At 45.2% G+C, this 144,179-nt stretch overlaps 1 protein-coding gene across 2 annotated transcripts; it reads left to right on the top strand.

Annotated features, from left to right (window-relative positions):
- Window positions 1–37,639: 37,639 nt before the first annotated feature.
- On the top strand, window positions 37,640–101,128 carry LOC141258815 (cytochrome P450 2K1-like). Of its 2 annotated transcripts, XM_073673966.1 has the most exons (11): window positions 37,640–37,871; window positions 38,216–38,285; window positions 54,681–54,879; window positions 60,882–61,044; window positions 62,896–63,045; window positions 70,380–70,540; window positions 78,725–78,901; window positions 92,917–93,058; window positions 94,136–94,320; window positions 95,480–95,621; window positions 97,750–101,128. In XM_073673966.1, the coding sequence occupies exons 3-11, from the start codon at window positions 54,700–54,702 to the stop codon at window positions 97,926–97,928; spliced, it is 1,479 nt and encodes a 492-aa protein (XP_073530067.1). In that variant the 5' UTR covers window positions 37,640–37,871; window positions 38,216–38,285; window positions 54,681–54,699; the 3' UTR covers window positions 97,929–101,128. The 2 variants fall into 2 exon arrangements, with proteins under 2 accessions (XP_073530067.1, XP_073530068.1); XM_073673967.1 differs by lacking the exon at window positions 38,216–38,285.
- The last annotated feature ends 43,051 nt before the right edge of the window (window positions 101,129–144,179 follow it).

Genomic DNA, 144,179 nt, shown 5'->3' with positions numbered 1-144,179 from the left:
GTCGGAGAACCGTCCAACAGACTTTTTTTTAGCCAGGGCTGCTTCCCGGCCGGGTTGGATGGGCACACCAGAGAAACGGAGAATCCCCCGGTGGTCCCTGGCTTCTCCATCAGGAGAGTTCATAGCTAGTGATGAGCGAGCACTAAAATGCTCGGGTGCTCGAAGCTCGGGTCAAGCACATTGGAATACTCGGGTGCTCGACCCGAGCAACGAGCCCAATGTAAGTCTATGGGAAACTCAAGCATTTTTCTGGTGGTCCCCCCGGCGGTCTGCAGAAGGTCAAAAATTTCACAAATCGATGGGAACTGTGCTCAATTAAACGTCAGGCAGGCAGACTATATAGACAGGCAGGCAGGATATATAGGAGGGTGCATGAAAAACATTGCAGGGCACTTGGAACACACTAGTGCCCTCCGATTTTCATGCACCCATCTCTTTAAAAAAGCCGGCTAGCAATTCATCAGCGGCATACACCGGTACCCGACAATTTAGAACAGAAAGAATAGAGCATCACACATAGATTAGATAGATAGAAACATGTCAGTCACATATATAATACATGTAATACCCACGGAGCTTCCCAGGCTACTAATATCAGCCCCCAGCTGAATACCTAGCCTTTACTAGCTATTAAAATGGGGGACCCAAAAAAATAATGATGTAGGTTCCCCCCCCTATTTTAATAGCTATCTAAGGCTAGGCAGACAGCTGGGGGCTGATATTAATAGCCCTGGAAGGGTGCCATGAATATTGGCCCCCTCCCAGGCTAGAAACACCAGCCGTCAGCCTCCCCAGAAATGGTGCATCCATAGGATGCGCCAATTCTGGCACTTAGCCTCGCTCTTCCCACTGCCATGTAGCGGTGGCAGTGGAGTAATAGGGCTGGGGTTGATGTCAGCTTATAATGTTAGCTAACATCAAGCCCAGGTTAGTAATGGAGAGGAGTCTATAAGACACCCCCATTACTAACCCCATAGTGAAAATTAATAAAAAAAACACAAACACCCAGAATAAAGTCCTTTAATTGAAATAAACACACAATTCTTTATTGTTCTAAATTAAACCATACTTACCATCACGCCCATTCCAGCTGAAGCCAACGATCTCCTGCAATAAAAATAAAATAATAAACCAACCTCATCCTTACCTTTCAATGGTTCCCAGGACAGCTTCAGCTCTGCTACATTCAGATGACAGGCTGGATCGCAGCTGAAAGCTGCCATCCATCTTGCCATGCCGCAGACACTGAGAAGCGCAGGCATGCTAGCGCTCCTCAGTGTCTGGCTGTGACTGCATCCAGATGAGCTGAGTTCATGTCCAATGAACTCAGCTCTCCTCATGCACGTCACTGACAGCGTGGGAAAATTCTCCTGCGCTTGTCGTGAGCGTGAGAGAATTCTCCTGCGCTCACTGCAAGCGCTGGAGAATTCTCCCACGCTGTCAGTGACGTGCATGAGGTGAGCTGAGTTCATTGGACATGAGCTCGGCTCATCTTGATGCATCTCTAGCAGAGCTGAAGACACTTTCTGAGAGAACGCTGGCTGCCGGGCATGATAAAACCTCAAAGGCATGACAGGCGAGCTTAGGCCATTCCTCCATTTTTTAAGACCAAAATGTAAAAGGGTCCAAAATCACCCTGATGGTATTCATATTAAGCTCTAGATATTCCTCCACCATCCTCTCCAGTCCTTCATCACGTGTCAGACTTCTACTCTTTTGTGCTGGTGCATGAGGTGGTCTAAAAAATGTGTGAAAGGACTCACAGAAATTGCTTCTGCCACTTCCTTTGCTGCTGCTAATGTTTTGGCTTTGACGAACTGACGTCCCGGAGGTTGAAAGACTACAGTTGCAATGCACACTATGTGCCTCACTGCTATCTTGGGGAAAAGCTCTTTTAAGATTGCTTAAAAGCTTGTTTTGATACTCCAACATAAGCGGGTCCCTTTCCAAGGCGGGAAGCATCTGGCAAAATGTACTCTTATAAAGTGGATCTAACAGAGTGGCAACCCAGTAGTCAGCATTATTTTGAATCCTAACTATATGGGGATCATGTTGTAGATAGTGCATCAAGAAGGCACTCATATGTCAGGCTCTTCCAGGAGGTCCAAAGCCAGGCTGTATTGTGGGCTGTGTAACACTGATGCTTGTTTCCTCCGTCCCCTCGTGCCAACCATGTTCAACCGAGAGGGGATGATTATCATCTTCATTCTCTGACTGCTGCTCGCCCATCACCTCTTCTTCCTCCATTACTTCCTCGGCTCTTGCACCTTCAGTAACAGTTTGCCTGGTTTTACCAAACCCCCTAGATTGAAGGAATCCCCGTCACTTGGCATCCACCTGTGTTACGAGAGAATGGAACTTTGAGACATTCTCATCCCTTCCGCATCCTCCTCTTCTTCTGGGACCACCACCTCCTGCCGCAGGTAATTCAAAGTCTGCTCCAGCATGTAGATGACCGGAATAGTGATGCTGATGATGACATCATCAGCGCTAACCAGTTTAGTAGCCATTTCAAAACTGTGCAGAAGGGTACAGAGTTCCTTAATCTGTTCCCACTCCGTAAATGTGATATGCCCCACATCCGTACTGTTTTGGCCCAGGCTATATGACCAGACATACTGCATCTGAGCTTGTTGCTTCTGCCACACTCGATGAAACATGTGCTGAGTGGAATTCTACGGTGTTGGCACATGGCAGATCAACCTGTTAACTGACACGGACAAAGACCTCTGTATCGATGCAAGTCGATGACATGAGGGGTGCGAACGGCGAAAGTGAGCACACAGCTTTCGTACTTTGTGAGGCAGCTTACCAAGGCCAGGATAGTGGTTGAGAAATCCCTGTACCACCAAGGTTGAGGATGTGAGCCATGCAAGGCACGTGTGCGAGATTGCCTTGACGTAGGGCCGCTAACAGGTTCGGACCGTTATTGCACATGGCCTTCCCTGGTTCTAAGTTCAGCGGAGACAAACATTGCTCAAACTAAGCCTGGAGAGCTGCCCACAACTCTTCACCTGTATGACTGCGATCTCCAAGGCATATTAATTTTAAGACTGCCTGATTGTGTTGAGCCCTGACTGCACAGAATGGAGGTGGTGTGGATTCGCTCTACACCCTTGGAACGCGTGTCTCCTCAAGGCAGAGGTTGAGTGCGCAGGTGGAGGCCCTAGAGGAGGTGTAGGACGCAGAAGCAGTGGAGGAAGTGGGAAATACAGAGGTTTCTTCTGCAAGCCTTGGGGATTACAAAACTTGTGGAGCAAATACTTTCCCGCTTGCCCCCACAGCCACCAGAGTCACCCAGTGCCCAGTCAACGAAATGTAATGCCCTTGCCCATGCTTACTCGTCCAGGTGTCTGTGGTGAAATGCACCCTGCAGATGTAGATTCAGACAAGGAATGGGTGATATTGTCTGCGACATGCTGGTGTAGCGCAGGCACAGCTTTCTTAGAGAAGTAATGGCGACTGGGCAACTGGTACGGGGGGACTGTGATGGCAATCAGTTTTCGGAAATGGTCTGTATCTACCAGGCGGAAAGACAGCATTTCCGTGGCCAACAGATTGGAGATGGTGGAGTTCAACCCCTTTGCTTTGTCATTCGTAGGATGAAACAATCTTTTACGTGACGACAACTGGGGTACCAAGGGCTGGCTGCGGTGCTGAGAGAGGGCGGAGTATGGTGAACCGGACAAACTGCTGTACTGTGAGTGAGGTGCAGATGTTACGGTGGATTGAGAAATATGCAGTGTGCTCGGTAAAACAAACACAGTAGGCATGTCTGCTTCCATTACAGCTGACGGGCTGTCACTCAGCCTGACTGGAGCAGGTAAAGAACCAAATTTTTAGCGATGAGAGACCTGCATGACAATACTTGGCACAGTAACAGAGGAGAAGGAAGAAGCAGTGGATTCATTTGATGGGGCAGCTGATAGTTGTTGGGGTCCCCTGGTCCGCATTTCAGCTCGGTGAGATTCCCAGCATAACGCATGTTGTTTGAGCATGTGAAAGTTCATTCATGTAGTAGTCAAATTATTGCGGTTTTTGCCTCTACTGAGTTTTTTAATGCAAAGTTTGCAGATAACGTGAGTTGGCTCATCCTTTGCGGTTACAAAAAAGGCCCATGCTAGGCAACCCTTTCCGCCCCTGCGAGCTGCAGACCAGTAGCCACTGCTGGCCACAGCCATGGTTGTGGCTAAGGATGCAGTGCTCCTCATGTTTGCATCACTCCGTGTCTGCGCCATAAGGTGAAATGTAACCTCCTTGTCTTCCTCCTCCATCTCCTCAGATGAGCTACTCGGCTGCGTGACTCTGGGTTCACATCAAGTTGGATCTTCAACCTTGTCATCATCCAAGGTGTTATCCCATTAATTGCCCTCACAGTGACCTTCTCCTCTTGTTGCCCTGACAGCACAGTATAGTCCACATCAGCCATCAGCCTCTGGTATCTGAGTCTCATCGGGATAACCTCCCTCCCCTGCGGTTAACGTCTGGTCAGGAACCTGCTCGGACCCTATTTCGTCCTGCCCCGAATCCAAGCTAAAAAATTCTGGGCATCAGTGCAGATGCTTTCCTCCTCTTGACTCTGTGACTGTTTGGAGTACAATTCTCATGCCCATGGTATAGAATGGGTGAACAGTTCCACAGACTCATCCATCTGTGATTTACTACAGTCAGTTGGGCAGTTGAACTGTTATGACGTGGAGGGAAGCATGGGTAATTCGGGTTCCACCTCTGTGGACTGTACTGCGTGTGATGTTGAGGTGGAGGAAGAAGAGGATAGGGCACTTGAAGCAGAGCTTGCCATCCACTGGAGCACCTGCTCTTTCTGGCCGTTATCAACAAGGCATATCACTGTAACGGAATTTGTAATTTGTCTTTGGATAGGACCTGTTTGCGTTGATTCACTAGTGCTTTCACTAACATTACCACGTACCCCACATATACCTTTAACACCAAGCCTGTTCCACCTTCCACCATGACCTTTCTTTTTCCCACTCATGTTGCTCAGATACTGTGGTAGGAGCACGCTATTAACAAAACAAAAATAGATTTTTTCCTCTGCAACAGCTCTGCACACACCTGAATTTCAGCAACACTAAATGACAACGTAAGATGTGGCTTGCTGTATAACGTTACTAACTGACTAAATAAATTTTAGTGTGGATGAGGCCGATAAAACCTGTGAGATATTCTCCAAACAATTTCAAACTGAGATGTCCCCTGCTGTATCATTAGGAACAGAAGAAATTTTTTGTTACTGTGGATGAACCCAGTATGACAGAATATACAGCACAGACCAAAAGTTTGGACACACCTTCTCATTTAAAGATTTTTCTGTATTTTCATGACTATGAAAGTTGTACATTCACACAGTCATCAAAGCAAAAGGTGGCTACTTTGAAGAACCTAGAATATAAGACATCTATTCAGTTGTTTCACACTTTTTTGATAAGTATATAATTCCACATGTGTTAATTCACAGTTTTGATGCCTTCAGTGTGAATGTACAATTTTCATAGTCATGAAAATACAGAAAAATCTTTAAATGAGAAGGTGTGTCCAAACTTTTGGTCTGTACTGTATGCTCCAAAATATTTCAAATTCAGATCTAGCCTGCAGTATCACATATTTTTTTTGTTACTCTTCATAAGCTCTGCGTACAGCTGAATTTGACCGCCACTGATGTAGTAGCTGGCACAGTATTTCACGTTTGTCACATGAAAAAATATTTTTTGGTCTGGCCTAGCAAGAGAAAAAATGTATTTTTTTACTCTGAAACCCGATGAAGTTCAACGCCACTAAAATTGTATCTGGCTTTTAGCAGACTGAATCAAGTTTGCCACACTAAAAAGACTTATGTGGACTCTGCCTGTCAATCAAAAAATATTTATTTTTTTTACTGTGCATACAGCTGCATTTCACCCAGCCAAAAAATGAAAAATTGGGCTAACACAGCTTGCACATTTTCACATTAGCAACAGAAAAAAAAAGTTTTTTGTGCTTTGCAATCAAAAGCTCTGCAGACTCTGCATATAACAGAATTTTAACTCCACAAAATGAAAATGTGGGCTGTGCTTGCTTGCTTGATCACATTAGCAAGTTCAAAAATAGATTGAAGGTATAATCCTGCATGGAGCTCAATACAAGCGGTGCACAATGCTGTTCTATGGCATGGGCCCTCTCTTTCTGTATGAATCTTAGTACATGCACAAGAAAAGAAAAAATGTGCTGCACCATCGATGGCACAGGTACACAGGCCAGGAATTACAACCCCTGGCAAAAATGATGGCATCACCAGGCTCGGAGGATGTTCATTCAGTTGTTTAATGTTGTTGAAAAAAAAGCAGATCACAGACATGGCACAAAACTAATGTTATTTCAAATGGCAACTTTATGGCTTTAACAAACACTAAAGAAATCAAGAAAAAAATGTGGTACTCAGTAAGGGTAATTTTTTTCAGACCAAGCAGAGGGAAAAAATAATGGAATCACTCAATTCTGTGGAAAAAATTATGGAATCACCCTGTAAATTTTAATTTCCAAAACTAACACCTGCATCAAATTAGATCTGCTCGTCAGTCTGCATTTAAAAAGGAGTGATCACACCTGGAGAGCTGTTGCACCAAGTGGACTGACATGAATCATGGCTCCAACACGAGAGATTTCAATTGAAACAAAGGAGAGGATTATCAAACTCTTAAAAGAAGGTAAATCATCATGCAATGTTGCAAAAGTTGTTGGTTGTTCACAGTCAGCTGTGTCTAAAATCTGGACCAAATACAAACAATAGGGGAAGGTTGTTAAAGGAAAACATACTGGTAAACAAAGGAAGACATCAAAGCGTCAAGACCGGAAACTTAAAGCAATATATCTCCAAAACAGGAAATGCACAACAAAACAAATGAGGAACGAATGGGGGGAAACTGGAGTCAATGTCTGTGACCGAACTGTAAGAAACCACCTAAAGGAAATGGGATTTACATACAGAAAAGCTAAACATAAGCCATCATTAACACCTAAACAGAAAAAAAAAAAGGTTACAATGGGCTAAGGAAAAGCATTTGTGGACTGTGGATGACTGGAAGAAAGTCATATTCAGTGATGAATCGCGAATCTGCATTGGGCAAGGTGATGATGCTGAAACTTTTGTTTGGTGCCGTTCCAATGAGATTTATAAAGATGACTGCATGAAGAGAACTTGCAAATTTCCACAGTCATTGATGATATGGGGCTGCATGTCAGGTAAAGGCACTGGGGAGATGGCTATAATTACATCTTCAATAAATGCCCAAGTTTACGTTGATATTTTGGACAGTTTTCTGATCCCATCAATTGAAAGAATGTTTGGGGATGATGACATCATTTTTCAAGATGATAATGCATCCTGTCATAGAACAAAAATGGTGAAAACATTCCTTGAAAGAAGACACATACGGTCAATGTCATGGCCTGTAAATGGTCCGGATCTCAATCCAATTGAATATCTTTGGTGGAAGTTGAAGAAAATGGTCCATGACAAAACTCCAACCTGCAAAGCTGATCTGGCAACAGCAATCAGAGAAAGGTGGAGCCAGATTGATGAGGAGTACTGTTTGTCACTCATTAAGTCCATGCCTCAGAGACTGCAAGCTGTTATTAAACCCAAAGTGGTGCCACAAAATACTAGTGATGTATTAGAGTGTTCTTTTGTGTGTTTGTGTCACACTGACTCTGCGTACAGGAGGTCAGGGGCCTAAGCTGACCCTAAGCTGGGGCCCTGAATAATCCCTCTACCTGGAGGTACTGTTAAAGGTACAGAAGTCCAGGCCGCCAGCGTAACCCCTACCTCCTGAGGATCCCTGCACCTCAGTAATTTAGTCCTGAGAAGGACCCCGATCACAACAATAGGGGACAGGAAATAATATGCCAACACTCAGTACTTAGACGAACGAGACAGTACAAGGGTCAAACCAAAAACCACCTTGCATACAAAAACTACACCACAACTACAGAGGGAACACCAACGGGAAAGGAGATAAATGATAAAGCGAGGAAGGGAAAAACCCACACCATATACATTTAGCTTAGAACTCCAAAATACCACGATCCGCTCTGTAAGTCTGTATGAAATGCTTTCACCGACACTTCCCTAACAGACCGGCAGGCATATGAAGGTGTCCTACTACTGCAGCATTGATTGCAGCTGGGTGAGGCTGAACCTCGTCTAGCACAGAGAGAGAGAGAGAGTTAACTCCCTCACTGCAGAAAAACACAAAACACCAAAAACTCAGCTGCGAGAAGTTAGGCTGTGTAATCGTGACGATCTTCGTGGCGACACACCCGTGACAGTTTGTTTTTCATGATTCCATCATTTTTACCCTCTGCTTGGTCTGAAAAAAATTACCCTTACTGAGTACCACATTTTTTTACTTGATTTATTTCAGCGTTTCTTAAAGCCATAAAGTTGACATTTGAAAGGACTTTAGTTTTGTGCCATGTCTGTGATCTGCTTTTCTTCAACAACATTAAACAACTAAATGAACATCCTCTGAGCCCGGGGATTCCATAATTTTTGCCAGGGGTTATATCTACACTATCTGACTTCCACACAAGCGCCCATCTAGCTAGCTAATATCTCTCATTACACAGGGGCACACTGAGCTGTGTCTGTCTACCCAGCAGTTAAATGGATAGAATGGCGCTGAGGGAACATAGCCAGTTTTTATATGGAGAGGGCAAATGATTTCAGCAGACAATTGTACAAGCCCTTTTGTCTGGACAGTGTGGATGCCTCCTGCGCTCTGATTGGCTGGCCGCGCTTTCCTGACTTGAAGTTACAGACTACCGGAAAAAAAAAAAAAGCGCCGCTTATCTGACCTGTTCTGAGCTCTCCACAGCCCCGACACTCAGTTACCATGTCTTCCCGCTCAACATACACTTGCACTATGCTACCAAAACTTTTCAAAACGCTGCGATAACCCCATATTCATGTTTCCGCACTTATTCGTCAATTTTCGATTTTAATAAATTTTGCTCACCTTTCCAATTACGAACCCGAATGCGCCATATTCATGTCAAATTTGAAACTTTAGAACATTCGTCGAACAAATTCGCTCATCACTAGTAGTGATCAGACATATATAAACAAATAGCCTGCTGAAAGGTAAAGAGCAGTGATGAGCAAGCATGCTCGCTACTGCTCGGTGCTCGCCCGAGCATCTCACTGCTCGAGATGTTCGGCGCTCACCGAGTATTTCCGGGTTGCTTGATAGGGAACTCGGGTCCCCTCCTTGCATGTTTGGCACTCTTTAGAGAGCCAATGAACATGCAGGGATTGCCTGCCATGCACTGTAATGCCGCAGCCATGTTGGTTGGCATTACAGTGATTGGCTGGCCGCACAGCGTCATCAGGTCTACAGTATATCAGACCTGGTGCCGCCATGCTCGTCACAGTCACTCCGGATCAGACAGTGTAGGGTGAGCTACTGCTGTGTCAGGGAGAGATTTGATTGTGTATTAGGTAGTGTAGGGAGAAAAAACGTATATTACACATATCCATCTTAACGAACAGTCCTTCTGAGAACTAATCCATCTGCAGAGATATCAGGCAGGCAGGGTGTATAGGCAGGCAGTGTATACAGCAGACTGCAGTGCATATAGCACAAGAGGCTCAATTTCAATTCTGCCTTCTGCTGCTGTTTGATATTTCTATACAAAGGCCTAGGTCTCAGGGGCCAGGAATACTTTTCTTTGGATCTTAATCCTCATTATTTGCTTAAAAAGTAATCCAGAGAACACCATTTTTTCTGTGCCATTTGCTTGTTGTCACTGCAGAATACAGCCAGGTCCTTTCCATATTAGAGCGCTAAAAATCCAGCTATTTAAAACTGTGTTTTGTCCATCACACGGATCACATATAAGTTGTCAGAAAATACTACCATTTCTGGCTTCCTTTAAAAATTTCCTTTAGTGTGTCATTGAAGCAACTCACACCAGTTTGCTGTTTGTACAAAAACCTTTCAATTGTACTCTAATAGTTATTTGACTGAAAAATTACAATGACTGCAATTCATTTAGGTAATTTGGGAAAATCTGAGAAAATATTATTTGAATAAAAATTTGGAACACAGTGTAGTTACCTACAGGCCAGGTATGTAAAACTCTGTTTTCTCTGTCACACGGATTATATATAATTTTGCTTCAAACGCAGTCATTTGTAGTGAGCGTGGAAGATACTGTCCTCCATTTAAAATGGGCAAGGCACATGGCAAGGGATGGGGAACTTGACATGATGGTAATGGTGCATGCAGAGGCCGAGGACAAGCCCAAATTGTGCCACATCAAACACCCACATCTTCTCGCCTGACCTTCCTGTCCCAATTCCTGGGGGACCGCAGCACACCACTATTGAACCCAGAGCAGTGTCAAAAGGTTGTTGGTTGGATAGCGGATAATGCTTCCAGTCTCTTAGCCACCACCACCACCCTGTCTTCCACACGGTCAAGTCTCAGTAGCCGTGAGTCTGGACCGCATATTCATCACCCTGATCCTCCTTTCTCCCACCATGCCGAGTACCCAGAGACAACAGATCCCACACTTGGACAGTCTGAAGAGCTGTTAACCTTTCCATTTATAGATTCGGGCCTCTCGCAAGGTCCACTTGAAGCAGGGCAAGAGGAGATCACGTGTAGCGATGTCCAAAAATTTGAGCAGCCACGGTCACATGAAGGCGACGGTGGAAAAGTGTCACAAGAGGTGGACAATGATGAGACACAATTGCCAGAAAGTCAGGAGGAGGACCAGGGTGCAGAAGTGGAAGACAAGGTGGTGAATGATATAGTAACTGACCCAACCTGGCAGGAGGACATGCAGAGCGAGGACAGCAACACACAGGGGGAGGGAGGCAGAGCACCCCAAAAGGCAGGAAGAAGCAGTGAGGTGGCCGCAGACAGAAGGCAGGAAACCATTCCCCTTAACACCAACACAAAGGAAGTAGCCAGTACAACTGTTAGGTCTTCCCGAGTCTGGTTGTTTTTTAAAGACTCTGCCGATAACTCAAAAAGGCCATTTGCACCACGTGCCAGGCCAGCATCAGCAGGGGTGACAAAATGACCAGCCTGACCACCACCTGCATGATCAGGCACATGGCAGCAAAGCACGCGACTTTGTGGGCCGAACCCCAGGGTCCAAATACTGTGTCTGCGGGTGGCACCATTGCTTCTTCCGCTGATGTGCATGCAAGCCAATCCCTTATACATGGTGCATGCAAAGACACCTCCTGCCCTACACCTGTAGTTGCACACTCTCAAGTAGCAGCATCAGGAAGCACGTCCATGTCCTTGTCCCAGCGCAGTATTCAGTAGTCCATACCCCAGTGCTTGGAACGCAAGCACAAATATGCAGCCAACGCCCCACAGGCCACTGTACTAAATTCTCACATTTCACGACTGCTTGCGCTCAAAATGTTCCCTTTTAGGCTCGTGGAGATGGAAGCATTCCGCAACCTGATGGCGGTTGCCGTCCCTTGGTACTCAGTCCCCAGCCGCCACTATTTCTTCTGGTGTGCCTTCCCCGCATTACACAAGCAAGTGTCCCAAAACATTAGCCGTGCTCTCAACAACGCAGTTACCGGTAAAGTCCACCTAACCACAGACACATAGACAAGTGCTTGTGGGCCGGGAGGGTACATCTCGCTGACGGCACACTGGGTTAACATAGTGGAAGCCGGGACCCAGTCGGACCTTGGAATGGAACACGTCCTTCCGACGCCAAGGATTACGTGCCCTAGGTCAATCAGGGTTGCCCCCATGGTCTACAGCTCCTGCACCTCATCCTCCTCAGCCTACATCCCCGAAATGACCACATCAGTCACAAGCTGGAAGCACTGCAGCACTGCCTCGGCCAAGAGGCAACAGGCTGTGCTGAAGCTAATATGCTTAGCTGAAAAACCGCACAATGCTGTAAAGTTGTGGACAGCTCTGAAAGAGCAAGCAGATCTGTGGCTCACACCGCTGCGCCTACAGCCAGGCATGGTCGTGTGTGCCAATAGCCGGAACCTTGTGGCGGCTCTGAGGCGAGGCGAGCTCACACACATACCATGCCTGGCCCATGTGCTTAACCTCGTGGTCCAGCGGTTTCTCAAATTCTACCCGGAGCTGCCGGATCTGCTTGTTAAAGAATGCTGCCTGTGCGCCCATTTTAGAAATTCAGCTACACCTACTGCTGCCCTTGCAGTGTTTCAGCAGCTTTTTCAGCTTCCGGCTCACAGACTGGTGTGTGATGTCCCCACGCGTTGGAACTCTACACTGCAGATGTTGGGAAGGATTTGTGAGCAGAAGAGGGCAGTTTTTGAGTACCAGCTGTTGGTATTTAGTTCAGACTTCACACATAAGACCTCAGGAGAGGACATGGATGTCAGACATATGTAGCATCCTCCAAAACTGGGGACTCCACCAAGATGGTGAGCGGCGATAACGTAATAATTAGCATCACCATCCCTTTTCTCTGTCTTCTGAAAAGCTCTCTGCTCACAATCAAAGAGGATGCATTGCAGGTGGAGCACGATGAGATGGAGCAAGTAACTATACAGGGTGATTACACACAGCCAAGCCTCATCTCATCCCAACGTAGATTGGGTGACAATGAGGAAGAGGAGGAGGAGGAGGAAGGACAGGAGCTTTTTTCATGCACTATAGACCTGCACAGCTGTCATATCATCTGTTCGGCGTGGATGGCCAGAGAGGAGGAGGAGGAGAGCATGGTCAGTCATCCTCTTGGTGAGTACACGGAAGTCTTGCCTGTTAGTAATCTGGCACGCATGGCTGAGTTTATGTTACGTTGCCTTTGCCATGACCTTCACGTTCTTCAAATTTTGGGTGACAGTCATTACTGGTTGGTGACACTTCTAGACCCCTGCTACAAGGAGAACTTTATATCTCTAATTCCTGAGGCGGACAGGTCTACAAAAATGGGGCAGTACCAGAAGGCCCTTGTTGCAGAACTATTAAATAAATTTACATCTGAAAATGCTGGCAGCAGAGGGCACACTTCGTTGGACAGCCAAGGAGTACAGGTGAGAGAGACACAACTTCAATCCAGTAGAGGCAGGGGAACACGGTCAAAGTTCTGGGAGAGTTTTCTCAGACCCTCCCATCGCACAGGCCCTGAGGCGCGGGGTACTCTCACAAGGAGTGTAAAATTTGGAAAGATGCTGAGGGAGTACCTTGCCGACCGCACCAATGTCCTCCGTGATTCCTATGTTTCTTATAATCATTGGGTATCCAAGCTGGATACGTGGAATGAACTGGCTCTCTATACCTTGGAGGTCCTGGCCTTTCCTGCCGCCAGCTTTTATCAGAGTGTTTTTATAGTGCCGCTGGTGGAATTATAACTGATAAGCGCATCCGCCTGTAAAATGAAAATGCTGACAGGCTGACTTATCAAAATGAACAAGGGCTGGATTGGGCTAGACATCTCAACACCACTGAATGATAGCAGTGTGGCGCCCTGCTGCGCATTGGTGCCACAGAACCCAGAAGGGTGCATGGATGGACTTCTCCACAAGAGGCCCTAACTCATTCACACACCTCCACCCTACCACCTCAGAACGGCAGAGGGAGACCGTTAGGGATTTATAAAGGGAGGGTGGAGCCTGGCAGTTCAGTTAGTTAGTCTCTCAGACACAGAGAGGGACAGAGCTCAGAGTTGAGCAGAGAGAATGCTGACACTCAGAAAGCAGCGAAGAGGCAGCAAGCTGGCTGCTGTGCTTAGGCGAGCCAAGGCCTACAGCACGTGTGAAGGCCTAGTGAGGGCCCTGAGTGGGCCGAAGGCGAGAAGAGAAGGAAGAAGTAGCGAGGGGGCAGAGGAGCATACCAGGCTCACCCCGATATATATACCGGACACCGGGTCTGCGCCTACAGAGACCCTTTACACCCAGTAGGAACAACCGGAACCCCTGGAGGACTGCAGGTCCCAGGTTTACCAAATGCTGATTGCAGTAGCAGGGCTAGGAGTCACGGAGGCCCCAGCGTCCAGGGAGAGTGATCTCCAAGAGAAGTCCCTACCACCAAGTCAGCAGGTGCGAGAGAGAGACAGTAACCAAGCTAGGCCTAGCTCCAGGCAGGTCAGAAGTTTAGCAAGTAAAGCCACGGGTCAGAAGGCCCTATACCCGCTCACTGGGGAGAGTCCAAAAGTGCGCCCTTCGTCCGGAGTACCCTGGACCGTGCCTGCAACATCAACAGTAAAGCTACTGAAGCTTACCCCCTCGTGTAAGTGTCCGTCTTTTCCTCCGAGTCCGTCCTGCCGTCTCTCATCTGCATCCACCATCTATCCTACACTGCCCTGGAGCCAGCTCTATCTGAGGAGAGCCACACCATCCCTGCTGCCGTAACACCAGCTCCAGAGGACTGCTCTGCAGCGGCAGCGCCCTCTTGCCGCATTCCACAGGTGGCGTCACAAACTTTCCAAATCCCCTATATATTCCCCTTTTTTACTGACCGCCCTGAGTCACTGACCGGGCCAGCCATCCTCCTCCGGCATACGCAGAGGCCCGGCTGCCGAGTACCCCATGACCCAGGGGGCGCGTCAGCAGAGTAATATAAACTCAAATCCAGTGTCTTTTCTTGGGAGGTGTATTCCCATGCACCTTTTCACACCCACACATGACCATGGTCCGTGATGCAACACCCGCATAATTTTTTTAAAGGGTGTTTATGATGCCCGTGAAAAAATTTTTTTAAACAGTATGTTCATGTATACCCCCCAGGGGTAAATGTTTGTCAGCCCATACACTTAGTGCATGGGCATTACAAGTATAGGAGGCCCGCTCCTTTCTAATGGGAACACTTTTTTATGAGGCCCTCCTCCACGTTTCTTCCAAGGGGCATTGAAGTGCCTCCAAATTTTTGGCAGCCCTTGCATTCACTGCATAGGTCAACACTATGGGAGACTCTCTGTAACATCCCTGGTGGCGTGCTTGCACCACCTCCCACTATGCAAGACCGCAATCTTACCTGTCAGTCCAGCCTGCAAATCTTGCTCCAGTTCATGCTGTGTGCATGTCTCTTGACTGACTGATTAGGGTGGCGGCCCGGTTACTTCCTGATTCTTATAGCTGCTGTGGGCGCACCCCTAATGCGTCTCCAGCCTATTGCTGTGAGTCACTGGATAGTTAAACCTCCACCACCCAGTAGGAGGTGCCTGAGCAACACTAACCTTCAGTGTGCTCTTTGACTCTGAAGTTGCCAGGTCCAGTTCTACTTCTTGTCTGTTTCCGCCATCTCTGGGGGCTGCATACCCAGACCTGTTATCTGTGACTTCTTGTCCGTTTCCATCATCTCTGGGGGCTGTATACCCAGGCCTGTTATCTCTGACATCTAGTCTGTTCTGTCACTCTGGGGGCTGTATACCCAGGCTAGTTCTTGTATCTCATTGCAGTAGCAGTTCCTGTCTGAACTGTATCCTAGCCTGTTACCTGTTGGTCTCTATGTCCGTACTTTCCCTCTTCCTGCAGTATCTGAACCTGCACCTACTCCAACTCGTTGTCTCTGTACTTCTGTTTGTGAGTTTTGTGTCCACTCGCTACTTCATAGTAAGTACCTTGTGCGAATTGTCCACCGCACCTGCAGTTTCGCTCCGCTCTGTTTTGCCCACCGCTCCAGCGGTTTCTCTCTGCTCTGACTTGCCCACCACTCCGGTGACTTCCCTCTGCTCTGCCTTTCCCACCGCTCTGGCAGCTTCTCTCTTCTTTGCCTTGCTCACCACACCAGCGGTTTCGCTCTGCTCTGCCTTGCCCACCACTCCGGCGGCTTCTCTCTGCTCTGCCTTGCCCACCACTCCGGCGATTTCGCTCCGCTCTGTCTTGCACACCGCTTCGGCAGTTTCTCTCTGCTCTGACTTGCCCACCGCTCCGGCGGCTTCCCTATGCTCTACCTTGCCCACCACTCCGGCGGCTTCTCTCTGCTCTGCCTTGCCCACTGCACCTGCGGTTTCTCTCTGCTCTGCCTTGCCAATGCACCTGCGGTTTTCGCTCTGCTCTGCTTGCTCACCGCACCAGCAGTTTCTCTCTGCTCTGCCTTGTACTCCACTCTGGCGGTCTCGCTTTACTCTGCTTGTCTACCGCATCTGCGGTTCTGTACCTGTCTACGAGTCTGTACCTGACCCTATCCAGCCTGCGCTCCAATCTGCTGGTACCTCCTTGTCTGCACTCCAGCTGTGCTTGCCAGTACCCACCTGTTTGCATACCAGCCGTGCTTGCCAGTGCCCACCTGTCTGCATACCAGCCGTACTTGCCAATACCCACTTACCTGTATGCCAGTCTTACCTCCCTGTTCCTGCATTCCCGGTGTGGGTCAACAACTGTGACCGGGGTCTGACCTGGAGTCGCACCTGGTCCCTCTGCTCAGTTCCTCCTTGGTCCACGGAGTCGACTAAGCCACAGTGTGACCTTGGTCGGACGGGTTGATACTTAGTTACGCCCCTCCAGGCACTCATCGGTTCATGGTACAGTGGGATCACTAATCACACTCATGCCAGTCAGTCCGGGCGCGAGCATAACACTCTCTCCTTTCTAATGGGAATTTGTAGTTACTGTGGCCCGACTCTGTGTGTCTTTAAATTTTTAGTGGGGTTTTTCCTAAAATTGGTCAGCCGTTGGACTCACTGCATACCCTATAACTGTATAGCAGACTCTCTCCTTTCTAAATGGAATTTGTCATTACTGTGGCCCTGCTCTGTGTGTCTTTAAATTCTTAGTGGGGTTTTTCCCAAATTTTGGTCAGCCCTTGGAGTCACAGCATAGGCATTACCACTGAAGGAGACCCACTCCTTTATAATGGGAATATTTTTTATGAGACCCTCTTCTATATCTCTTCAAAAGGGGTATTGGGTTGCGTCCAAATTTTTGGCAGCCCTTGCAGTCTCTGAATACGCAATAACAGTATAGAAGACCCACTTGTTAATAATGGGAACAAAAAAAGCATAGCCGGCTGATGGCTCTCTAACAATAGCTAAGGCCGACTGCTGGCCTTTTAAGAATAGTAAGGGCTGTCTAATGTCTCTATAAAAATAGGCTTTATGACTTTCAGAGTCCCTCCATCATAAATAAAAAAGGATGCGTCTGATGATGTGTCACACACCACATTGCCAGATAAGGTTGTAAAATATTAAATGACATTTCCCGGTGAATGCATTTATCTTAAAAAATACCATAAAAAAACAAAACAATAGGATCTTTCTTTAGTATAAAAAGCAGCGTTACCAATTTAACCTCTATGTAATCACATTATTCAGCTCATGCACCTCCTCCTCCATCTCCGAAATGACTAAATCAGTCACAAGCTGACAGCACTGCCTTTGCCAAGGGGCAACAGGCTGTGCTGAAGACAACATGCTTAATGCTTAATTGACAAACTGCCCAGTGCTGCAGAGATGTTGAAAGCTGTAACACGGCAGCCTGATCTTTGGCTTTCACCGCTGAACATACAGCCAGGCATGGTCATGTGTGACAATGGGCGTAACCTGGTGATGGAGAAATGACAGCCGTGGTAGATACGGTTTCTCTCTATGCCAGTCCTTTCACCTAGCTAAAGAATATGGCTGTGGTGAAATACAACTCCCACTGAGAAGCTGTTTCAGATTGAAAAACATTGTGCCCACCAGAGGATTTGATTCTGAGGGCTCACCTTTCTCCCCAGCTCAAGAGCCCCATAGCAGCTGCAAAGTTAGCGCTATCATGAACTCTCCTGAGGTAAAAGCCAAGGCACACAAGAGGATTCTCTGGTGGGACCGTCCAACCCTGCTGAGAAGCAGTACTGGCTAATAAAAGAGTGTGGGAAGGTTCCCAGGCACTCTATGGCTGCTTTTTAACTGAGGATTAAACACACGCAAAAATGGGGAAAACATACAAAGTTCTTGCAGATGTTGTCCTTGCTGGGATTTGAATCCAGGATCCCAGCGCTGCAAGGCTTCAGTGCTAACCACTGATCCAATGTGCTGCCGGTTACCCTCTGATATCTAACAGGCTGGAGAAACTTGCACCTACTGCCACTCTATCTTCAGCTCCTTTGTGAGAAAATGTTTTTGGGTGGCCACTCAGTCTACCAAATAAAATAACTGAGAAGGAAATTGGGGATGGCTTCGCTACTGATACTGGGGGCAGTACTAATACCATGGCGTCGTACCATAATTTGCTGGATATATTCCAGACTGGTAGGAGGTAAGCAAATTCCCACAGAAAAGTACCAGCAGTAAATGTTCAGGCCACATTTCAAGTGCAAGCTGCTTTAGAGGACTTCCTGGGAGAAAGGACAGGCAGGGTAGATACCGTTTCCCTCTATGCCAGTCCTTTCACAGAGCTAAATACCACTCGTAGCAAAAAAAGTTGTCGACTGGCTCCGTACGTCCCTGGCCACATTCACCTGTCCACGTGTTTGTGGTTAGGCTGTCCTTCCCAGTAATTACACTGGGGAGGCACGGGTAATGTTGTGGGACCCGTGCTTGAGGATGGCGGAGGCGATATCGGGAAATATAGTGGTGGCTGGGGACCGAGTATGGACACCCAGCCGCTGCCGGCATGGGGTTGTGAAAAGCTTCCGACTCCACGAGCTTAAAAGGCCATATTTCAAGTGCAAAGCGCTGCCCAGAAATCTGGCAGTTTAGTGTTGCGGCCTGTGGGTGGGTGGGTGGCTGGCTGCATACTTGCACTTGCATTCCAAGTAACAGAAATTTAAGCAGATGGTGGGCTCTATCATCATCATGGCCTCACCTCCGCACTATGAACTCTCCTGAAGAAGAAGCCAGGGCCCACCGGAGGAGTCTCCGGTTCTCTGGTGAGCCCGTCCAACCCTGCCGGAAAGGAGCCCTGGCTAAGAAAAATGTGTGGGAAGGTTCCCGGACATTCAATGGCTGCTTTTTTAATGTGGATCGGCCATGCTTATGCATGTTATTTCTCAAAACGCATTACAGATCAGGTCATTATCCAACTCTGTATTCAAGAAATTAAATGTGCAAAGAAAGATGTGTGTGTGTCAAAGCACCACCGACAAGTGCGAGTTGATGTTGGACGGGCTGCCATTGCTTCTGCAACAAGCTCAATGACAGGACTTCCTGGGAGTAATGACACGCAGGGTACATACGGTTTCCCTCTATGCCAGTCCTTTCACCGAGCTAAATACAACTCTTAGCAAAAAAAGTTGTGGACTGGCTCCATACCGTCCGTGGCCACATTCACCTGTCCACGTGTTTGTGGTTAGGCGGTCCTTCCCAGTAAGTGCACTTGGGAGGGCACGGGTAATGTTGTGGGACCCAGGAAAATCCATTTTGGTTTAGTTTTTGTATGTTTTATTGTGAGTCCATAAAAGAGGTGTAATACTCTGACCACGTTGCTGACAGCTGTGATCTGGGAGTCAGAGATGCTTCCAGGGGTCTTTCCCATGCGCTCCCATGTCATTTGAGCACTGTTCTCATCGATTTGGGCAATTTTTAGGCCCTCTACAGACCGCCTGGAGGAGCTGCATGAAAAATGCTCGAGTTTCCCATAGACTTAGCACCTGAGTATTCCAATTTGCTCGACCCGAGCAACGAGTACCCGAGCATTTTAGTGCTCACTCATCACTAGTAAAGAGCTATTGAGCCCAGCAGAAATGGCCTGTGTCAAAGCTAACTAGAAGTAGGGGAGAGTAGTACTTTAATATACAACCCCATTAATGTAGTAACAGCAGATGGAGAGCATTTATAGGTTTCAAGCCTGTACTGAAACTTGTAGCTTTTGTTCCAGCTGATGAAGACCAGTCCACCTGCAAAGGAATACAGTCACAGAGAACAGGTAAGAATTTTGACTACAGAAGGAAGAAAAGGAAGCTTATTAATGCGAGTATATGAGTGTGTATATATATATATAGCAACCTACATTTGGTGAGAAGGATCAGAATTATTTTGCCTGAATGTGAAGGACTTCTATTTGGTAGCAGTGTGTATAGGCTCCAGACGGAGTACACAAAATTTGTAGACTCTCTATAGCAATGCATTACTGTCAAAACCAGAAATTGGGAGAGGAGGCAAAATAGACACTGTGCCGGAGCAATGGTAAAGCTACTGAGGAGAGTGCCAGCAGCCTTTGCAAAGTGTCACACTTGCAAACCCATTATTAATCTTAATGATCTAGTTCTGTTCAAATTTTTGCCTAATGTGACAAGATTTGTAACCCCAGGCATTTTGTCCTTTATAAGACTATGTAACCATCAAGCATGTTGCCACATTGTGAATAATGATATCCTGAGTGGTCTCCTTGGTATTTCTGCATTCTAGTCCCCATTCCAGAGTACACAAATTACTCTTAGGACTCATTTGCGAGTAAAACGGACGAGTGCAAACAGATAAAAAAATCAGATTGCACTCTGACTAATGTTGTTCAATGATTGCCTGCTCATCTGCTATTTTTTTTTTCTCATAGATCAGACAGAGAAAAATCGCAGCATGCTGCGTTTTGCAGCATATATCGGACAAGAATCGCCAATGCAAGACAATGGGTGCGATTAAAAAATTGCACGCACTCGAACTATGTGAGTGCTGTTTGATTTTTATGCACCCATCTCCTTGAAAACCAGACAATTCATCTGCTGCGTACAGTAAAATCACAGCGTGAACCATCAGAATACATACATAGATAGTAGTGATGAGCAAGCTTGCTCGCTACTGCTCAGTATTCACCCAAGCATCTCCCTTTTTGAGATACTTGGCGCTCGGCGAGTACTTCCGGCGGGAGCTGGAGTCCCTGCCCCCCCATGATTGGCGCTGTTTAGACAGTGAATAAACATGTGGGGATTGCCTGCCACTCACTGTAATGCCACAGCCATGTTGGTTGTGGCATTACAGTGATTGGCTTGCCGCATAGCGTCAATGGGTCTATATCATACCCGGTGACCCTATACTTGTCACAGTCTACCCTTCAGACAGGCAGAGTAGGGAGAGGTGCTGCTGAGCTAGGGAGAGAATTGGCAGTTTATTAGTTAGGTATAGTTGTTCCACAGCAATATATATATATATATATATATATATTGCTGTGCATGTATAGTATATATATATCCATACATTGCTGTGGATGTGTGTATATTTATATACACACACATCTGAGCTAACAGTCCTTCTAAGGACTAATCCAGCTGCATATTATTAATCCTGGTGATAGCAGGAGTTAGGCAGGCAGACTTTGTGGAGAGTGTATAGAGCAAAATAGGGTCCATTGCACGTTCTGGTTGCTGCTGCTGTTATAGATATCCATAGCCCTACATATCAGGGCTAAAATTCTTTTTGCTTTTAATCCTGATTCTTTGCTTAAAAAGCCATATAATACACCATATTTACTGCTCCATTTGCTTGTTAGCAGCATACAGCCAGATTTTTTTCATTTTATTTACATTCCTGTATTGTGGAAGCAGAGAAACGTATCCATCATCAGACATGATCCGATATTACTGTAGTAATAATTGTGACTTTTTGTGGAGCGTGCCAAATATTACACTCCATTTAAATTCTGCCAGCTGTGTGTTGTTCAGCATTTCAACATTTGGTTGCTAACCAATACCATATTTCAAGGCCACTGCCTAAAACTGTGGTCATCAGACATGATCCGATAATACTGTCGTAATAATCGTGACATTTTGTGGAGCGTGCCAAATATTATAGTTCATGTAAAATGGGCAAGGCATATTGCAAGGGACGGGGAAGTGGACATGATGTTGATGGTACATGCAGAGGCTGAGGCTGTGGGCAAGCTGAAATTGTGCCTGCTGAGGGAGCACAACAAACATTCACATCATGTCGCCCTACCTTCCTGTCCCACTTTGTAGAGGGCCACTGAACACCACTATTGAAGCCGGAGCAGTGTGAAAAGGTTGTTGGTTGGATATCAGATGTTTCCAGTCAGTTTGCCATCACCGTCACCCTATCTTCCACATCGTCCAGTCTCAGTAGCTGTGAGTCTGGACCACATATTCCTTACCCTGATCCTTCTTCCTCCCACCATGCCGAGTGCCTGGAGACAAGTGATCCCACACTTGGACACTCTGAAGAGCTGTTCAATCTTCCATTTATAGATTCGGGCCTCTTGCCCGGCCCGCTTCAAGTGAAGCAAGAGGAGAACATGTGTAGCGATGCCCAAATCACGGTCACATGAAGGTGATGGTGGGAAAGTGCAATTACTGTCGCAAGAGGTGGATGATGATGATGAGACACAATTTCCAGTAAGTCAAGAGAAGAACCAGGGTGCGTATGTGGAAGACTAGGTGGTGGACGATGAAGTTACTGACCCAACGTGGCAAGGTGACAAGCACCACAACAGGCAAAAACAAGAAGTGGGGTGGCCACAAACACATTGCATGCAACTGTTCCCCAAAACACCAATATGAGAGAAGTTGCCGGTACAACTGCTAGGTCTTGCAGAATCTAGCTTTTTTTTTAAAGACTCTCTAGTTAATCCAAAAATAGGTCATTTGCAACATCTGCCATGCCAGCATCAGCAGGAGCAGCAAAACTATCAGCCTGACCACCACCAGCATGCTCAGGCACATGACAGAAAAGCACCCGACTAGTTGGGTTGAACGCCAGGGTCCAGAAACAGTGTCTGTGGGTGACAACACTGCCTGTTCCGCTGTTGTGCTTGCATGCCAATCCCCTGTCTATGGTGCAGGCGAAGATGCCTCCTGCCTTTCACCTGTCATTGCACACTTGCAACCACATCCACGTCCTTGTCCCAGTGCAGCGTTCAGTTGTCCCTACCCCAGTCCTTTGAACACAAGCGAAAAAATGCAACCAATCACCCACAGTCCACAGCACTAAACTACCACACTTCTCGAATGCTTGCACTTGAATTGTTACATTTTAGGCTCGTGGAGATGGAATCTTTCTGCAACCTTATGGCGGCAGCAGTCACTTGGTATTCGATCCCTAGACACCATTATTTCTCCCTGTGTGCCATCCCCGCCTTACACAAGCATCTGTCCCAGAACATTACCTGTGCCTTCAACAACGCTGTTACTGGGAAGGTCCACCTAACCACAGACACATGGACAAGTGCTTGTGGCAAGGGATGGTACATCTCGTTGACTACACACTGGGTTAATCTAGTGGAAGCCAGGACCCAGTCAGACCCTGGGACACAACATGTCCTCCCGACGCCGAGGATTGCGGGCCCTAGGTCAAACAGGGTTGCTCCCACATTCTACAGCTCCTGCAACTCCTCCTCCTCTTCAGTCTCCATCTCCTGAATGACCATATTTCCACGTCGGAAGCTGGAAGCACTGCAGCACTGCCTCAGCCAAGAGGCAACAAGCTGTTCTGAACCTAATATGCTTATGTGACAAACGCACACCTCTGCAGAGTTGTTGACAGCTGTAACAGAGCAGGCAGATATGTGTCTGTCACCACTGAACCTACAGCCAGGCATGGTCTTGTGTGACAATTGCCTAAACCTGGTGGTGGGTCTGAGGCTATGCAAGCTCGCACATGTATCATGCCTGGCCCATGTGTTCAACATAGTAGTTCAGCGGTTTCTCTAAACCTACCCGGATCTGCCTGAGCTGCTTGTGAAAGTATGCTGCGTGTGTGCCCATTGTAGAAAGTCAGCAACAGCTTCCGCTGCCCTGGCAGTGATTCAGCAGCTTTTGAAGCTTCCAGCTATAACTGATACGCACATCTGCCCATCAACTGAAAATGCTGAAAAGCTGACTCTTATAAAAATGAACAAGGACTGGATTGGGCCAGACTTCTCAACACCACTGAATGATAACAGCCGAACATAAAGTCAAATCCACTGGGTTTTTTGGGGGAGTCTATTCCCATGCACCACTTCACACCCAAACATGGGTATAGACTTCCTGATTTTGTCTATTTTCTGTTGTCCCCCTAATTTTCCTCATCCTCCAGTACCATATCACCAGGGTGACCGTGATGCAGCACTCACATAATTATTTTTAAGTTGTTTATGATGCCCATAAAAAATATTTTTAGAGGCCTACCTCTAACATTCTGTATGTTATACAGTATCTTCATGTATGCCCCCCCAGGGGTAAATGTTTTTCAGCCCCTGAACTTAGGAACAACAAAGCATGTTCGGCTGATGGCCCTCTAACAATAGTGAGGGCCGCCTGATGGCCTTGTTAAAATAGGCTTTGTTACTTTCAGAGTCCCTCCTTCATAAATGAAACAGGATGTGTCTGATCATGTCTCATACACCACATGGACAGATAAGGTAGTAAAATGTTAAAATGACATTTACTGGTGAATGTATTTTTCACCATTGAAAGCAAAGCAAAAGTGCAAAAACACATCAAAACGCCACTTGTGAACATAACCTAAGGTGTGGAGGAGCATTTTAGTTTTTGGTTATTTATTTTACCTTATATACAAGTCATTACCCTGGAAAGGGTGTTCCTTAACATTTTTTCAAGGAGAATCCATTTTGGCTTTGTTTTGTATGTTTTATTGTGAGTCCATAAAAGTGGCGTAATACTACAACATTGTTCATAGCAGTGACCTGGAAGTCAGAGATGCTTCCAGGGCTCTTCCCCATGCTGTTCACATATAATTTGAGCACTGTTTCCATCGATTTGATCAACTTTATGTTAGAACTTTGCTCTTAGGTTTTTTCCTTTCCTGGTCACATGACCTTGTTGGCCTATTTAATCCTGCTCCGCCCTTCTGGCTTTGCTGGACTTCATTGTATAACTACTTTCTAGCTAGCCTGTGCTCTGTATCTAACTCTGTTAGTTTGCTTGGTCTACGGACCTCTATGTTCTATATATTTTGTTTGTTCGTCTGTCTGCTACTATTTCTGTTAGGAGGTGTCCCATTTTCCTCCCAGTCCTTAGTACTTGTAGGGATTCCTTCCCCACATCTATAGGTCTCCGTACAGACTAGCTTAGGACTTTAGCAGGTCTGATCGCAGGATCAGGTTCCCTGTTACATCGTAGGGATTCAGCTGAGTTCTATCGTAGGGACAGATCTCCTCTCTTTCCTTAGCTCTGGTAGCAGAACATAACAGTAAGTCCAGCCTGCAAATTCTCTAAGGAAAGATTTTTCTGTTCTATCATGGTGTCGGTTCAGGATTTGGCTCATCGCCTGCACGGACTCTCTCTGGAGGTGGCCGAGCTCCGTCAGCACGTGAGTAACTGTCCTGGAGCACATTTCTTGGAGCCTAAGGTATGTTTGCCGGATTTATTTTTTGGTGAACACCGAGAATTTTTTTCATTTAAAAATGCTTGCTTATTGTATTTTCGTTTGAGACCCAAGTCCTCTGGGGATGAATCCCAGCGCATAGGGTTCATAATGTCACTTTTGCGCAAAGAGCCTCAGGAGTGGGCCTTTTCTTTGCAACCTAGTGATACATGCTTTAGATCAGGGGATAGTTTTTTTTCTGCTTTGGGACTATTATATGATGATCCTGACCGTGTCGCATCAGCTGAGACTGAGTTGAGACGTTTGAAACAGGGATCAGGTAATGTGGAAAAATATTGTACTCATTTCCGTCGTTGGTCTACTCAAACAGGGTGGAACGATTCTGCTCTGAAAAGTCTATTTCTTGCTGGGCTCAATGAAAGGGTTAAAGACCTGCTAATTGCTTATCCTACACCTGAAGATTTGCAACAGGCTATGCAATTAGCTATACGGGTGGATAGGAGACTGCGTGCAAGGGTTAATGAGAGCAAATCCTCTGCTATGTCAGTTTCTGGTTATGAGAATGTGTGTACTAACAGTGGTGAACCAATGGAGATTGGATCGGTGGCACCTCGCTCTCAAGAAAAAGACCGTAGATTTTCTGAAGGCTTGTGTTTCTATTGCGGAAAATCTGGTCATTTGATTAAAGGCTGTGAGCTTCGTATGAAGAAAGAAAAAAAAATGGTCAGTCATGCCCGTATTGCCTGTTTAAATTCCAAGGGTGTATTTTTAGCTGCTTCCACGATTGCTCAGGAAAAATTAATGGAATTTCGGGTGTTTGTTGATTGTGGGTCTACTCTGAATGTAATTGATGGGGGATTCTTGGAAAGACTCAATTTAAAACCCGAACCTTTATCATCCCCCATTGCTGTGGTTTCTGTGGATGGTTCCCCTTTGAAGAATATTACTCTCAAGGTCTGTGAATTTCCTCTCACTATTAATGGTGTTCACCATGAGAAATTGGATTTGGTAGTTTTGAATAACTTGCCTTCTCCAGTAATATTGGGATTGCCCTGGTTAAAATTTCACAATCCTGTACTGGATTGGTCTACCAGTGAAATTAAATCCTGGAGCCATAAATGTTATGACAAGTGTTGTAACGGGCGTATTGCAGCTTTGGATAGGGGAGAATTGCATGTTCCTATTCAGGATTTTTGGAGAGTTTTTTCTGAGAAGGAATCGCAGGTTTTGCCTCCCCATAGAGACTATGATTGTTCTATTGAATTTGTCGCTGGAGCGACTCTTCCTAAAAGTCGTTTATTTAACCTTACTATTCCTGAGAGGAAGGCTTTGGAGGAATACATACAGACAAGTTTGGCCGCCGGTCACATTAGGCCCTCTAAGTCTCCTGTGGCGGTTGGATTTTTTTTTGTAAAAAAAAAGGACGGCGGTTTACGTCCTTGTCTGGATTTTCGTGAGATTAACAAAATTACTGTACGCAATCCTTACCCACTGCCATTGATTCCTGATCTGTTTAACCAGTTAATGGGGGCCAAGTGGTTCTCTAAAATTGACCTTAAGGGGGCATACAATCTGTTGCGCATGAAGGAGGGTGACGAATGGAAGACTGCTTTTAACACTCCTGTGGGTCATTTTGAGAATCTGGTTATGCCTTTTGGTCTTACTAATGCTCCTGCATTTTTTCAGAATCTTATTAATGACATCCTTAGACCTTTGATCGGCAAAAATGTGGTTGTGTATTTGGATGACATTTTGATTTATTCGCCGGATCTGGAGTCTCATTGGCGGAGCGTACGTGAGGTATTACAGTTATTAATGGACAATTCGCTTTTTGCTAAGCTGGAGAAATGTGAGTTCGCTGTACAGAGAATTAGTTTTTTGGGTTACATTATCTCCAGCGAAGGTTTTGAGATGGACCCGGTTAAAGTTCAAGCTGTACAGGAATGGCCTAGGCCTATTGGTTTGAAATCGATACAGAGGTTTTTAGGTTTCGCCAATTATTACAGAAAATTCATAAAAAATTTTTCTAGTATTGTCAAACCTCTGACCGATCTCACCAGGAAAGGTGCTGATGCGGTTCAGTGGTCTTCTGAGGCCATTGAAGCTTTTGTGTATCTCAAGGAGAGGTTCACCTCTGCTCCCATCCTTATGCAGCCTGATGTGACTAAGCCGTTTTTGGTTGAGGTTGATGCTTCCTCTGTGGGGGTTGGCGCAGTATTGTCTCAGGACAACGGGGATGGATTACATCCCTGTGCCATTTTTTCAAAAAAATTTTCGGAGACTGAACTGAATTACGATATTGGTAATCGGGAATTATTGGCTATTAAACTCGCATTTGAACACTGGCGACACTTCTTGAAAGGTGCGGAATTTCCCGTTCAGGTTCTTACGGATCATAAAAATCTGATATATCTTGATGCTGCCAAGCGCCTAAATGCCCGTCAGGCTAGGTGGGCACTGTTTTTCTCGCGGTTTAATTTCTCCGTTACTTACATCCCTGGTACTAAGAATGTTAAGGCGGATGCCTTGTCTCGCAGTTTTTCTCCCATAGTCGGTGCTGAGAAAGAGGAGAACATTTTACAAAGAAGGTGTTGTGATAGCTGCTTTGGACTCCGTTTTGGAAGATGAGATTCTTAAAGCACAGGAGAATGCCCCATCTAACACTCCTCATGGGAGGTTGTTTGTGCATGGGACCTTTAGGAGAGATTTGTTTGTTGAGTATCATGAATCTCGGTTGGCAGGTCATCCCGGAATCTCTGAGACCAAGAGACTGGTGGGTCGCAGTTTTTGGTGGCCTGGATGGCAGAAGGAAGTCATTAAGTGGGTGCGTCAATGTACTATATGTGCTAGATCTAAGTCCTCACATACTCCTGCTGCGGGGTTGCTTTGTCCTTTGGAGGTTCCCAGTGCTCCTTGGACACATTTGGCTATGGACTTTATAACTGACCTTCCCCCCTCTGAGGGTTTTACTGTCATCTGGGTGGTCGTGGACCGTTTAAGCAAGATGTGTCACTTGGTTCCCTTCGTCAAACTGCCCTGCGCTAAAACTCTCGCTAAGGCCTTTGTCAAGGAAATTGTCAGACTTCATGGCGTTCCTACTGACATTGTTTCTGATAGGGGTCGTCAGTTCGTGGCTCGTTTTTGGCGTGCCTTTTGTGACAGGTTGGGAGTTCATTTGTCGTTCTCGTCCGGATATCATCCTGAATCTAATGGCCAGACAGAAAGGAAAAACCAGGATGTTGAGCAGTTCTTGCGTTGTTTTGTGGCAGACAATCAAGAGGGGTGGTCTGAGTTTCTGCCACTTGCTGAATTTGCTCTGAACAATCATACATCTTCTTCTGCTGGTTGTTTGCCTTTTTTTTGTTGTTCTGGGAGACATCCGTCGTTTGGGTCGTTCTCCAAGTTGGGATCTGCCGTGCCTGAGGAGGAGAATTTTTCCGGTGATTTGGAGAGAGTTTGGACGGATGTGCGTGGTAATCTTCAGAAGGCCAACAGAAAATCTAAAGACTACTTTGATAGGAAACGACAGGAGGTTTTGTTCGCTGTTGGTGACATGGTTTGGTTGTCCTCTAGGAATCTGCGGTTGAGGATTCCTTCTAAGAAATTGGGTCCCAAGTTTGTAGGGCCCTTTAAGGTGCTTCAGATTGTCAATCAATCTGCTGTTAGGTTGGAGGTTCCTACCTCCTGGAGAATTAATCTGGTATTTCATGTCTCTCTGTTAAAAAAAGCTGTTGTGTCGGATGGTGACGCCTCTGCCTCTGTTCCTCCAGTGGTGGAGGACGGGGAATATGAAATTTCTCGCATCCTTAACTCTAGACGGTATAGAGGTAGTTTGCAGTATCTTGTGGCCTGGAAAGGTTTCGGACCCGAGGATAACTCTTGGGTGAGGTCTGATGATGTTTCCGCGTCCAGACTTATCAGAGCGTTTCACAGGAGATTTCCTGATAAGCCTGGTCCAAGGGGATCCGGAGGATCCTCTTAGAAGGGGGGGGGTACTGTTAGAACCTTGCTCTTAGGTTTTTTCCTTTGCTGGTCACATGACCTTGTTGGCCTATTTAATCCTGCTCCGCCCTTCTGGCTTTGCTGGACTTCATTGTATAACTACTTTCTAGCTAGCCTGTGCTCTGTATCTAACTCTGTTAGTTTGCTTGGTCTACGGACCTCTATGTTCTATATATTTTGTTTGTTCGTCTGTCTGCTACTATTTCTGTTAGGAGGTGTCCCATTTTCCTCCCAGTCCTTAGTACTTGTAGGGATTCCTTCCCCACATCTATAGGTCTCCGTACAGACTAGCTTAGGACTTTAGCAGGTCTGATCGCAGGATCAGGTTCCCTGTTACATCGTAGGGATTCAGCTGAGTTCTATCATAGGGACAGATGTCCTCTCTTTCCTTAGCTCTGGTAGCAGAACATAACACTTTAAGGCCCCTTCCAGACCTCCAGGGGGGGTCTGTGAGAAATTCTCGGGTTTCCCATTGATTTACATTGGGCTCATTGCTAGAGTCGAGCACCCGAGCATTACGATTTGCTCGACCCGAGCAACAAGCACCTGAGCATTTTAGTGCTCACTCATCACTAATGGACAGAAAGATGTCATTGAAATATACAAGAAGAAAATTTGGTAAAATCCAGATTCGGCACAGCAGCCAGGTAAAAAATTCAAAAGTGAACCTCCTTTCGCAGTGAACTACCTTACACATTTCTGGCGCAGTGAAGCGCCCACTGCACCAGAAACTCGTAAGGTGGTTTTAAACTTTTCTGTTTTTAAACTGGCTCTATAAACTTTATGTTATTTTACCTGGCTGCTGTGCCGATTCTGGATTTTACCCAATTTTCTTCTACTATGGCTGTGGCTCACTAGCTGGACCAGCAACTTCCAGCGGCATTTCCGTCACCTCATCTGAGATGAGCTAATGTGCATGAATGCTCCCTGATTCTCCCTCCTGTTAGAACCTTGCTCTTAGGTTTTTTCTATTGCTGGTCACATGACCTTGTTGGCCTATTTAGTACTGCTCCGCCCTTCTGGCTTTGCTGGACTTCATTGTATTACTACTCTTTAGCTAGCCTGTGCTCAGTATCTTACTCTGTTAGTTTGCTTGGTCTTCGGACCTCTGTGTTCTATATTATTTGTTTGTTTGTTCGTCTTTCTGCTACTATTTCTGTTAGGAGGTGTCCATTTTGCTTCCAGTCCCTAGTACTTGTAGGGATTCCTTCCCCACATCTATAGGTCTCCGTTCAGACTAGCTGAGGACTTTAGCAGGTCTGATCGCAGGATCAGGTTCCCTGTTGCATCGTAGGGATCAAGCTGAGTTCTATCGTAGAGACAGATCTCCTCTCTTTCTTTAGCTCTGGTAGCAGAACATAACAGTAAGTCCAGCCCGCAAATTCTCTAAGGAAAGATTTTTCTGTTCCATCATGGTGTCGGTTCAGGATTTGGCTCAACGCCTGCAGGGACTCTCTATGGAGGTGGCCGAGCTCCATCAGCACGTGAGTAACTGTTCTGGAGCGCATTTCTTGGAGCCGAAGGTACGTTTGCCTGATTTATTTTTTGGTGAACACCAAGAATTTTTTTCATTTAAAAATGCTTGCTTATTGTATTTTCGTTTGAGACCCAGGTCCTCTGGGGATGAATCCCAGCGCATAGGGTTCATAATGTCACTTTTGCGCAAAGAACCTCAGGAGTGGGCCTTTTCTTTACAACCTAGTAATCCATGCTTTAGATCAGTGGATAGTTTTTTTTCTGCTTTGGGGCTATTATATGATGATCCTGACCGTGTCTCATCAGCTGAGACTGAGTTGAGACGTTTGAGACAGGGATCAGGTAATGTGGAAAAATATTGTACTCATTTCCGTCGGTGGTCTACTCAAATAGGGTGGAACGATTCTTCTCTGAAGAGTCTGTTTCTTGCAGGGCTTAGTGAGAGGGTTAAAGATCTGCTAATTGCTTATCCCACACCTGAAGATTTGCAACAGGCTATGCAATTACAGTAGCTATACGGGTGGATAGGAGACTACGTGCAAGGGTTAATGAGAGTAAATACTCTGTAATGTCAGTTTCTGGTCATGAGAATGTGTGCACTAACAGTGGAGAGCCGATGGAGATTGGAGCGATGGCACCTCGCTTTCAAGAAAAAGACCGCAGATTTTCTGAAGGCTTGTGTTTCTATTGCGGAAATTCTGGTCATTTTATTAAAAGCTGTGTGCTTCGTATGAAGAAAGAAAAAAAAATGGTCAGTCATGCCCTTATTGCCTGTTTAAATTCTAAGGGAGTATTCCTATCTGCCACTACTGCTGCTCAGGATGAGTTAATTGAATTTCGGGTATTTGTGGATTGTGGATCTACTCTGAATGTGATTGATGGGGGATTCTTGGAAAAACTTAGATTAGAACCTAAAACTTTGTCATCCCCTATTGCTGTGGTTTCTGTCGATGGCTCTCCCTTGAAGACTGTTACTCACAAGGTCTGTGAATTTCCCCTCACTATTAATGGTATTCACCATGAGAATTTGGATTTGGTAGTTTTGAATAACTTGCCTTCTCCGGTGGTGTTGGGATTGCCCTGGTTAAAATTGCACAATCCTGTACTGGATTGGTCTACCAATGAAATTAAATCCTGGAGCCATAAATGTTATGACAAGTGTTGTAACGGGCGCATTGCAGCTGTGGATAGGGGGGAATTGCCTGTGCCTATTCAGGATTTTTGGAGAGTTTTTTCTGAGAAGGAATCGCAGGTTTTGCCTCCCCATAGAGACTATGATTGTACTATTGAATTTGTCCCTGGAGCGACTCTTCCTAAAAGTCGTTTATTTAACCTTACTATTCCTGAGAGAAAGGCTTTGGAGGAATACATACAGACAAGTTTGGCCGCCGGTCACATTAGGCCTTCTAAGTCTCCTGTGGCGGTTGGATTTTTTTTTGTAAAAAAAAAGGACGGCGGTTTACGTCCTTGTCTGGATTTTCGTGAGATTAACAAAATTACTGTACGCAATCCTTACCCACTGCCATTGATTCCTGATCTGTTTAACCAGTTAGTGGGGGCCAAGTGGTTCTCTAAAATTGACCTTCGGGGGGCATACAATCTGTTGCGCATGAAGGAGGGTGACGAATGGAAGACTGCTTTTAACACTCCTGTGGGTCATTTTGAGAATCTGGTTATGCCTTTTGGTCTCACCAACGCTCCTGCATTTTTTCAGAATCTTATTAATGACATCCTTAGACCTTTGATCGGCAAAAATGTGGTTGTGTATTTGGATGACATTTTGATTTATTCGCCGGATCTGGAGTCTCATTGGCGGAGCGTACGTGAGGTATTACAGTTATTAATTGACAATTCGCTTTTTGCTAAGCTGGAGAAATGTGAGTTCGCTGTACAGAGAATTAGTTTTTTGGGCTACATTATATCCAGCAAAGGTTTTGAGATGGACCCGGTGAAAGTTCAAGCTGTGCAGGAATGGCCTAGGCCTATTGGTTTGAAATCGATACAGAGGTTTTTGGGTTTCGCCAATTATTATAGAAAATTCATGAAAAATGTTTCTATTATTGTCAAACCTCTGACCGATCTCACCAGGAAAGGTGCTGATGCGGTTCAGTGGACTACTGAGGCCATTGAAGCCTTTGTGTATCTCAAGGAGAGGTTCAGCTCTGCTCCCATCCTTATACAGCCTGATGTGACTAAACCATTTTTGGTTGAGGTTGATGCTTCCTCTGTGGGGGTTGGCGCAGTATTGTCTCAGGATAACGGGGATGGAATACATCCCTGTGCCTTTTTTTCAAAAAAAATTTCAGAGACTGAACTGAATTACGATATTGGTAATCGGGAATTATTGGCTATTAAACTCGCACTTGAACACTGGCGCCACCTCTTGGAAGGTGCTGAATTTCCCGTTCACGTTTTTACAGATCATAAAAATCTGATATACCTTGATGCTGCCAAGCGCCTGAATGCCCGTCAGGCTAGGTGGGCACTGTTTTTCTCGCGGTTTAATTTTCCGTTACTTACATCCCAGGTACTAAAAATGTTAAGGCGGATGCCTTGTCTCGCAGCTTTTCTCCCATAGTTGGTGCTGAGAAAGAGGAGAACATTTTACAAGAAGGTGTTGTGATAGCTGCTTTGGACTCCGTTTTGGAAGAAGAGATTCTTAAAGCACAGGAGAATGCCCCATCTAACACTCCCCATGGGAGGTTGTTTGTGCCTGGGACCTTTAGGAGAGATTTGTTTGTTGAGTGTCACGAATCTCGGTTGGCAGGTCATCCTGGAATCTCTGAGACCAAGAGACTGGTGGGTCGCAGTTTTTGGTGGCCTGGATGGCAGAAGGAAGTCATTAAGTGGGTGCGCCAATGTACTGTGTGTGCAAGATCCAAGTCTTCGCATGCTCCTTCTGCGGGGTTGCTTTGCCCTCTGGAGGTTCCTAGTGCTCCTTGGACACATTTGGCTATGGATTTTATAACTGACCTTCCCCCCTCTGAGGGTTTCACTGTCATCTGGGTGGTCGTGGACCATTTTAGCAAGATGTGTCACTTGGTTCCCTTCGTCAAACTGCCCTGCGCTAAGACTCTCGCTAAGGCCTTTGTCAAGCAAATTGTCAGACTTCATGGTGTTCCTACTGACATTGTTTCTGATAGGGGACCTCAGTTCGTGGCTCGTTTTTGGCGTGCCTTTTGTGACAGGTTGGGAGTTCATTTGTCGTTCTCATCATTACTACTCTTTAGCTAGCCTGTGCTCAGTATCTTACTCTGTTAGTTTGCTTGGTCTTCAGACCTCTGTGTTCTATATTATTTGTTTGTTCGTCTTTCTGCTACTATTTCTGTTAGGAGGTGTCCAATTTGCTTCCAGTCCCTAGTACTTGTAGGGATTCCTTCCCCACATCTATAGGTCTCCATACAGACTAGCTGAGGACTTTAGCAGGTCTGATCGCAGGATCAGATTCCCTGTTACCTCGTAGGGATCAAGCTGAGTTCTATCGTAGGGACAGATCTCCTCTCTTTCCTTAGCTCTGGTAGCAGAACATAACAGGCTTTCTCTTCCGCCCCGATGCTACATCGCCCAGACGGCAACAAGCAATTCTTCCTGGAAGTTGACGCCTCCTCCTCTGGAGTCGGAGCGGTACTTACCCAAAAGTCGTCTTCCGGAAGAATGGTAACTTGCGGCTTCTTCTCCAAACTCTTCTCCTCTTCTGAGTGCAACTATTCTATAGGAGACCGAGAGTTATTGGCCATTAAGCTGGCACTGGAGGAGTGGCGTTACCTGCTCGAGGGAGCTCTTCACCCGGTAATAATTTACACGGACCACAAGAACTTGGTTTACCTCCAGAGTGCCCAGAGACTTAACCCGCGCCAATCCCGGTGGTCCTTGTTTTTTGCTCGCTTTGATTTCGTTCTTCATTTTCGCCCGGCTGACAAAAACATCAAAGCTGATGCCTTGTCCCGATCCTTCCTGGTGTCTGATCTCGAGGAGGAACCTAAACACATCATCGATCCCGCCAGAGTAATTCAGGTTGCCCCAGTGAATCTAAATCATCTCCCTCCCGGTAAGACGTTCGTAACTGTACCTGATCGAGAGAAGATCCTACACTGGGGTCACTCGTCTAAGCTAGCTGGCCACGCCAGTCAGAAAAAGACCCTCCAGCTTATTACCCGGCACTACTGGTGGCCTACCCTGCACAAGGACGTAATAGACTTTGTTTCTGCCTGTGTGTCCTGCGCCCGCAACAAGGTTCCGAGACACCTGCCAGACGGTCGCCTCCTTCCTCTTCCAGTACCTGCTGCCCCCTGGCAGCATATAGCTATGGACTTTAAACAGATTTCCCCGTCTCTGCCGGTTGTACGGTCATTTGGGTGGTCGCTGACCGCTTTTCCAAGATGGCTCACTTCATTCCCCTGCCGGGCCTCCCGTCTGCACCCGAGCTGGCTAAAGACTTTATCCGCCACATCTTCCGTCTCCATGGCCTGCCCCTCCACATCGTGTCGGATCGTGGGGTTCAGTTCACCTCACGCTTCTGGAGAGCCACATGTAAGCTGCTAGACGTCACCCTGGACTTCTCCTCCGCTTACCACCCACAGTCCAATGGTCAGGTGGAGCGGATCAATCAGATCCTGACCAGTTACCTCCGGCACTTCGTTAATGCCCACCATTCAGACTGGGTGGATCTCCTACCATGGGCCGAATTCTCTTACAATAACCACGAGAGCGAATCTTCCTCCAAATCCCCGTTTTTTGTAGTCTTCGGTCAGCATCCTCGGATCCCATTTCCTGTCTCCACCTCGGTGGAAAATCCGGCTGCGGAATCCCTCGTTAGCGAATTTTCCTCCATTTGGCAGAGTACCCGATCCGCACTCCTTCAGTCGTTCGAGCGGATGAAAAAACACGCTGACAAAAAACGCCTGGATCCTCCACAATTCCGTCCTGGAGATAAGGTTTGGCTCTCGTCCAAGTATGTCCGGCTCAAGGTTCCTTCCTACAAGTTAGGGCATTGGTTCATCGGCCCACTGGAGGTTATCAAACAGATCAACCCGGTGGCCTATAAATTGAAACTCCCGGCCAACTTGCGGATCCCTAACGCCTTCCATGTATCTCTCCTCAAACCCGTGGTACTTAACTCTTTTTCCAAGTCTACAGGTTCGCCTCCTGCTCCGGTTTCTGCTGAAGACGAGTTTGAGGTAGAGAACATTCTTGCCACCAAAAGGTTAAGAGGAAAGACCTTTTTTCTAGTAGATTGGAAGGGGTTTGGTCCTGAGGAGAGAACGTGGGAGCCCCGGGAGAACATTCATGCCCCTCTCATCCTTGATAAAATTCTGTCTGGCCTAAAAAAGGGGGGGGGGTACTGTAGCGTCGGCGTCCCTGCCTCCTGCTAGGCAGGGACGCTGTTCCCCTCACCTCTCCGCTCCGTGCCCGGTGTCTTCCTCCCGCTCTGCTAGCAGCGCGCGCTCCTTCCCGGCCACTGCGCTTAGGGCGTGCGCGCGCTCCCCCTCTCTTAAAGGGGCCGCGCGCGACGTCCTAAGGAGTCCCCGGCCAATGGCCGGAGGATCTCTCCATATATATGGCACCTCCTCCAAAATGGAGGTGCCCGAGCAATGTTGTAGCATAGTTCATCACTTTGCTTCAGCCCTCAGGTCCCGTTGCCAGTTACCTCCCAGTTACCTGCCAGTTTCCTGTCTGTTACCTGCCTGATTCGTGTCTATCTGCTGTTATTCCTGCGGTCCGACAGTCTGCCTACCAGCCCTGCCAGTCTGTCTATGGATCCCTCTGCCCGCTCACCTGGGAGCGCTCACCAGCTACCTGCCTGCTAGTCCTACTGGAGGCTCTGCCGTCACGTGCTGTGACCACCTGCCCGTCCAGAGACTCTTGCCCGCTCACCTGGGAGTGTCCACCTGTTACCTGCCTGTTAGCCTACCTGGAGGCTCTGCCGTCACGTGCTGTGGCCACCTGCCCGTCCAGAGACTCTTGCCCGCTCATCTGGGAGCGTCCACCCGTTACCTGCCTGTTAGCCTACCTGGAGGCTCTGCCGTCACGTGCTGTGACCACCTGCCCGTCCAGAGACTCTTGCCCGCACACCTGGGAGAGTCCACCAGCTACCTGCCTGTCTGCCTACCTGAAGGCTTAGCCGTCACCTGCCGTGACCACCCGCCTGTCTAGAGACTGTCCCGGTCACTTGCCATGACCTCCTGCCCTCTTACCCAGAGACTGTCCCCATCACTAGCCGTGACTGCCTGCCCGCCTTCCCTGGGTGTCACCCGCTTCCTTACAAGGACTGCCCCTTTGTATAGTTGCTCTGTGGTTCCACCTCCCAGACCCGTTACAATACCGACCTCACACAAGAGCAGATAGTGCTATCCATTCAACTTCCTCCGGCTTTTCAATTAGTGCATATATTCTATTTCAGTAAACATGACATATACTGTATATTGCTTGAGGTCTAGCTATTTACACCTTCATTGCTTATTTATTACGCTGTACATTGCACTGATTGCACTTTATGATAGTAATATAATATGTAAATTCTAGACTACTATCAAGTATTAGATTCTTGATTTCATCATTTTATTTGGTATTCAGTGTACATACTTCATTTCAGGGTATGTGACATATTTTTTCTGATGTCTATATTCTGTAATATGTTATACTGTACCTCCACTTAGTTGTTATTTTTGTGTGTAACATCCCACTTTGTTTCCTTGCTGTTAAGGATTCTTATATTTAATAAAAAGAATTGATTTCTGTATTTGGGCTACGTTTCCCATTTTTGATTGTTTATATATTATGCTGGGTACGTAACCGATAAGGTACTTATATGCTAGAATTCTTATACTCTGTTGTTAATGAATCTCTAGTTAGATGTTTTTATGATGAAAATAGCAGATGAACCTATGTTTTTTTTTTATTAATTACTTAAAAGACAATCTTTATTAAAATACAAGGCTGTGTGCTAAATTTGTCCAGCCTGTTTAGGCTTGTTGACTACTTTCAATGCTTTGTCTTGGTCTTGTTCCAAACCCTCCTTTTTTGGGACATTATTAGTTCAGGGTGTGGTTTCATGTGCACAGTCATTATTACTCTCTGCTGTAAATTTCCCCAGACATGAAAATATCATCTGCAATAAACTATTTCAAGCTGAGAGAGTGGAGAACTGGAAGATCCTTTTTTATGTGATCGTTGTAAACCAAGAGCTGGATCCTGACCTCATTCTCAAGAAAGCCGTACCCTGAAGTTATGGAGCAGAAATAAGCACAGTGAGTTGGAATGCATCGGTTGCTCAATCTTCTTTGTACTTATCATTACTCTTACAGGACATATGATCAATAACATCTAATTGATTACTTGTGATCCAACCTAATTAAAATTGACCCCACTGGCAAGTGACTGGCTCCAAGGTCAATTTCAAATGGTGTTCTATTATACTGAAACTTTGGGGTCCATTCTGGTAAAGAAGTTTAAGTTCGTTGGACGATGTTCCTATACAACCCCAAAAATATTGTTTTAACTTATGGTTATGTAATTCTGAAAAGTATTAATTATGAATGACAGCATGATGACAAATTTTTTTTTTACTGATTTTTTTTTTCTTTTTTTTTAGAAAGGTATTCCTGTTTCAATTTACTGATTTGAAACTTAATTGGATTTATTGAAGTGCCAATACACTTATGGTAATGGAAACACTTTTTTATATTTAGAATTTTGTGAATTTAATATTTTTCTTCTAATTTTTTAAATGCATTATTGCACTTGTTTTCTCTATTTTTTTTAACATCTTGAATGTATTTCAATATATTTAACCCATTAGTGACCAATAGACGTCTCTTTACTGACCTCAGATATAAGAGACTAGCATCCCCTTAAAAGTGACAATCCTATAGCTGTCACCTGTACACTATAGCTGACAACTTGCTGCATCAGCCACGATCAATGTTGGCACCAACCATGCACGTTTAACCCCTTAGATTCTGCTGTCAATAGAGACTTCAGAATCTAAATAGTTAGCAGAGTGTCGGGGCCCCCTCTTTAACCTCATCGGCACTTTGAGATCTTGATTGTGTGGTCCTGATATTTGGCATAACAATTCATGGCCAAAATAACAGCCTTAGAATATGCTGGCTGTAGCGGCCTGTTCAGAAGTTATTAGCGTTGAGCGAGTATGTTTTGTTAACCCTTTCGCCGAGTACGCTCGGGCGAACGCCGAGTAGTTACAGCTGCTCGGTGATATGTTTGAATCACTCCCGTGTGCATGATTTGTGGTTGTTTGACAGCTTTAACCCCTCTCTGACCTATGACCTAAAAGAACGTCATGGTGACATGGGCCGATTTGACCAATGAAGTACTATTACACTGTGTTCCAAATTATTATGCAAATAATATTTTCTCAGATTTTCCCAAATTACTTATATGAATTACAGTCATTGTAATTTTCCAGTCAAATAACTATTAGAGTACAATTGAAAGGTTTTTGTACAAACTGCCTATGATAATAGTATATTTTTAAAAAAATAAAAAACTCAAACTGCACTCAAAATGCATGTTCCAAATTATTATGCACAGCAGAGTTTTAAACCTTTTCATTTTAATAAAGAACAAAAAAATGGTCATTTTTGAAATTATAAGCATTAGCAGGTTATTACAAACTGAAATCAAACAGTTTTCAATTCAAAACTTTATTCTAGGTGGTGTTACGTTTGCACATAGGACCGCTTGTTCGAAAGGAGCTTCTGAACTCTCTCGTTCATTGAATTTGTCAGGTTTTGGATGGTTTCTGCTTCAATTGTTTTGCATGAGGACAGAATACCCTCCCAGAGCTGTTGCTTAGATGAGAACTGCCTCCCACCATCATAGAAACTCCTTTTGATGATGCTCCAGACATTGTCAATGGGGTTGACGTCAGGGGAGCATGGGTGCCACACCATAAGTTTGTCCCCTTTTATGCCCATAGCAGCCAGAGATGCAGATGTGTCATGTGCAGCATGAGACGGGGCATTATCATGCATGAAATGATCTCGATGGTCCAGATGGATGGAGTGGAGGATGGCTGGTTGATGGACACCCCATGCAAACACGGCTACGGCGCTAACAAGGAGGAGGTGGAGTAATGTTTTGGGCAGGAATCATGGGGAGAGAGATTGTCGGCCCTTTTAGGATCCCAGTAGGGGTAAAGATGAACTCCATAATGTATGTGGAGTTTCTCAAACAGCACTTCCTTCCATGGTTCAAGAAGAAGAATCGTGCATTCCACAGCAAGATCATTTTCATGCATGATAATGTCCCGTCTCATGCTGCACATAACACATCTGCATCTCTGGCTGCTATGGGCATAAAAGGGGACAAACTTATGGTGTGGCACCCATGCTCCCCTGACCTCAACCCCATTGAGAACCTCTGGAGCATCATCAAAAGGAGTGTCTATGATGGCGATAGGCAGTTCACATCTAAGCAACAGCTCTGGGAGGGTATTCTGTCCTCATGCAAAACAATTAAAGCGAAACCATCCAAAACCTGACAAATTCAATGGACGAGAGAGTTCAGAACTCCTTTCGAACAAGCGGTCCTATGTGCAAATGTAACATCACCTAGAATAAAGTTTTGAGTTGAAAACGACTTTATTCTTTGGGTCAGTGCGATTGCATCGATACTAGAATCATATCGGGTTTTTATGATTGAAAGCTGCCACACACTAAAAGACGCATTTTTTTGCATCACTATAATTTTTCCATATTTTGGCCGCCAGTTATGTGATGGCTTGTTTTTTGTGGGATGAGTTGACGTTTTTATTGGTATCATTTTCGGGCCCATGACATTTTTTGATCGCTTTCTATTCCATTTTTTGGGAGGCAGAATGAACAAAATCCAGCAATTCAGGATTTTTTTGGGGAGGATTTTTTATGCTATTCCGCGTGTGGTAAAATTGATAAGGCAGATTTATTCTTCGGGTCAGTGCGATTACAGCGATGCCACATTTATATTGTTTTTTTGTTTTGGCACTTTTACACAATAAAAACTATTTTATTGAAAAAATTATTATTTTGGCATAGTTTTATTCTGAGAGCTGTAACTTTTTATTTTTCAGCTGACAGAGCTGTATGGTGGCTTGTTTTTGCAGGGGTCTTTTTGATCGCGTTTTATTCTACTTTTTGTTTGGCAATGTGATGATAAAGCATTGTTTTTTGCCTGTTTTCTACAGTTTTATCAGTCGGGTCGTTACAGATGCTATGATACCAAATATGTGTACTTTTATTGTTTGGTTTTTTTACACATAAATATATTTATTGGATTAATATTTTCTCTTTTTTTTTTCTTTATTTTTTGATTTTTTTAAAAAAAATATTTTTATAATTTTTTTTAAAAGTTTTATTACCTTTTTACCTTGTCCCAGGGTGGGACATCAGCTTCAAACTGTCAGATCACTGATCTGATGCTCTGCAATGCATCTGCACTGCAGAGCATCAGAGCAGCGTCTGACAGGCAGTAAGGAGGCGTCTCAGCTGACAGGCCACCTTCCTGCAGGACCCTGAAGGACCCCGAGGCCATCTTGGGACCGGGGGTCACCATGGAGACCATCAACACAACGCGATCACATCGCGTTGATGGGATCACAGAGGGAACCCACTCCCTCTGCTATGCCCTGCAATGTCACTGTCAATACTGACAGCGGCATCACAGGGGTTAAATGCCCATGATCGGTACTAGCACCGATCGTGGGTGGTGCTGCGAGGTGTCAGCTCTCACACAGAGCCCGTCTGTTCACCGGGCCATACATGCAGTGCTCTTTTGCGGGAACGCAGCGCCCACAGAGCAGTGCATGTACGGTGCATGTTGGGAAGGGGTTAAAGTGATAGACAAAGTTTGAAAATTGCAATTTTTAAAACATTTGTCAAATTTCTGAGATTTTTATAAATAAACGCAAAACATATCAACCTAAATTTACCATTATTATAAAGTATCATGTGTCACAAAAAACAATCTTAAAACCCATGGGATATGTAGAAGCGTTTCAGAGTTATTACTACGTAGAGTGACACTGGTCAGATATAAAAAAAATTGGTCCAGTCACTAAGGGGTTTATATTTGTTTAGTCCAAGCAAGATAATTTTACATGGATTTATATAGTGTGACCAAGTTGTCAAGCACTTTCCGAGTGATGCTAAAATCGCTTGGAAAAGCGCTTTATAACCCGCATGTGGAAATGCATGCAAAAACGCTTGTCAAACGCTTCTACCTGGCAGGAAAAACACATGTAAAATCTGCAAGCGTTTTTCCTGCCAGGGAGATGCGGAAAAAATTTCTGCTTCGTGAGCACTTAGCCTCAACATTATGGAGGGCTAAATTTACTGTAAGAAAAACCAGCAAAAAAAGGGTAGCAATGTTTGCCTGCGCAGATCTTCAAATCCAAATGTACTACCAGGATGCAGCAGACCCATATAAAGATGGTGGCTAAACAGGTGCAAAATACTGATGAGACAATCACTCACAACCTACCATTTCATGGAAGGGGTGACTGCTTAGTATTAGAATTGCACAAAAAAAAGGCTTGTATAGGATGCTGTTCACACTAGGGTAGTGCACAGTATCCGGCTTACAGCCTATTAGTTACGCCCATACTATTAAACTAGGCGGGCTGCCCGATACTATCCAAGTGCACCCCCTGGGAACAGACACCCTAGTTTAATTTTTGGGGAATTTTAATTCTTTGTGTGCCTTTTGCTGTTAGTGTAGGACTCGTAAGCATGAGGACCCTTGACTCGGGTTACGAGCTTGCGTATTTTGGCCAAAATATCAACTAATACCTCATGTATTATATATATGTAATTTTGCACACTTTTATTCCAGGGTGCAGCCAGGCCCATCAGTGCGGGCATTGTAAACTAGGGTGTTCCCAGGGGGTGCAATTGGATAGTACTGAGCAGCCGGCCTAGTCTAATAGTATGGGCGTAACTAATAGGCTGTAAGCTGGATACTGTGCACTACCCTAGTGTGAACAGCGTCCTATACAGCCATTTTTTGTGCAATTCTAATACTAAGCAGTCACCCCCTCCATGAAATGGTAGGTTGTGAGTGATTGTCTCATCAGTATTTTGCACCTGTGTAGCCGCCATCTTTATATGGGTTTGCTGCATCCTGGTAGTACATTTGGCTTTGAAGATCTCGGCAGGTGAACATTGCTACCCTTTTTTTGCTGGTTTTTCTGGATACAGATATTTCAGTTTTCATGTCAATAATTTATATCTCGTGGAGGCAACAAACTTGATGTCTACAGAATGTCAAAGGAGGACACAGGTTGACTTGAGCAAAATTAATACATACTTACAATGATTTACTGAGACGAGCAAAAAAGGCTGACACTTGAGATAATCTGCAGGCCCTCTGTCTTGACCAGCACCTCTTGTAGTCCACTTGAGTAAGTTTCTGACTCTTATGTGGCTAAGTATTTGCACCTTATTCTCTTAAGTTTTGCTCCACTCTTAAAGTTTTTCTTTTCTTAAGTCTTTTTTTTAGCTGTAAGCCATAATCCTCAACATTAACAGAAATAAACACTTGAAATAGATCACACTGTAATAATTCTATATAATAAGGAGTTTCATTTTTTTGTATTGATGAACTGAAATAAATTAACCTTTTTGATGATATTCTAATTTAGTGAGATGCCCCTGTATAAAGAAAGAAACAAATTACAAAGCTTCCCCTATACTTTGCAATGTTAAACACGGACATTTTTCATGGACCCATAGTCTTGTATTGAACCTTGTAACATAGTAACATAGTTTGTAAAGCCGAATAAAGACTTGCGTCCATCAAGTTCGACCTGTTAGTTCTGTAATTGCTAAAGTTGATCCAGAGGAGGGCAAAAACCCCAAATGATTTAGCCAATCTTCACCTGAGGAAAAATTCCCTCCCGACTCTGAAACCAGCAGTCAGAATAAATCCCTGTATCAACCTACTATTTTATTTTATTTTTACGTATACGCTGAAATCTGCCTGGTATCTAGAAATGCATCCAGTCCCCGCTTGAAGTGGTGTAGTGAATCTGACATTACCGTCTCCTCACTCAGTGAATTCCATATTCTCACTGCTCTTACCGTAAAGAACCCCTTTCTATGCTGGTGCTGAAACCTTTTCTCTTCCAGTCTTAGTGAATGCCCTCTTGTTACCGTAATATCCCTCCTTTTGAACATATCCCGGGCAAGGTCTCTATACTGTCCCCTAACATATTTGTACACATTTATTATGTCCCCCCTCAACCTTCTCTTTTCCAGGCTGAATAGTCCTAGTTTTGCCAACCTCTCTGGGTATTGTGTAGCACCCCGAGGACTCGGCTGCTACAGGGGTATTGCACCTCGAACCAGAGGTGTGGTATTCCACTCCCGGTTAAGGATGGAGTGTGGACCAGGACTCTGTTAGCTGCATGCACCACACACACCCCATTTCCGAGGAACAGACCGACGGTGCTCCCACTAGACAGAGTGCAGGCACGACAGCTTCTGTTCCTGGCTGGAGTGGGGAAGGGGAGGAGAACCCAGTGGTGTAGGAGCAGATAGGGGTGGGTTTCTGGGCATAGGTAGGAGCCCATTGGTTGCTAGTCACCTGGGCTCGGGTGTCAGAAGGAGGTATATAAGGTGGGCACCATCTTAGTAGTCAGTTCAGAGAGGAGCTCAGCCAGAGAGGGCTGACAGGGAGCTGTGGCTCAGTCTGGGCCCAGCTCCAGAGCCAGGCCTGGAGTGGAGGCCTGAGACAGCAGAAAGAGAGAGGAGAAGGAACAGAAAGGAAAGTAAGAAAGGAACTAAAACAGAGGAGAAAGGAGGCGAGGAACACAGAGAAAGGCCCAGAGACACGAAGGCAGAAGGAACCCCATAAGCCCAGAGGAGATACTGGGTGAAGAGTTGGCAGAGCAGGGTACCGGAACCCGAATTGGTGGAGGCAACTAATCCTCAGCCAAATCCGGAGGTTGTCACCACATCTTGGTGCGACCCCTCACTACATCCACCAGAAAGGCATACCGCATAGGGTCAGGGAAACCGGAGAGAGGTTTCACCAACAGAAGGCCCGAGGAAGCTGGACAAAGGTGGGTCACTGGTGGGGACGGCCAGTAGAAAGGAAGAGAGGGGAGCTCTGAACCGCACTCTGGAATTGCCTGGGAGTTGACCGAGTCCCTCACCTGGTGGACGCAGCACGGCTCGGGCGGTCACTGCTGGCTGAAGTGACCTGAACAACAACAGTGAGTAAAGCTTTGGAAACTGCACCACACGTCTCTGTGATTCCTTGTCGCACCAGCACCATCAGCACTGGGACCCTCACACCATCACTCCCATCATCTCCACATTAGCTGCCCTGAGGCAATACTCCTCCCGTGGGGAGTCATCCCATACTCGGCTGCACAAACAACATCAGCCTCAGCGGTCTGCAGTGCAGCGGCGGTCCCCACTGACCGCAATCCACGGGTGGCGTAGTCGGACACTTAGTACAATACAAATAGACTGCCACTGGTTTGACCACCCTGGGCACGGACCGGGTCACCGCCACGGAGAACTACAACCCCCAGCGATCCGGCTCCGGGTATTCCCCCTGCACAGCAGCAGTACAGCAGCAGCACAGGCCCAGGGGGCGCGTCAACTTCAGTCCCTCCATTCCCTTTATTAATTTTGTTGCCCTCCTTTGTACCTTTTCAAGCTCATTTATATCCTTTCTATATATTGGGGCCCATAACTGAGCACAGTATTCCAAGTGTGGTCTGACCAGAGCTTTGTACAGTGGAAGAACAGTGTTCTCATTCGTTGTCATTCGTGCTGTAAAAAAAAAATATATGTTTCTGTGTTTTGCACAAACACATGGTCCGTGAAAAACAGACATGTGAACAGCTCCATAGATTATACTGGGTACGTGTTGAATCCATGAAAAAAAAAACAGAAAGCGTAACTGCTATAAAGATGTCTGAATGAAGCCTAAAACAGTTTCAGGCTCCTCTACGTCTCTGGCATGGTTCTTCTCTTCATAGGCAATTTTCCGTCTAGCAAAACAAATAATTTTTCCAGCCCTTTTTTGGCAGATGCCCACATCAAATACACAATAGCAAACAGCTTTTACTGCATTCTTGCTGCTTATTTAATCTCTTTTCCCCCCTTTTTTTTAAGCACTTTTGGGACAGATTTCAAGTAATTTTTTTATAAAGAGGAACACTGGGATTCTGAACTTAAAAACACATCTTTTTTTTTATTTATTTTATTTTCATGCTCCCCATAGAAGCCGATAGAAAAAATGCATTAAAATACAGTTTAATAGCTTCCTTAAATACACAGTGGCCACGATTTTTCATCAAATCACTTTCACTTTGGTTTAACTAGCAAATGCAGTAGATTTCTGCACAAAAAAACTCAGCAGGAAAAAATGTTGCATTTACAATACATGGAAACAAAGCTCCAACTCGGGGGTTAACTTACAAACTCCTTAATTGGCTATTTGTGATGAGCGGATCTATCCTACTCGCATTCCTCGGCAGAAATGCCGATCCCCTTACTGCCGCAGCCCTCACCTGGAGGGTCCTGCTCTGGCGTCCACCCTCCACACTGACACAGCCCAGTGTGCAGATCCCCTGACACTGTGCTTAGGGCGCATGCGCTCCCCTCCTCTTAAAGGCAACTGGCTATTTAAGGTACCTCTTGCAATATGGAGGTTCCAGTGCAATTTAGTTTTTTTGGTGATAACACTTTCTGTAGTTCCAGCTCCCAGTACATGTACTCGCCCGCCTTCCTGTCTATTAGCCGTGCCCGCCTCCAGTCCTTGGGGGCAGCTACCTACCATCTGATGTCCGTTCTGGAGTAGCACCTGGTAGACCTTCCCCATCCCTCCTTGGATAATTTTGTCGTTAAGCCACCATGGATCTAGGGTTGAATTTGGTGAGGCACCTAGTTACACCCCTCCGGTCTCTCCTTGCACTGCGGCACAGTGGTTCAACCACCCTCCCCGTTACAGAATAAAAAATGTCCAGCATCATTTCACACTGCTGAAGACACAGTGAGTTAGTGACTTAGTGCCCAGCAGCTATAGCATCACATGGTTGCAGCACAGTCAATCATGAGAGCTATTAAATCCAGTATAAAAGATGAGGGACAGCCAAGGAATGTCCTTTTATGCTTGTACTGTGGATAGAAAAAAACCCTAGCCTGATTGTGGTATATTCATGCAGTGCTGAGGCAGATTGGAAATGGGATTGATAGTCTGAGTTTGTGAATATTAATCCAAAAATTCAAGTGATCGGTTACCGTTGTAGCTGTATACATTGAAGGAAATAATTATTTGATCCCTTGCTATTTTTGTAAGCTTGCCCACTGACAAAGACATGAACAGTCTATTATTTTAAGAGTATGTTAATTTAACATTGAGAAATAGAATATCCAAAAACAATCAAGAAAATCACATTGTATAATTAGATACATTTATTTGCATTTTGCAGTGAGAAATAAGTATTTGATTCCTCTGGCAAAAAACACTTAATACTTGGTGGTAAAACCCTTCTGGGCAAGCTCAGCTGTCAGATGTTTTTTTGTAGTTTCTGATGAGGGTTGGGCACATGTCAGGAGGAATTTTGGTCCACTCCTCTTTGCAGATCATCTCTAAATCAATAAGATTTTGAGACTGCTGTTTGGCAACACAGAGCTTCAACTCCCTCCATAAGTTTTCTTTGGGATTAAGGTCTGGAGACTGGCTAGGCCACTCCATGACCTTAATGTGCTTCTTTTTGAGCAACTCCTTTGTTGCCTTGGCTATATGTTTCGGGTTATTGTCTTGCTGGAAGACCCAGCCATGACCCATTTTTAATGTCCTGGCGGAGACAAGGGGGTTGTCACTCAGGAATTTACGGTACATGGCTCCATCCATTCTCCCATTGATGCAGTGAAGTAGTCCTGTGCCCATAGCAGAGAAACACCTCCAAAACATAATGTTTCCACCTCCATGCTTGACAGTGGGCATGATGTTCTTTGGGTCATAGGCAACATTTTTCTTCCTCCAAACACAGCGAGTTGAGTTAATGCCAAAGAGCTCAATTTTTGTCTCATCTGACCACAGCACCTTCTTCCAATAACTCAGAATCATCCAGGTGTTCATTGGCAAACTTCAGATGGCCCTGCACATGTGCCTTCTTGAGAAGGGGGACCTTGCGGGCACTGGAGGATTTTAAATCTTTAAGGCGTAATCTGTTACCAATGGTTTTCTTGGTGACTGTGGTCCCAGCTGCCTTGAGATCATTAACCAGTTCCCCCATGTAGTTTTAGGCTGATCTCTCACCTTCCTCATGATCAAGGATACCCCATAAGGTGAAATTTTGCATGGTGCCCCAGATCGATGTCGATTGACAGTCGTTTTGTATTTCTTCCATTTTCTTACTATTGCACCAAGAGTTGTCTCCTTCTCACCCAGCGTCTTACTATTGATTTTGTAGCCCATTCCAGTATTGTGCAGGTCTATCCTCTTGTCACTGACATCCTTAGAAAGCTCTTTGGTCTTGCCTATGTTTGTAGAGGTTAGAGTCTGACTGATTAATCGAGTCTGTGGACAGGAGTCTCTTATACTGGTGACTATGTAAGACAGCTGTCTTTAATGCAGATAACGAGTTGATTAGAAGTGTCTTGACTGTTAGAGCCCCAACTCATAATGGTTTGTAGGGGATCAAATACTTATTTTTCACTGCAAAATGCAAATTAATTTATCTAATTTATACAATGCGATTTTCTTATTTTTTATTTGGAATATGCTATCTCTCAATGTTAAAATTAACCTACCCTTAAAATTATTGAATGTTCATGTCATTGTCAGTGGGAAAACTTGCAAAAACAACAAGGGATCCAATACTTATTTCCTTCACTGTAGGTATTTTTTATTTTTACAAACAGCAAAAATCTGTTTCTGTCTCTCTCGAGATTATTTGCAAGATGTCCTGTTTTTATACCTCTGTTTTTCGTATCTTTTTAATCGATAAACAAAGCTCTTTTTTTTACTTAGAATAAGTGCTGAACAAGATTGCTGTTTTTATTTTTTTTTAATAAAATTTAGTGGCACTGTCCCAGCAAACCTCCTCGCTTGCCATTTCCTTCTCTTTCTGGACTGCCAAAAAGAGCAGGAAGAAGCTGTTACAGCTCGGACAGGATCCACTCCCATTATATTAACTATGACAGCAGACACTGATATTTAGAGTACAGCTTGTTTTGCAACTTAGTTTGGTTGGTGCCAGCCTGTCTCTACCTTCACCTCCTCCTCCCACTCACAGGAGTGCCATGAAGGAGGACAGGAACACAGACCCCACTGACCAATACAATCAGTATGATGGGGAAAGCATTCACTGGCCAGTGTTCTCCTGCCTTGTACTCCCTCTTTTGTGAGCAGAGCAGCTTGATCACAGCCTCACAAAAGTTATTGATTGCCCTAAGAAAAGTGCACCCTCCACTATGTGATAGGAGGTGACGCCCGAGGTGTTTACCTGCTCCTCGTTTGGGCTCTTCGGAGAGCTTGTGCTAAGTGGCTGATGAAATACCATTGAGGAAACTGAAAAGTGAGGCGGCTCCAGTTGCAGATGGCGTGCCTGTCCTTATTGGAGATCAGCAAATCTAGCAAAATTCACATTCATTTGAATTCCACCTGTAAATTTAATTTTCCCCTCACACATGACAGCACACCTGGAGAGAGAGGGATCCGCCCCGCCAAGGACAGGAAACCGTCTGAAATAAAGGGGCGGTACCTCTCTCTCGCTTCAGTTGGTTTCCTGTCCTTGATGGGAACCTGTCTCAGGAAAAAAAGAAGACTTACCTGGGGCTGTCCCAGTGTGGAAGAGCGAGCACTGGCCTGTGCACCGGGTTCAGTATCCCAGAAGCGCCGTCCGCAGCTTCCCCTGGGATTTCTGCACTGAGGGGGGGGCTCGCGGTAAGGTAGGCTTTGGCCTCCCGGAGACCGCGGCGCCATCCTCCCCCTGCCGTGCGGTGACGTCAGGAGGCTGTGCCCGATCCAAGATGGCGGCGCCAATCGGAGCATTGCAGGCCAGAGGTTTTTTTCGATAGAGCTCCGGCCTATGGAAGGGGGGAGGGCCCATGAACCTGAGGAGGTGCTGGATGGCCCTATTTTAGGAGGGGGGGTTGTCCTGAAAGCGTAGACACTTCTGAAGCATGGCTGACCAGGATAGCCAAGAGCAGCAGCTAACCCCCGCCCCTCAGCAATGGAAAAAGCAGAGGGATACCTCTCACAATGACAGCCGCTCAAGCAATCGCAGTGGCAGCCACAGGAGCAAGGTGTCAAGCGCCTCAGGTCCATCCAGAAAGGAATCATCGGTTCCGCTACAGCCTCCGAATCCGGTACCCGTTTGTGACTTCCAAGGGTGAGTGATCTTCGTGAATGTCACCTTTTAGTAATGGGAAGTCTCTTATGTGGTTCCTTTTATAGGAGCCTAAGAAGAGTAGCGCCAAGCAAAAGCACAGAATTTGTGCCCTATGCCGAACTTCCCTACCCATAGATTGCCAAAAGCCGCTTTTCCCGAACTGCGTGGCTAAAACTATAGCGGAAAATTCCCTGGATTTCGCAACTAATTTAAAGTCTATAGTCCACGCAGAGGTTCAGGGGTCCCTGAAGGGGTTGCTTAGAGGGAAGAAAAGATCCCATAGAGAGGTCTCCTCCAACTCTGACTCCTCCCAGTCCGAGGATCTGTGGCTGAGTGATTCATCATCCTCTTCCTCATCGGATAACGGTAGACCCTGTTTCCCCATTGAGAGTACAGACAGATTGGTTAGAGCAGTCAGATCAACCATGGGTCTGGGGGAGGAGAAAGCATCCAAATCCCGGAAAGACGTTATGTTTGCGGGCCTTGGAGAAAAAAAGAGACGCTCCTTTCGGGTAAACACTAAAATTTAGGGCCTCATTGACCGAGAGTGGAAGAGACCAGAAAGATCAGGGACCTTACTCTCCTTCTCTAAAATAAGGTACCCCTTCGAAGAGAAGGACTCTGAGCCTTGGGATAAGATCCCCAAAGTTGACGGGACTGTAGCCAGGTCATCCAAAAAATCTTCCCTGTCCTTGGAGGACTCAGGCGTCCTAAAAGATGCCCTTGATAAAAAGGCTGACTCCTTTCTGCGTCATACTTGGGAAGCTGCAGCAGGAGGCCTGAAGCCACCAGTAGCGGGCATCTGTGTGGCGAGATCCCTAATGGTGTGGCTCCAACAGTTGGAGGACCAGCTTAAGGATAAAAAGGTTTCTAGGGATAGAATCCTTTCAAATCTACCCCTAATGCAGGCAGCATCAGCCTTCCTGGCGGACTCTTCAGCAGACTGTCAGGCTTTCGGCTAGAGCAGCAGGTCTATCTAATGCTGCCAGATGGGCCTTGTGGCTCAAAGGTTGCCCAGGTGACCTACAGTCAAAGCATAAATTGTGTTCCCTCCCGTGTGATGGTAGACTCCTGTTTGGCCAAAAGTTGGAAGACCTTTTAGCAAAGGTGGGCGATAAAAACAAAGGGTTCCCAGGATTTTCAGGGAACACAAAAAGGTTTGGTTTTCGGAGGAGGAAATTTAATAGGGGTCACCCTCCAGGAGACAGGAGAAGATGGGAGACCAAGTCCAAAAAGGAGTCGGGCTATATGTTTGGGGGACCGTCCTCAAATACAAAGAGATCCTCCCAATGACGCCATGCCGGAGGTTGGGGGAGGCTTTCCCACTTTTTTCCAGCTTGGTAAGCAATTACGGCAAACCCCTGGATTTTGAACATTGTAAGTGGTGGCCTGAAGATACGGTTCAGCCAGATCCCTTGTTGGACCTTTGTGGTTACCCCCAAAAGGAAGGTCCAGGAAGAACAGATAACACTGGAAGCGGAGATATTAGAGCTAGTAAGGAAACGAGTCCTTCTCGAAGTGCCGATACCACAAAGAGGGAAGGGGTTCTATTCCCCTCTGTTCATGATAAAAAAAAAAAAAAACAACGGGTCCCTAAGGACCATCATCAACCTCAGGAGTCTGAACCAGTTAATAGAAAATCAGACCTTCAAGATGGAGTCAGTAAGCTCGGCAGTGAAGCTCTTACACCACAATTGCTTTATGGCAGTAATAGACTTGAAGGACGCATATTATCACATTCCAATTCATCCAGACTACCAGAAGTATCTAAGAGTAGCCCTGTTCATTCAGGAAGAGCTGAGGCATTTTCAGTTTGCTGCTCTACCCTTCGGCCTCTCCATAGCACCAAAAATATTTGCAAAACTAATAGCGGAAGTAACAGCCTTTCTACGAATCAAGAACAAAGTGATCGTGCCCTATTTAGATGATTTCTTAATAGTAGGGAAATCAGAAGTCCACTGCTCCAGTCAACTTCTAGAAGTAACGACAGTGTTGCATCAGCTAGGGTGGTTGGTAAATTCCCAAAAGTCTAAACTAACCCCCTCAAGGACTCAGACCTTCCTAGGTCTAATCCTAGACTCTCATCTCCAAGCCTGCTTCCTCCCAGAAGACAAGGTTCGCAAATTGCTCGTTTTAGTCTTGAAAGCCATGCGATCTCCAGTGATGTCCCTAAGAGAGGCAATGTCCCTCCTGGGCTCTATGACAACCTGTCTCCCAGCAGTCAAATGGGCTCAGGGGCATATGAGACTTCTTCAGTGGGAGGTCCTGTCAGCGCAGAGGTCCTTCAACGGGCATTTAGAAAGCAAGTTCTCTCTCTCTCTCTCCCCAGATGCTGTAGATTCCCTTTCGTGGTGGACAGACAGGGGAAATCTGACCTCAGGTGTACAGTGGTCCTGACCAGTCGATCGGGTGATTACGACCGATGCAAGCAGTTCTGGATGGGGGGGTCATCTGGCAGAGCTCTCAATTCAGGGTCACTGGACATACCACGAGATGGAAGCATCCTCAAACATAAAGGAGCTTTGGGAAGTAGAGAGATCTCTGATAGGTTTCCTTCCTCACATTCAGGGTCACCACGTCGAGGTCTGGTCCGAGAACAGGACATCAGTAGCCTATGTGAATCATCAGGGGGGAACAAGATCACGCTCTCTGATGGCTGTGGCAGACAGAATCCTTCATCTGGCAGAGCGACACCTCCCATCCCTCAGTACTCTTCACATAAAGGGGGTAGAAAACGTAAAGGCAGATTTTCTCAGCCGCCATACCCTAAGACAGGGGGAATGGAGCTTAAACCCGGAGGTTTTCCAACAGATTGTCCAGTTATGGGGGCAGCCAGACATAGACCTGTTCGCCACAAGAGCAAACAGGAAGGTAGACAGATTCTGTTCCTTAAATCCAGCAGAAAGTCCCCATGACGTGGATGCCCTCCAGATCCCTTGGAAGTTCAGGAAGGCCTATGCCTTTCTCCCGTTAGTAATGGTTCCAGAAGTGGTGAGGAAGATTTGGGAGGAAGGCGCAAGGGTAATTCTTATAGCCCCTTTTTGGCCAAAGAGTCTGGAGTAAATTCCTAGAATTTATAGATACCCCATTATCAGACAAGCCTCCAATCAGGGGAATCCTGGAGTTTTTGCAAAAGGGGCGCGACTTAGGTCTAGCGACGGGGACTCTTAAAGTTCATTAGGAGTGCTCTATAATTGTAACTTGGCGGGGAACAGGTGGGTCTCGAGGTTTATCAAGTCCTGTGCCAGAGCCAGATCGGTTCGGTCCCTAAGAGTTCCTTCCTGGGACCTGAATTTGGTCTTGAACGCACTTACCAGTTACCCGTTCGAACCCCTTCAGGATGTCTCTCCAAAGATCCTCACCCTTAAAACCATCCTCTTAGTGGCCTTAATGTCTGCTCGTAGGGTAGGTGACCTGCAGGCCCTTTCGGTTAATCCTCCCTACACACAAATTTATGATAGGGTCACCTTGCGTCCAGATCCAGCATACCTTCCCATAGTGGTATCTAGATTTCACTGTAATCAGGAGATTGTGCTTCCCTCGTTTTGCAGCAATCCTAAAAACCCAGGGGAAGTTAGATTCCATAACCTAGATGTTTAGAAGTTCACTACTACAGTACATTAACATGACTAGTGTATGGAGGAAGGACCATTCCTTGTTCCTGGCCTTTCAGGGGAATAGGAAAGGTCATGGGGTGTCCAAGGGTACCATTTCTAGGTGGCTTAGGGAGGCCATTTGTCTAGCATATACGTCCACAGGAGTTCCGGCCCCGGACAATGTCAAGGCTCATTCCACCAGAGCCGTCACAACCTCCTGGGCGGAAAGGGCAGACGTCTCAATCGATCAGATATGTAGAGCTGCTACTTGGTCTACACCATCCACCTTCTTTAAACACTATCGGTTGGATCTGTCCTCCTCTGACCTTACCTTTGGCAGAAGGGTACTTCAGGCGGTGGTCCCTCCCTAGGGTGCTCATAATTCTCCAAAATTCTCTCCAGGTGTGCTGTCATGGGTGAGGAGAAAACACCAAGGTTACTTACCGGTAGCCGGTTTTTCCTGAGCCCATGACAGCTCCCGTAGTTTTCCCTCCCTATTTTTTCTGTTTCTCACACCCTGGTGTGCACTGTTTTAGGTGCTATATATATGTATATATATTGTAGGTGTTGGTTATATGCCTAACCTCTTTGGGAGGTCCTCTCAATGCTCTGTAAACAACTGAAGTGAGGGAGAGGTACCGCCCTTTTATTTCAGACGGTTTCCTGTCCTTGGCGGGGCGGATCCCTCTCTCTCCAGGTGTGCTGTCATGGGCTCAGGAAAAACCAGCTACCGGAAAGTAACCTTGGTGTTTTACATAAAAATGTATTCAACGCAAATTGAATGTGCCCTGATTGCTGGTGAAAGACTTGTAAATAAATATATAATGTGGAACCTGATTTCTGGCTAAAATTTGTAGCAAATTTAACTTGCTACAAATTTATTTGCTCATCTCTAGCCTTTTGTCTACTTGGCTCCAGCATTGTAACTTTCAGCATCTGGTGATAAGTGGATAAAGAATTTTTTTCAAAATGTCATCTATAACAGACTGCAGTCCTAAGAACAACCATAATAACGCATTATGGTGTCATAGTGGGTTATACATAGCGACAAACTCAGCAGATACTGTTGGCTACATACTCAATCTTGTTTATATTTGTCTTTTCAGAGAAACTTTTCTTGGTTCCATGGAGGTCTTGGATCCCATCACATTGGTTCTGTCTGTGGTTCTAACTCTCTTCATTGCCCTATATTTCTATGGGTGGCGCAGAAATACGTATAATCTGCCCCCTGGACCGCGACCGCTGCCAATCATTGGCAATTTGCATATTCTAGACCGGAATAGACCATATCAGACATTGCATCAGGTAACATTCAGATTTTATGACCTTATTATCCTGAATTATACTGTTTTGTCCACAGGAAGGCTCAAGGAATGGGCTATATACTATTTATAGAGCAGATATCTAAAGGGAATCCGATATATAGACCCTCCTAACCGTCTATATGGGCATGCAGGGCGCATGGAATCGATACTGGTTATATTTGTAGTGATAACTCCATGATTTTGCTGTGCTTTTTGTATTGGTATCCACTGCTGAACCCTGAACAATCGGATGGGTGAAAACGCTCCTTTTTTCACATATTTTTCTATTGCTAGTACTGATTTGCTTGACACTGTATGGCGGTATTATTTGGGCATTGCATACTGGTATTATATGGTTGGTAATATTTTGCTTGTCTTATTTCAGTACTGTATGTATGAATTATTTGGTTTGTAATACTTGGGCACTGTAAATTGGTATTCTTTGGGGACCATATATTAGTATTATTTGGGCATTATATGTTGGTATTTGTATTGTTGGTATTATATGGACACTGTACATCAGTATTATTTGGTTTGTAATAGCTGGGCTCTGAATATTGATATATTGGTATTTGGGCACTGAATATTTTTGTATTTGGGTACGGTATGTTGGTATTTGGCTGGTGCTTGAGCACTGTATATCAATATTGGTTTGTATAATATGGACACCGTATGTCAGTTTTATTTGTTCGCATTATATTGGCATGAAAATAGTCATTGTTGTTTTTGCAATAGTCCTTTTGTAATGTATACACATTACTAAAGTGATGCTCATGTATTTTATTTATATCTGTGAAAACTGACTACTAAAAAGTTTTACATATACTATTTATTGATCACATCATAGAAAGTAATTCATGTTTACTGTGCCATAACTTAGTATTTTGTTGCATAACCTCTTGCTTTAATTACTGCACCACACCGACGGGGCATTGAAGCCACTCAGGTATTCAAGACATCTCGAGTATCTTATTCCATTCCATTCCATTTGCAAATCTGCAAACATTTCACCTTTATTGCTAAGGGTATGGGCCCCAACTCATTGCCATAACTCATCCCAAAGGTGCTCTATATGGTGTATAACAGGTGATTGGCTTGGCCATTGCAACAGGTGAACATTTTGCTAACCAATTTTTGACTAAATTGGATGTATGCTTTGGATCATTGTCTTGCTAAAATTTCCATCCCCTGCCTACTTTGGGTTTAACATGTGTAAGCATTACGTTCTCCAGTATATCCTTGTACATGGTAGCATTGATATTTCCATCAATTCAATGCAGAGGGCCAATGGCAGATGCAGAAAAGCAGGCCCAAACTATGACATTGCCACCACCATGTTTCACTGCAGGGGTTTGGTACCTTACATCATTACGTTTTCCTATTGGATGGTATATATAATGCTTGCCATCACTACGAAACAGATTGAACTTGGATTCATCTGACCACAACACCTTAGATCAATCTGTCTCTTTCCATTGGCTGTTTTTTTTGGCAAACTCAAGTTGGACCTTCTGGTTATAAGAGAGGTGAAAGGCTTCTTGAGTGGAACTCGTGCTTTCAACCCTACTGCTCTTAGCCGTCGCACCACATAGTCTGGTCGTTTCTGTAGTAAAATATGGATGCAAAACCTTGACAGTAAAGAAACAAGAAGAATCAGCGCATTCGAAATGTGGTGCTGGAGAAGCTTGTTATCAATACCATGGAAGTCAAGAAGAACAAACAAATCAATTTTAGAACAAATGAAGCCAGACACGTCGCTCGACGCAAGGATCAACCAAGAGACAACTTGCCTACTTTGCGGTCTTCGTGTGATGTGTCCAGGACATCGTAATTGGAAGAATGGAAGGAACAAGGCTAAGAGGAAGATCGGTGATCCGATGGCTTAGTACAATTATGATAATGGCGAAGAACACCCTGGTGAACCTATCTAGACTTGCATAAGATAGATCTTCTTACAAAGCGTTCATCCATGAAGTCACCATGGCTTGAGTTCGAGTTGAAGGCCGTTATAATAATATTATTGTTGTTAATATTATTATCATTATTACTATTAGGTCATAGGAAGCTGAATTAAATGATACCTTAATATATGTGATTTTCTGTATTCCAGAGATTTTCACATTTTTGTTAATATGTAAATGTACTGTTAAGATCTCTGGGTCAGACATAGATTTCCTTGAGAGTCTCCGCATCTAAAGCTTTTTTTTTTAACTAAAAAAGAGATTTACCAGTGTGAGACAAGTAGATCAGGAGAGTATACTGTCAGTCATTACATAGAACACAGAAAGTATTTCTATATACAGTACAGACCAAAAGTTTGGACACACCTTCTCATTTAAAGATTTTTCTGTATTTTCATGACTTTGAAAATTGTTCATTCACACTGAAGGCATCAAAACTATGAATTAACACATGTTGAATTATATACTTAACAAAAAAGTGTGAAACAACTGAAAATATGTCTTATATTCTAGGTTCTTCAAAGTAGCCACCTTTTGCTTTGATGACTGCTTTGCACACTCTTGGCATTCTCTTGATGAGCTTCAAGAGGTAGTCACCAGAAATGTTTTTCACTTCATAGGTGTGCCCTGTCAGGTTTAATAAGTGGGATTTCTTGCCTTATAAATGGGGTTGGGACCATCAGTTGTGTTGAGCAAAAGTCAGAAAAGTCAGGTGGATACACAGCTGATAGTCCTACTGAATAGACTGTTAGAATTTGTATTATGGCAAGAAAAAAGCAGCTAAGTAAAGAAAAACGAGTGGCCATCATTACTTTAAGAAATGAAGGTCAGTCAGTCCGAAAAATTGGGCAAACTTTGAAAGTGTCCCCAAGTGCAGTTGCAAAAACCATCAAGCACTACAAAGAAACTGGCTCACATGAGTACTGCCCAAGGAAAGGAAGACCAAAATTCACCTCTGCTTCTGAGGATAAGTTTATCCGAGTCACCAGCCTCAGAAATCGCAGGTTAACAGCAGCTCAGATTAGAGACCAGGTCAATGCCACACAGAGTTCTAGCAGCAGACACATCTCTACAACAACTATTAAGAGAAGACTTTGTGCGGCAGGCCTTCATGGTAAAATAGCTGATAGGAAACCACTGCTAAGGACAGGCAACAAGCAGAAGAGACTCGTTTGGGCTAAAGAACACAATGAATGGACATTAGACCAGTGGAAATCTGTGCTTTGGTCTGATGAGTCCAAATTTGAGATCTTTGGTTCGAACCACCGTGTCTTTGTGCGACGCATAAAAGGTGAACGGATTGACTCTACATGCCTGGTTCCCACCGTGAAGCATGGAGGAGGACGTGTGATGGTGTGGGGGTGCTTTGCTGGTGACACTGTTGGGGATTTATTCAAAATTGAAGGCATACTGAACCAGCATGGCTACCACATCATCTTGCAGCGGCATGCTATTCCATCCGATTTGCGTTTAGTTGGACCATCATTTATTTTTCAACAGGACAATGACCCCAAACACATCTCCCGGCTGTGTAAGGGCTATTTGACCAAGAAGGAGAGTGATGGGGTGCTACGCCAGATGACCTACCCTCTACAGTCACCAGTCCTGAACCCAATCGAGATGGTTTGGGGTGAGCTGGACCGCAGACTGAAAGCAAAAGGGCCAACAAGTGCTAAGCATCTCTGGGAACTCCTTCAAGATTGTTAGAAGACCATTTCCGGTGACTACCTCTTGAAGCTCATCAAGAGAATGCCAAGAGTGTGCAAAGCAGTCATCAAAGCAAAAGGTGGCTACTTTGAAGAACCTAGAATATAAGACATATTGTCAGTAGTTTCACACTTTTTGTTAAGTATATAATTCCACATGTATTAATTCATACTTTTGATATCTTCAGTGTGAATGTACAATTTTCATAGTCATGAAAATACAGAAAAATCTTTAAATGAGAAGGTGTGTCCAAACTTTTGGTCTGTACTGTATAATATAAGGCATTTTCCCAAAGAGTATATAGAACTGGTAAAAGGAAGAGAAAGTGGTATAACTAGGATAATAAATCAATTGTAATACTTTAATAAACAAGATTATACAAAAAAATTGCAATGTATAATAATTAAAGAAGGAAACCATGATAGAGTTATATATTACACAACAATAAAAAAATGATACACTGGAAAAGGAGTGGGATATGTTAGTGGTCATAAAGATGTAATATTATCTAATCATTGGAAATTGCTAACACCTATATATGAAAAATGTAAAGAGGAGATATGGAATATAAATCAGTTTATTCTGAAATAGAACATAATTCAAGTAGATAAGACATGGACTAAAAATTACCTTAGAAATTAAAAAAAAAAAATTATACCTGCTGCCATAGTAGTATAGTGACCTCTTCCTCCTGACAAAGGTGTGTGTCACAACGAAACGCACGTCAAGGTTTTTCTCTGGTCGGGGAGATGCTGATATTCACTATACCACTATGGTAGCATGTATCATATATTGAATAGCATTTATTTATTGTTGCCGAATCACATGAATTGATTTCATGTCTTATCGATTGGAATTATCATGTTCTGTTTCATAACAAAATACTATCTAATTTTTCCAAATTATTATGTAAATGCTATGATCTCTCTCAATGATTCCAGCCTAAAACAAGACTCCGTCACCTTGTGGCACCCTGCTGTTCACAGGTACCACAGAACCCAAAAGGGTGCATGGGCGGACTCCTCCACAAGAGGCCCTCACTACATACAGACACCTCCACCCTTCCACCTCATACCACCAGAGGGAGCCCTGTTAGAGATATATATACTGGAGGGTGGAGTTAGTTAGTCAGAGTGTGCTGACCCTAGAAGAGCAGTGAATACGCAGCACGCTGGCTGCTGTGCTTAGGAGAGCCAAGGCCTACAGCACGTGTAGAAGCCTGAGGGGCTCCAAGTGTGGCCGAAGACAGAGGAGAGAAGTGATAAGGGGGCAGAGGAGCTTCATAGACTCACCCCAGAACATACACCGGGTCTGCGCCTACGGGGTCAGCTACACCCAGTAGGGATTACCGGCATACCTGGAGGACTACAAGTCCCGGGTCGACCTGAATCTGAACCCATATACAGGACTAGGAACCACGAAGGCCCCAGTGTCCAGGGAGAGTGGTTACCAGAGAAAAGTCCTACTACCAAGTCAGCAGGTGAGACAGAGGGAGAAACAGCATAGAAGCCAGGCCTAGCTCCAGGCAGGTCAGAAGCTTAGAGAGAGGAAGAAACGGACCAGGAGGCCTTATACCTGCTCACTGGGGAAAGTCCGGAAGTGCACCCTTACCACCGATTACCCTGGACCGTGCCTGTATCCACACCAGTAAAGGTACTGAAGCGAACCCCTGTGTGCGTGTTATCCATGCTCAAAAGTGGCCCCACATAGGGGTGGTGGTTCTGGTGTCAAGGGCCAAATATAATCACCCTGTGGGCCAGATTTGGCACACGGGCCAGAGTTTGACATGTATGGTAAAGACTATCCAGGGTTGTACGACACTCATCAGTAAAGATTATTTCAAAATTACCCACTGCAACCCACTGCAACCGTTTCTGCCCGTAGGCACTGTTTAGTGGAGGCTGAATTATAGGCTTATGCACAACTGCAAGCCTCTGGAGCATTCTACACATTTAAGTTCACGAGACTCCAGAAGCACCAGCAGCTTTAAATGCCAGTTTGCTGCTTTGTAATGGTATTTTACCTGCTCTCCTAATCCGATGATCAAGGTGCTTTGGGGTGGGTTGAGGCAGACCTGGGGCAAGACTAAAAATGTCCATAATTTACCAACACAGATGTTGATAACTATACTTAATGGCACCAGCCATTTTATCAATGGGAGCTGCTCTTTGCATTTGCTCTCTGCTCTTATTTTCTGAGTAGACTTCATTGCCAGGGCCCATGTAAAGCATGGTACAAAGATCTTTAGGTAATCAGGTTATTGGCCTCAAAATAAAAGTCAGATTATCAGAATGTTTGGTATTTTGGATAACCCAATCTCTTTTTAAATTTACAGCTCTCTAAGAAGTACGGACCTGTATACACTGTACAGTTAGGAGTACAGAAAGTCGTTGTCCTGTGCGGATACGAGGCTGTAAAAGATGCTCTTGTCAATCATGCAGATGTATTTTTGGGAAGACCAAACGTGCCACTGTTTCTCGAAATATCAAAAGGACATGGTAAAGGTCGTAAGATAAATACAGATGGGTGGAAGGAAGTTTTTCACTGAAGTGTTCAGTTCAATTCAGAAAGGTTGTCCATTTTGGGAAAACCTTAATTCTTGGATACCCAAGAAACAAGCAAGGATCCTCCCAAAAAATGTTGTATTGCTGAAAAAAAAATACAATATTACAGCTTGTCTGGGTCCTCATTTGGGTAACACATATCTGTTCTCAATCAAAATATTAAAAATAACTGGCCAAGTTTGGTATCTCTGTAATCATACTGATGAGGAGAATCATATTGCCCTTTTATTTTTATCACACAATATATGCCATAAAAACCAATATCAGAATTACATTTTTTTTTTTCTCAATTTTTTTTTTCACAGTTGTAATGTTTTTTTAATGTTTTTCAGCACATTGTGGTAAAATGAATTGTGTCATTCAAAATTACAACTAGCCTTGCAAAAAAAACAAACCCTCATACAGTACAGACCAAAAGTTTGGACACACCTTCTCATTTAAAGATTTTTCTGTATTTTCATGACTATGAAAATTGTACATTCACACTGAAGGCATCAAAACTATGAATTAACACATGTGGAATTATATACTTAACAAAAAAGTGTGAAACAACTGAAAATATGTCTTATATTCTAGGATCTTCAAAGTAGCCACCTTTTGCTTTGATGACTGCTTTGCACACTCTTGGCATTCTCTTGATGAGCTTCAAGAGGTAGTCACCGGAAATGGTTTTCACTTCACAGGTGTGCCCTGTCAGGTTTAATAAGTGGGATTTCTTGCCTTATAAATGGGGTTGGGACCATCAGTTGTAATTCATAGTTTTGATGCCTTCAGTGTGAATGTACAATTTTCATAGTCATGAAAATACAGAAAAATCTTTAAATGAGAAGGTGTGTCCAAACTTTTGGTCTGTACTGTATGTCTGTGTGGGCAGAAAAATCAAAGTTGGGGCTCTTGAAAGACGGGGAGGAAAAAATGAAAAAGCAATTTTGGAAATTGGCCGTGTCAGGGAGGTGTTAAAGTGTAACTGTTCTTTCACTTTTTTTTCAATAAATCAATAGTACCTGTGAAATTAAGATAAGAAACCTTCATAATATATAAAACAAATTCACTTTTTTCTCCTTCATTCTCAATTTATCGATTAAAATGTATATTTGGTGATTACAAACTTTCTCATTACTGACATAGGAGACAGTGGGTGCTCATAAAGTTCCATGGAGATCTGTAACTGTTTTTCAAGGAGAACTTGCAGCAGAATGTCTCTTCTTTAGATGCCTCCCTTCTCCGCGGGAGAGGACAATAGGTGCATTTTAAATTCTATATCATTAATGTGAATATTGGTCTTCATCGAATACAGATTTTACCCATAAACTGAGAATGAATTATCAGGCCAGGTGGAAAAAGAAGTGATTTCTCTGAAAATATAGATTTCATAGTTGCTTATTTTCCAGTTCATTATTGAGTTGTGAAATAAAATCAAAACAACGTTTACTCTTTATGTCCCAATTGTATATTATTGGGTAAAGTTACAGTGAATTATTTTTCACACTGTAAATAAGATACTGTAATCTCTAAATTCTACTCCATGTCACCAGCATCTGCCACTTTTCCCTGGAATCGGCATAAAGAAAATATTTTGACAATATATGTATAATTCTTTAATAGGTGGTAGCAAGGATTGCGTCCATGGTTCATAAATGGTCTCCAGAGTAGACATTAGATAAATATGGAAGAATGTTTCCATCCATGAGAATTTTTGACTCTTGACTTTCTGAATAGGACATGTAAGTCACCGTATTGTATATCTGTTACATAGGCCTTACTTATTGCATAACATGTCCGTAGGAATAATTTTTGCTCACTATGAAATCTGGAAAGTGATGAGACGATTTACCCTGTCAACACTTCGCGATTTTGGAATGGGGAAGGAAGCCATCGAAAACAAGATATCTGAAGAAAGTGATTATTTGGTAAAGAAGATCAGATCTTATAAAGGTTGGTGGGAGGGTTCTATCCTATTTTGTGCGTTGCTTCATTATTTGAAATTTAAGTTGGTAAATCCTTTTTATTTTTGTAGCAGCTCGTATTATACTGGGGTACAATGGGCCAAAGCAGAGAAGATAATTTTAAAGGTTCACCATCTAGCTAATATCCACCATCTACTTCTAATGGCTGAGTAACCTCATAGAGATCTGCTCCATGGTCGCTTTCGTCTAGGGTTATCATTTACATCTCATGTACCTTCATATCTGTGTGTCTATCACTCAAAACTTATTTGAAGCCTATGCGTATATCTACTATTTCCAAAATGTCAGAGTCAACTTACTGATAGATGTTGTCCTAGTTGGGAACTGTCGTTGCTACACACTTTAGGATGTTCTGAGACATTGTGCCGGTACTAAATGAAATTGTAAAATTCAAATATGTGCATGGAAGATCCACGCTGGTATATTTAGCATCAGGGAAGGTCTGTCTTTATTACATCATCGGACACTCGGTCATAGATATAAATAGAGACATTTCTTGGACATTCATTGTAGCAATACAATTGGCTCAGTTTATCTCCATTGACACCAAGCTTATGAAACTAAGTACCATCACCCCCCAAGGTTATGTTCACACACGTTGTGTTTTTTTTCTGCAGATAAATCTGTTGCAAATATGCTGACAACTTTTTTCTCTGGCAGGATAACGGCTGCATCAAAAAAGCAGGTTTTCCTGCATTTTTTGATGCTTTTTTTTCACTGTTCTTCTGTCTCTATTCAGGTATTTACTTAAAGTCCTGTGGAAAAAAAAAAAAAGAATCCCATTCTATTTTGCCATCAAAAACGCTGCAAATATGCAGCAAAAAACGCAGATGAGGGTTTTTTTTGTTTTTTTTTTTTGTGCGTATTTGCAGCGTTTTTTTTCACCACCCATTCACCCATGGGTGAAAAAATGCTGAAAGTGACATTCTCTATTTTCCAAATGCGCAAGCTAGACAGGAAATACGCAGCAGACAAAAAGTATCATGTCTAAACAGAGAATTCTGGTTTCTTATACACTTTTCTGGTACTAGATGCAGCTGAATATTTGCATAAAAATCTGCTGCAAAATATGCAGCAAAGCACAACGTGTGTGTGAACTTGGCCTTAGGATATGTGCACACGATGCAGAAATTCCCGCCAAAATCCGCATGCGTTTTTTTCCCTTTCTCCCATGACAGCACCACCTGAGAGAGGGTATCCGCCCACCAAGGACAGGAACCTACTGAATAAAAAGGCGGTACCTCTCTTCCGCATCAGTTTTGGTTCTTGTCCCTGATGGGAGCCTCACCAGGTGGTACCTCACGTACCTGGATTATGGACGATGCGGCCTGGAGGCCGTGGAAGCAGCAGATGGTCCCTGTTCCCAGCCCATCTGGCTGCTGCTCGGGTCTGCGTGTGGGGAGGAGGTGCTGTTTTTTTAATTCCTCCCCGCGTGCGCTGGGGCCTGCTGCCGGGTTTGCGCCTCGCAAGACGAGCTGAGCGCACCGGCCGGCAGGTCTTCCGGGTCTGCGCACGTGGGGACGCGTCGCACCCTGTGACGGAGCACACCGGAAGTCCGGGCTGAGCACGCGCGGGGTGCTGGGGCGCCCTATCACGGAGTGCGCCGGAAGCCGGGTCTGCGCATGCGTGGGTGGAAAGCGTTATCCCGCTGCAAGCGCGCCGGGTGCCGCTGGGCTGCGCACGCGCAGAAGGGACCTATCTGTGGAGTAGCGCGCCAGCTGGCTGAATTTAAATTTAAAAAAAATTTTTTTTGGAATGAGCACGCTGCCGGAAGGGGAGGAGCCTAAAGGAGGTAGAGCCCTACTGCTTTTAAGGATGGGGAGCAATCAAGATGGCGGTGTCTGCATCCCCGCCATGATGAATGAGGAGCCGCAGTCACCTGGGCAGCAGCTGTCACCGCCACAGGGGGTACAACAGCAGCCGCAGCCATCAAAGCAGCGCAAGCAGCTTAAGCAAATGGAGCATCGAGAATCTTCCCATCGACAAAGTCACAGCAGTGGAGGGTGTGCGAGTTCCGGCAAGACTGGTCAGAAAAGACTTCGTCAGTCCACCTCCGCCAGATGGGAGCCCTCATGTGAACGGCAACCACTGCCTCCGGTACCCTAGTCTGAACGGCAGTGTGGTGAGTGATCTTCGTGAAAGTCTCACCCTGAATAATGTGCTCTTCTCTCTCTCTTTTCCTCTTTCTCCTTTCATTTCTTGGGGCAGGAGGCGAAGAAGTGTAGTGCTAAAAGTAAAAACAGGGAGTGTGCTTTGTGCAAAATCGGTCTTCCCACCTCCTATGCCAAAAACCTTTGCTCGGACTGTATTCAGAAAACCATTGCAGAGGAGTCCTCCAGGTTTTCTTTAGAATTAAAGGATCTAATCCAATCAGAGGTCAGAGAGTCTTTAAGAGGCTTAACCTCACGCAATAAGAATAAATGAAAACTAGTTTCTTCAGAATCAGAGGAATCGGTGGAGTCCCGTTTTATAAGAGAACTGCCTTCCTCCTCTAATCTCTCCTCATCATCATCGGAGTCTTCGGATGATGATGGGGGGGGGGCAGACCTTGTTTTTCGGTTGATAATACTGAGAGACTAGTTAAAGCAGTCAGAGGGACTATGGGTATTACCGATACCAAGGTGCCCAGAAGAGTCCAGGATGTTATGTTCGGGGGCTTAGACTAAAGGAGGAGACACTCATTCCCGGTCAATGACAGGATTAAATCACTGATAGAAAGGGAATAGAAGAAATCGGAGAGGAAGGGTCAGCTGCCGTCATCCTCCAAGCAGAGGCACCCCTTTGAGGATGAGGATACGGCTAAATGGGACAAAACCCCTAAGATTGACGTGGCCATTTCAAAATCTTCAAAAAAATCCACTCTGCCCTTTGAGGATTTAGGAGCCTTAAAAGACCCGCTGGATAGAAAAGCGGAGTCCTTCCTTAAACAAGCCTGGGAGTCGTCAGCAGGGGCCCTTAAACCGGCAGTAGCAGCCACCTGCACCGCTAGATCTATGATGATCTGGCTTCAACAATTGGAAGACCAGATCAGGGGGAATGTGTCCAGGGAGAAAATTCTATCGGACCTTCCTCTTGTGCAGGGAGTGGCTGCATTCCTGGCAGATGCATCGGCAGATTCAGTTAGGCTGGCTGCCCGGTCTGCAAACCTCTCTAATGCAGCCCGTAGGGCGTTATGGCTCAAGAGCTGGCCAGGGGATGTGCAGTCAAAATCTAAACTGTGCTCAATACCTTGTGAGGGGGACTTCTTGTTTGGCAAAGGTCTAGATGACATCCTAGATAAAGCCGCAGACAAAAAACATGGATTTCCCACGGTGTCTGGTTCCCGGTTTAACAGCTCCTTTCGGAAGAGAAAATACAACGGCAGTAAAGCTCCCAGAGACCAAGGAAGCTGGAAAGACAAAAAGCCGTATAACAGAGGCTTCATGTTCGGGGGTCCCTCCTCCGAGAATAAGAAAGCCCCTAAGTGACCGTTCCCCCCAGGTGGGAGGAAGATTGTCCCACTTCCTGCCTGCCTGGAAGGAAATTTCATCCAATCCTTGGATCTTAGGGATAATCAGGAGGGGGCTCACATTAGAGTTCAAAAGCAGGCCCAAGAACACTGTCAAAATATCAGCCCCCAGGGGTTTAGTGGAACAGATAGCCTTACAGCAGGAAGTTCTCTCTCTGCTCAGGAAAGGAGTTCTGGTGGAAACACCTGCACCCGAGCAAGGAAGAGGATTCTATTCAACTCTCTTCCTAATAAAGAAGCCGGATGGCTCCTTCAGGACCATTGCGATCTTAGAGGCTGAACAACAATTTAGACTACAGGCCGTTCAAGATGGAAGCAATAAAATCGGCCATAAAGATGTTATTTCCGGACTGTTTTATGTGCGTCCTCTATCTGAAGGACGCCTACTACCCCATCCCGATTTTGCCACATCATCAACAGTTTCTAAGAGTAGCTGTACAATTCGGCAGGCACGTAAGGCATTTTCAGTTCGCAGCTCTTCCCTTTGGCATTTCCATGGCGCCAAGAGTCTTCACAAAAATTATTCTGGAGGTCACAGCGCACTTGAGGGAAAGAGATATTCTGGTCATCCCTTATCTGGACAACTTCTTTGTAGTGGGCAGATCAAGTCAACTCTGTGCTCTAGCCCTGGCGGACGTCATGGCCAGTCTAAGACGCCTAGGTTGGCTATTAAATCTGGAGAAGTCAATGCTGGAACCAAAGAGGGTTCAGTCTTTCCTGGGTCTCATTCTGGACTCAGAAAACCAAACCTGTCTTCTGCCAGAGGAAAAGAAGCTGATGATCAGATCCCTAATATCCGACCATGACCCTGAGGAGTGCAATGTCTCTGTTGCGTACAATGACGTCTTGCATCCCGGCGGTTCAGTGGGCCCAGTACCATTCCAGATGACTTCAACAGGAGATTCTGGCAGCGGACAGGCGGCTCAAAGGTCGCCTGAATGGGAAGATGTCTCTTCCAGATGTCGTGACCAACTCCATGGACAGGTTGACCGGAGATGTCCACCAATCTTTGGGGGTTCCTTGGACCTTCCAGGTGTCGGATACAATTACAACATACGCAAGTGCAGAAGATTGGGGAGCTCACCTAAGGGATCGTTCTGTACAAGGCCTCTGGTCGGACAGCGAGACAAGTCTCTCTTCCAACTCAAAAGAGCTGTTGGCAGCGAGAAATGCTCTAAAAGAATTCAGTTCTGCTCTTCAGGGTCCTCACGTCAGGATAATGTCAGACAACAGATCAACAGTCGCCTACATCAATCAGGGGGGTACCAGGTCTCTCCCTCTGATGTTAGTAGCGGATCAGATCTACAGGTTTGCCGAGAGTCGGCTGGTCACGCTCTCGGCGCTGCATATAAAAGGGGAAGAGAACATAAAGGCCGATTTCTTGAGTCGTCACCCCATGAAACAAGGAGAGTGGGAGTTGAATCCAGCCGTTTTTCAGCAGATTGTGGGTCAGTGGGGACAGCCCCAGATAGACCTATTTGCAAACAGACACAATCGGAAGACCGAAACATTTTGCTCCCTGAATCCAAAGGAGGGGTCGTTTGCGGTGGACGCGCTGCAGATTCCATGGGATTTTACTCTAGCTTATGCCTTTCCCCCTTTAATACTGATCCCTACTATCCTGAGGAAGATCCGAGAGGAACGGGCGAGGGTTATAGTGATCGCCCCGTTCTGGCCCAAGAGACCATGGTTCACTTGGATGAAGAGAATGTCCCAAGCAGATCCATGGGTTCTTCCGGACATCCCGGATCTCCTCAGGCAGGGCCCAGTCAGTCATCCCCAAAGAGCAGGCCTGCATTTGACGGCCTGGATTTTGAGAGGTCGGTATTGACGCAAAGGGGGTTTTCTCCAGACCTTGTTACTACCCTTCTGGCAAGTAGAAAGCCGATAACCACTAGAATCTATGGTAGAACCTGGGCTAAGTTCTTGTCTACCTCGGGTCAGTCTGCTAAAGGGAGGATTCCTATTGAGGCCATACTAGAATTCCTCCAGAAGGGGTTAAATATGGGACTAGCCACCAGTACTCTTAAGGTGCAGGTATCAGCTCTGGGGGCACTGTATAATTATGACTTGGCAGCAAATAGATGGATCATTAGATTTATTAAAGCTTGTCATAGATCCAGACCTATTCCTATTCCAAGAATGCCTCCTTGGGACCTTAATTTAGTTCTGGAAGCGTTAACCAAACCTCCCTTCGAGCCCTTAGAGAAGGGTTCAGAAAAAATCTTAACTTTAAAGACTGCTCTACTGGTAGCCCTGACATCAGCTCGTAGAGTCAGTGACTTACACGCACTATCCGTTAACCATCCATTCACTCAAGTATGTACGGATAGAGTAATCTTAGGCCGGGTCTGGTCTTATCTTCCTAAGGTAGCCTCCAAATTCCATAGGACGCAAGTAATCAATCTCCCTTCCTTCTATCCTAATCCTAGGGATTCTGAGGAACATAAGCTTCACACCTTAGATGTTAGGAGGGTGTTAGTCCGGTATTTGGAAGTTACAAAAGCCTGGAGGAAGAGTGACACCTTATTTATATCCTTTCAGGGGGCTAGTAAAGGACTTAAGGTTACAAGGGGGACCATAGCTAGATGGGTCTGGGATACTATTACCTTTAGCCTACTCTTCTAGCAATCTGCCGGTTCCAGAGAACCTGAAGGCCCATTCCACCAGAGCGGTAGCTGCTTCCTGGGCTGAGAAGGTGGATGTGCCCATCGACATCATATGTAAGGCGGCAACTTGGTCATCCCCCGCTACATTTTACAAACATTACCGTCTTGACCTTTCCTCTTCTACTGATCTGTCCTTTGGTAGGAAGGTGTTGCAAACGGTGATCCCTCCCTCTGGTATTTGATCTCTATAAATCTCTCAGGTGGTGCTTTATCACTGTGGTGTGCACTTTTTAAGGTGTTTAGTACAAATATTAAGGTGGTGGTTATGTATTAACCTGTCTTCGGAGGCCTTCTCATGCTCTGAAACAAAACTGATGCGGAGGAGAGGTACCGCCTTTTTATTCAGTAGGTTCCTGTCCTTGGTGGGCGGATACCCTCTCTCAGGTGGTGCTGTCATGGGCTCTGTAAAATCCCGTTACCGGTAAGTAACTAGGATCTTTCCTCTCCCTGGCGTAAAAAGCGCATGCAGAATTGACATGTGTTTTTTCTGCCAGGGAGAAGTGTTTTAACATTTTTACATGCGTTTTAAGTATGCGTATTTTCAAACACTTTTCCAATCGCTTTTGAGCATCACTTGAAAAAGTGCTTGACAAGTTTATCACAAATATAAATCCATGCAATTGGCATGGATTTATATTGTGTGACCATAAAATAGTTTAAAAAAAGGAATTACAAAGTTAAAAATATTCATACTCTCCTTCTGCCGGCCCCCGGTGTCCTAATGGTGTCCTCCCGGCGATGATGCACTCTCCTCGGCTCCCAGCGGTGATCTGCAAGGACCTTTGGTGACGTCATTTAGTCAGCTGATGGTCACTCGTCTTCATCCTTTCGGGAACAAGGGCTTGAATGAATCTGCTTCGGTACTTCTGTATACATTTTATTTTCATCACGGCTAGTAGTAAGATTGACACATCCACAGTCCTAAGAAAGTGATATCCTTTTAATTATTGGAACACCAACAAGCATTTTTCGGATTCTGCTGGGTTGACCATTGGCTATGAATTTCTTGGGCACTTACACCATACACTAGAACATGAAGTATTGTTAGATATCAACAGACATCCCACAATTTGAATGATGTAACTAAAATATTAGGACCTTTTTGTCTTCTCATTCCATTTACAGGAGAAGCTTTTGATAACGCCAAGATTATAAATGCTGCTGTAGCCAACATAATCGTCTTCATCTTACTGAGTAAACGGTTTGATTATGAAGATCCCACACTTCTGAAATTAATAAAGATCGTTAATGAAAGTATGCAATTAATCGGAACACCAATGGCAATGGTGAGAAGGTCTATTTCATATTGTATTTAAATAACATTAAATTACTATTTTTTTTTTTTACTAGAACATTAAGATTTGATTGGCCGAGGTCTGAGCTTCTGGCCACTCAGCAGTCAACAGAAAGAAGGTGTCGATTATTGCATTAACCTTATTAAGTGTCCTCAATGCGGCACCACTCTTGTCCATATGGTACTGTATCTCAGCACTATTTGCTTAATTCAACTATATCTGACCCCTAAATATAAAGTTGAAATTGGGACATGACGCTGACTTCAAGCCTGATAATGAGTTTATTGAAGGGCTGAAACATAACTCATGTTTCACGGGCTTGGTTGAAATGAACCACTGCCATATTTGATCTTTTGAAGTTCTGTTTTTGTTGGTCCCCTCCTATGATGTTATTCTGATGTGCAGTCTGCTCCTAGTTTAAATTTCTTCTCATTCGGACTTGTCTTACACCATAAGGTACTGGATGTGTAATCACCAGTACTACTGCCTTCACTAGCTCTCATGTATTGGCAAACATTTATTTCTACTGTGATTTGAATTTGATCTATAGTCAATAATGAATCTTTCATACAGACATTGATGCTTTTCAGCATGTGATTTCATTCTTACATGACCTTCCATGAGTTCAATCTTTTCTTTACAGCCAATGAAAGCCTTTGTGGTTCCTCCCTCCTTCCGCTACAGATTACGAATGGTTATTATCATTATTTATTACTACAGCGCCATTAATTCCATGGCGCTTTACATGTTTTAAATGGGTATATAGCAAACAACAATTACAATGATTTGGCAAAAACGAGTCAGTGACTAGTACAGGAGGAGAGAGGACCCTGCCCGCAGGGCTCTCAATCTAGAAGGGATGGTGAGGATACAGTAGATGAGGGTAGAACTGGTCATGCAGCGGTATGGTGGAGCTCGGGCTACCGCAGGTTGTATGGTTGTCGGTAGAGGTGGGTCTTCAGGTTCCTTTTGAAGGTTTCCACGGTAGGCGAGAGTCTGATGTGTTGGGGTAGAGAGTTCCAGAGTAGGGGGGATGCACGTGAGAAATCTTGTATACAATTGTGGGAAGAGTAGATAAGAGGGGAGTAGAGAATGATATCTTTTAAGTATCGGAGGTTGCGTGCAGGTACGTACCGGGAAACTAGGTCACAGATGTGTGGAGGAGACAGTTTGTGGATGACTTTGCATGCCAAGGTTAGGGTTTTGACCTGGAGTCTCAAGGCAATAGGGAGCCAGTGAAGGGATTGACAGAGAGGAGAGGCTGAGGAATAGCGGGGGGGACAGGTGAATTAGTCGGGCAGCAGAGTTTAGGATAAATTGGAGGGGTGCAAGAGTAGTAGAAGGGAGGTTGCAGTAGTCAAGGCAGGAGATGAACTAGTGTATGTGCAGATTTGTGGTTTAGGAATGTGTGGATCCGGGAGATATTTTTAAGTTGGAGTCGGCAGGAAGTGGAAAGGGCTTGGATATGAGGTTTGATCAGAGTCCAGATCAGAGTCAAGGGTTACCCCGAGGCAGCAAGCTTGCGGGACTGGGGAGAGTGGACAGCCATTGGTTGGTCAGATGGTGGAGTTGAGCAAGACGGTGGAAAGATTATGAATTCGGTTTTATCCATATTTAGTTTTAGGAATCTAGCAGAGAAGAAAGATGAAATAGCTGACAGGCAGTGTGGGATTATGGTTAGTAAGGAGGTGATATCAGGTCCAGAGAGGTAGATCTGTGTGTCATCAGCTTAGAGGTGATATTGAAAAGCCTGACATTCTATGAGCTGTCCCAAGCCAAAGGTGTAGATGGAGAAGAGCAGGGTTCCTAGAACTGAGCCTTGGGGAACACCGACAGATAGGGGGCGAGGTGATGAGGTGGTGTGTGAGTGGGAGACATTGAATGTCCGGTCTGTTAGGTATGAGGAGATCCAAGATTGGGCCAAGTCTGTGATGCCGAGTGATGAGAGTCTGTAGTAGGAGGGAATGGTCTACTGTGTCAAAGGCATATGACAGGACCAGAATGAGAAGGACAGAAGTGTCGCTTGGATTTGGTGGTCAGTAGGTCATTGATGATTTTAGTCAGGGCAGTTTCAGTAGAATGGAGCGGTCAGAAGCAAGATTGGAGGCGGTCAAAGAGGGAGTAGGAGGAGATGGATGTGTTGTTCCAGTAGTTTTGAGGCATAGGGGAGAAGTGATATGGGGCGATAGCTAGACAGACAGGATGGGTTAAGGGATGGCTTTTTGAGGATGGGTGTGATTGATGCATGTTTGAAGCATGCGAGGAAGACACCAGTTGCTAGTGACAAGTTGAAGAGGTGGGTTAGGGTTGGAATGAAGACTGTGGTAAGGTTTGGAATGAGGTGCGATGGAATTGGGTCAAGTTCGCAGGTGGTGAGATTTGACTTGGAGAGTAAAGAGGAAAGTTGATCTTCCGTGATGGCAGAGAAGCTGGTTTTGGAGGAGGAGAGTTGAGTAGATATGAGGAGGAACTGTGGGGACTTATGGCAAAAGCTTTGTCTGAAGGTGTCAACCTTCTGCTTGAAAAATGTGGCAAAGTCTTCAGCTGAAATGAGTGAAGAGGGAGGAGGTGCAAGGTGATGGCGTATAGAATTGAAACTTCTGAATAGCTGTTTAGGGTAGTGAGACAGGGAGATGAGAAGTAATTTTCTTTTGCTGCAGTGAGTGTGGACCTGAAAGTAGTGAGGGCTTGTTGAGTGCTCATTGGAGTTGGACCTTTTCCATCTCCACTCAGCAACCCTGGAAGCCCGTCTCAGTTCTTTAGTCAGGCTGGTGTGCCAGGGCTGTCTGTTGATTGTGCGAGCTTCGGTATTTATAAGGGGGAGACTGATTCAAGAGCTGCAGCTGTTTTGGTGTTATATAAGGCGGCAGCAGCATCTGCATTGTGTAAGGAATTTATGTCTGTAAGAGGGAGAAGGGATTCGGAGAGTGAGTGTTGGTTGCAGTGTTTGAAATTTCTGCGAGAGTGTGCAAATTTCTGGATGGGGGATTGTGGACCTGGAGAGGAGAGGGGAGAGAATGTGAGTAAATTGTGGCCAGAAAGAGGGATAGGAGAGTTAGAGAGGTTAGATAGGGAACAGAGGCAGGTGAATATGAGGTCCAGAGTGTGGTTATCTTTGTGAGTGGGGGCTGAAGACCATTGAGCAAGGCCAAAGGAGAAAGTGAGGGATAGAAGCTTAGAGACAGATGGGTGGGAAGTGTCAATGGGAATGTTGAAGTTGCCCATGATGATAGTGGGGATGTCAGCGGAAAGGAAGTGAAGTAGCCAGGTGGTGAAGTGGTCTAAGAAGGTAGTTGCTGACCCTGGGGGACGTACATGACAGCCAGTTGGAAGGGAAGTAAATGTGCACGCAGTGCACTTCAAAAGAGGGGGGGGAGTAATGGAGGGTGGCAGTGGGATATGTGAGAAGGAGCAGTATGTATGTATATATATTATAGTGTGTGGGGGGAGCAGTAGCGGGGCACAGGAGGCAGCAGCCACTCACTGCAGCCTACACTGTCCCCGCTGCTAAAGAAAGTGAATATTCATGCTCCTTAATAGCAGCACACAGTGTAGCCACAGCGCGGTTCCTGCTACTGCCGGAATCGCCTGAGTCCACTGTTAAAGGGGGTGAATATTCATGCCCTTTAATAAGCGGTCACACGTGATGGCCCGACAGCAGCAGGAGCCTCAGCACGGCTACACTGTGTGCCGGCTATGAAGGAGAATGAAGTCCCCGTGCACACAGTCCCATCGTGGGGAGCAGTGACTTCCGGCAGCTGATCTCTTTGTGAGCCGCGCATGGCAGTGACGTCATACGCCGCTCACATGGCGAGATCAGTGCAGGCAGACAGGACGCAGTACTGGAGGAGAGAGAAGAAAGGTGAGTAGAAGTGTTTATTTTTTTATGTGCAGCCTGATGGGGATTAGTGGGACCATGCATACTAGGATAGGGATTAGGGGTGCCATGCATACCAGGATAGGGATAAGGGGTGCCATGCATACCAGGATAGGGATTAGGGGTGCCATGCATACCAGGATAGGGATGAGGGGTGCCATGCATACCATGATGGGGATGAGGGGTGCCATGCATACCAGGATGGGGATGAGGGGTGCCATGCATACCAGGACGGGGATGAGGGGTGTCATGCATACCAGGACGGGGATGAGGGGTGCCATGCATACCAGGATGGGGATGAGGGGTTCCATGCATACCAGGATGGAGGGATGCCAGGCATACCAGGATGGGGATGGGGACCACGTATAAAAGGAAGGGGGGGTATATATACCAGTATGGGGGACATTGTCATATTGTCAGAAATGAGGGACATTACCCCTATACCTGTGTCAGCGGACACCCTCCCCCTTAAAAGTGCATCATGAACACATTTTGCTTAAATTTTTTTTAACTTTCCTCCTCTAAAACTTAGGTGCGTCTTATGGTCCGGTGCATCTTATAGTCTGAAAAAATACAGTAGTTCTGAGGGGGAGGTGAGGTGGATGGAGAGGATGAAGGAAGAGATGACTAGTTCCTTGCTAGGTGTAGGGATTAGTGGGGTTAGTAGAAAGTGAAGGGCTATACAGGAGAGAGTGAAAACAAACAGGAACCTTGTTTACTGTGACTAAGTATCCAGTTTCCTTCAGTTCCAATTCAGGACTAATTCAGTGATGTACACTTCTATGTTACACTTGTATGGTGCACTGGCAGATGACACGACGTCATCAGACGTATGACGTACAGACGTAAAGCTCACAAATATATTTGCTACAAGGTGCAGGCAGCTGTTAAGTAGAGGTGAGTGGCCTCTGCTCATCTATATAAGATAATTAACACTGGGCCACAGTTGGGTTTGGTTACCTGTAGGAGAAATGGATAAACAGAGATATTGATTAGAATGTGATGGTTATAGATGACTAGGTGCAGTCTTTATACATCATATTAAATTCAGGACTAATTCAGAGCTGTACACTTTTAGTTAACTTCTGGTTATCTTCTCAATTTACACTCATACACAATATATATGATCTCTATTTTACTCCCTCTAGATAGTCTTGTTTGCAGTTTCTTCATTATCTACAGCCTATGGAATAATCCTGTAAGACTTGGATGCAACCTCCCCATGCTTTGATATGCCATCTGCAGTCTCTTTCCCTCACTTCTGCTATCTCTAACACTAAGAGAAAAGAGGGGAAGTGGGGCAAAAAGCAATGTAAAATAATTACACAGGGTCTAAATCAGCAATGTTGTAGGACATTTTAATGAATCAGGTTTATGGTTAGTGCACAAGACCATAATAATCGGACTAGTGCTATCCATTGTTTTGATGGATGGCACTCGTCCCCATGGTGTGTGTTCAATGAGGCAGTGAACATGTCCACTTTTTTTTTTTTTTTATTTTCTCGGACTGATTCGATCCCAGGAAAAAAGTTGCAGTATGCACAAATTACCTCCGATAATCGAATGCCACTCATCCATTCATGTCTATGGGTCAGTGAAAAACATCAGACTGCATTCGGATGACATCCAGTCCAATTTTCACGGACACACTGCATGTAGAAGATGGAGAAACTTTTTTTTCTCCACATCCAAAAAAATTGGAGCACACTGTAATGAAACTCTGATCAGAGTGTAATTGGCATAATCGGACTGATTTCCTTGGATGAGAGAAAATTGGTTGTGTCTCTATAAGCCTTGAGGCTTGTACCGATGACCGTCATAATCGGACGAGTACTATCCATTGTTTTGACGGACTTGTCCTCAAGTTATCCAATGAGGCAGTGGACAAGTCCGATTTATTTTCATTGGACTGAATCTGTCTGAAGAAAAAAATTACAGCATGAACTGTCTTCTCTGATAATTGGATGGCACTCGACCATTAATATTTTTGGGTCTGTGGTAAACATCAGATCGCACATGACATCAGAGTTTGATCCGATTTTCATGAACGCACTGCATGTAAAAGATGGAAAACATTTTTTTTTCTACATCTGAGAAAATCGAATCACATACTAGCATAATCGGAGAGCAAATTGGTCGTCGTGTGAACCTAGCCAACTAGAGAGTTGCAGAATGTTGTGTATAAGAAACAACTGATAACTAAATATATTAACCACCAAAGGTGTCTATGACTTTAACCTCTTCCTGACGTCGGGCGCAATAATACATACTTGCGCCTTGTGCCTTATGGACCATGTTCAGATTATTACGCCCTGGCGATTGCGCCAGCACAGAGGCTGTGCGGGCCCTATTGCCGCTGGGTGTCAGCTGATTTTTACAACTGACAACCGGTACTATGTGCCAGGAGTGGTCTTGCACTGTTCCCGGCACATTAAACCCTGAAATGCTGCGATCAAAGTCGATCGCAACATTTCCGGAGCAGGCAGTGGTAAAAGCGCCCCTCTTACTTTGTATCGGCGACCTTCGTGCTGTGAGCACGGGGCCCCGATCGCTGCCATGGTGACCCGATGTCGTCATGATGACATCTGGGTCACCAGGCTTCCGGAAGTTAGGTAGATCGTGCTCAGTGCACGATCTACCTAACGTGTGTCTGCAGGGCCGACAGCCTGCATAGCAAAGAGATTCTGCTGCTGCATCTCTATGCTATACAAGCAACCAGTCTGCAAAAAATAAAATTCCCATAGTGGGACAAAGTGTAAAAGTAATAAAAAAAATGTCTTAAAGTGGAAAAAAAAAAAGTAAAAATATAAAAAAAAAATAATCCAAAAAAATAAAATTATACTGTACCCATAAATAAATATTATGAAAAAAAAATACACATTTGCTATCGCCACAGCCAGAACAATCTGAACTATAAAACTGTCCGACTAGTTAACCCCTTTAATGAACAGGGTAAGAAAAAATAAATAAACTAACAAAAAACTATGCTTTACCAACATACCACCAAACAAAAAATGGAATAAAATGCGACCAAAAAGACGAATGTAAATAAAAATGGTACCACTGAAAACATCATTTTGTCCCCCAAAAAGCAAGCCACCATACAGCTTCATCAGCCGAAAAATAAAAAAGTTGCAGCTCTCATAATAAAGTGATGCCAAATTTTTTTTTTTTCTTTAAAATTTATTGTGCAAAAGCACCAAAACATAAAAAAATATAAATGTAGTATCGCTGTAAACATACTGGCCCAAAGAAAAAAGCTGCCTTATCAATTTTACCACACGTGGCACAACATAAAAAAAAAAAATCCTGAATTGTTGGTTTTTGTTTATTCTGTCTACAAAAAATTGGAATAGAAAGCGATCAAGAAATGTCACAAGCCCAAAAATGGTACCAATAAAAACATCAACTTGTCTTGCAAAAAAAAAATCCTTACATGACTTTGTAGGACGAAATATGGAAAAATTGTAGCTCTCAAAATATGGTGCAGCTAAACTAGTCTTTGAAAAAGAAAAGTGGTTTACTAGTGTGTGACAACTGCCAATCATAAAAACCCGATATAAATCTGGGTTTGCTGTAATCGCATCATCCTAAAGAATAAAGTTGTCCAATCATTTATACCGCACGAGGAACTGCGTAAAAAATAAACACTAGGGTTAGTGTCGTGCTAGGGTTGGGGTCGTGCTAGGGTTGGGGTTGTGCTAGGGTTGGGGTTAGGGTTATAGTAGGGTTGTACTAGAGTTGGGGTTAGGGTTGGGATTTTTTCAAAAGTAAAGAAAAAAAAAAGATGACGATATGGCGACTAATGTTGAGCGCAAGTGCTCACTTCTTGAGTTTGCATCGGGTACTCGGGTATGCATCGAGTATCACGGGTGCTCGAGTGACATGCTCAAGTCTCCACCCCATATGTTTCACGGTTGTTTATACAGCCAATAAAAAACACGCGGGGATTACCTGCCATACATGAGCAATCCCCACATGTTTTTTTTTGGGTGTCTAACAATTGTGGTACATGTTCAAAAATTTTCAACATTTTTGCCAATTTTTTCACAAATGAACACAAGTCATATTGAATAAATTTCTACCACTATCCTGAAGTACAATATATCACGAAAAAACAATCTCAGAATCAGTGGGATCTGTTGAAGCGTTCCAGACTTATTACCTCATTAAGTGACAGTGGTCAGAATTTTAAAAATTGGCCTGGTCATTAAAGTGCAAACCACCTTTTGGGGGTAAAGGGGTTAAAGCTTGTGTAACTTTTCTTCATCGATTCATCCATTTTTTTTTCTCTGCAGTTATATAATGCATTTCCAACTGTGATAGGCTGGTGTTCCAGTGTCCGGAAAACGGTGATGCAGAATGTGGATGAATTGCATGCTTTTATACGGGAAACCTTCACCAACCAGAAGAAAGAACTGGATGTCAATGACCAAAGGAATCTTATCGACTCATTCCTGGTGAAGCAAAAGGAGGTACAGAAATCTGAGACAACTTGAGTGTCTAATTTAGCATATCCCATGGTGGTGATGTCATTTTGACAGTGTTCTTGTTATACTTTTTAGTCATTTTTAGGATGTGACTGGAAATAAACTTTTCCAGGACCTAGATAATAATAGCTTATCCTTAGGATAGGTTATTAAAATCAGGTTTCTGGGGTCAGAATCAGATTTCTGGGGTCTGACACCCAGAAATTCCCACCAATCAGCTGTTTGCAATTCTGTCAACGATCTTATGAACTCAGTATACGGAAGTAAAACCCTGCAGCTTCGTGCTCTGTGCAGTGGCCATTCTCTGTACTGCAGCTTACATAGATGTGAATGGGAGCTAATTTACAGTACCCAAGAATAGCCACTATGCAGTGTAGGAGCTACGGCGTTTTGGCTCTTTTACACCATTTACTTCCGGTCTTTTTGGTAGCTACAAATATGTGATCAGTGGGGATATTGGAGGTCAGATCTGCACTGGGCTGATAATGATAACTTATTATAAGCATAGATCATCGACATATTCGTATTAGACTGTTTCATAAAAGGAAACCTGTTGTGCACAAAAATGCTACTTATCTGCAGATATAGGGTTAATCAGCAGGTACATAGTGTTAAAATATTGCCTGGCCACCTTAATGAGAGAAAATTAACTTAAATCCTTCCAGAAGCTGCCTGCTTTTAGTTATTGGCGCATGCATGAGCAATTAGTCACCTTTCATCCTTTAGTGTTATTGAAGTAGTTATCACATCTCCTAGTGGTGGAGATTGGAATGGCACTATATTACTGAAAGTGAGTCACTGTACTTTCTATTTTGGTTCCATTCAGCCTAAAGGACTTAATAAGCAGCTTACATTTGGCTGTTTCATTTAACGTTTCATCTACCCCCTCCCTTCCCGCCCCCCTTCTCCATAACCCTTTTCACCTCTTTTTTTTCCTATTTTTCCCATCTCCACACCCCCCTTTTATATTTTTCTATCATTGATGTTTTCATTTAGTTTTATAGTTAGTCCACATATTCTTTATCAATCCGATAAAGATGGGCAAAAATACTTGACTACAGCTCATTATTGTGCCTGTAATTATATTTTTTCTTGATTTGTATTTTATATTGTTTAGTATAGGGATAGTGTGTGTATTGTGTGTGTGTGTGTGTGTTTAGATAGATAATAAAAAAAATATGTGCACCATTAATAATATCTGTTAGGGTGCCAGTCTCCAGGGTAGGGTAGGGATCAGACACTATAGGGTTCAAATTTATTGCTTAAAGAGGTTGTCCACTTCTTTTTCATTGATGGTGACCTATCCTTAGGATAGGTTATCCATGTCGGATCAGTCAGAGTTTGACATTGGACACTCCCGCCAATCAACTTTTATCGGTGTTAGCGACGGAGGCTGCTGGCTGAAAGTAGTCACTTGCGGAGTTGCCTTTTCTTCTCGTAGAGGCCGCTGCCAGGTGCTGCACATCTGCATCCTATTTAAATCAATAGGAGGTGGATGTGTAGTACCCGGCCACTACCAGAAGATGGCCAGGTCCGTAAGTGAGTACTTGTACTTGTGGCCGCCGCCTCCAATAACAGCTGATTGGCAGGGGGGCCGGACTCTGGCAGATCAGACATTGATGACCTATCCTACAGTACGGTTATCAATGAAAAAGTAGTGGACAACCTCTTTAACTTTTATGCTCCTTTCCCTACTCTTTAGTTTTCCCTTTGACAAATGTTTTGAGTTTCTGCCCAAAACTTCCTAAACTAATATATTCTATGTGGTCATGCTACATTATTAATTATAGGATCACACTCATTATTATACTTTCTTTCTGCCTAAATATTCGGGTTTTGCCATATAATTATTTTTTTAGGCATTCCTTCAGGTCATACATATATTTTTTTGTCTATTTTGTATTTGTTTTTTTGCTATACTGGGTATTTTAATATTAAATTAATAAAAATGTAATATTCTTAATTAAGGGGTTTTGTTGCTGTCACGAATCATTAGAAGATTTGTGGCAGCTCTGGGTATGCTGGAATTTAAATGTAGTTTTTTTTTACTTTGATCCAGCAAGAGTTAATGTCAGTCTCTTGCTGTCAGCTTTTTAGTCCTATCAGCTGATGTTGGATGGTAACCACTCCCATCTCCCTTTAAATAGTCACATGATCCTTCAGCATCATCGGTTATAAAGTTCATTCTATGCAGACCAGCTAGAGGTGTGGAGTACTCCTGTGACTTTGGTGGAGCCACTGTGTTAGTTCTGCACTCTGGTGCCGTTGTTGGAGCTTTGCTGCAGATTCCAAGTTAAGCTGTTTTGTATTGCTGCCAGTCCCTTGTTTAACATCTTACCCTGTGTCATTTATCTGTAGTGATAAGTCTAGCGTCTTTGTCAGCCAGTGCACTAGCCAGGGTTTGTTGAGGAGACAGTCAGGGACTAGGCTTGTGACGGTGGGGTGGGTGGGGGGGTGGGGAAGGACCCGCATAGAATGTTAGGGGAGAATAGGAAGAGACACAGGTTGGTGTCAGGAGGTATCCCATACCTCGCTCCCTACATTATGGCATTCCTCCCCCCTATATGATCCTGCTGTATCCTGCTGGACACCCAAGTGCCTCGTTCGTGACATTATAATCGACGAGCACCATTTTTTTTTTTTTTTCATGAGTCCCTATGGCTCAAGTTCAAGCTTTAGCACTGCTACTTTAGACCCTCATGGATGAGGTTACTGATGAGGATGTATGAGGTTGCAGTCACAGGTGGTGCAGCAGCTTCAGCAAATTTCTGGGTATTGGGTCTCGGCTCATGCCCAGACTTAACCTGAACCCAAAATATCTCTTCTGACAGGTTCCGTGGAGGGAGAGATAAATTTGTGGTTTATAGGGAAGCTTGAAAATTCTATTTCAGGCTCCGCCCTCATTCCTCAGGGAGTGACGTACAATGAGTGGGGATTGTGGTCTCCCTTCTTGGGGGTGATCCCAGTCCTGGGTCTTCTCCATACCGACCAACTCTCCCTCTTTGTGGTCGGTGGAAGAGTATTTTGCAGATTTGGCCAGCCATGGTATATGGTGATCTTGATAGCGTCTCCCTGGCTGAGTCAAAACTCTGTAGGATCATTCAAGGGGCTCGGCCAGCTGAAAAGTACTGCTTGGAGTACCTGAGGTGAGCCACTGACACTCGGTGGAATGATCCAGCCCTTAGGAGTAATTTTTGTGAGGGTCTATTAGTTAGACTGCAGGATTCTCTGACAAAATATGCTACTCCAAGGTCATTGGAGGCCGCTATGGCCCTTGCTATCAGGGTGGATAGACACCTCAGGGAGAGATCTACATCAATTGTACCCCCTGTTGTTGTTCCTAGGGAGGAGGCCACGCAGGTGCTGTTGTATGAACCCATGCGGTGGGGAGGTGCCTCCGTTTCCAGCGATTCACCGTTGGAAGGGGGCATCTTATGTGGCGCCTTGCTGCGCATTGGTGCCACAGATCCCTGAGGGGTGCATGGACAGATTCCTCCACAAGAGGCCCACATATCATTCACACACCTCCACCTTCCACCTCAGACCACCAGAGGGAGCCCGGATAGGGATATAAATGGGGAAGGTGGAGCTAGGCAGTTCAGTCTGAAATCTACAGACTGGAGTGTGCAGTCTACAGTCTGCTGCAGCCAGAGAGGTAGTCAGGTCAGTCCAGACTCAGAGAGCTCGAGTTAGTGAGCCTAGGGCGTGCCGACGCCAAAAGAGCGGTGAAGTGCAGTGTGCCGGCTGCAGTGTGAAGCCTAGAGAGGGCCCCGAGCATGGCCGAAGGTGAGTGGAAAGAGAGCAACATGGGGGGCAGAGGAGCTTTACCCGCTCACCCCAAAAACCATTTACCGGACACCGGGTCCGCGTCTGCAGGGATTCCTTACATCCAGCAGAAATAACCGGAACCCCTGGTGAACTATATGTCCCAGGAACACCAAAAGCTGACTGTTATACCAGGGTCAGGAGTCAAGGAGGCTCAAGGTTCCAGGGAGTGTGATCTCCAACAGATGGCCCTAGGTCAGCAGGTGCAAGACAGAGACTAAGTTAGGCCTAGCTCCAAGCAGGTCAGAAACTTATCAAGGAAAGGCAAGGAATAGGAGGCCCCTCACTCTGGGGAGAGTCCTGATATGCACCCTTCACCCTGAACCGTGCCAGAAACAAACCAGTAAAGGTACTGAAGTGAACTGTTGTGTGCGTGCCTATCCTTCCTGCGTCCCCTCTGTCCTGCATCCTTACTCCTACGCTGCCCTGAGGCCCCGCTCCACCTGTGGGGAGCCATACCAACTAATCTGCCTAAACACCGGCCTCAGAGGACTGTAGCAGCGCTGGTGATCCTCACCAGACACCACGGGTGGCGTCACAAACATTCCCCTATCCCATATATCTTTCCCTCCTTCTTTTTAAGTGTGACCCCAGTGTACGGGCCTGGGAGCCGACCAACGCGACATCCCCCAAGGTCAGCCAACAACAAGGCCCGGGCGCCGAGTCATCCCCATCCCCTGGGCGCATCACTTACGGATCATTAGATCAATGTCTGTCTTGCTGTTCCATCGCATAAGCCACACCCTCCTGGTCATGTGGATGGAGATGACCAGGGTGTGTACATTTCCTCCATTAATATGTTTGTTTAACATTTCAGCTGACATAGTAGTGGGTGGGAAAACTGAGACTATTCTGGTTTTGGTGGATGGTGGAGCTGGAGTCTGTTTGGTGGATGCTCGCTTTACTCAGACCCATAGTCTTATCAGAAGGCACTAGCGAGATTCATTCCTATTTTTGCCACTGATTCTGCTCCCTTTGGCCAGACAAATTTGAGCCAAGTCGTACATAATGTGAACTTCTGCATAGGGACCTACATAGTGAGTTCCTGTTGTTCTACATCTTGGAGAGTCTGCCTACGCCCATCGTCTTAGATCTTCCCTGGCTGAAGAAACACATTCCGGTCATAAATTAACGGTGCAGAGAAATAGTCAGTTGGGGCAAATTTTGTAAGAACAGTTGCTAGGGTGCTACTTTCTCTGCCATCTTGATGAAACCTACCCCTCCTTCTCCAGTGGACGTAGCTAGGGTGCTACCGGAGAAAACGCTTGAGACTCTACCCATGCCCCAGGTTAACTCTAGACCCTGATGTCCTCCCGGGAGGATTGGTCGGGGGGGGTGCTAGTTACCACTGAGGGTAAGAGTTTTGTTACATGAGGAAGTGGGTGCCTCCATTGTCAGTCCTTCAAGTTGAGTACCATCTGACTCCAAATATACGTGTGTAATGAAAGTTAAGGTCTGGACCTGTGGGTGAATGGTGTGTATGTGTGGGTGTCCACTAGTGATGAGTGAGAATGCTCACCACTATTCTTTACTCGCCCGAGCATCTCAGTGCTCGAGATGCTCAGTGCTCAGCAAGTATTTTTGAAATGCAGGAGCACGAGTCCCCGTTGCATGTTTAGACAGCGAATTAACATGCAGGGATTGCCTGCCAGTCACTATAATGCCGCAGGCATGTTATTTGTGGCATTAGTATGATTGGCTGGAAGCATAGCATCATCAGGTCTATATAAGACCCAGGACCCTATGCTCGTCAGTCTACTGGTTCAGTAGGGAGAGCTGCAGCTGAGTAAGGGAGAGAATTGGTGGCTGTTTTAGTTAGATATTCCACAGCATTACAAATCCACACTTCCAATCCTTCTAAGGACTAATTCTGATACATATTAATCCTGGTCATAGCAGTAGTAGTTACTGTCACAAGAGGTGGATGATGAAAAGACACAATTGCCAGCAAGTCAGGAGGAGGCCAAGGGTGCGTAGGCGGAAGACTAGGTGGTGAACGATGAAGACACTGACCCAACCTGTGAAGGTTACATGTATTGTGAGGTCAGCAACACAGAGGGGAAGGGAGCCGTAGCACCACAAAAGGCAGGAACAAGAAGTGGGGTGGCCACAGACACAAGGCTGGCAACTGTCCCCTGAACACAAACATGAGGGAAGTTGGCAGTCCAACTGCTAGATCTTCCCGAATCTCGCTCTTTTTTTAAACACTGTCCAGTTAACCCCAAAAAGGCCATTTGCAACATCTGCCATGCCAGCATCATTAGGGGCAGCAAAACTACCAGCCTGCCCACCACCAGCATGCTCGGGCACATGACAGCAAAGCACCCGACTAGTTGGGCTGAACGCCAGAGTCCAGAAACAGTGTCTGCCTGTGACGCCACTGCCTGTTTCACTGTTGTGCGTGCACACCAATCCCCTGTCCATTGCGCAGGTGAAGATGCCTCCCACCCTGCACCAGTCATTGCATACTTGCAACCACCACCATCAGCAATCATGTCCTTGTCCTAGTCCCAGTGCAGCATTCAGTTGTCCCTACCCCAGTCCTTTTGAATGCAAGGGCAAATACACAGCCAATCACCCATAGTCTACAATATTAAACTGCCACATTTCTCGACTGCTTGCACTTTAAATGTTGCCTTTTAGGCTTGTGGATATGGAAGCTTTCCACAACCTCATGGCAGAGTCTGTCCATCTGGACTCGGTTTCCAGCCACCACTATTTCTCCTGGTGTGCCATCCTTGCCATACAGAAGCATGTGTCACAGAACATTACTCGTGCCCTTAACAACATAGTTACTGGGAAGTTTCACCTAACCACGGACACGTGGACAAGTGCTTATGGCCAGGGACAGTATATCTCACTGGGTTAATTTTGTTGAAGCCGGGACCCAGTTGGACTCTGGGACGTCCTCGCGTCTACGAGGATTGTGGACCCTTGGTCAATCAGGGTTGCTCCCACATTCTAAAGCCTCTGCACCTCATCCTCCTCTTCAGTCTCCATCTCCGAAAGCACTCCCTCGGACAAGCGGCAACAGGCTCTGCTGCTGCTAATATGCTTTGGCAACAAAATGCACACTGCTGCAGAGTTGTTTAAAGCTATAACAGAGCAGGCAGATCTGTGGCTCTCACAGCTGAACTTATAACCAGGCATGGTCGTTTATGACAAGGCCCTGAACCTGGTAGCGACTCTGAGGCTTGGCAACCTCGCCCACATACCAAGCCTGGCAAATGTGCTCAACCTTGTGGTTCAGGGGTTTCTAAAAATCTATCTGGATCTACCGGAGCTGCTTGTAAAAGTATGCCATGTGTGTGCCCATTTCAGAAAGCCAGCTACAGCTTCCTCTGCCCTCACCGTGCTTCTGCAGAGTTTGCAGCTTCCAACTCACCGACTGGTGTGTGATTTCACCTCGCATTGGAACTCAACATGGTGTTAGAACCCTCCTGTTAGTTTTTTCTATTTTGCTGCTCACAAGACTTTTTGCCTATGTAATCCAGCTCCGCCCTCCAGGCCTTGCTGTACTTCAGTGTTACTTTTACTCTTAAGCTGGCCAGGTGCCTTGTACCTTTCTCTGTAGTTTGCTTGGTCTTTTGACCACTAGTACTTCTGTTTGTTTGTTTGTCTTTCTCTGCTACAATTTCTGTTAGGAGGTGTCCAACTATATCCCAGTCCTTAGTTCTTGTAGGGACCCCTCCCTTATATCTATAGGTCTGCGTTCAGACTAGCTGAAGACTTAGGTGGGTCTGTTCACAAGGAACAGGTCCCCCCGTGCATCGTAGGGAATCAGCTTAGTCCTATTGTAGGGACAGTTTTCCTATCTTTCTTTAGTGTTTGTCGCAGTTCATAACACATTGCATATGTTGTAAAGGATTTGTGAGCAGCAGAGGGCAGTACCAGCTTCAAATCGAGAACAATGACAGTCGTCCTCTTGATGAGAGCAGGGAAGTTTTGGCTGTTGGCAGTCTGGCACACATGACTGACTTTTATGTTCCGCTGCCTTTCCCGTGACCCTCGTGCTGTACACATTTTGGCCAACACTAATTACTAGTTGGAAACACATCTAGACCTACACTACAAGGAGAACTTTCTATCTCTTCTTCCTGCGGCGGAGAGGTCTAATAAAGTTTTTCAGTACCAGAATGCCCTTGTTAAAGAATTATTAAAAAAATTCCCATCTGAAAATGCTGGCGGCAGAAGTCACAGTTTGTTAAACAACCAAGGAGTACAGGGGAGGGAGACACACATACGATGCAGCAGAGGCAGAAAAACATTGTCAAAGGTCAAGGACCGTTTTCTCAGACCCTCCCAGAGCCTAGACCCTGACTCTTGGGGTACTCTGACAAAGAGGGAAAAGTTTTGAAAGATGTTGGAGTACCTTGCCGACCTTACCAACGTTCTCTGTGCCTTACAACTATTGGGTTTTCAAGCTGGACACGTGGCATGAACTGTCTCTCTGCGTCTTGGAGGTCCTGGCTTGTCCTGTTGCTAGCATTATGTCAGAGCAGGTTTTTAGTGCCACCGGGGGTATTATAACTGATAGGCGCATCCGCTTGTCAACTGATAATGCTGATAGGTTGACTTTTATTGAAATGAACAAGGGCTGGATTGGACTTCTCAACACCACCGAATTATAGCAGCAGAACATAAAGTCAAATCCAGAGGTGTTTTTGGGGGGGTCTATTCCTATGAACTCCTTCACACCCAGATATGGGTATATGGCATATGCTTCATGATTTTGTCTATTTTATGTCGCCCTCCTCCTTCTCCACAACCTCCACCAACATATCAACAGGGTGACCATCATACAACACCCACATATTTTTTTTAAGCATGTTTATGATGACTGTAGGAAATATTTTTAGAGGCCTACTTCTAACATATTGTATACATGAATATACTGTATAACATACAGAATGTTCATGTGTATATAGTATGTTCATGTAAACCCTCCAGGCGTAAATATTTTTCAGCCCATGTCTCTTCAAAGAGGTATTGGAGTGTATCCTAATTTTTGACAGCCATTGCAGTCACTGCATACGTAATAACAGTATAGGAGAACCACTCCTTTGTAATGATGACCTTTTTTTTTTTTTAATGAGGCCCTCCACTACGTCTCTTCAAATTGGTGATGGCGTGCATTCTAATTTTTGGCAGTCCTTGAACTAGCTGTATATGCAATAACAGTAATGGAGACCCACTCCTATGTTGTATATTGCAGTACTAGATGGCTCTTGTTGAATTCTTAAAAAAATCCAATCTGACAATGCTGGTGGCAAAAGTCAGTTTCTTAGACAACCACGAAGTACAGGTGAGGGAGAAAAAAAGCAGATGCAGCAGAGGTAGGGGAATGCTGTCAAAGGTCTGGGACAGCTTTCTCAGATGCTCAAAGCACCCAGACCCCGATGCGCGGTTTACCCTGAAAAGGAGGGAAAAGTTTTGGAAGATGCTGAAGGACTACCTTGGCAACTGTACCAGCGTCCTCCGTGATTCCTCTGTGCCATACAACTATTGGGTATCCAATCTGGACACGTTGCATGAACTGTCTCTCTACGCCTTGGAGGTAGATGGTTTTTATTGCCACCAGGGGTATTATAACATATACGCGACAACAGTTTAGGAGACCCACTCCTTAATAATGGGAAGGCCAATTCAAATCGATTCTATATTCTACAATATTACCTCCTTTATCTTAAATTTGTTTACAGGTGAGCTATAGCAGTATGGATAGCATATTACACCAATACAATCAGGTATTCTTGCCTTATACTGTGTACTGCTGCAAAAAAAAAAATCTTTTCTATTTCCAAGTGATACCGCTGTTGCCTTGCACCTGTGCCTATTGTAAATGCAGATATCATCAGCTGGAGATGAGTGTTGTTCATTGTCGTCTAATACATCTCTTCCACAGTGCATTACGTGATTGATATTTTCCATGCACTCGTTGACCAATTCATATTTTTTTAATGGTGATCTTTACTCACAAATTAGTGAAAGCATGCAGGATTGCTTGAGTTCCTTCACAGTTTGGTGCAGCATACCAAAAAAATCTCTTCGGAGCCTGTTAAATTTTATTTTCTATTGTACTATATTACCTCTCTTATCTGTGATTCGTATATTGGTGACCTATTGCAGTTGGGAAATGACGCACCCCCTAAGACCGTGGGGTACTCGCCACCGGGTCGGTTGGTTCCTTGGGATTGTCACGGGGCTTGACCCGGTACTTGGCCCTAGGCAGTCAATAAAAAGGACAGTTTATTTAGGGGAAAAGTTTTGTGATGCCACCAGTGAGATGCAGCTATAGGTGGCCGCCGCTGCTGAAAGAGACCGCTGGGGCCGTTGATGATGCAGCTGGGATCGATTTGCTCCCCACTGGTAGAGCGGGGCCCCTGGGCTACCGGTACGGTTTATGTAGGGGATTGTGGATGTTTGGGTGCAGGACTGAGGGTGCAGATAATGACCAGACGACACAAGAATGGCAGTTTCCTCTACCTTTACTTGATGTTTGATGGTGCAGACCAGGGCACGGGTAACAGAAGGTAATGGAGGTCTGGGCAACCTAGAAGCAATTTGGGATCCACCTCGCCAGGTGGAGTTTTAGGCCTTCCTTCTGCACTGTCCTGTTTGGCCCGGCTGCCTGAACTTATGCTGCAGCCCTCTTTCCTGAATGATCGTTCAATCCTAGCCCGTATGGCAGGCAGTTCAAGCCTTTTACAGGTGTCGCTCCTTCGTGGTGGCTCCGGGCTCTAGTATGCTGCTGAGCCGCCGGGCGTTTGGTGGGGCCAGGAGACCTGCAGTCTCCTGCACTCCGGATTTAGCTGCCGGGACTTCAGTACCCGAGCAACCACAGACTCACAGACTCCGGTGTCCGGTTTCTGGCGCTTTTCTCTGGGGCAAGCTTGGTCACAGCTCCACTCTCCAGGTTCTCCCTCTCACATCTCCAACTGACTTTTATAACTACCGCCTCCGGGCTCCAATTTAAAGGAAAAGCATCCCTGAAACCGGATTAGTGCTCCCCCCTCTGGTCTAGAGCCAAGAATAGTGTTGGATGCTGGTGTTACCTGATAAGGGGACCCCTCCTTGCTTCCAGGCATGGCATCACCCCCTGAGAGGGAGGCAATGCCAATGTGGCAACCAGACTCCTGGAGTGCCACAATAGCATCTTACAGGCATCTAGTCAGGAATTATTGTTTTATACTCTGCTCTGAAAACAAAAATCTATTCCCTATTGATAGAGCTGTTAGCTGCTTTTAAAATAGGGACAGGTACTAAATGGTATTATCAACTGGAAATGAGTGCTCATTCTGAATGTGTCTTATCATGTCTCACACACCACATGGCCAGATAAGTTAGTAACATGTTAAAATTACATTTACTGGTGAATGTATTTTTCACCATTGAAAATAATGAAAAAGTTCAAAAATGCATCAAAAACTCTACGTGTGAACATAGCCCAAGGTGTGGAGGAGCATTTTTGTTTTGGTTTATATATTTTGCCTTATATATGTCATTACCTAGAAAGAATGTTTCTTAACATTTTTTCCAGGAAAATCCATTTTTGCATGTTTTATTGTCAGTCTGTATAAGTGGCATAATGCTCTGACAACATTGTTCACCGCAGTGACCTGGGACTCAGAGATGCTTCCAGAGGTCTTTCTCATGCTGTTCCCATATCACTGTTGCCATCGTTTTGACCAATTTTTAGGTCCTCTCCGGGGAGGAGGGCCGCCGGAAGAAATGTTTGAGTTTCCCATTGACTTAATTTGGGCTCGTTGCTCGAGTCGAGCCTTACGATTTGCTCGACACAAGCACCCAAGCATTTTAGTGCTCGCTCATCACTAGTGTCCACTAAAAATGATGCGCCCCCTGGGCCGGGTGTGTGTGGGGATACCCGGAACCGGACCTTTTGTAGATGCTGGGTGTTGTAGTCCTTGCGTGGTGGGGACCCAGTCCCGTGGCTCAGGGTGGTCAACCCAAATGGCAGTCTATATGGTGAATGTCCGACTACGCCACCCGTGGATTGCGGTCAGAGTGAACTGCTGCCGCAGGGCAGACCACTGAGGCTGGTGTTGTGGATGCAGCTGAGAATAGTATAACCCCCCCACGGGAGGGGTATAGCCTCAGGGCAGTAAATAGGGATGTTGGTGGTGCGCGGGAGCAGCAGTAACCACACGGAGTCTGTCATGCAATTCAGGGTCTTTACTGCTGACAGTTTTAAGGGAACCTTCTGGAATACAGGTTATTAATGGAGGCCTGGTCAGTCTGAGAGCAACTGGGAAATCCCGCTGGTCAGGGAGAGTTTGTAGGCCTACCGTGCTGACTTCACTCTTTCTTGGCTATCCTGCTGTAGTGTGGTGGTAGCCCACGTCTGAGTGTACCGTGTTGTTCTCACCCGTATGACTGGCGACTCGGGCCTTCCATACTTCTCTTCCTCCGGGGCAGTAGTGGTCCCTCTCGTGTGGCTGAACCTCTGGGCTTCCTTGGGCCAGAGGACTTTAAGTCCCCTGCATGGTGGTTTTCTGCTGCTGGGCTTAGAACCCTCACAGCCTCAGACTCCAGTGTCCGACCTTGTAGTCGCTAGCCAGGACGAACTCTGCAGGCTCCCCTCCTGGCCTCGTGTTCCTCCTCAGTCTACAGGGACTCCGCACCCTGCTGCTGACCTGTCCCCATCTCTGCAACTTCTGGAACTCGACCCTCTAACCCCGCCCCAGATCCAGTTTATAAAGGGCAGATTCCTCCCCTCCCTGGACTGAGGCAGGAGGTGCTCCATGCTAATTGTCCCCAACCAGGGAACCTCCCACCTGCTCTCAGACATGACATTGCTGCCACTGTGGCGACCAGACCTGGGGTGCCGCAAATACATCAGGTGGAAGTTTGCATCAGGGACTCTGGGTTCTAGGATGATTGGTAAACATAGGGTTACGGCCGTACTCAGCCCTATGACCTTCCAGTTGGAATTACCCCCAGTGATGCATTTCCATAACGTATTCCACAGGTCGTCGCTTAGGAGATTTGTCGCATCTCCGGAACCTACGTCATTACTAGCACCATTAGTCTGCATTGGCTTTGAGGACCAAGTTTCTATGGAGGTAAATATTGGTGTTTCGAGGTGTCCATTCAGTATGTAATTTTAGGACAAGTCCGTTCTTGAGGATCCTGAGGCCCCTCATAGAAAAAGGGGTAGTATCATGGAGCATTAGGAGATTCGTAGCGGCTCTGGGTATGCTGGAATTTAAATGTAGTGTTTTTTTTTTTCCTTTGGTCCTGCAAGAGGTAATGTCAGTCTCTTGCTGGCAGATTTTTAGTCCTATCAGCTGATATTGGGAGGTAACCACTCCCATCTCCCTTTTAAATAGTTGCATGATCCATCAGTTGATCAACGGTTATAAAGTCCTTTTCTATGCAGACCAGCTAGAGGTGTAGAGCCCTCCTGTGACTGTGGTGGAGCCGCTGCAGGAGTTCTGTACTCTGATGCTGTTGTTGGAGCTTTGCTGCAGATTCCAAGTTAAGTTGTTTATTCTTGCTGCCAGACCCTTTGACATCTTACCCTGTGTTCTTTATCTGTAGTGACAGGGTGAGCATCCTTGTCGGCCAGTGCACTGGCCAGGGTTTGTTGTGTAGACAGTCAGTTACTAGGCATGTGACTGTGGTGGGGGGGGGACTTGCATTGAATGTTAGGGGAGAATAGGGACAGACACAGGTTGGTCTTAGGAGGTGTCCCACCCCTCGCTCCCTACCATTAGAGAATTCCTCCCCCCCCCCTATATGATCCCATTATTCCCAGATATTTTGCTGTCCGCCTGACACCCCGCTGCCCGATTCGTGCCTGATATTATTTTACTGTCTGTAAGCTACAGTCATCGATCACTATAATGTGAGCGGTATGTGTAATCACTCTTCAGAGGTTTGATTGACAGCTCGCTTTGCACATACATGATACACATACGACACGCTGTAGGACAGACTGTCAAAGTGTTGAGGAATGACACTGTTCAAAGTATAGTTAGCGGTGACTATAACCTGATTGCCCCAATGACTAAAAGTTAGCAGCTTTCATAAAGACAGCTGCACTTCTAGTAAGGCAGCTATAAAATGCTAGTGACCCTATATCTGCAGTTAAATACCATTTTTGCAGTTAATATGTTCCCTTTAATGTGTATGTGATTTGCTTTCTTTTTAAGGAAAAACCATATCTTGAATTATACTTCACTAATGAAAACCTAACTGTGCTGGTTACGGATCTTTTCTCTGCTGGTATGGAGACTACCTCAATTACCCTGAGATGGGGCCTTCTGCTGATGATGAAATATCCAGAAATCCAAAGTAAGAGACTTTTTTTGTTGTATTCTACAATCATATACCGTATATATGCAACTTTACACAATGTAATGTTAGTTCTTTCTGCAGTTTTGCATTGTTATTCATGGATTGTTCAATGCTTTTAAAGCTATTGAACCATTCACTACTGTATTTCACGGTTTATGGCATGAATCCCATATATTCCATACACTACCTAGCCTCTACAGTGGGACCTGGCAAACCGTTGCCTCAATGATGTCACCATTCCTTATGTTAGTTGATGACACCAGAAAAAACACCATGAGGAGGTTCCAGCAGAAGACTTTTTGTAATCAAGTTAGAATCCCTCCTTCTTTTCCAAGTGGTACCATACATTCGTCTCAAACTGTGTTTGCTGGAGCCACTCTCAAGTGAAATGCAAGCATTGGCTGTGGCTGGTCACAAGAGATTCCAGAAAATAATAGTCTTTGTCACTTTCCCTGGAGGTGACAGGACATTGATATACTGTACAACATGCTGATGCAAAACCATAAGCAACATCTAGGTGAGGCGTGCTAAGGTAGGGGGTAGAGGCTTAGGCAAAAGCTCTGTCATCTTGAATATGACCATCTTGCTGTTAATCTTAGTAGCTCCAAATTCTGACTCTTGAAAGGGAAACCCTTTTATGTCATCCTTATGTCGCAATAAGTTACGAGTTCAGGGGTACAGAAACACATTTTTTAAGTAAACTTAACTTTTGGGTAAGTGGGGGGTATTTTTATGTCTACTAACTAATATTAGCTTGAAAGTCCAATATGAAGAGGGAAAATTGGAAAAAAATAGCATTAGTGTGTGCCCATGGAGCACTTATTCCAAGATGACTTTTGTGGTAAAATCATTGGTTACTATCCTACAAACTGGGAGAAAAATATGGGGGTCATTTGTGATAAGGGCCAGATTTCCAACCATTAGGAAATATTAAAGTTTCTTGACAGTTCAGTTATAGAAAGCAATGATTCTATGACAGCCAACAAAGGATCAGAAGCCAGAATCAAAACTGATAAAATAATTTGTTGCTATTTATTTTTAACATATGGATTTTTGTGTCTATGTTGGAAATAGAGAAGGTCCAAAGTGAGATTGAGAGAGTTATTGGTTTGTCCGAGCCCCAAGTGATTCATCGTAAAGATATGCCATATACTGATGCCGTCATCCATGAGATTCAACGTTTCGGAAACATTGTTCCAAGCAATCTGCCCCATGCTACCACTCAAGATGTTAACTTCAGGGGATATTTCCTGCCCAAAGTAAGAAATAAATATTCATATGTATCACTTCTTACTTGTAATGGTTGGGTTCACACAATATTCTAAAAAGATTGAATTAGGCAATTTCACCCATAGCATAACCCTGTGTAATGACTTTGGTTATGCTAGTCCTAGGACTTCACTGCTATCAGTCTGGTGATTGGGAGCGCTATAGATATAGGTCCCAATTCAAGAAGATTGGCGTTGTTCATGCTGGTGGTAAAGCAAAGGTGTGCTGGAGTCGGATTCTCCTAAATCTTAGTGATAGAAGCCTCTTCATGAATGAGGACCATTGGATATGTGGAGTGCACCTCCATGTACACTACTCTACCAATCCTACTCTAGTCGGGGACTGGAGTAAGATTTGTGGTGTATCAAATGCTACCTCTCATCATGAATTCTTGCCCATTTCATCAAAGCTGGGCAAAAATGGTGTGAGGGCGACAAAAGTTGCTACATTTTTGCAACCTTTCAAAACTTTTTAAGACAGAATGTTGTCATAAAACCTTTGATGAATCAAGCCGATAGTCACTAAAGTCCAATAGCTCGTACCAGAATTAAAGTAGTATAGGATCAGCTCAGGTGGTACATCAGAGTTAGGTACATGTTTCAGTTCTGGTGGTCAGGAGTATAGTCAGATTATTCAAGATGATAGTGGTGATGTCTCATAGTTGGGTATGCAGCACAAAAGCATTGGTCAAATGGACAGCCAGTTAATTTAGGATCCATTATCAATATGTGATGAGTCATGGAGGCACAATATGATAGGATTGAGCCATAAGGAAACCCACCCATGCTTCCTTGTAGGGTCTTATGTAAATATTGCTTTAAAAAATTTTAGACAAGGATTGTCTATCACCTATCTGCAGGATAGTCAGACATGCACACTACTGCTCTATTCAAAATTTATGGATCTGACCGACACAACAAGTAAAAATGAGAGACTTTGGACCCTTATTTTAGTGGCTGGAAAGGGTCCCTGCAGTTGTGTCCCCAGCAATGGTGTCACATCATAAGTTCTGTCACTTTGGGAGGAATAATACTGAATGCATTGCGGAGGAGGCTCCAAGTGTCAATACAAACATAGTCTAAAAATGATGAATCTAACGAATTATGATCCACTACAAATATCACTTATGCAAATGTTAAACCTTTTCAGGGAACACATGTGATGCCTCTTCTGACCTCCGTACTTTATGACAAAGATCATTTCATAAAAGCCAACGAGTTCTACCCAGAACACTTTCTGGATTCCAGTGGAAATTTTGTAAGGAAAGAAGCGTTTATGCCTTTTTCAGCCGGTGAGTTATTCTCTCTGTGTTTTTTTTAGAGTGAAATAATAGTACAGATGAGACAACTTCTATGCCACCAGAGAGCAGTAAAATACTATATGAACTTGCAAATTATTATGTGACTAACAGATTTAATAGCAACTAGTTCACTGACATTCAGTTTCATAACCTGAAGCTAATGGGCTACAATGCAAAATCTTTACGAGGCCTCCAACTATCACGTCTTTGATATTATTGGTCTTCTCTCATGGGCTAAAGGGACCTTTTTCATCAATCAAGGCTTCAAGACCTTGGTACGATTGGAACATCTGCACCCACTCTAGTTACACTCTGACAATCCCTTAAAGGGGTTTTCTCGTGAACAAAAGTTCATTTTAATCAATATATTAACATTTATAAGATTATCTCACCACAGGAACATTTTATTTAAACACATCCAATTGTGGAAATTATTATTATTATCCCAAGATTTATAGATTAAAATGAACTCTTGTTCATGTAAAAACCACTTTAACCCCTTACCGGCATGGTGCGTATTAGTACGCATCACGTCGATACCCCCGGTTCAGCACCCATTGAACCGGACACATGTCAGCTGATTCTTACAGCTGACATGTGCCCACAACAGCTGCGGGTGTAATCACGATCCACCCATGTCTGTTAATCAGTCAAATGCTGCTGTCAATTGAACATCGCCTCACCGGAAGTGGGGCATTAGCCCTGCCCATCGGTGACCCCCGTCACATGATCGCGGGTCACCGATGGGTGGGCATGACAACCCGAAGTTTGCAGCAGACCCCTGTGATTGTCTTGTCTAGATTGCTATGAGCGCCGCCCAGTAGTCATAGCAAGTGAGCATTTCTGCTACACAGAGGCGATCTGCTCATCCCCTGTGTGTAACAGAAGCGATCTGATAACTGCAGCTTCTAGTCTCCTATGGAGACTATTGAAGCATGCAGAAAGTGTAAGATTTTTTTTTAAAAAAAATATCTAAAAGTTAAAATCACCCCTCTTTTGCCCCATTCAAAATAAAAATAAAATCCATATACACATATTTTGGTATCAGCGCGTTCAGAATCGCCCAATCTATCAATATAAAAAAAATTAATCCGATCAATAAACAGCGTAAAGAGAAAAAAATTCTTAACGCCAGAATTACGTTTTTTTGGTCGCCGCAACATTGAAATAAAATGCATTGGATCTACCCCAAGATGGTATCAAGAAAAACATCAGCTCAGCACACAAAAAATAAACCCTCACCCGGCCCCAAATCCCAAAAAATGGAGACGCTATGAGTCTTGGAAAATGGAGATTTTTTTTTTTTTTTTTAAGCAAACTTTTGGATTTTTTTTTCACCACTTAAATAAAAAAGATCCCATACATGTTTGGTGTCTACAAACACTTGTAATGACCTGGAGAATAATAATGGCAGGTCCATTTTAGCATTCAGTGAACGTGGTGAAAAAAAACAAAAATATGGTATTGCACTTTTTTTGCAATTTCAACGCACTTGGAATTTTTTTCCCATTTTCCAGTACATGCTATGCTAAAACCAGTAATGTCTTTCAAAAGTACAAATTGTCCGGCAAAAAATAAGCCTTCACGTGGCCATATTGACTCAAAAATAAAAAAGTTCTGGCTCTGGAAACAAGGGAAGCAGAAAAACAAAAACACAAAAATGGAAAATGCTCAGATTATTAAAGAAGTTGTCCACTACTTTTACATTGGATAGGGCATCAATGTATGATCGGCCGGGGGCCCGCATGCGACACCCCCGCCGATCAGCTGTTATAGGTGCCGCCGGCCAGAAGTGCTCACCTGCGGGGCTCCGCCGTTAAGTGGTAGTGGCCGCCGCAGTGTGCTGCAGATCCACCTCCCATTCTACGGATAGGGCATCAATGTAAAAGTAGTGGACAACCCCTTTAAGGGGTTAATTCATGGACTTTTTGGGGCAGGGCTATGAGTCTAAGCTAGAAGCATCTGAGTCAGACATCCTTATACATCTGGGAATCAGACTGACCAAGCACCTTTGAAGCATGTATGTGAGGAGCTATTAAATGTTGTGACTATGAAAATATTCTAATTTTCCAGTAAAAGAAAGCTAGATTTTTATCCTTTACACATTTTATTGCTATAGGTAAGAGAAGCTGCGCTGGGGAAAACTTGGCCAAAATGGAGCTGTTCATGTTCTTCACAAGACTGCTGCAGAACTTCACCTTCAAAGCCCCTCCTGAGGCTACACTGGACCTGACACCTGCAGTTGGATTTACAGCTGGTCCATTGGCTCATAAGATATGCGCTATACCTCGTGTGTAACCGATGAGTGTCTCCTAAATTGAAAAACTGTAATATATTTCTAAATGGGTTTTTTGCAAAACATCATATAGAAATGTTACAATCAATAAGATTTCACCATACCATCAAGTGTATTTATTTTTTTTTTGTCTAAATATTTTCAACCTTATGTGATGGGCTTTATGTATAGTTCCCAGAACATTGGAAAAATTGCTACTTCCAATCAGTTTGTTGGACTAAATTCTTTCTAAGGAATACCTATTATTGGCCCAAATGTCAAATGTCACTTCCACAAATCAAAGTTAACCTACAAAGAAGGAAGCTAATACCACTTCAAATTAAATCTTTATTATCATATATTTAAACAATGCACTATAAGTTAAAAGGGGAATCAATGAAGTGAATGCTACACTCACAGGGTACACAAAAGCAAACTTTTCAAAACAATTCATCAATTCAGAAAAATAAGATAGTATGAAAATGGACGCAAGTCCTAATGAAGTTTATACACACAATCTGAATCAATACATTGCTACATGCTTAAAGAGAGGAGACAAAGTTTGTAGAGTCAATGAAAACAAAACCATCAAAAAAAAATGTGCCAACATAATTAGGCCCTAAGCCTTTTATACAGAGATATATAAATGGCAAGTGGCTGAAGTGCATTCAGTAAAGAAAACCATCCTTAATGTTTATATTAAATGAAATAAACATGTAAGTAAATTAAGGTGTCATACTGGTTTAAATTCAGACCATCAATACCACATAGAAATGAAAAACATCACTAAAGTGCAAGGTGAGGCAATATTTAATGTCTTCGAAATACTATATGTCCTATTGATTTAAGTCCAGACTAGCAGTGCTATATAAAATGCATGACATAGTGCAAAAAGAGCAATCCAGAAAGTCTAAGGCTATGTGCCCACGATGCAGAAATGCTCAGGATTTTTTCCTGACCGTTTTTGCATCTCCCTGGCAGAAAAAACGCATGCGGATTGTACATGTGTTTTTCCTGCCAAAGACATGCGGAAGTGAAGCGTTCTTCACATGCATTTCCGCATGCGGGTTGTCAAGCGGTTTCCAAGCAATTTTAGAATCACTTGGAAAGTGCTTGACAACTTGGTTACACTATATAAATCCATGCAACCGGCATGGATTTATATAGTGTGACCCCCAAAGAATGTCAAAAAATAAAAAAATATATACTTGCCTTCCGATGGCCCCCGCAGTCTTGCTTCGCTCCGTCCTGGCTACCGGCAACTCGCGGTGCACTGCACTGAAGGATCTGCCGTCACATGACTATGACGTCAGCACAGGTCCTACAGTTCACCACGATCTGCCGGCAAAGGAGGACGAGCGCAGCGGGGGCCATCAGAAGGTAAATATGATATTTATTTTTTCATTTTATTTTTTTTAAAGGTTCTATGGTACCCGGGTGTGGACAAGAGTCTCCTCTCCTCCACACCCCGGTACCATCCGCACATTGGAACACATGGAAGGCGCATCTACAGATCCAGTGATGCATAATCCATGTGTTCCAATGCAAGTCAATGGCGGCGAAAACGCAGTGTTTCCCCAAAATTTATGGACATGCTGTGTTTTTTTCCGCAATGATAATCCACAGCGGAAATTTCCGCAGCATGGGGATTATTATTGTCGAACATGGTAGGCCTTCTACCATGCGTTTTTTAAGCGTTTCTGCAGCCATTTTGCTGCTGCGGAAACGCTTAAAAAAGCGCATCTTAGGCGCACAGCCTAATGCATACAGAAATATTACCCTATAATGCAATGCAAGTATGTAATTAGATGTTAGACAAGGAAAGTAGTATATAACCTTGGAGTGCAGCCTCTGGCCCCAACGCGCGTTTCAAAATTAGCTTCTTCCTGGGGGACTGTTTTTTCATTTTTAGATTTAAAATCAAAGAGCATAGAAAGTAACATCGTGACCTCTACATTTTCCAAGCCTTTATCTGGCAACACGATTCTGCATGCGACAAGTGGCCACTCCAGGCACACAATTAAAACGGTCCAGGTCGGTGAGTTTAGGCGCATCAAATGCAATTGCAGTGACGCCGTCAAGTTAGATATTGAATTGCAGGAATGTGATGAAAATTTGAGAAAGAGGGGTTATCCGACATGGACCTTTTAATAGGGCCAGGCATATTGTACAAGGCAAAAAAAGTCAGATTTAATTAAATGTGTATCTAAAAATGATGACCCCCCCCCCCCCCCAAGAATCAAAACTGGTTTTGACTCATTGTTTCAGTCCTCAATTCAAAGAAATTAAAAACATTGTATTAAGACACTTACCGATCTTATATGAGGACGAGACTCTATCAATATTCTTGAGCTCAGATTGTTCAGTAATAGCCAAGAGAGCTAATACCTTGGGGAACATTTTATCATTTAATGTACCAAAGTCTGTAACACATACCACACTTGTAAAAGCCCTTCGGTTGTGGTGCCATTCAGTTATCAGATAAGACTTTTGGGATGCAAACACTTGCAGAGTTTCAAGATTAACCACTATATTAATTGTAATAGTAACAATGTGATCTATATTATTCTTTGCTCGTCTTGTGATAAAATGTATGTTGGATGCACTTCTAGAAAATTAAAAAAAACTAAGCATTTAACCAACATGTATAGCATTTCCAATACTAATCATGCGATTTCTCATGCATCCAGGTATTTTATTCAGCAGCACAATCATGACACTTCTTCTTTTCAAGCATTTGCAATAGAAAAAAATCTTTACCACAGTGAGAGGTGGAGATATCAGGAAACTGCTCCGTGATCGGGAAGCATATTGGATGTACAAGATCAATACCTCTCTTCCTGCTGGACTCAACATGCAGATGGAGCTGATGCTCCACTATTGAGACACTTTGTAACTTGTTAAATTATTCTCTGATAAATGTATGTCTTGCTCTATTTTTATAGCCCTTCTTTTTGTGTGTTTTGCTTGTGGGGTTCTTTTTTATTTTCTTTTGCTACAATTTTCTGTTACAACATACTTTTAATTATCATCATGTGACCATCTGATGTGTGCTATTTGGTAGTTGAATAGTTAAATATCATGTGGACGTTTCTTACGCAGCTCTGACAAAGCATGCCATGTGCGTTTGAAACGCATTGCTGCGCTGTTAATGTAAATACTATGCACTGGAAAAAAACGGCTTTTTTTTCTACTCTCCAATAAATTTTGCAAATATATAGAAGCTGGAAAACTTCTCTTTATACATTTGTCTACAAATTGGTCCTTTGGATTCCAGGCTTCATCACGTCCAGAGCCTACATGAAATGGTTTAATTTATTTCTTTTTCAGTGTCCATAATGACACCTTTTGAAGTCTCCGCTCTGGATAGATAGTGTGAGTAGGGGGGAAGCAGTAAAGGACAGTTGACAGTGTTATTAGAGGAGGAGAGATGATAAAAGGTTGGTAATGTGACATAGCTAAACTCAGCTGCCCCTACCCACTTGAAGGTTGGTATTGTGATAGAGCTAAACTCAACTGTCCCTACCCATTCGAAGGTTAGTATTGTGATGGAGCTAAACTCGGCTGCCTCTACCCATTAGAAGGTTGGTATTGTAGCACAGTTAAACTCAGCTCTCCCTACCCATTAGAAGGTTGGTATTGTGATAGAGCTAAACTCAGCTGCCTCTACCCATTAGAAGGTTGGTATTGTAGCACAGTTAAACTCGGCTCTCCCTACCCATTAGAAGGTTGGTATTGTGACAGAGCTAAACTCAGCTGCCTCTATCCATTAGAAGATTGGTATTGTAGCACAGTTAAACTCGGCTCTCCCTACCCATTAGAAGGTTGGTATTGTGACAGAGCTAAACTCAGCTGCCTCTATCCATTAGAAGATTGGTATTGTGGCACAGTTAAACTCAGCTGTCCGTACCCCCACAATGACTACCTGTACTTTATCTGAAGGTGTTAGTCATCTGTGCTATACACTTTGCACTTACTAATCACGCAGGAGGATAGACGAGGAGATCATGTTTATCTGTCATAGATCTCATAAACTGATAAATCAGTTGTATGCTTTTTTTGGGGGCATGTTCTTCTTTCTCCTGAGTGTTGCTACTTCCTAATGATTGGGCAATGTCATACAGGAGGCAGATGTACATGCCCCCAGTGAAACATATCTTAAACTTAATGAAAATTAACTCATTAGGTACCAAATAATTTTGTTGCTAATCTATCCACAATGAAAATTGAAATAAAAAAAAGTTTTGTTCTTCTCTGCAGCCGATATTGCGTCATGTTACCAGTTCCACATAAAAAAGTTAGTGAAAGGTTATCTGTAAGGGGCAATACTACATTATTGGGGCACTCAGAGTATTAATACTATCAAATGTACACACATGAGACATTACTACTTTCTAGGGTACAAATGAGGGCACTATTCCTTTCGAGGGCATCAGAAAAGCCAAAATTGTGCTGTTACATTGTTGTAAACATCTGTTGCTGCCACTCATAGCGGTATAACTTCAGACATGAGCCAGAGATGAGAGCATACTCACACTGTGTGAGTGTTTCTGGGCTCCTGTCATTTCAGTGTGCTGTGATTTCAGTTCAGGCACCTATGGCTGTGGAAAAGCGAGCACTTTGAATTGGGGTATGGGGAAGTGTATAGATGCAAATTGATAATACCTGGATTTTCTGTTTGGGGAAAAAAAGACAGTAGCACTTTACTGAGCACAGTAAATAGGTATGATGTGACCATTAAAAGAAAAGCCTCTCAGTTGCTTTGTTTGTGCAAGTGCAGCACAACTCTGTAGACATGGTGTGAGAAGCAAATGGGTGCAGCCGACCTGGTTGCTGTAGAAAAATCCTGCAGGATTAGAAAGTAGGTATCCAGCTGACTCCTGAGGGGAAAAAAAAAGTGGAAATACAGATGCATCTCACTAAATTAGAATATCATCAAAAAGTTAATTTATTTCAGTTCTTCAATGCAAAAAATACAATAATTATCAACATTAACAGAAATAAACACTTGAAATAGATCACTGTTTTTAATGACTATATAATGTGATTTTCACTTTTTGTATTGAAGAACTGAAATAAATTAACTTTTTGATGCTATTCTAATTTAGTGAAATGCACCTGTAGCACCAAAAGTATCAAACCACAATGGGTTTTGGCTGTACCCAATCTTCTTCAGGTGTCACAGAACGAGTTGTGATTTTATCAATACCGTTTTTGGGGGAGCTATTTTTTTGGTGCTATTTTCACTTTTTTACCGGCGAGCGTTTGTCACCTGGATACCTACTTTTTAAGATGCAAGTTTAAGGGGTATAATGGTGTACTTAGCCATTGGCCATGCCAAAGGTGCACCAAAGCACCCTCATTTGCATGTGAGATAAATTGAAAGAAGAAAAGGAAGAACTACTTCAATCAGAGAAGATGTTACCTATAATGCACCTTGATGTAAAGTTTATTTGTGATACTGACAAGGTTTCCTCAGTACTGTGATTCCTTTATGGTACACAATATGATTAGAGTATCTCCTTACCAATTTTAAGGACCAACTGGAAGTTGTAGGATCAGGTGATACAATTGTATATGGGACTAAACTGACAATACAATTGATCGCTGTATTAAGCTTGGTGATGTATTCATGTACTAATGGTGGTTTTGGTGTTGTATTTCTGTACTGATGGTTGTTCTGGTGATATATTCGTGTACGGTTGATGTTCCTGAGTATGTATTTCTGTACGGATGGTGGTTTAGGCAATGTAATCATCTACTATTATTGTTTCTAATCTTGTACACATGTATCAATCCATAACTTGTCAGTCAACATAGTAAATGGTTATGTTAATTAATAAAGTATTGTGCTATCTGACAAGTTAAGGATTACTACATGTTTATTTATGTTAAGAGCCTTAATTATAAAATTCACCAGTGTAGCATGCAAATTCTAATAGCATATAATATGCTCACGGTCAGGATTTGGCTTTGCTTGATGGTTCCACACATGTGATTTTCATATTTAGTCACTAGCGTCTCTTCCTGCTTCTCTCAGTGAAGCAGTGACAGTAGTTTTTCACTGAACATTGAGAGAATTAGGAAGAGCAGCTAATCGGCACAAGATGGTATGTGTGCAAATCGCATTGGAGATATCAAATGAAAACTACTCAAACTGGTTAATCTATATATAGAAGGTGGGTGCCAAACTGATTTTTTTTTTACCCCAGATGGAGGAAAACCTAGACTTCTTAGGGCTTGTATCTTGGGGAATGATTTGTAGTATTGAACATCACTACTAATTTTACCATATCGTGTACTAAAAAATGTGAAAAGAAATTCCAAGTGTAGCAAAATTGTAAAATAACCCTACAATTCCACCATTGTTTTTTGGGTATGTTTTTACGGCATTCACAGTGTGACCTGGCTACCTGATTCTTCAGGTCAGTACAATTACAGAAATTACAAACGTGTACAGTTTCTTTTGTATTTTATTGATGAAAAAGTTCAGAAATTTGTAAAAGCAACAAAAAAAATGTACTTTGTGTTTCAAAAATTCATAATTTTTTTTTTTTTTTCTTTCAATGGACTTTTTTGTAGTAAACTGTTTCTAATGAAGCCATTTTGGAGTGTTTAGGGTGTTTTGTACACTTTTAATTTCATTTTTGCTGAGGTATGGTGACAGAAAAACATGCTAGCGTTTTGATTTACTTTTGCATTACTAGGTTTACAGTACGTGTAATTCCTTTAAATTTTGATAGATCATACTTATATGGATGTAGCAGTACTAAATGTGTTTAATTTTTTTAACACCTTTTATTTTTAATGAAGTATAGATGGTGACTTGAATTTTTTTTAATGTTTTAAACATTTTGTTCAAGTTCCCTTAGTGGACTTGAACCTGCTATGATCTGACCACTTCTTCTACATAGTGCAATACTTATTAAGAGAGAACTTAGAGGAAAGTGTAGCAAAGTCCTGTAAAGAGTAACCATATTATTTTATGCTACTATGTGGACTATTTTATAGACCAACCACTCTATAAGCTATAAAGGAGGGTGACCCGAAGGTCAGAAATGACCGATACTGGGTCATCAAAAAAAATAATTAATGCCTTTATTGATAAATGATTACAAACAGGTAGAATGAAGTGTATCAGACAAATACATAATAAAAACAACACCTAAGGTGCTCATAGTGGCAGGTACTGGACTAATATATTAAATATAGGGACATGCAATGAGTGTACACAGTACACAGTGCAAATGTGGTAAATCACGTGCTATCCATAGGTTATATGGCTACATGTCATTGATTTTACATAAATTGTATTATACCATATAAACATGGCAGTATCAGCATTGCAATATATTACCTCGATCACTTAGAGTCCAGACCTCCACGTAGTTCACCTCCCCCGACGCGTGTTTTGGCATAAGCCTTTCACAAGGGGTGGTGCAATACTTATTGTAGTGCCTAGCTGTGTATTGCAATATAAAATGAAAATAAAGGTCTCCTATGAATCCCAGACTGTAGCTGGACATTGACAGAAGTACCAATATAGGAGCCATAGGGGGCTCATATAACCAGCTATGGGGGTGGCTCATACTGTATATAATGAGCTATGGGGGCTCATACTGTATTTAAACAGCTATGAGGGATTCGCACTGTATATAAGGGGATGTCAGCATACTTAATTCTGATCTATATTAAGTCATACAATTAATGTAAACAAATAATTATAATTGATATATTAATATTGTGCATAATTAATTTCAGACTATTTGTTTGGTCTCTCATGTGGCCCCTTGGGAAAATTGATCTCCCACTCCTGCTCTATTTTGTACAGCACTATGTTATGTATAATGCTGTACACAAGGGAAAAATTTGCGCTATCTGCTTTTTTTCCATCAACAGATATGCACCAAAGCGCCTGTGTGCTTCTCACATGATCTATCACATGATTTATCAAAGGGGATCATGTGACACATCAGGTATCGGGGGGGGGGGGCATTCCTTCTAAACTGCCCAGGGCCCTGGCTACTCTTAAACCACCGCTGCCTTCAGCAGACTTTCTTCTGATTTCTGCCGTTATGCTGAATTCACACATTTGTGTTTCACAAGCAGCAGGCACTATGTCTGTATTTAAAATGGCTGGATGCCTATCTACCACATGAATGAATAATATAAAAGGTTATTATTGATTTAGCAAATAATGGTGTATGATTAAAAGAAAAAGGTTGATCTTTATGGATTGGTTTCTTTTTTCTTGTACATTCACACTGAAGGCATCAAAACTATGAATTAACACATGTGGAATTATATAGCTAACTGCACAGGCACCAGACCTGAAACCAATCGACTGTTGGGGATTTATTCAAAATTGAAGGCATACTGAACCAGAATGGCTATCACAGCATCTTGCATTGGCCTGCTATTCCATCCGGTTTGCGTTTAGTTAGACCATCATTTATTTTTCAACAGGACAATGACCCCAAACACACCTCCAGGCTGTTTAAGGGCTATTTGACCAAGAAGGAGAGTGATGGGGTGCTACGCCAGATGTCCTGGCCTCCACAGTCACCAGACCTGAACCCATTCGAGATGGTTTGGGGTGAGCGGGACCGCAGAGTCAAGGCAAAAGGGCCAACGAGTGCTAAGCATCTTTGGGAACTCCTTCTAGATTGTTGGAAGACCATTTCCGGTGACTACATCTTGAAGCTCATCAAGAGAATGCCAAGAGTGTGCAAAGCAGTCATCAAAGCTTAAGGTGGCTAATTTGAAGAACCTAGAATATAAGACATATTTTCAGCTATTTTACACTTTTTTGTTATGTATATAATTCCTCATGTGTTAATTCATAGTTTTGATGCCTTCAGTGTGAATGTACAATTTTCATAGTCATGAAAATACAGAAAAATCTTTAAATGAGAAGGTGTGTCCAAACATTTGGTCTGTACTGTATATACATACATGTGTATATATTTATACATATATACACTGCTCAAAAAAATAAAGGGATCACTTAAACAACAGAATATAACTCCAAGTAAATCAAACTTCTGTAAAATCAAACTATCCACTTAGGAAGCAATACTGATTGACAATCATTTTCACATGCTGTTGTGCAAATGGAATAGAAAATAGATGGAAATTATTGCCAATTATCAAGACACACTCAATAAAGGAGTGGTTCTGCAGGTGGGACCACATCTCAGTACCAATGCTTTCTGGCTGATGTTTTGGTCTCTTTTGAATGTTGATTGTGCTTTCACACTCGTGGTAGCAAGAGACTGACTCTACAACCCACAGAAGTTGCACAGGTAGTGCAGCTCATCCAGGATGGCACATCATTGTGAGCTGTGGCAAGAAGGTTTGCTGTTTCTGTCAGAGTCGTGTCCAGAGGCTGGAGGCGCTACCAGGAGACAGGCCAGTACACCAGGCAACGTGGAGGGGGCCGTAAGAGGGCAACAACTCAGCAGCAGGACCGCTACCTCCGCCTTTGTGCAAGGAGAAAAAGGAGGAGCACTGCCAGAGCCCTGCAAAATGACCTTCAGCAGGCCACAAATCTGCATTTGTCTGCACAAATGGTTAGAAACCGACTCCATGAGGGTGGTATGAGGGCCTGACATCCACAGATGGGGGTTGTGCTCACAGCCCAACACCATGCAGGACGCTTGTCATTTGCCACAGAACACCAGGTTTGGCAAAGTCGCCACTGGCGCCCTGTGCTCTTCACAGATGAAAGCAGGTTCACACTGAGCACATGTGACAGACGTGACAGAGTTTGGAGACGCCGTGGAGAGTGATCTGCTGCCTTCAACATCCTTCAGCATGACCAGTTTGACAGTGGGTCAGTAATGGTGTGGGGTAGCATGTGCTCGCCAGAGGTAGCCTGACTGCCATTAGGTACCGAGATGAAATCCTCAGACCCCTTGTGAGACCATATGCTGGTGCGGTTTGCCCTGGGTTGCTCCTAGTGCAGGACAATGCCAGACTTCATGTGGCTGGAGTGTGTCAGCAGTTCCTGCAAGATGAAGGCATTGAAGCTATGGACTGGCCCGTCCGTTCTCCAGACCTGAATCCGATTGAGCACATCTGGGACATCATGTCTCGCTCCATCCACCAATGTCACGTTGCACCACAGACTGTCCAGGAGTTGGCGGATGCTTTAGTCCAGGTCTGGGAGGAGATCCCACAGGAGACCATCCGCAACCTCATCAGAAGCATGCCCCGGCGTTGTAGGGAGGTCATACAGGCACGTGGAGGCCACACACAATACTGAGCCTCATTTTGACTTGTTTTAAGGACATCGCATCAAAGTTGGATCAGCCTATAGTGTGTTTTTCCACTTTAATTTTGGGGGTTACTCCAAATCCAGGCCTCCATTGGTTAATGAAAACAAAGTATTAAATGAGAATATTTCATTCATTCAGATCTAGGATGTGTTATTTGAGTGTTCCCTTTATTTTTTTGAGCAGCGTATATATATATATATATATATATATATATATATATATATATATATATATATATATATATATATTGTGCAGATCAAAAAAGGGACTGTGATGGGATTATTTCTCACCCCACAAATTTTAGTGGAACAATATTGACAATAATATGATATATTTATTAGAAACACTTGCATTCAATATATTCATAACAAAAAAAGACTGTAATGGGATATTACCTTGATGCACAGAGTTTATACATGATTAATCAATGTTATTGAATGAAAGTGTGTGTATATATAATATATATAATATATATACATTTACAAAACCAGCCTTGTCAAACAAGCAACAGTTACTCTATGATTATAATGAGCAGCCAGATATACAGTACTTGTAGTTTGTAGCACATGTTCTGGGCGCCATCCTTACAGAAATATTTGGTTTATCTATCTCTTTAGGCTAAAATACTGAGCAGACAGAGTTGTTTGGATATAAAGTACTTAAAAATAATGCACTTCACATAATAGGAATTCCAAAACATAAGTTCACAACTCCATTGCTTTTATAGCTGAACACATTTTTTGTTCACAGCATAAAGTTGGAGTTTTGCACCTGTTTTGGAACTGAAAGTATTTGCACTATTTTCGGCAAGAAAAAAGGATAACGTTTTGGAAGATTTTATCCAAGGTGCTGGAGTTTTTCTCTTTTATGTATTGGCATGGACTGTCCTAAATTTCATGCACTGGGTGATGTATAACAGAGTCTTGCCATAAGCTCAAGTGTGGGAAGCTTGTCTGGATTTGGATATATAGCACACCTAGCCAGGTGTATTTCATCAGGAGCTAGAGTTCTAGGATTTAACCCTCTCCTACATAGCTTTTATCAGCATACAACAAGAACCTGGACAACACAGACGCATTCAATTACCTGGCTACATAATATACCACATTTTCTTGCCTCTTGCGAAAACTTATTGACCCGTGAACTACAGTCATCATTCCCATAAGTACATGATAAACCATCAACTTTTCCCTGGAGGCTGCAGGCCCTATGCTGAGCTGTCAATCTAAAAGGTTGGAGGGCTAGAAACCACCACGCCACCCTAATATTTTTTTTCTATAGTTTGCATCTGCATCAGAGGTCCGTGGTCCGTGACGAGGTGAAACTCTCTTCCTAGCGTATAGGAATCCACTCAATGGCCAAAGAGTCTTTGTCCACAGCTGCATACTTCTTCTCATGGTCATATTTAGTTTCCAGCTGATATATAGCAGTGTTCTTCTCCCTCCATCAATTACCTGTGATAACATTGCCCCTATCCAGGAGTCGGAATCATCAGTTTTCAATGAAAGGGGTTTTGAAAGTTAGGGCAAATTAATACGAGGTGGGAATAAGGGTCTTGTTATAGAGGCTGAAATGTTCTCCCTACTCTTGGAATACCCCAGAGATGGGTATCACTATAATTGTATGTTTTATTACTCATAATATTAGAGTTTAATATTATTTCATGTAAGAATTGGTTTAAGTGACACTGTATATCAACACTCATTGCAGCCCCCCAGGTAGTGATAAGCCAGGATCCCCACTGAGGCAGTTGTGAAGCAGCCAGAAAACATGCGAGGGGATTAATTTTCCCTTTCCAGTGGGCTGAATAGGGATGGACTGACCCGAGTAAACCTGCAGGATAGCCTGAGGACTAGCACCCTTGAGGCAGATGGAATTCCCTGGTCTGCACAGCACCCTAAGCTTTCCAGAATACCACGCTGTGGAGGCAGGAGGAGTATGGGCCTGAAGAGTAGTCCCCCATGATGAAGAAGGATAATAGGAGTCCTGCAATATAATGAAGGTCAGAGGAAACAGGTATATGGGGGTCTGTTGGGGAAAGCCACTCCAGTGGGATAGAAGAAGACCCTATCGTGTCAGCTCTGATAACAGGATAGGCTCTGTTCACACTTGCTGTTTATCACGCCTCATGTATGCCATTTCTTGCATCTGTTGCTAAATGCCAATATGAGGAACATTGTCATCTGCACATGTTATATCATCCTACAGCTGTAATTCATCTTTCTGGCTGTGATCCTTCCTAAGGCTGAACGTTTACAGTAAAAGTTTCATCTGTTTTAAAAAGTACATCTGCCTCCTGACTCTCCCATTACCCTCCACACCAACATCACGGGAAACGCTACCATTACCACCACACAAAGAGATGTAACAGTTTACAAAGTGTTAACTTCCCGCACACCTGTAACCATGTGTCCATTATTTATTTTACTGTGCACCAGAGTGACAGACAGCGGGTATGGCCACCTAAAACCCCATGTGACAGTAAGGAAGGATCCAACCCATACCCGGTGTACTGGGTGCCCCTGCGCTCGGGGTCTCACACTCTGATGTCCATATAACCAACTCAGAGTTCTTTGCAATAGGTGCAAAGTTGGGAATTGCCCTCCTATAATATCCTGCAATATCTATATGCCTCTTTGATTTTTACACAAGTGGCCTCCACATCTTTATCTTTTGCTCCAACTAATGATCTCTTTGTTATGCTGGCAGTATGCTACATTTATCTATTTATTTTTTCTAAGTTTTGCAATTTTTGCATATATTCTAGTGGCACTCTTCTCATTTGTGCAAGCATGACTGTATTCGTACTGTGTTTGTTCTACCATTTTATTATTGTTACTCATCAAGTTTACATCTATATATTGTGTCTATTTAATTTAGGTGTTTAGGGCTTTGTCACACTGTATTTTTTGCCACACACCAGCACTGCATTACGTTCTGTGGCAGTCTTTCCATTAAATTTAGCATTTAGGGTGGACTTAAGCTTTATTAAGCGCTTTTTGTTTGTTTCAAATGTATATCTTTTTAGCTTTATACTTGTTTTTATGTACATGTCCTTTGGTTACGTGTAAAAGGACCTTTCATGACGTCATTTAGTCACGTGACCGGTCACATGACTAAATGACATCATGGAAGGTCCTTTTACACCATCGCAAGCCACCAGGGAGCCAGGATGTACTGGAGAGAAGACCACAGGCCATCCGAAGGTGAGTATAATATTTATTTTTTATTTTTAATTATTTTTTTTTTAACAGGTACTATGGTACCCGGGTCTGGAGGAGAGTCTCCTCCTCTTCTCCAGACCCAGGTACCATCCGCACATTGAATCACTGCAATTCAATGCAAGTTAATGGCGGCAATTATGCTGCGTTTCCGCAAAAATAATGGACATGCTGCGGATTTTTCTGCAATGATAATCCGCAACGGAAACTTCAGCAGCATGTGCACAGCACATGCGGATTATCATTGGGGACCACGGGGCACATATTACCAAGCGTTTTCACTGCAGAAATTCCACTGCAATAACGTTTGAAAAATGCATAGTGGGCACACAGCCTGACACTTTGATAAGGGTTGGATTCTTTCTTCCAGGTTTCTTTTGGCTACGTTAATTAATCCTCTAAGTGTGCCTGCCATAAAGCAATTTTAGAGGTGAGAAGCTCATAGAAGATTTTGGTACTTTCCAAATAGCAAACATTAAATAAAGAAGTAAACAATCCAAATCTTTACCGTCTTTGTCAACCACATTTCTTAACATTCTTTTAACCACTTCGCACCAGAGCCTGTTTTTGCCTTCGTGACCGGGCCAATTTTTACAATTCTGACCACTGTCACTTTATGAAGTAATTACTCTGGAACGCTTCAACGGATCTCCCTGATTCTGAGACTGTTTTTTCGTGACATATTGTACTTCATGATAGTGGTAAAATTTCTTCGATATCACTTGCGTTTATTTGTAAAAAAAAATGAAAATTTGGCGAAAATTTTGAAAATTTTGCAATTTTCAAAATTTGAATTTTTATGGCCTTAAATCAGAGAGATATGTCACACAAAATAGTTAATAAATAAAATTTCCCACATGTCTACTTTACATCAGCACAATTTTGGAACAAAAATTTTTTTGTTAGGGAGCTATAAGGGTTAAAATTTGACCAGCGATTTCTCATTTTTCCAACAAAATTTACAAAACCATTTTTTTAGGGACCACATCACATTTGAAGTCACTTTGAGAGGTCTTTATGACAGAAAATACCCAAAGGTGACACCATTCTAAAAACTGCACCCTTCAAGGTGCTCAAAACCACATTCAAGAACTTTATTAACCCTTCAGGTGCTTCACAGGAATTTTTGGAATGTGGAAGAAAAAAATGAACATTTAACTTTTATCACAAAAATGTTACTTTAGACCCAATTTTTTTTATTTTCACAGGGGTAACAGGAAAAAATGGACCCCAAAATTTTTTGTGCAATTTCTCTTGAGCACGCTGATACCCCATATGTGAGGGAAAACCACTGTTTTGGCGCACGACAGGGTTTGGAAGGGAAGGAGCGCCATTAGACTTTTTGAATGTAAAATTTGTCTGAATAATTAGCAGACGCCATGTTGCGTTTGGAGAGCCCCTGATGTTCCTAAACAGTGGAAACCCCCCACAAGTGACACCATTTTGGAAACTAGACCCCTTAGGGAACTTATCTAGATGTGTGGTGAGCACCTTGAACCCCAAGGTGCTTCACAGAAGTTTATAATAATGAGCTGTAAAAATAAAATTTTCACATTTTTCCCACAAAAACGTTTTTCATCCCTTAATTTTGCATTATCATAAGGGTAATAGGATAAATTGCACCATGAAATTTGTTGTGCAATTTCTCCTGAACACGCTGATACCCCATATGTGGGGGAAAACCACTGCTTTGGTGTAAGGCAGGGTTCGGAAGAGAAAGGAGCGCTATGTTGGCTGGGATAGGTTGCAGACACCATGTCACATTTGAAGAGTCGCTGACATGCCGAAACAGCAGAAACCCCCACAAGTCACCCCATTTTGTAAACTACACCTCTCAAGGAATTCATCTAGGGAAGTAGTGAGTATTTTTTAATTTTTAAATTTATACCATTGGGCAGTGAAAAAAGCATAATTATATTTTTACCACAAAAAAATGTTTTACCCTCAGATTTTACATTTTTACACAGGGCAATGGGTAAAAATGGTGCCAAAATGTGTCACACAATTTCTCCTAAATGTGGCAATACCCCATATGTGGCTGTATCATACCGCTCAGCCATACGGCGAGATCTGGGGGGGACGGAGCGCTATTTGACAATTGGAGAACAAATTATTGTAGAATAGGCATTTGGATTTGGGAGCACAAAATTTTCTGAATTTCTTTTGGGGGGCAAGGGCCATTTCGCTTTCCCAGAGCCTTTCTGCTACCAGTAACTTGGAATATTTTTAACAGACAGATGACGGACCTGAGTGGGAACTAGCTTTTTTTGAGGACTGAGTTGAAGCTTTTATTGGGAACATTTTATGTAACATTTATCCGGTGCTCTAGGCTGAGCACTTACATCGGGGTTTCCATCTAAATTTCCAAGTGATGTAATTCAGATGAAAACCCTGCGGGATCCATTCACTGTAATGAGGCAGCAGAGAAACTCTGGACTCCGTCTGGCCTCTGTTTAGTGGTGTCCTTTTTTTCAGAAGTGCACAAAACTGTGGCCAACCGCACTTTTATGCACACCTAAAACAAATGACACCGTGGGATCACAGGCCAGACGGCATCCACAGTGGCCTATATCTGCCTCATTACAGGGAATCTTCCGTCATGGGTTCCGGCTGAATCACGAATTTCAGAGATTTACACGGAAACTCTGGTGTAAGTGCTCAGCGCAGAGCGCAGGATAAATGTGGGCAGAGCCTTACTGCGATCTTTGGGAGACATAATAAACAAATCAGTAGCAGGTGAAGAATTGGTTTTATTTATTTTTTACGCCGTTCCTAGTGTGATATAACTGATTAGATTACTTTATTCTTTGGGTCGGTGCGGTTACAGAGATACCAGATTTATATCGGGTTTTTATGACTGACAGCTGTCACACACTAAGAGACACTTTTTTTTGCAAAATCTAGTTTTTGCATCACCATATTTTAAGAGCTATAATTTTTCCATATTTCGGCCGACAGAGTCATGTGATGGCTTGTTTTTTGCGGGACGAGTTGACATTTTTATTGGTACCATTTTTGGGTACGTGACATTATTTGATCGCTTTCTATTCTGTTATTTGGGAGGTAAAATTAACTAAAACAAACAATTCAGGAATTGTTTTTTGAGTTTTTTTTTTATGCCGTTCTGCGTGTGGTAATAGTGATCAGGCAGCGTTATTCTTCGGGTCAGTACTTTTACAGCGATACAGTAAGTGTAGCATTTTTTTTTATGTTTTGGCGCTTTTACACAATAAAACAATTTTATAGAAAAAAATATTTTTTTTGCATTGCTTTATTCTGAGCGCTATAACTTTTTTCATTTTCGGCTGATGGAGCTGTGTGGTGGCTTTTTTTTTGCGGAACAAGATGACGTTTTCAGCGGTACCATTTTTATTTCTATTTTGTCTTTTGATCGCATTTTTTTCCACTTTTTGTTTGGCGATATGATGAAAAAGCATATTTTTTTTGCACCGTTTTTTTTATATTTTTATTACGGTGTGCACAGAAGGAGTTAATTAGTGTGACAGTTTTATAGCTCGGGTTGTTTTGGACGCGGTGATATCAAATATGTGTACTTTTTTTGGTTTTGTAAAAATATACGGATTTATTGGTTTCATATTTTATTTATTTATTTTTATTTATTTTGTGATTTTTTTTTTAACAGTTTAAAAACTTTTTTTTTTACTTTTTTTACATTTTTACTTAGTCCCTGTATGGGACATTAATTTTTATTTTTCTGATCACTGATCTCATGTAATGTAGTAGACATGTATTACATTACATGAGATCTTCGCTGACTGTTTTACAGTCAGTCTCCTGCCTGGCTTCAGCTGCAGGCTGAGCCAGGCAGGACACCATATATGGCAGATCTGGAGGCAGTCATGTGACCTCCAGCTGCCATAGCAGCCCCAGGTCCTGGAAGGTATCAGGGGTCATCGGAGAGGTAAGTAAGATGACCCCCTCTCCTCCTTCTATCTTCTACTGTATATGCCGCGATCACTATAGATCGCGGCATATAGAACATAGCAAAGGACTAACATCACTGGGACCTGATCCAATCAGGTCCCGATGATGTTCCCTGTCAGAGCTAACGCTCTGCACCGGAATAGCAGCGCTTGCAGGACCCTGGGGGTCCTGAGCGCTGGGAGACCACCCACCGTTTTTAAACGTCGGCGCTGCACAGAGCCCAGCAAGCGCCGACGTTTATCTACAGTGGGCGGTCGGGAATCAGTTAAGAGTTTTATGAAATGTTTCTACTAAGCTATCAGTCTGAAGACTCTGCAGTCTGTGCAATTTCCCCTGAGTACACTGATACCCGATATGTGGTCAAAAACTACTTTTGAGTCACAGTGAAAAGCTTAGAATGGAAAGCGCCATAATGGAGTTCAGATTTTGCTGGAATGGTTTAAGGGTGCCATATCATATTGGCAGAGCCCCTTAGGCGACAGAACAGCAGAAACCCCCCATAAGTGACCTCATTTTACAAACTACTCCCCCCGATGAATTAATCTAGTTGTGCTGTGATCATATTGATACCACATGGGCCTCACAGAATTTTATACCATTGGGTGGTGAAGAAAGAATAATTAAATTTTTACCACTAAAATGTTGTTTTAGCCCCGAGTGTTTATTCTTTCTAAGGTCTAGTAGGAAAAAATGGACCTCAGTTATAAAAATTTTTCCTGAGTGCGCCAATACCATACATGTATTCAGGAAATACTTATAGGCACAGTGCTAAGCTCAGAATGGAAGGAACGCCATATTATAGTGCAGATTTTACTGTTATGGTTTGCGGGTGCCATGACCCACCAGGAGAACCCTTGAGGTGTAAGAATAGCAGAATCCCCCATAAGTGACCACATTTTACAAACTACAGCTCTCAATGAATTCTTCTAGGGATGCAGTGATCATATTGACACCACAGGTGTGTCACAAATTTTTGTACTATTGGGCAATGAAAAAAAAATTATTACATTTTTACCTCCTAAATTTTGTTTTAGCCCCTTTTTTACATTGTCACATGGGGAAATGGGTAAAAATGGCACAAAAATTTCTCACAAATTTTGAATATAGAAATACCCCATATGTGGCTGTACAGTACTGCTTAGCCATACGTCAAGACTCTGCAGGGGCAGAGTGCTATTTGCATCCTGGAGCACTGATTTTCCTTAAATAGTTTACGGACTCCACAGGGAGCTGGCTACGGTGGCCGGAGTGGGGCAATGCTGTTATCCTTGGGATAGGAGGAGGGGGTGTTTGGCGGTGCGAAGCAGCTCCGCTTTTGAAAAATGTTGCCAAAGTCCCAGCACTTCCCATGCTTTTCACTGCGATGGACATCGGAAAAATGGCCACCAGAGGCGGCACATATGCAGATTGAAATCTCTGTTCTCGAGATCTGCAGGTGCACGGCCTCTGGCAGCCATTTTTCCAAAACTAACCGCAGTGGAAAGGATGGGAAGTGCTGGGACTCCCGACATTTTCTGAAAGCCCAGGAATTGCCGCAGCCTCACACTACTGGACGCCACCTCCTCCCAGCCTGGGGCCCGCAGCATCGCCAGCATCACCAGATTTCTCCAGCAGCAATTCTGCCTCCTGGGTCCCCGCTCCACCGCAGCCAACTTCCCCCCAGTAAGCTACCTTAGAGGACTAGAAGACGCGCCACAGTTTTATTAAAAAATGTATTTCTCTATTTTCCTCCCCAAAATTTGGAGTGTGTCTTATGGTCTGGTGTGTCTTAAAATAGATAATATACGGAATTTTTGAGTTTCCATCTAAATCTCATGGTGATTTTAGATGAAACCCCCAAGGGATCCATTCACAATAATGAGGCAGCAGCGTTACTATGGACTCCATCTGGCCTCTTTTTAGTGTTGTCCTGTGAGGTGCACAGAACTGGGGCAGACTACGCTTTTATTCACGCCTAAAAAATGGACACCGCCAGATCATAGGCCAGACGGCATCCACAGTGTCTTTATCTGCCTCATTTTAGGGAATCTTCCGCCATCTGTATCACATACAGTACAGACCAAAAGTTTGGACACACCTTCTCATTTAAAGATTTTTCTGTATTTTCAGGACTATGAAAATAGTACATTCACACTGAAGGCATCAAAACTATGAATTAACACATGTGGAATTATATTCTTAACAAAAAAGTGTGAAACAACTGAAAATATGTCTTATATTCTAGGTTCTTCAAAGTAGCCACCTTTTGCTTTGATGACTGCTTTGCACACTCTTGGCATTCTCTTGATGTGCTTCAAGAGGTAGCCGGGATTTCCTTAATAATGTGATGTGGATGGCAACTACTCACATGCAGGAAAGTGTTTCCGGAAACTGAACAGAAAATGAGCTAAAGCCATGATGGTATTTTCATGAGGCATGCAAGAATAGAGGGCTGTAACATCACTGATAATCCAATACGAATCTTGCGACCATTTTAAGGAATCAACAGTACAGAATAAATGTTTTGTGTCTGGTATAAAACTTTATATTATATTATTGTTTTATTATTATTTTATATATAACATTTATATATTTTCATTTTTTTTTATATAAAAAAAACTGAGAACAATGCAAGATGAATCACTCCTCCTCTTCCTCTTTAGTATCCCCTCCCTCTCTCACTCTAGGAAGTGCTATATAAGAAAGGTCAAATTAATTTTCTCCATACACCTGAAGAAGGCTGCAAACAGCTGAAATGCATTGTGTATTTAGTTTTTATTTGTTTTATATTAGTGGGAATAAAACAATTTTACTTACAAGAAGCCTGAAGTTCCTGCACCTTGATCTCTCTCGGTGGCTAAGACAGCGCCATTACCTGATTCTCCATTGGTATCCTTTCTGTGGGATACTCCTGCATCCGGGTTCAATCTCACCTCACCAGGTCGGCCGCAGTCTACTGCAAATTCATCCATACTTCAAGTGAGAGTTGTGCCTCACTCGGTTTGCACAACCGCATCAGTTGAGCAATTTCCTATAGATATTCACCCTTTTATCCCCTTTCTGACATTGAGCATAATAATACATCCCAGTGTCCTGGGCCTTATTGACCAGGGACATATTACAGGCGAGCACGCCTGCACACAGGCTGTGCGGGCGTGATCGCTGCTGAGTGTCAGCTGATTCTGACAGCTGACACCCGGTACTCAGTGCTCCTGGAACTTTAAACCCCTAAATGCTGCGATCAGTGCAATCGCAGTATTTAGCAAGCAAGCATAGGGACAGAAGCCCCTCTGCTCTTGGATTGGATACTCCTGCCATCAGTGTTAGGTCCCGATCATTCCTATGGTGACTAGATGTAGTCATGACGACATCCAGGTCTCCAGGTAAGGTTGTGGATATGGTGCATATATAGACCAGCCCGGGGTAAGGTTGTGGATGTGGTGCATATATAGACCGGACTGGGGTAAGGTCGTGGATGTTGTGCATATATAAACCAGACCGAGGTAAGGTCATGGATGTGGTGTATATATACACCAGACCGGGGTAAGGTCGTGGATATGGTGTATATATAGACCGGACCAGGTGAGGCCGTGGATGTGGCGTATATATAGACCGGACCGGGGTAAGGTCATGGATATGGTGTATATATAGACCGGACCGGGGTGAGGCCATGGATGTGGTGTATATATAGACTGGACCGGGGTAAGGTCGTGGATGTGGTGTATCTATACACAGGACCGGGGTAAGGTCGTGGATGTGGTGTTTATATAGACCAGACCGGAGTACGGTCGTAGATGTGGAATATATGTTGACCGGACCGGAGTAAGGTCATGGATGTGGTGTATATATAGACCAGACCGGGGTAAGGTCGTGGATGTGGTGTATATATAGACCAGACCGGGGTAAGGTCGTGGATGTGGTGCATATAGAGGCCGGACCGGGGTAAGGTCGTGGATGTGGTGTTTATATAGACCAGACCGGAGTAAGGTCGTGGATGTGGTGTATATATAGACCGCACTGGAGTAAGGTTATGGATTTGATGTATATATAGACCAGACCGGAGTAAGGTCGTGGATGTGGAGTATATATAGACCGGACTGGGGTAAGGTCATGGATGTGGTGTATATATAGACCAGATCGGGGTAAGGTCGTGGATGTGGTGTATATATAGGCCAGACCGGGGTGAGGCTGTGGTGTGTATATATAGTCTGGACTGGGGTAAGGTCGTGGATGTGGTGTATATATAGGCCGGACAGGGTGAGGCTGTGGAGTATACATAGACCGGACCGGGGTAAGGTCGTGGATGTGGTGTATATATAGACCAGACCTGGGTAAGGTCGTGGAGGTCGTGTATATATAGACCGGACCGGGGTAAGGTCGTGGAAGTGGTGAATATATAGACCAGACCCGAGTAAGGTCGTGGATGTGGTGTATATATAGACCAGACTGGGGTAAGGTCATGGATGTGGTGTATATATAGACCAGACCGGGGTAGGGTCGTAGATTTGGTGTGTATATAGGCCGGACCGGGGTGAGGCTGTGGTGTATATATAGACCGGACTGGGGTAAGGTCCAGGATGTGGTGTATATATAGACCAGACCGGGGTAAGGTCGTGGAGGTGGTGTATATATAGACCGGACCGGGGTAAGGTCGTGGATGTGGTGTGTATATAGACCGGACCGGGGTAAGCTCATGGATGTGGTGTATATATAGACGAGACCGGGGTAAGGTCATGGATGTGGTGTATATATAGACCGGACCGGGTGAGGCCGTGGATGTGGTGCACATATAGACCGGACCGGGGTAAGGTCATTGATGTGGTGTATATATAGACCGGACCGGGGTGAGGCCATGGATGTGGTGTATATATAGACCGGACCAGGGTAAGGTCGTGGATGTGGTGTATATATAGACCGGACCGGGGTAAGTTCATGGATGTGGTGTATATATAGACCAGACCGGAGTAAGTTCGTGGATGTGGTTTATATGTAGACCGGATCGGGGTAAAGTCATGGATGTGGTGTATATATAGACCAGACCTGGGTAAGGTCGTGGATGTGGTGTATATATAGACCAGACCCGGGTAAGGTCATGAATGTGGTGTATATGTTGACCGGACCGGGGTGAGGTCATGGCTGGTGTGTATATATAGACCAGACCGGGGTAAGGTCATGGATGTGGTGTATATATAGACCAGACCGGAGTAAGGTCGTGGATGTGGTGTGTATATATAGACCGGACTGGGGTAAGGTCATAGATGTGGTGTATATATAGACCGGACTGGGGTAAGGTCATGGATGTGGTGTATATATAGACAAGACGGGGTAAGGTCATGGATGTGGTGTATATATAGGCCGGACCGGGGTGAGGCTGTGGTGTGTATATATAGACCGGACTGGGGTAAGGTCGAGGATGTGGTGTATATATAGGCCGGACCGAGGTGAGGCTGTGGTGTATATATAGACCGAACTGGGGTAAGGTCGTGGCTGTGGTGTATATATAGACCAGACCGGGGTAAGGTCGTGGAGGTGGTGTGTATATATAGACCGGACCGGGGTGAGGCTGTGGATGTGTTGTATATATAGACCGGACCGGGGTAAGGTCGTGGAGGTGGTGTATATATAGACCGGACCGGGGTGAGGCCGTGGAGGTGGTGTATATATAGACCGGACTGGGGTAATAATAATAAGAATATTTATTTTTATAGCGCCAACGTATTCCGCAGCACTTTTACAAATTTTAGGGGGGACTTATACAGACAATACAGAATAATCATATCTCATATCGAAAGGAGTGAGGGCCCTGCTTGCAAGCTTACAGTCTATGAGGAAATGGGGGAGACACAAAAGGTAGAATGTACATATATTGTGTAATGCAGCCTTAATATACTAAACAGGATAAATAAAACATGGACTGGTCGCTTGCCAGTATGTGTGCAGTCCTGACCGAGGCTATTATGTGCTTGATTGGTATGAACCTCAAATTGAAGACGATTTTAATATGGGTGAAAACTGGGACGGACAACTGGAATGGACAGATAGTGTGTGGAGGCAATACGCCAGTCTAAAGAAATGGGTTTTTAGGGTCCGCTTGAAACTGTGGGTATTGGGAATTAATCGAATTGTCCTGGGTAGTGCATTCCAAATAATTGGCGCAGCATGCGAGAAATCTTGGAGACGGGAGTGGGAAGTTCGGATTATGGAGGATTTAAGGTTTATGCCACTGGCAGAAAGGAGGGCACGTGTAGTGTGGTAGACTGAGACAAGGGAGGAGATGTAGGGGGGTACTGAAGCATGGAGCGCTTTATGGGTAAGTGTGATAAGTTTAAATTGAACTCTATATTGGATGGGTAAGCAATGCAATGGCTGGCACAGGGAAGAGGCATCGGTGTAGCGGTTGGCGAGGAATATGATCCTGGCTGCTGCGTTAAGGATGGATTGGAGCGGGGAGAGTTTAGTAAGAGGGAGCCCGATCAGTTGAGAGTTGCAGTAGTCCAGACGGGAATGAATAAGAGCTACGGTAAGGGTTCTTGCCGAGTCAAAGGTGAAAAAAGTCCTGATTCTTGAGATGTTTTTGAGGTGTAGATGACATGAACGAGCGAGTGATTTGATGTGAGGAGTGAATGAAAGATCTGAGTCAAAAATGACCCCAAGACAGGGGGCTTTTTGCTGGGGAGTAATGGTTGAGCCACAAACGGAAATGACAATATCAGGCACAGGTAGGTTAGTGGAGGGAGGAAATAAGAGTAATTCAGTTTTTGACAGATTCAGTTTTAGGCAGAGGGAGGACATAGTGTTAGACACAGCAGAAAGACAATCAGTGGTCTTTTGTAGTAATGCAGGGGTGATGTCCGGAGCAGAGGTGTATAATTGAGTGTCCTCCGCATAGAAATGGTACTGAAAACCGAATCTGCTGATTGTTTGTCCAATGGGAGCGGTGTATAAGGAGAAAAGAAGGGGGCCTAGGACTGATCCTTGAGGAGCCCTGACAGTAAGGGGAAGGAGAGAGGAGGAGGAGCCGCGAAAGACACAGTGAAGGAGCGGTCAGAGAGATAGGAGGAGAACCAGTAGAGAACAGTGTCCTTGAGGCCACTAGTGCGGAGCATTGTGAGGAGAAGCTGGTGATCCACAGTGTCAAATGCTGCAGAGAGATCCAGGAGAATCAGCAGGGAATAGTGACCATTAGATTTAGCTGTTAGTTGATCATTAGAGACTTTAGTGAGGGCTGTTTCAGTAGAATGTAAACAGCGGAAACCAGATTGTAAAGGGTCAAGAAGAGAGTTGTCTGAAAGATAGCAGATTAGAAGGGAATGGACCAGGCGTTCCAGGAGTTTAGAGATAAAGGGAAGATTGGAAACAGGTCTGTAGTTGGCCGTGCAGTTCTGGTCAAGGGATGTTTTTTTAAGTAATGGATGTATGCTGGCGTGTTTAAAAGAAGAGGGAAAGATACCAGATGAGAGGGAGAGGTTGAAAATTTTAGTTACGTGAGTGGTGACAGCTGGAGCAAGGGACTGAAGGAGGTGTGAGGGAATAGGGTCACTGGTACAGGTGGTAGGGCGAGAAGATGCAAGGAGGCTGATCACTTCATCTTCCGTGACTGGTTCGAAGTCAGAAAGTGAGCAAGATACAATGTGGCGGGGGAGAGCATGCATAATGTTTGGGAATTGGGAGAAAATTTCCTGTCGGATATGGTCAATTTTTTCTTTGAAATAATTGGCCAGATCGTCAGCGCTGAGGTCGGTGATCGGTCCCCTAGTAATTGGGGAAAGAAGGTTGAGTAACAAGATGTGGGTGTTTGCTGTGGTACAATTTCAGCTTGGCCACGTCTTCAGCCTCTGCATGCACCTTCACCATCACATCCACTTCCCCATCCCTTGCCACGCACCTTACCCATTTTGAATTGAGGACAAAATTTTTCACGCTCGCGATAAATGGCTCATTTTGGAATGCAGTTATATGTGATATGTCTGACAGAGAACCACGGTTTTAAATAGCGGGCCTGTAACTTACTAATACTATTCTTCACAGAGACCTAGTGTGAATATTTTGACCGACACACTGCAAAAAATGGAAGGCAGAAATGGCTCATTTTGGAACGCAGTTATATGTTATATGTCTGACAGAGAACCACGGTTTTAAATAGCAGGCCTGTGATTTACTAATACTATTCTTCACAGAGACCGAGTGTGAATATCTTGACCAACACACTGCAACAGAATGAAAAAGGAGGCCAATATTTTCCATGTTCAGTTCAAATTTGTTGATTATTATCGCTGAAATATGAAACAGATTGGGCTGTATTCTGCAAGCGAATGGAGCAGAAAAATTGTGTACTCTGGATTGGCAGCTTACTGTTGTGTCTGCAGCCGGCACGGTCCGTGCCCTGGCGGTGTGTGGTACATTGTATGTAGCGGCGCTTCATAATGAAGCACCCGCCGGTCATGTGACTGGAAGTGGCATCAGACGCCGGAGCATGCGCAGAAGTCCTATATGCGGTGCCATCTCTGAAATGCGGCATTGTCCCTGTGTATGAGGTGTAGTGCCGGCGTCCCTGCCCTCTGCTAGGCAGGGACGCTGCTCCTCTCACCGCTCTGCTCCGTGCCCGGCTTCCTTCCCCCGCTCTGCTGTCAGCGCGCGCTCCGTCCCGGCGTCCTCCTCCTGCTCTGCTCTCAGCGCGCGCTCCTTCCCGGCCCCTGTGCTTAGGGCGCGCGCGCGCTCCCCTCCTCTTAAAGGGGCCGCGCGCGCCGCCCTAAAGAGTCCCCGGCCAATGGCCGGAGGACTTCATCATATATAAGGCACCTCCTCCAAAATGGAGGTGCCCGAGCAATGTTGTTTGCACCTGTGTCTCACCTGTGCTTCAGCCCTCAGGTCCCGTTGCCAGTTACCTGCCAGTTTCCTGCCAGTTTCCTGCTAGTTACCTGCCAGTACCTGCCAGTTACCTGCCTGATTCCTGCCTGAATACTTGTTACCTGTCTGCCAGTCTGAGGTCCGACGGTCTGCCTTACTACTCCGGTCAGTCTGTCTATGGACCAGCTTGCCCGCTCACCTGGGAGCGCTTCTCCGTTATCTGCCTGCTTGCCAGCCCGGAGGCTCCGTTGTCACGTGCTGTGACCACCAGCTACTCCAGACTCTTGCCCGCTCACCTGGGAGCGCATCTCCGTTACCTGCCTGCTTGCCAGCCCGGAGGTCCCGTTGTCACGTGCGGTGACCATCAGCTATTCCAGAGACTCTTGCCCGCTCACCTGGGAGCGCTTCTCCGTTACCTACCTGCCTGCCAGCCCGGAGGTTCCGCCGTCACGTGCCGTGACCACCTGCTATTCCAGAGACTCTCGCTTGCTCACCTGGGAGCACACATCTACCACCTGCCTGCTAGCCTACCCGGAGGCTCTGCCATCACAGGTCGTACCTACCCCTTACCCAGAGACTGCCCTGATCACTTGCCGTAACTCCCTGTCCGTTCACCCAGAGACTGCCACCCGCTCCCTTACAAGGGCCGCCCCCTTGTATAGTAGCTCAGAGGTTCCGCCTCCCGGACCCGTTACAGTCCGCCTCCCGGACCCGTTACAGTTTGCTCGGGCCATGGAACCCGGTGGCACCCAAGCTCCCTCGCTCTCGGACCTCGGTCTTGAACTGTCCCGTCAGAGGTCCCAACAGGAGGCCATCCTGGGTCACCTGCGGAATGTTAATACTCGCCTGAACACTCTGTCTGATCCACCAACAACCTCCGCCAGTGCCATATCTTGCAATCCGGCGGCTCCGCTGCTCACTAATACTATGGTATCCTACCCCGGACCCCGGCTTTCTGCACCTCCTCGCTTCGGAGGCGACCCCGTCCAGGCTCGGGGCTTCTTGAATCAGTGCACCCTGCATTTTGAACTTTTGTCCTACCAGTTTAACTCCGACCGGGCCAAAATTGCCTTCATCATGTCCCATCTCACCGGGGAGGCCCTGGCCTGGCTGAATCCTCTATGGGAGAGAGGAGACCCCCTGGTGTCCAACTTGCCTGCTTTTCTCACGGCTTTCCGGAAAGTCTTCGACGAACCCGGACGGAAGACCTCATCTGCATCATCGTTGCTACGCCTCCGTCAGGGGAGTCTCACCGTGGGCCAATATGCCATATGGTTCCGTACCCTTGCCTCGGAGCTGGCCTGGGATAACGACGCTCTGGTTTCCGTCTTCTGGGAGGGTCTGTCCGGCCGTATTAAAGATGAACTTGCCGGTCGGGACATTCCTACCACTCTCGATGACTTAATAACTCTTGCCACCCGAATTGACCTACGGTTTCAGGAGCGTGCCAAAGAGGTCACCCGTGAGAGAAGGATTCCACGTTTAGTTCCTACTTTCCAGAAACCCGTCATTCCCTCCATCTCTCCCCAGGTACACTCTCCTGAGCCTATGCAGGTCGACCAGACCAAGATGGTCAAAACCCGTCAGGACTCACGCCGTGCCGAGGGGAGCTGCTTCTACTGTGGCAGTAAGGAGCACCGGATCCGTGCCTGCCCGGAGAGGTCGGGAAACGCCTGTGTCTAGGTTCGCTCAGAGAGGTCCACCTAGACAAGAATAAATCCTCTCCATCCCTGCTGTTGTCAGTTTCGATCATCTACGAGGAGAACCGCTATTTCGAACTAGCCCAACTTGACTCTGGAGCAGCCGGGAACCTTATTTCACAGTCCCTGGTTGAGAAATACCGCATCCCCACCAAACCTCTGGCTGTACCCTTGTCTGTCGCTGCCGTGGATGGGGGCCTCTTACCTCGCCCCATTCAACTCATCACCGAATCCATTACCCTGCAGGTGGGAATGCTGCATTCTGAAAGTATCTCCTTTCATGTTCTGCCTGGACTCTCTCACGCCCTCTTGCTAGGTCTGCCCTGGCTCCAGAGACATGCACCCGTGCTAGACTGGCAAACCGGAGAGGTCCTTCGCTGGGGACAAGACTGTCATAAAACCTGCCTGGTTCCCATCCATCCCGTCCGTCCCTCTCCTACCCCAGCTAATCTACCTGGACTTCCGATTCCTTATTGGTCTTATGCAGATGTCTTTAATAAAAAGGAGGCAGAGACATTACCACCACATAGACCATACGACTGTCCCATCGATCTGCTACCCGGTACTACTCCTACCCGTGGGCGTATCTATCCTTTATCCGCTGCTGAGACCCGGTCAATGTCCGAATATATTGAGGAGAATCTGGCCAGAGGATTCATCCGGAAATCTACCTCCCCGGCGGGAGCAGGCTTCTTTTTCGTCAAAAAGAAGGACGGCTCTCTCCGTCCCTGTATAGACTATAGAGGCCTAAACCTGATCACGGTGAAGAATAAGTACCCCCTTCCGCTCATTCCAGAATTATTTGATCGTCTGAGGGGGGCTAGGATCTTCACCAAACTGAACCTTCGTGGGGCGTACAAACTGGTTCGTATTCGTCAGGGGGATGAATGGAAGACGGCATTCAACACCCGGGACGGCCACTATGAATACCTGGTAATGCCCTTTGGTCTCTGTAACGCTCCTGCCGTCTTTCAAGAGTTGGTCAATGACATCTTCCGGGACCTTCTCTACTCCTGCGTAGTGGTGTACCTGGACGACATCTTGGTCTTCTCTCCGTATCTCCAGACTCACCGGAGGGACGTTCGTCAGGTCCTGCTCAGGCTAAGGCAGAACCATCTCTACGCTAAATTTGAGAAGTGCCTCTTTGAGCAGACCTCGCTTCCGTTTCTGGGCTACATTATCTCTCAGACCGGCCTTCAAATGGATCCTGAGAAACTGTCTGCCATCGAGAAATGGCCCCGACCGGAGGGGTTGAAGGCCATTCAGCGTTTCCTGGGCTTCGCCAACTACTACCGCCTCTTCATACCACACTTCTCTTCCCGGACGGCCCCAATTTCTGCGCTCACCCGTAAAGGTACTAATCCCAAAGAGTGGCCACCCGAAGCAGAGGAGGCCTTTCTTTCCCTTAAACAGGCCTTCTCTTCCGCCCCGGTGCTGCATCGCCCAGATGGCAACAAGCAGTTCTTCCTGGAAGTTGACGCCTCCTCCTCTGGAGCCGGAGCGGTACTTACTTAAAAATCATCTTCCGGGAGGATGGTAACTTGTGGCTTCTTCTCTAAACTCTTCTCCTCCTCTGAGCGCAACTATTCCATAGGAGACCGAGAGTTATTGGCCATCAAACTGGCATTGGAGGAGTGGCGTTACCTGCTCGAGGGGGCTCTTCACCCGGTAATAATTTACACTGACCACAAGAACTTGGCTTACCTCCAGCATGCCCAGAGACTTAACCCGCGCCAAGCCCGGTGGTCCTTGTTTTTTGCTCGTTTTGATTTTGTCCTTCATTTTCGCCCGGCTGACAAAAACGTCAAGGCGGATGCCTTGTCTCGATCCTTTCTGGTGTCTGATCTCGAGGAGGATCCGAAACATATCATCGATCCCGCCAGAGTAATGCAGGTGGCTCCCGTGAGTCTAAATCGTCTTCCTCCTGGTAAGACGTTCGTACCAGTACCTGATCGGGAGAAGATTCTACACTGGGGTCATTCGTCTAAACTAGCTGGCCACGCCGGTCAGAAAAAGACCCTCCAGCTTATTACCCGGCACTACTGGTGGCCTAACCTGCACAAGGATGTAATAGACTTTGTTTCTGCCTGTGTGTCCTGCGCCCGCAACAAAGTTCCGAGACACCTGCCGGCCGGCCGCCTCCTACCTCTGCCAGTACCTGCTGCCCCCTGGCAGCATATAGCGATGGACTTCATTACTGATCTGCCCGTCTCTGCCGGTTGTACGGTCATTTGGGTGGTCGCTGACCGCTTCTCCAAGATGGCTCACTTCATTCCACTGCCAGGTCTTCCGTCTGCACCCGAGCTGGCTAAAGACTTTATCCGCCACATCTTCCGTCTTCATGGCCTGCCCCGTCACATCGTGTCGGATCGTGGGGTACAGTTCACTTCCCGTTTCTGGAGAGCCACTTGTAAATTGCTGGACGTCACCCTGGACTTCTCCTCCGCTTACCACCCACAGTCTAATGGTCAAGTGGAGCGGATCAATCAGAACCTGACCAGTTACCTTCGGCACTTCGTTAATGCCCACCATTCTGACTGGGTGGATCTCCTGCCATGGGCCGAATTCTCGTACAACAATCACGAGAGCGAGTCTTCCTCCAAATCCCCGTTTTTTGTAGTCTACGGTCAGCATCCTCGGATCCCGTTTCCCGTCTCCACCTCGGCGGACAATCCGGCTGCGGAATCTCTTGTTAACAAATTTTCCTCCATATGGGAGAGTACCCGGTCCGCACTCCTTCTGTCATCCGAGCGTATGAAAAGACACGCTGACAAAAAACGTCTGGACCCTCCTCAATTCCGCCCTGGGGATAAAGTCTGGCTCTCGTCCAAATATGTCTGGCTCAAGATCCCTTCCTATAAGTTAGGGCCTCGGTTCATCGGCCCACTGGAGGTCATCAGTCTGATCAACCCGGTGGCCTATAAATTGAAACTCCCGGCCAACTTACGGATCCCTAACTCCTTCCATGTGTCTCTCCTCAAACCTGTGGTACTTAACTCTTTTTCCAAGTCTACAGGTACGCCTCCTGCTCCGGTTTCTGCTGAGGACGAGTTTGAGGTAGAGAACATTCTTGCCACCAAAAGGGTAAGAGGAAAGACCTTTTTCCTGGTAGATTGGAAGGGGTTTGGTCCTGAGGAGAGAACGTGGGAGCCCCGGGAGAACATCCATGCCCCTCTCATCCTAGCTAAATTTCTGTCTGACCTAAAAAAGGGGGGGCCTAAAGGGGGGGGTACTGTAGTGTCGGCGTCCCTGCCCTCTGCTAGGCAGGGACGCTGCTCCTCTCACCGCTCTGCTCCGTGCCCGGCTTCCTTCCCCCGCTCTGCTGTCAGCGCGCGCTCCGTCCCGGCGTCCACCTCCTGCTCTGCTCTCAGCGCGCGCTCCTTCCCGGCCCCTGTGCTTAGGGCGCGCGCGCGCTCCCCTCCTCTTAAAGGGGCCGCGCGCGCCGCCCTAATGAGTCCCCGGCCAATGGCCGGAGGACTTCATCATATATAAGGCACCTCCTCCAAAATGGAGGTGCCCGAGCAATGTTGTTTGCACCTGTGTCTCACCTGTGCTTCAGCCCTCAGGTCCCGTTGCCAGTTACCTGCCAGTTTCCTGCCAGTTTCCTGCTAGTTACCTGCCAGTACCTGCCAGTTACCTGCCTGATTCCTGCCTGAATACTTGTTACCTGTCTGCCAGTCTGAGGTCCGACGGTCTGCCTTACTACTCCGGTCAGTCTGTCTATGGACCAGCTTGCCCGCTCACCTGGGAGCGCTTCTCCGTTATCTGCCTGCTTGCCAGCCCGGAGGCTCCGTTGTCACGTGCTGTGACCACCAGCTACTCCAGACTCTTGCCCGCTCACCTGGGAGCGCATCTCCGTTACCTGCCTGCTTGCCAGCCCGGAGGTCCCGTTGTCACGTGCGGTGACCATCAGCTATTCCAGAGACTCTTGCCCGCTCACCTGGGAGCGCTTCTCCGTTACCTACCTGCCTGCCAGCCCGGAGGTTCCGCCGTCACGTGCCGTGACCACCTGCTATTCCAGAGACTCTCGCTTGCTCACCTGGGAGCACACATCTACCACCTGCCTGCTAGCCTACCCGGAGGCTCTGCCATCACAGGTCGTACCTACCCCTTACCCAGAGACTGCCCTGATCACTTGCCGTAACTCCCTGTCCGTTCACCCAGAGACTGCCACCCGCTCCCTTACAAGGGCCGCCCCCTTGTATAGTAGCTCAGAGGTTCCGCCTCCCGGACCCGTTACAGTCCGCCTCCCGGACCCGTTACATGAGGTAACCATGGAGATGTTATGATGCTACTCCCTGCACATGCATGCTGCATACAATGGGCAATTTAGTAAGAGACTACGGGGTTATAATAACTCCCGGTTATAGAAGTACCCAGTGTCCATAAAAATAGGCACAGAAATGTTTTGGAGGGGAAAATGAGAGAATGGGGAAAGAAAATTTATTAGATGAAGGGGAATAATCTAAAACAAAGACATTAGGACAGAATGGCCCTCTAATGTGTAAATCTTGTTCTGTATCAAGTGATGGTATATATACACACTTATGTTCATCAGTCGTGGGTGAAAGTGTAATTTGTAGATACATAGTCCATATAGCTACATCAAATTAGATACATGAAATAAGTAATGAACACCCTCACCCTCAATATTGTGGATGAGAGTGTACAGATACATCAAGATAAGTTATTTTACCACAATTATGGATGAAAGTATATATATGTGTGTGTATATATATATATATATATTGTAACGGGTCTGGGAGGCAGAACCTCTGAGCAACTTATACAAGGGGGCGGTCCTTGTAAGGAAGCGGGTGGCGACCAGGGAAGACAGGCATGTAGTCACAGCAGGTGACCGGGACAGTCTCTGGGTAAACGGGCAGGAGGTCACGGCAAGTGACCGGGACAGTCTCTGGGTAAACGGGCAGGAGGTCACAGCAAGTGACCGGGGCAGTCTCTGGGTGAACGGGCAGGAGGTCACGGCAAGTGACCGGGACAGTCTCTGGGTAAATGGGCAGGAGGTCACGGCACGTGACCGGGACAGTCTCTGGGTAAAGGGTAGGTACGACCTGTGACGGCTGAGCCTCCAGGTAGGCTAGCAGGCAGATGGCAGATGTGTGCTCCCAGATGAGCAGGCGAGAGTCTCTGGACTGGCAGGTGGTCACAGCACGAGACGGCGGAGCCTCCAGGTAGGCTAACAGGCAGGTAGCAGATGAGCGTTCCCAGGTGAGCGGGCAAGAGTCTCTGGACTGGCAGGTGGTCACAGCACGTGACGGCGGAGCCTCCAGGTAGGCTAGCAGGCAGGTAGCAGGTGAGCGCTCCCAGGTGAGCGGGCAAGAGTCTCTGGACTGGCAGGTGGTCACAGCACGTGATGACGGAGCCTCCAGGTAGGCTAACAGGCAGGTAGCAGATGAGCGCTCACAGGTGAGCGGGCAAGAGTCTCTGGACTGGCAGGTGGTCACAGCACGTGATGACGGAGCCTCCAGGTAGGCTAGCAGACAGGTAGCAGGTGAGCGCTCCCAGGTGAGCGGGCAAGCTGGTCCATAGACAGACTGACAGGTGTTGGAAGGCAGACCGTCGGACCTCAGGCTAGCAAGCAGGTAAGCGGATAACAGGCAGGAATCAGACAGCACACTGGCAGGAAACTGGCAGGTAACTGGCAGGTAACTGGAAACAGGACCTGAGGGCTGAAGCAGAGTAGTGAACAGTGCAACAACATTGCTCGGTCACCTCCATTTTGGAGGAGCCTTATATATGGTGAAGTACTCCGGCCATTGGTTGGGGACTCCTTAGGATGGCGCGCGCGGCCCCTTTAAGAGGGGGGGAGCGCGCGCGCGCCCTAAGCACCGTGGCCGGGAAGGAGCGCGTGCTGCCAGCAGAGCTGGAGGAAGACGCCGGGCTCTGAGCGGAGAGGTGAGGGGAACAGCGTCCCTGCCTGGCAGGAGGCAGGGACGCCGACGCTACAGTACCCCGCCCTTTAGGCCCTCCCTTTTTTAGGCCAGACAGAAATTTAGCAAGGATGAGAGGGGCATGGATGTTCTCCCGGGGCTCCCACATTCTCTCCTCAGGACCAAACCCCTTCCAATCTACTAGAAAAAAGGTCTTTCCTCTTACCCTTTTGGTGGCCAGAATGTTCTCTACCTCAAACTCGTTTTCAGCGGAAACCGGAGCAGGAGGCGTACCTGTAGACTTGGAAAAAGAGTTAAGTACCACGGGTTTGAGGAGAGATACATGGAAGGAGTTAGGGATCCGCAAGTTGGCCGGGAGTTTCAATTTATAGGCCACCGGGTTGATCTGACTGATGACCTCCAGAGGACTGATGAACCGAGGCCCTAACTTATAGGAAGGAATCTTGAGCCGGACGTACTTGGACGAGAGCCAGACTTTATCCCCAGAACGGAATTGAGGAGGATCCAGACGTTTTTTGTCAGCGTGTCTTTTCATACGCTCGGACGACTGAAGGAGTGCGGACCGGGTACTCTCCCACATGGAGGAAAATTTGTTAACAAGAGATTCCGCAGCCGGATTATCCACCGAGGTGGAGACGGGAAATGGGATCCGAGGATGCTGACCGTAGACTACAAAAAACGGGGATTTGGAGGAAGATTCGCTCTCGTGATTGTTGTAGGAGAATTCGGCCCATGGCAGGAGATCCACCCAGTCAGAATGGTGGGCATTAACAAAGTGCCGGAGGTAACTGGTCAGAATCTGATTGATCCGCTCCACTTGACCATTAGACTGAAGGTGGTAAGCGGAGGAGAAGTCCAGGGTGACGCCCAGCAGTTTACAAGTGGCTCTCAAGAAGCGTGAGGTGAACTGTACCCCACGATCCGACACGATGTGGAGGGGCAGGCCATGAAGGCGGAAGATGTGGTGGATAAAGTCTTTAGCCAGCTCGGGTGCAGACGGGAGGCCTGGCAGGGGAACGAAATGAGCCATCTTGGAAAAGCGGTCAGCGACCATCCAAATGACCGTACAACCGGCAGAGACGGGGAGATCGGTTATGAAATCCATAGCTATATGCTGCCAGGGGGCAGCAGGTACTAGCAGAGGAAGGAGGCGACCGGCTGGCAGGTGTCTCGGAACCTTGTTGCGGGCGCAGGACACACAGGCAGAAACAAAGTCTATTACGTCCTTGTGCAGGGTAGGCCACCAGTAGTGCCGGGTAATAAGCTGGAGGGTCTTTTTCTGACCGGCGTGGCCAGCTAGTTTAGACGAGTGACCCCAGTGTAGGATCTTCTCCCGATCAGGTACCGATACGAACGTCTTACCGGGAGGAAGACGATTTAGACTCACGGGAGCCACCTGCATTACTCTGGCGGGATCGATGATATGTTTAGGTTCCTCCTCGAGATCAGACACCAGAAAGGACCGGGACAAGGCGTCCGCTTTGATGTTTTTGTCAGCCGGGTGAAAATGAAGAACAAAATCAAAGCGAGTAAAAAACAAGGACCACCGGGCTTGGCGCGGGTTAAGTCTCTGGGCATGCTGGAGGTAAGCCAAGTTCTTGTGGTCAGTGTAAATTATTACCGGGTGAAGAGCCCCCTCGAGCAGGTAACGCCACTCCTCCAATGCCAGCTTGATGGCCAATAACTCTCGGTCTCCTATGGAATAGTTGCGCTCAGAAGAGGAGAAGAGTTTGGAGAAGAAGCCACAAGTTACCATTCTCCCTGAAGATGATTTTTGGGTAAGTACCACTACGGCTCCAGAGGAGGAGGCGTCAACTTCCAGGAAGAACTGCTTGTTGCCGTCCGGGCGATGCAGCATCGGGGCGGAAGAGAAGGCCTGTTTTAAGGAAAGAAAGGCCTCCTCTGCTTCGGGCGGCCACTCTCTGGGATTAGTGCCCTTACGGGTGAGCGCGGAAATTCGGGCAGTCCGGGAAGAGAAGTGCGGTATGAAGAGACGGTAGTAGTTGGCGAAGCCCAGGAACCGCTGAATAGCCTTCAACCCCTCCGGTCGAGGCCACTTCTCGATGGCAGACAGTTTCTCAGGATCCATTCGTAGGCCGGTCTGAGAAATTATGTAGCCCAAAAACGGAAGCGAGGTCTGCTCAAAGAGGCACTTCTCATATTTAGCGAAGAGGTGGTTCTGCCTGAGCCTGAGCAGGACCTGACGAACATCCCTCCGGTGAGTCTGGAGATCCGGAGAGAAGACCAAGATGTCGTCCAGGTACACCACTACGCCGGATTAGAGAAGGCCCCGGAAGATGTCATTGACCAACTCTTGAAAGACGGCGGGAGCGTTACAAAGACCAAAGGGCATTACCAGATATTCATAGTGGCCATCCCGGGTGTTGAATGCAGTCTTCCATTCATCCCCCTGATGGATATGGACCAGGTTGTAAGCCCCACGGAGGTCCAGTTTGGTGAAGATTCTAGCCCCCCTCAGACGATCAAATAATTCAGGAATGAGTGGAAGGGGGTACTTATTCTTCACCGTGATCTGGTTAAGGCCTCTATAGTCTATACAGGGACGGAGAGAGCCGTCCTTCTTTTTAACGAAAAAGAAGCCTGCTCCCGCCGGGGAGGTAGATTTCCGGATAAATCGCCGGGCCAGATTCTCCTCAATATATTCGGACATAGACCGGGTCTCAGCAGCGGACAACGGGTAAATACGCCCACGGGGAGGAGTAGTACCGGGTAACAGGTCGATAGGACAGTCGTATGGTCTATGAGGGGGTAATGTTTTATTAAAGACATCAGCATATGACCAATAAGGAATCGGAAGTCCAGGTAGATTAGTTGGGGTAGGAGAAGGACGGACGGGATGAACGGGAACCAAACAAGTCTTATGGCAGTCCTGTCCGCAGCGAAGGACTTCTCCGGTCTGCCAGTCAAGCACGGGTGCATGTTTCTGGAGCCAAGGAAGGCCTAGTAAGAGGGCGTGAGAGACTCCAGGCAGAACATGAAAGGAGATGCTCTCAGAATGCAGCATTCCCACCTGCAGAGTAATGGATTTGGTGATGAGTTGGATGGGACGTGGTAAGAGGCCCCCTTCCACGGCAGCGACAGATAAGGTTACAGCCAGAGGTTTGGTGAGAATGCGGTATTTTTCTACCAGGGACAGTGAAATAAGATTCCTGGCTGCTCCAGAGTCAAGTTGGGCTAGTTCGAAATAACGGTTCTCCCCGCAGATGATTGAGACTGACAGCAGCAGAGATGGAGAGGGTTTATTCTTGTCTAGGACGACCTCTCTGAGCGATCCTAGACACAGGCGTTTCCCGACCTCTCTGGGCAGGTACGGATCCGGTGCTCCTTACTGCCACAGTAGAAGCAGCTCCCCTCGGCAGGGCGTAAGTCTTGACGGGTTTTGACCATCTTGGTCTGGTCGACCTGCATAGGCTCAGGAGAGTGTGCCTGGGGAGTAACGGAGGGAGTGACGGGTTTCTGGAAGGTAGGAGCTAGACGTGGAAACCTCCTCTCACGGGTGACCTCTTTGGCGCGCTCCTGGAACGGTAGGTCAATCCGGGTGGCAAGAGTTATTAAGTCGTCGAGAGTGGTAGGAACGTCCCGACCGGCGAGTTCATCTTTAATACGGCCGGACAGACCCTCCCAGAAGACAGATACCAGAGCGTCGTTATCCCAGGCCAGCTCCGAGGCAAGGGTACGGAACCGTATGGCATATTGGCCCACGGTAAGACTTCACTGACGGAGGCGTAGCAGAGACGAAGCGGATGAGGTCTTCCGTCCGGGTTCATCGAAGACTTTCCGGAAAGCCGTGAGAAAGGCTGACAAGTCGGCCACCAGGGGGTCTCCTCTCTCCCATAGAGGATTTAGCCAAGCCAGAGCCTCCCCCGTGAGGTGGGACATGATAAAGGCCACTTTTGACCGGTCGGAGATAAACTTCTGGGACAAGAGTTCAAAGTGCAGGGTGCACTGGTTTATGAAGCCCCGAGCTTGGGCGGAGTCACCTCCGAAGCAAGGAGGTGCGGAAAGCCGGGGTCCAGGACAGGATACCATGGTGTTGGTGGGCAGCGGCGCTGCCGGGTTGCGAGTCATGACACTAGCGGTGGTTGCTGGTGGAGCAGTCAGTGTGTCCAGGCGGGAGTTGACATTCCACAGGTGACTCAGGATGGACTCCTGTTGGGACCTCTGACAGGACAGTTCATGACATAGGTCCGAGAGCGAGGGAGCTTGGGTGCCACCGGGTTCCATGGCCCGAGCAAACTGTAACGGGTCTGGGAGGCGGAACCTCTGAGCAACTTATACAAGGGGGCGGTCCTTGTAAGGAAGCGGGTAGCGACCAGGGAAGACAGGCAGGTAGTCACAGCAGGTTACCGGGACAGTCTCTGGGTAAACGGGCAGGAGGTCACGGCAAGTGACCGGGACAGTCTCTGGGTAAACGGGCAGGAGGTCACAGCAAGTGACCAGGGCAGTCTCTGGGTGAACGGGCAGGAGGTCACGGCAAGTGACCGGGACAGTCTCTGGGTAAACGGGCAGGAGGTCACGGCACGTGACCGGGACAGTCTCTGGGTAAAGGGTAGGTACGATCTGTGACGGCTGAGCCTCCAGGTAGGCTAGCAGGCAGATGGCAGATGTGGGCTCCCAGATGAGCAGGCGAGAGTCTCTGGACTGGCAGGTGGTCACAGCACGAGACGGCGGAGCCTCCAGGTAGGCTAACAGGCAGGTAGCAGATGAGCGCTCCCAGGTGAGCGGGCAAGAGTCTCTGGACTGGCAGGTGGTCACAGCACGTGACGGCGGAGCCTCCAGGTAGGCTAGCAGACAGGTAGCAGGTGAGCGCTCCCAGGTGAGCGGGCAAGAGTCTCTGGACTGGCAGGTGGTCACAGCATGTGACGGCGGAGCCTCCAGGTAGGCTAACAGGCAGGTAGCAGATGAGCGCTCCCAGGTGAGCGGGCAAGCGTCTCTGGACTGGCAGGTGGTCACAGCACGTGACGGCGGAGCCTCCAGGTAGGCTAGCAGACAGGTAGCAGGTGAGCGCTCCCAGGTGAGCGGGCAAGCTGGTCCATAGACAGACTGACAGGTGTTGGAAGGCAGACCGTCGGACCTCAGGCTAGCAAGCAGGTAAGCGGATAACAGGCAGGAATCAGACAGCACACTGGCAGGAAACTGGCAGGTAACTGGCAGGTAACTGGAAACCGGACCTGAGGGCTGAAGCAGAGTAGTGAACAGTGCAACAACATTGCTCGGGCACCTCCATTTTGGAGGAGGTGCCTTATATATGGTGAAGTCCTCCGGCCATTGGTCGGGGACTCCTTAGGACGGCGCGCGCAGCCCCTTTAAGAGGGGGGGAGCACGCACGCGCGCCCTAAGCACCGTGGCCGGGAAGGAGCGTGTGCTGCCAGCAGAGCGGGAGGAAGACGCCGGGCTCGGAGCGGAGAGGTGAGGGGAACAGCGTCCCTGCCTAACAGGAGGCAGGGACGCCGACGCTACATATATATATATATATATATATATATATATATATATATATATATATGTATATATATATAATAGTCCATATATTAAAAATTTTTATTGATGTAACAAGATAAATCACACACAATCAGGTAGGAGTCCAAACCAAAAAAAAATCAAGTATCATTGAATCTGAGAAAAGAACACATCATGTTAGCCAATCAATTTCCCTATTCAAGCCTTTAGGATTCAATGTATCCAAAGTGTAGATCCAGAAAGTTTCACGTTGCTTTAAGAGCTTAATATGATTGCCCCCCCTCCGAGGCCTAGGAACCCTTTCTATTATTTGAAACCTCAATTGTGCCACATTATGTTTTGCTTCTTTAAAATTATACGGAAGTGGCAACCAAGTCTTTTCACACCTAATGGTGGACTTTTGGCTAGCAACCCTATCCCTTATTGATTGTGTGGTTTCACCTATATATAATAGGCCACAAGGGCATTTAATAAGCTAAACCACGAAATTGGTCTCACACGTATAGAAATCCCAAATGGAGCATGATTTGCCAGTACGTGGGTGAACGATTTCATTGGCCTTAATGATATTTGAACAGCTCATGCAGCTTAGGCATGGGAAGGTTCCTGTCCTATGATGTCCTGTAAGTGTCTGAGTAGGTGTTTGTTTTTGAGGACGTAAATCAGCCCTAACCAACTGATCTTTGATGTTTCTTGGTCGTCTTGTGCACATAAGTGGTGAATTTTTGAATATTTCAATATTCGGGTGAGCCTTGGCCAATAAAGGCCAGTGTTTATGAATCACATTATGTATTCTCATTGTTGTTGGGTGAAAGCAATGTACAAAAGGTAATCTCTCTAAACGTGTTGGACTGTCACTAGGTACGTCTATGCTTGTTGTTGCTCTAGTTAGTTCATCTCTGAGTAATTTCTCCGGATAATCCCTAGCTTGGAATTTGCTGGACAAATCCCTAAGTCTGATGTCCCTAACTCAGTGTTGGATACAATTCGTGTCACCCTCTTGAATTGTGAACATGGGAGGCTATTTTTAGTAGCCTTCTGGTGACAACTCCCATAAAGGAGTAAACCATTGCAGTCTGTAGGTTTGGTATAGATGTCGTTTGTTAATTGGCCATCTATGTCTTTTGTACCTTGGTGTCTAGGAATGTAACTTCCTTGATATCATGGTTCAGTGTGATCATGAGTTAGGGTCTAACTGTATTAATAGTGTTAAAGAAACCTAATAGACTTTTATCGTCCCCTAACCAGATATAGAAAATATAGTCAATGTATCGATACCATGTGATGGCTTGTTTTTGAAATAGAGAGTTGGAATAGACAAAGTCTTTCTCAAAACGATCCATATAGAGATTTGCGTACGCTGGGGATATATTCGAGCCCATAGCTGTGCCGCAGATCTGCACAAAGAACTCGTCCTCGAGGAAAAAGTAATTCTCCCTTAGGACCAAGTTAAGTAATTCCCCACAGAGTTCCTTAGTATTGTTGTCCAGACTTGCCTCATTAAGAGTGTCGGAAGTAGACTCAGGAACCCGGGTTTTCTCTGCAGGCTTTATTCAACGGCATAAAGCTCTGCACTCCAGCAAAAAATAAAATAAACACGCCTTACTAGCAAAATGACAAAACAAAAGAATAAATGATCGAGCAGTCCATATGTGTGTGTGTGGTTCGCCCACACAGGGTATGGTCCAACCTTCAGCTCCTTCCTGAGCTATTGCTGTCCAGTCTGGAGACCTTGCCTCTCCAAACACAATCTCCAAAAAAAAAATGGTGATTGAGCATTTAAACCTTGCTCAGCCACACCCTAAGGTGGAGGTATGGGGAATGACTTCCCTCCCATCTCTGTGTCATTGCCATAAAACCATACCCTTTAAAAGAGTTATCCTCCATCATTTGACATGCTGGCAGAAAGTTTCTTGGTTTAATTTCACACAGGCTAGCAACTTGCGTGACACTTACCTCCCCTCACATATCATACCAGTGATTCTGTCACAATATATATAAATAGATAGATATTTAGATAGATAGATAGATAGATGTTGTGTTCATTGGCTCTCTAAAGCACACCAAACATTCCGGGAGGGGACCCGAGTTCCTGCCCAAGCAACCTGGAAATACTTGCCGAGCGCTGGCAGTGTGGACAGGTGTCGAGCACCGTGATGCTTGGGAGAGTTCTGAGCAGTTGCAAGCACGGTCGCTCATCACTGTGTGTATAGATAGATATATGGATAGATAATAGATATATGGATAGATAAATAGATTAATAGATAATAATTATATACAGCATATTCACTGCTCAACGAAATAAAGGGAACACTTAAACAACAGAATATAACTCCAAGTAAATCAAACTTCTGTAAAATCAAACTGTCCACTTAGGAAGCAACACTGATTGGCAATCAATTTCACATGCTGTTGTGCAAATGGAATAGACAATAGATGGAAATTATTGGCAATTATCAAGACACACTCAATAAAGGAGTGGTTCTGCAGGTGGGACCACAGAACACATCTCAGTACCAATGCTTTCTGGCTGATGTTTTGGTCACTTTTGAATGTTGGTTGTGCTTTCACACTCGTCGTAGCATTAGACGGGCTCTACAACCCACAGAAGTTGCTCAGGTAATGCAGCTCATCCAGGATGGCACATCAATGTGAGCTTAGGCAAGAAGGTTTGCTGTGTCTGTCAACATAGTGTCCAGAGGCTGGAGGCGCTACCAGGAGACAGGCCAGTACACGAGGAGACGTGGAGGAGGCCGTAGGAGGGCAACAACCCAGCAGCAGGACCGCTACCTCCACCTTTGTGCAAGGAGGAACAGGAGGAGCACTGCCAGAGCCCTGCAAAATGACCTCCAGCAGGCCACAAATGTGCAGGTGTCTGCACAAACGGTTAGAAACTGACTCCATGAGGGTGGTATGAGGGCCCGACGTCCACAGATGGGTGTTGTGCTCACAGCCCAACACCGTGCAGGACACTTGGCATTTGCCACAGAACACCAGTATTGGCAAAGTTGCCACTGGCGCAATGTGCTCTTCACAGATGAAAGCAGGTTCACACTGAGCACATGTGACAGACGTGACAGAGTCTGGAGATGCCGTGGAGAGCGATCTACTGCCTGCAACATCCTTCAGCATGACCCGTTTGGCAGTGGGTCAGTAATGGTGTGAGGTGGCATTTCTTTGAAGACGAGATCTTCAGACCATTTGTGAGACCATATGCTTGTGCTGTTGGCCCTGGGTTCCTCCTAATGCAGGACAATGCCAGACCTCATGTGGCTGGAGTGAGTCAGCAGTTCTTGAAAGATGAATGCATTGAAGCTATGGACTGGCCCACCCGTTCCCCAGACGTGAATCCGGGACATCATGTCTCACTCCATCCACCAACGTCACATTGCAACACAGACAGTCCAGAAGTTGGCGGATACTTTACTACAGGTCTGGGAGGAGATCCCACAGGAGACCATCCTCAACCTCATCAGGAGCATGCCCAGGCATTGTAGGAAGGTTATACAGGCACGTGGAGGCCCCACACAATACTGAGCCTCATTTTGACTTGTTTTAAGGACGTTACACCAAAGTTGGATCAGCCTGTAGTGTGTTTTTCCACTTTAATTTTGGGGGTGACTCCAAATACAGGCCTCCATTGGTTAATACATTTGATTTCCATTGATGATTTTTGTGTGATTTTGTTGTCAGCACATTCAACTTTGTACAGAACAAAGTATTCAATGAAAACATTTCATTCATTCATATCTAGGATTTGTTATTTGAGTATTCCCTTTATTTTTTTGAGCAGTGTATATATATATATATATATATATATATATATATATATATATATATATATATATATATATATATATATATATATATATATATATATATATATATATATGGATATATAGATATTAGTGTTGAGCGAGGACTAAAATGCTGGGGTGCTTGAAACTCAGGCCAAGCTCACCATGATACTCGGGTGCTCGACCTGAGAAACGAGCCCAATGTTAGTCTATGGGAGACCCGAGCATTTTTGCGGCGGCACCCCCGGCAGTCTGTAGAAAGCCTAAAAAGTGCACAAAATGATAGTGAGAGTGCTCAAAAGACATGGGGGCAGCATGGGGATCGCCCCAGGAAGCATTTCTGACCCCCAGGTCACTGATGTCAACAACGTGGTCAGAGGTATTAAGCCACTTTTACGGGCTCACAATAAACGTTCAAAAACGAAACTGAAACGGTTTTCCTGTGAAATATGTTAAGGAATTTCCTTTCCAGGGTAAAGACTTGTGTATAAGGTAAAATAAATAACCAAAAACAAAAATACTCCTCCACACCTTGGGCTATGTTCACAAGTAGCATTTTTCATGCGTTTTTGCACTTTTGTATTGCTTTCAACCGTGACAAATGCATTCACCGGGAAATGTCATTTTAACATTTTACAAACTTATCTGGCCATGTGCTGTGTGACTCATGCATACAGTGCTGAAAAGACATGGGAACAGCATGGGGAAGACCCCTAGAAGCATCTCTGACTCCCAGGTCACTGCCTTAAAGTGTGCCGATCAGAAGTCATCCTTGCCGCATCAGAAGATGCAGACTTGCAACTATCCCCGTGCAAGTTCTTGTCCCAGGGCAGTGTTCAATTGTACCTCCCCCATTCCTTGCAATGCAAGCGTAAATGTGCAGCAAACCACCCACCCACCCACAGGCTGCAATACCATACTGCTAGCTTGCACTTGAAATTGGGCCTTTTAGTTTGGAGGAGGCCGAAGCTGGCCACTACCTCATTGCTGCTTCGGCAGCGAGGTATCCATACTCAGTCCCCAGCCGCCCTGGGGGTGGTCGGGTGTCCATAAATGGTGCCCAGCCGCCCCTATTTCTCCTGTCATCTTCCCCCACACTTTTTTTAGCCTGGTCTGCTTTAGGGCAGCATTGGACGAGCCCACCAGAGAACCAGGCTCCTCCGGTGAGCCCTGGCTTCTCCATCAGGGGAGTTGAGAGTGCCAAGGTGAGGACCATGATGATGATGATACAAGTTAGAATCTGCTTTGTTTTCTTGGAATACAAGCGCATGTATGTAGTAGCGGCTAGGCCTGAGGTGGTCAGCATTTTGGCGCATATCCTACCTCCTCCGAGGATTGCTGGATGTTTTCCTGCTACTGTCCCAGTTCTATGACTCCCGTTAAAACAAAGCTTCAGGTGATAAATGGTGGATGAGGTGATAGCAAAGCAGAAAGAGCAGGAGGAACAGAGACCATTCACATCAATATCAGGCCAGTCAACCACACATGTCTTGTATGATATGTTTCTGTACCAAAAGGAACGGTTTGGCTACACTGTTATAGGGCATACAGTGAGTGCAATGCCTACCAAAAATTTCGAGGAACTCCAATGCCCCTTGGAAGTGACATGGAGGTCAGAGGGCCTTAACTAAACCGTTTTTTCGATTTATAGCAACTGGGTCTCCTGTACACTGTTCGCCTAAGCAGTGAATGGAAGGCTTTCCAAAAATTATGAAGAACTGCAATGCCCCTTGAAACAGATGTGGGTTACAGCGTACTAAAAATGTTCTACCCATTATTGGGGAGTGGGTTTCCCTTAGTTTTAGCCTTTGCATTGAAAAGCAAAAGCTGACTAAAATTAGGAGGAAATGCAATGCCCGCTGGAAGAGTCGTGAAGGTTAGAGGGAATTAAAAAAAACATTTCAATGGCCCTTGGAAGAGTTGTGGAGTTCAGAATGGTTTAACAAGACACTTTTATTGCCCCTTGGAAAAGTGGTGGAGGTCACAGTAGCTTAACTAGACGGTTTTAATTCCCCTCGGTAGAGACGTGGAGGTCGCAGTAGCTTAAAAAGACGGTTTATTGCCCCTTGGAAGAGAAGTGGAGGTCGCAGTAGCTTAACAAGACAGTTTTAATGCCCCTTGGAAAAGTGGTGGAGATCACAGTAGCTTAACAAAACGGTATTAATGCCCCTTGGAAAAGTGGTGGAGGTCGCAGTAGCTTAACAAGACGGTTTTAATGCACCTTGGAAGAGACATGGAGGTCACAGAAGCTGAACAAGACGGTTTTAATGCCGCTGGGCAGAGACGTGTAGGTTGCAGTAGCTTAACAAGACAGTTTAATGCCCCTTAAAAGAGCCATACAGTACAGCATCATAAAAACATTATTCCCATTATTGGGGAGTGGGTCTCCCATAGTCTTTGCTTATGCCTTCCAAGCAAAAGCTGACAAAAATTAGGACGGAGGAACTTGCAATGCCCCTTACAAGAGCCATGCAGTACAGCATATTACAAACATTATTCCCATTATTGGGGAGTGGGTCTCCCATAGACTTTGCTTATGCCTTCCAAGCAAAAGCTGACAAAAAATAGGAGGAAATGCAATGCCCGTTCGAAGAGTGGTGGAGGTTAGAGTTAATTAAAAACAACATTTCAATGCCCCTTGGAAGAGCTTTGGAGTTCAGAGTGGTTTAACAAGACACATTTAATGCCCCTTGGAAAAGTGGTGGAGGTCACAGTACCTTAACAAGACGGTTTTAATGCCCCTTGGAAGAGACGTAGAGGTCACAGTAGCTTAACAAGACAGTTTTAATGCCCCTTGGAAGAGACGTAGAGGTCACTGTAGCTTAACAAGACAGTTTTAGTGCCCCTCGGAAGATACGTGGAGTTCACAGTAGCTTAACAAGACGGTTTTAATGCCCCACGGCAGAGACGTGTAGGTCGCTGTAGCTTAACAAGACGGTTTTAATGCCCCTTGCAAAAGTGGTGGAGGTCACAGTAGCTTAACAAGACAGCTTTAATGCCCCTTGGAAAAGTGGTGGACATCTCAATAGCTTAACAGGACGGTTTTAGTGCCCCTCGGAAGAGGCGTGGAGGTCAGAGTAGCTTAACAAGACAGTTTCAATACCCCTTGGAA

This window comes from Phyllobates terribilis, unplaced genomic scaffold (assembly GCF_046119375.1).
Source record: "Phyllobates terribilis strain yellow unplaced genomic scaffold, ASM4611937v1 Scaffold_3__8_contigs__length_932513732, whole genome shotgun sequence".
NCBI lineage: Eukaryota > Metazoa > Chordata > Amphibia > Anura > Dendrobatidae > Phyllobates > Phyllobates terribilis.
This window is presented reverse-complemented; position numbering and strand designations above follow the sequence as displayed.

Coding starts and splice junctions, on each gene's coding strand:
- LOC141258815 (XM_073673967.1), top strand. CDS start 54,700: ATGGAGGTCTTGGATCCCATCACATTGGTTCTGTCTGTGGTTCTAACT. Junction 78,902..92,916: donor TCCTGGTGAAGCAAAAGGAG/GTACAGAAATCT, acceptor TTTCTTTTTAAG/GAAAAACCATATCTTGAATT. Junction 93,059..94,135: donor GAAATATCCAGAAATCCAAA/GTAAGAGACTTT, acceptor TGTTGGAAATAG/AGAAGGTCCAAAGTGAGATT.